The following is a 132,454-nucleotide window of genomic DNA, read 5'->3' as shown; positions in this document are numbered from 1 at the left end:
TTCTTGGTCCAAGAATCTAATTTCTTTCTGTTAACAATGGCTTAGCTGTCTAACCCACATATTTTGCTGGCTAAAGTGATATGGAAGTTTTCTTTATGTTTCTTATATAGGTGTTCAGCATAAGTAGCTTAGGACACAGTGCCATGTTACTTACAATCTAAGCTTTCCTTGTGAATATCTATTCAAAATTAATATAGCAAAGTAAATGTGCATTAAAATATTTCCCTTCACTTTTTTGTTATAAGGGGATTAAAAGCTAATACATTTCTCTTAATATGTTATATTCTGTATCTGAGAAGGAAAAATTCTTTCAGGGAAAGATGAGCCTTGATTGTGTTTGATTTTTAAGTATGCGGGCTTGCTGGGTTTCAACCACCAAGGCCTATACACAACTTTTGCTTTTTCACCGATTCATATGTTGGTGCTATTCTGATACTTCTTCAACTGACATATAGAACTGTCCAAAGAAATATTTGTCACTTAATCTTAGTGAAGCCAGAATTGGGAACAGGTAGTTGGTGTAGAAATAGGGGATCAGGTCAAATCGAGGAAGTGGAGGCCATAAAGTCATCTACCACTGGAAGTTGGAGACTGCCCCTGGAAGGATGGAATGTCAAGGATCTCCAGAGCCCATTGATTACCAAATTTACCTGCCTTTATCAAGGACTGCAAGCAAGGAGCTGCTAATTAATGCCTCCTGGGCCCTTGCCTGCCTGAATCACCTTGGCCCTCCCCCTGCCCATGGCTTCTCACTTAATGCAAAACCAGGCCTAGTCACGTAGGCAGGAAGGAGAGATAAGGGGGGAGAGAACTGGAGAACAAAAGAGAATTTAACCTATAAAAGATGTAGGGTGCACTCACTTCTTGGGACTTTAGAACATCAGCCATGGCCCCCTTCTCCCTGCCGGGAGAAATCTGTATTATTACCTTTAAATAAAACCTGCTTAATATGCTTGCCTTGGCGTGCTTCTCTAGTGTTCAATCTTCAACATTAGAAGGAGCAGAACTCGTCACCAGTAAACGGCGGTATCATTAGCAGACCAAATCTTTTCACTAGGACCATTGATTCTTCTGCTGATGAACGATCGGTATCCACCAATTACAAAAACTTGTTCTTCCCTCCTCCCAGTTTTACTTCTTGTTTGTAGGTAGTTAAAAAAAATTCTTTTGATATGTGTGATTGTGAAGCTTAATGCCTTTATACTTTGTCAGTGTTGCCAAAAAGAGCGAGCAAAATCACAAGTTTTCTTAAAGAAGGTTATTCTATAAAATAAAGATAAGTATTTTTTGAAAAAAAAAAAAAGAAACAAGCTCTAGAAAATTGTGATTAGTCATCTCTGAGGCTACTTTTTTTTTTTTTTTTTTCTATTTTCTGCTCTGTGGAAATCAGTTTTAATTGTTCATAGGTAGTCTATAGCATGAGTTACTGAATAAGTGAATCAAATTAACTTTAGTAGTTACTTGGATTTGTCAGAATTTTTGGCTCAAATGTGTGCTAAGTGATACCTCATACCCTCCACATCCGGCTCAGTCCAGGATGCCATGGGAAAAGACAAATACAGCAGATGCCAACTAGGAAGCTCCAGGGGAACATGTAACTGTTGGCTGAAATTCTGTTTATCTATGTACTCTGGTAAAGCAGTGAGAAGAGAAGAACAAAGGTCCTTGTTTAAGAAAATCCACTGTAGGTGGGAATGAGAGAAGATTCTTCTAAATTCTTTGCAAACGAGATTAGGATTCTCACTGTTCCTATCCATATCTTGCTGCTTTCTTCCTTGCCTAGTTCCTACCAAGTTCAACTCTGTACCAGTGTCATTGAGGTCATCCACCTAGAATGGCCTTTCTCTTCTTCTCTTCCTAGCAAAAGCTAGTTTTTCAAGTTTTAGTTCAAGTTCTTACTTCTCTTTGGAGCCTTCCCTGACTCTATCCAACATGGATCTCTGTTTGTCCTGTCTAACAGGATGGTGTGGGATGGGAAGAAGCTCACTCTGTAAGTTAAAATGGAGTGGGAGCTGGGAGACCTGAGTATCCAGGTTTTCTTGTAGACTAACATGCTACATTTTTTGTGGACAAGAGACTTATCGTCTGTGAGTCCAGTTCATTCTGAAAAGCCTGTGTCAGTGAGCATTTGTAAGGACTGAGTAGAATGTGCCAGCCAGGGGTGCTTGCTTTCTGAATGCCTTTTATGGCATCTATGCCATTTGATTACAGTATCAAACTTTAAGTTTTTGCCTATAAAATGTGTACTTTGCATTATATAAAATATTTGATGTTTCACTTGAAACATTATGTTAAATTAAATAATCCAGATACAAAAAGTCAGTCATTATATATGATTCCATTTACATATGAGACAGTAGTCAAATTTGTGGAGAGAGAAGGTAGAATGGTGGTTCCTGGGGTCAGGGGTGAGCAGTAGTAAAGGGAATGGGAGTTGTTGTTTAATGGATCTGGAGTTTGTGTTTGGGATGATGAAAATGTTCTGGATATGAATAGTGTTGATGGTTGTACAGCACTGTGAATGTATTTAATGTGCTGAACTTACATTTCACCATGGTTAAAATGGACAATAAAATAAGTTTTGAATAAATAATAAAAAAGGTTAAAAACAATGTTCATAGCACAATGGTCAAATATTGGAAATGACCCATATATCCATCAATGGATGAGTGGATTGTAGCGTGTACATAAAGTGGAGTATTATTCTAACATAAAATGGAATGAAGCACTGCTACATGCTGTAATATGGGCCTCAGAATACTATGTTCAGTGAAAGAAGTGAGACACAAAGTTCACATCTTTATATGTAATATCCACAATACATAAGTCCACAGAGACGGAAAATAGATTGATAGAAAACCAAAGGACTAAACTGCAGCCCTCCAGGGTGGAGTGGAGAGTTCCTAGAGGAAAACTTTAGAGGCATATACATGAAGCCTGAAGAAAGGCATCTGTGGGAAAACCTACAGTTTATATCATAATCAATGGTGAATGATGGAACACTTTCCCCATTAGCAAGTTCAAGACAAAAGTGTTTTTTTTAGTTTTGCATCAAAATTGTCTTGGAGGTGCTACTAATGGCAATTGAAAAAAGAAAATGAAAAGCATCCAGAATGGAAAGAAAGAAACAAAATTATCACTTTTCATACATAATTAATCTATATAGAAAAATCATAAAATATCCACTAAGCCACTACTAGAAGTAGTAAATCAGCTCAGCAGAGTTGCAGGATTAAAAAAAAAAAAGTCAATATGTAAAAGTCAACATTTCCATGTTCAACATCTCTAGCATTTAGAGGAATGCAAATCAAAAGTACTCTTAGATTTCATCTCACTAGTCAGAATTATCAAGAATACAAGCAAAAATAAATGTTGGCAAGGATGTAGGGAAAAAGGTACATTCATATACTGCTGGTGGGACTGCAAATTGGTGCAACCTCTCTAGAAAGCAATATGGAGATTCCTTAGAAAACTTTCAATGGAACCAACATTTGAACCCACTCCTTGGTTTACACCCAAAGGACTTAAAATCAGCATACTACAGTGATGCAGCCACATCAATGTTTATAGCATCTCAATTCACAATAACTAGATTGTGGAACCAACGTAGGTGCCCTTCACCAGATGAATGGATAAAGAAAATGTGGTATATATACACAATGGACTATTACTCAGCCTCAAAGAAGACTAAAATTATGGCATTTGCTAGTAAATGAATGGAGCTGGAGAATATCATGCTGAAAGAAATAAGCCAATCCCGAAAAATCAAAGGCTGAATGTTTTCTCTGACATGCAAATGATAATTGACAATAAGATGGGGAGGCTATGAAAGAATAGAGTTACTTTGGATTAGGCAGAGGGGATTGAAGGGAAGGGTTATGGGGTTAGAAAGGATAATAGAATGAATCAGACATTATTCCCATATGTGCGTGTATGACTACATGAATTCTATATCACATACCACCAGAAGAATGAGAAGTTATACTCCATTTATGTATGATGTGTCAAAATTCATGCCATTGTCATGTATAACTAATTAGAACAAATAAACACAAAAAGAAAAAATCAACATTTCTAAATCAAAAACAATCTGAAAGTGAAATTAGGAAAATAAAATTTTGTTCACAATATGAAACAAATTAAGTTTAACAAAAGAAGTGCAAGACTTATACACAGAAAACTACAAAATGTTATTGAAAGAAAGTAAAGAAGAGCTGATGAAATGGAAATAAATCTCACATTCAGGGATCAGAAGACATGTTGTTAGTATTGCCATACTTCCTGGCTGATCTACAGATTTAACACAACCACTATACAAGCCCAGCTGGCCGCCTTACAGAAATTGAAATGCTGACCCTGAATTTTCCACAGAAATATGAAGGACCCAGAATAGCCAGGACAAAATTAAAAGGGACATAGTTGAAGAATACACACTTCCCAGTGTGTCACAACCTATAAAGCAAGGCAGTGTGATAATTGGTAAAAGGATGAATATATTGATCCATTGAACAGAATTATGATTTCAGAAGTAAACCCTCACACTTAAAGTCAATATATTATTGACCAGATACCAAGGCAATTCAAAGGGGGAAAGAATGGTCTTTCCAAGAGTTGGTTCTTGGACACACAACTAATTAAAACTAGTTTTTTACAAAATTCTGATCATAGATCTTACATCGAAACACAAGACTGGGTTTTCCTGACTTTGTATTAAACATCAGTTTCTTAAAACAACAAAGGCCTAAAAAAAAAAAAAAAAAAAAAAAAAAAAACCCTGATATATTAGACTGTATCACAATTAATTTTTTTTGTTTGTTTGTTTCAAATGACACTATAAAGAATGTGAAGACAACCCAGGCTGGGAGAATATATTTGCAAATCATATAAGAGACTACTATTTGGAACATATAAGGAATTTTTACAACTTAGTGAGAAGTAGACCTATAATATAACTAAAAATGGGCAAATGGTTTGAATAAATTTGTCTCTATAAAGATTTACAAATGAGCAATGAACTCATGAAAAGATGCCAAACATTGCGAACATATTAGAGATATGCAAATTAAAACAGCAATGAGACACTACACCCACTGGAATGGCTATAATAATAATTTTTAAAAAGTGGGTAATAACAACTGCAGGCAAGGATGTGGAGAATTCGGAACCCTCATGAATTGCTGGTGTGAACTTAAAATGGTTGCCATCGTTTGGAAAACATTTTAGCAGTTTCTCAAAATGTTGAGCAGAGTTACTACGTGATGCAGCAATCTTATTCTTAGGTATGAATGCAACAGAATGAAAACGTGCACAAAAAAATGAGTGTAGGAATATACATAGCAGCATTATTCATAATAATGGAAAAATAGAAGGAACCAAATGTCTGTCCACTGATGAAAGTATAAACAAAATGTATATTCACCCACTGAAATACTCTGTCAGTTAAAAGGAATGAAGTACTGATAAATGCTGCAATCAGGGTGGATGAATCTTGAAAAATTTATGCTGAGAGAAGCCAGCCACAAAAGCTTGCACCGTATTGTAACTTCTCACTTCTGTAAGTACACAAAAGACTATTGAACTCTATGGTATGTATATTCAATAACAATTTTTTAAGAATTTAAGGAAAGAGTAGACATTTTTCTACAATCATATTTGGCAGATTTCAGTATTTTTCTCTTAACTGGAGAAACATCAACATAGATGTAGATATTTGATTAGCAGTATAGGCCACTCTGGCCTGTCATTTACATAATGACTACAGACTACACATTCTCTCCAAGTGCTCTGTGGGTTGTATTCACCAGATAGATCGTATGTCGTGCCCCTGAAGTCTTCATGTATTAAAAAGAGATAATCATAGAATGTGTTTTGTGATAACTAGTAATGAAAATCAATATACAGAAGATAACATTGGAATTGCTTAAATATTTAGAAATTAAATAATATATAACAGAAATTAGAAAATAGATTGAACTAAATTAAAATGGAAATAAAGCAGCAAAATGTGTGGCATGAAGTTAATGCCAAGTTTGGAGTTGTATTGTCAGACATATGTCATAAATTTAAGAATGAATTAAAAGTTCTCTTTCTCAGATTTGAGTACTCAATAGCCACATGTGAGTAATAGTTAGCACAAAAATTTTCCATTGTCACTAAAAAGTTCTCTTGACTATGCTTACATAGAAGGAAATGTAAAGCCCTGCAGGTGCGGTGGTGCACGCCTATAAGCTCAGCAACTCCGGAGGCTGGGTCAGGAGGATCATAAGTTCAAGTAGGTCCAAATCTTCAACATGTCGACTTAGGATCAGACTTCCTTAACAGGACTCCCATAGCACAAGAAATAAAAGCAAGGATCAATAACTGGGATAGATTCAAACTAAAAAGCTTTCCCTCAGCAAAGGAAACTATCAGCAATGTGAAGAGAGAGTCTACAGAGTGGGAGAAAATATTTGCCACTCATACTTCAGATAGAGCGCTAATTTCCAGAATCTATAAAGAACTCAAAAAACTCTACACCAAGAATACAAATAACCCAATCAACAAATGGGCTAAGGAAATGAACAGACACTTCACAGAAGATGTACAAGTAATCAACAAATATATGAAAAAATGTTCAACATCTCTAGTAATAAGAGAAATGCAAGTCAAAACCACCCTAAGATTTCATCTCACCCCAATTAGAATGGCAATTATCAAGAACACAAGCAACAATAAGTGTTGGTGAGGATGTGGGGAAAAGGTACACTCATACATTGCTGGTGGGGTTGCAAATTAGTGCAACCACTCTGGAAAGCAGTGTAGAGATTCCTCAGAAAACTTTCAATAGAACCACCATTTGACCCAGCTATCCCACTCCTTGGCCTATACCCAAAGGACTTAAAATCAGCATACTACAGAGATACAGCCACATCAATGTTCATAGCTGCTCAATTCACCATAGCCAGATTGTGGAACTAACCTAGATGCCCTTCAATTGATGAATGGCTAAAGAAACTGTGATTGATACACACACACACACACACACACACACACACACATACACACACACAATGGAATATTACTCAGCCATAAAGAATAATAAAAATTGTGGCATTTGCAGGCAAATGGATGAAATTGGAGAATATCATGCTAAGTGAGATAAGCCAATCCCAAAAAACCAAAGGACGAATGATCTTGCTGATAAGTGGATGATGACACATAATGGGGGGTGGGAAGGGGGCAAGAATGGAGGAAGGAGGGACTATATAGAGGGAAAAGAGTGGTGGGAGGGTGGGGGGAAGGAAAAATAACAGAATGACTCAAAAACTATTACCCTAGATAAATGTATGATTACACAAATGGTGTGCCTCTACTTCATGTACAAACAGAGAAACAAGATGTATCCCATTTGTTTACAATAAAGATAAATTAAAAAAAAAAAAAAAAGAAAGAAGTTTCCCAGGCAAGCATAACTGCAGGTAAAACTTACATATGCATATATGCTGGTGGGACTGCAAATTGGTGCAACCACTATGGAAAACAGTAGGGAGGTTCCTCAGAAAACTTGGAATTAAACTGCCATTTGACCCAGCTATCCCACTTCTCTGTTTATTCCCAAAGGTCTTAAAATTTTCATATTACAGTGATGCAGCCATATCAATGCTCATAGCAGCTCAATTCACAATAGCTAAACTGTGGAACCAATGTAGGTGCCCTTCAGCAGATGAATGGATAAAGACATTGTGGTATATATACACAGTGGAATATTAACTCATTTTTAAAGAAGAATGAGATTATGGTATTTGCCAGTAAATGGATGAAATTGCAGAATATCATGCTAAGTGAAATAAGCTAATCCCAAAGAACCAAAGGCTGAATGTTCTCTGATATGTGGATGCTAATTCATAATAAGGAGATGACATTAGGGAAGAATAGAGGTGCTTTGGAATAGGGGGAAGGGAGGAGAGGGGGCATAGAGGTAGGGATGATAGTAGAATGAATCAGAAATTATTACCCTATGTGTATATGATTGCACTAATGTCGTAACTCTACATCATGTACAACCAGAAGAATGAGAATTTATACTCCATTTATGTATGATACGTCAAAATACATTCTACTGTCATGTATAGCTAATTAGAACAAATAACCGATTTTTTTAGTTTTTTTAATTACAATAAGAGAACTATAAGTTTATAGACATATTCCTTGCAAATAATTTATTTAATTTAAATTTTGGTTATAAATACATTTGCTTGACTCAGTTACTATGATTTTTTTACCCATATTTACTGTAATTATTTTCATATGTACTAGTATCTAACAAATAAAATACTTTGAAAATGCTAAACAAGGAAAAAATTGTGTATGTATCCCAGGACGTCTAGTTTTTTCTTAGATAATGGGACTAACTTTGAAAAAAAAAGGATCAGCCTCAGCAATTTATCGAGGCCCTAAGCAGCTTAGAAAAACAAAGGGTGTGTGTGTGTGTGTGTGTGTGCTGAGGGATGGGGCTCAGTGTTAAATGCCCCTGGGTTTAATTCCTGGTCCAAAAAAAAAACCAGAAAGAAAAAAAAAAAAAAAAGGAAATGTAATGTCCTAAATGTTTACAGTATAGAAAAGAAAAAGGATCTATATAATCCATAATCTTAAGGATTTACCAGAGAGAGAGAGGAAATTAAACCCAAGGTAAGTAGAAAGAAGCTATAAAGATAAAAGCAGAAATCATCAAATATAAAATAGATAAGTAACAGAAAAATCACTGAAATAAAAGAGGATTTGTAATAGAAATCCACGGACTCAGTAAACTTTTGGCTAGATGATTGTAAAAAAAAGAAGATACAAATTTCAGGAATAAAGGGGGATAATGCATTATAGATCCTGTAAACATTAAGAAGATTATTAGAAATTACTATGAATGCTTTCATTAATAAATATGAAAAGCTAAGTAGAAATATTTTTTGAAAGAGCCAAATAACTAAAACAGATCTAAGAAAAAAATAAAATAGTCTTGTATCAATCAAAAATTATATCTGTAAAAACCCATGTGGAATCTTAAGGGACTACAAATAGCCAAAACAATATTAAAAAACAATAACATGGAGGGTTCACAGTTCCTGATGTTTGAATTACATACATAATGCAATGCTTTAGTAATCAAAATAGTGCAATACTGACGTAAAGACAGACACATAATGGACAGAGTAGGGAACCCTGAAATAAGCCCTGTTTATGGTCACAGGATCATTGACAAGGGTGCTGAAGCCACTTAATGAGGAAGGACAGTCCCTTTAACAAGTCGTCTTGAGAAAATGGATATCCACATAAAATGAAGGAAGCTTACCCCTCACTTATATCATCTACAAAATCTATAACTCCAAATGGATTAAAGACCTGGACTTAACACCTAAAATCATACTCCTAGAAGAAAATGTAGGGAAAAAACTTCATAGTATTGGGCAACAAACCAAAATGGACAAATGAGACTATGTCAAACTCAAAAACTCCTGTGCCTGCAGCCAGGTGTGGTGGTGTATGTCTGCAGTCCTGCTGAGAGAGGAGTTTGAGCCCATCCTGGTCAGCACAGTGAGACCTTGCCTCAACAAACAACCAAACAAAACACAATAAAAAAAACAAATAAATCCCATCCTCCCCCAAACCATAAAGCACTCTTGTAGTCAAAGGAAAATAGTAAAAAGCAGCATACAGAATGGTAGGAAATATTTGCAAATCATATATCGTGTTATTACCTAGAATATATAAAGAACTCCCACAATTCAACAACAACAAAATCAAATAGCCCAATTAAAAGTGTGCAGGGGTTGGGGATATATCAGGATTAACATGTGTGAGACCCTGGGTTCAAATCCCAGAACCAATGAGAACAAAAAAGGGCAAAAGACTCGATTGACCTTTTTCCAAAGAAGATATACATATGTCCAACAAGCATAGGGAAAGATAGCAAACATCAATGAAAATAAGGGATATGAAAATCAAAACAAGGTATCATCTCGCATTCATTAAGATAGCCACAATTTTTTGAAAAAGAAAAATTGCAAACGTTGATGAGGACATGGAGAGATTGGAACTCTTGTGTGTTGCTAGTGGGAATGTAAACTGGTGTAGCTATTAGGGAAACAGTATGGAGATTCCTCAAAAAACCTGAAACAGAATTACTGTATGATCTGGCAATGTCAACTCTGGGTATATATCTACAAAAATTGAAGGTAGGGTCTCTAATAGATATTTGAATGGCATACCAATTGCATCTTTATTTACAACATGCAATGGAGGGATGAATGGATAAAGAAAATGTGGTGTATTCTCCCCCATATGTAAATGGGGGAGAACAGACAAATTTGTGCAGAAGCTTTCTAAATAATTTGTAAATTCTCTGCCTTTAACGAGAGGGAGCCTAATTCTGTACTCCTGAAGGGTGGGCTGCACAATCTTCCAGAGAGTTCGGGACCCAAAAAACCATCCCTCAGCCAGGAGAGGGCTCTTTTATCAGTGTTGACAGTGGCAGACATGATGACAGTATGTGCCCCTGACATGAGGTGATGGAAATGGCGTTTCAACGGGGTGGTCTTCTTCCTCCAAATTCCTAACCCCCATCTAACCATGAGAGTAACAACGTATGTTACAGAGGGACGTCCTGCAAAATGCCTGACTAGTAACTTCAAAACTGTCAACGTCATCAAGAACAAGGAAAGCCCAAAAAGCTGTCACAGTCAAAATGAGCCTAAGAAGACATGATGACTAAAATAATGTGGCTTTCTAGTTAGGATCCTGGAACATAAAAAGGACATTAGGTAGAAACTACAGAAATCTGAACAAACTGAGGGACTTGGGTTACTAATGCTATGTTATAGCTGGTTCATCACTTGTAACAAATGTACTATGCCAGTGTAAGACGCTGATATAATTGGGGGTAGGCTATGTGGTCACTTGGTAATATCGTTTTGATTTTTCTATTAATTTAAAACTAGGTACAAAATATATTTTTTAAAAAACAAGATACAGTTTGATGATTTACTCTAATTTGATTCTCATACTTATAAAGCCCCAGCATTAACAACTATAGGTAAAATGTGGTATTGATATACAACATACAAAAGAATGAACCTGAATGAAAAATGATATGTAGGCCCACACTTACAGACAAACTGACTTTTAGTAAAGGTGCCAAGGCAGCTCAATAGTCTTTCAAGGACTAGGGCTGGAACGATTGAATAGCTCTGGAAAATTACCCTTCATTCTTATTTCACTTACTTTTCCTAAGCTTTTCCTTCACTCACTTCTCTTATTTCACTTACTTCAAAATGGATCATTGACCTAAACAGAAGCACTAGACACACAAACTTCAAGAGGTGAGTTGCTGAAGGGGGTAATGGTGTCAGCTTTAATATATGACATCTTAACAATTTGTTGATGGACAGGGCACCTGGTACCTTCCATTCACTGACAAGTAGAATCTTCAGACATCTCTTTGAGGCACATGGCATTTATCTCATTTTGCAGATAAGGAAATAGGCTCAGTTATGTTTTTGCCCAGGATTATATAGCTAGAGTGGCAGACCCTGTTGATGCCCATGTCCTAGCCCTTTGATCTGTTTCTGCAGTGCCATTGCTGCAGTGAACAGTTCTGAGTTAGGTCACAATTCTGCAGATATTATCCCTCCAGAAGCATTTTGTGTGCTTTTTTTTCTTCTTTTCACCTGGGCTGTCTCCAAGGTTATGGGAGTCTGTGTGATATCCATGTAAGTACAACCTAGAAGTGTGTGTGTGTGGTGGGGGGAGTTATGTCCACAGGGGCACCAGAGCTGGTGGATAAGTGCTCCAGTGTCCTCTCCTCTGACATACAATTTTAGATTCTTCCTGTATACTCTTCAGAGATCATGGTGGAAGGGAGTCCCTGTTGCCTTGAGCATTAACCTTGATTATGGACCATTGCATTGACCTTTCTTTCCTGTACCTTTCTTCCTGTCCCTTGGATCATTTCTCAAATAAACCACTTGTACCCAAGTTCTAATTTCAGGCTCTGCTCCCTGTTAAACCAGGAATGTCCCTAGAAGACAGAGACTTAGGCTGGGACTCTGGATCTAGACTGTCCATTCTTTGGTCAGATAGCAAGGAGGACCATATAAGTAGGTGGTGACAACTTTTGACAGGCTGTACTATTAGAATTTCTAAGACACACTTTTTTGAATTTGGATGATATACAGGCAAAAAGGAAAAGTTGGGTTTTATAGTAGCTTTGAACTTGACTGATATGAGGCAAAGGTATTCTTGTGCACTGACCTGTACCATGAAGTTGGTTGCTTTTTGATAATTGCAGTAGAAGCCTCGAAGAACAGGATTAGAATTTCATCAACCTACTATTAACTTAGGGCATGCCAGAAAGCCAGCCAATCTCCACAGCATGTTCAAAGAGAGCCATGTCTCCCAGAGACAGAGGATAGACTTCTCTTAAAATTAAACCCATGCTGCAGCTTTAAGGGCGCCAGGGCTACAGAGGAACTTGCAGGTTTGACAGTTCACTTATGCCAGTGCCAGAACTGTGAAAGGGAAGGAGTCCCTTGGACCTGGAATAGGGGTATTCTTTGAAAGTATCTCAGGAATTTAAACCTGCGGATTTCAGGTCAACAGAAGGAGCTCTCTTTGATTACAGAACAGCTTTCCTTTGCTAAACAACTCACCTGAGGCAGGTGTTCATAGGTTAATGCTTCTCCTTGGGATCTGTTTCTTTTACCTCTCATTGCCTCCAGGATTAAGAGGTCTTAGTAGACAGAGTTCCAGCAGGGAAATTCATTTTCTGACCTGGATGGAAACAGACTATTCGTGGGAAGATTTGGAGAACCTGGGAAGTACATACTGGTATGACACAGGGGAATTTGGGAATGGATCTTGAGGGTGTTTGATGAAGGACAGTATAATTAGGCAGGGTCAGAGAGAATTTATTGGGATGGGCATATTCTTCAAATCAGGATTTAACATACTGGCAAGAATATTTAGGAATAGCATGCTGTACATATTCATATTAGTTTTAATATCAAAATTCCAACTTGTTCACAAGAATTAGTCAAATTAAACCCAGATTTGTGTTCTTTGTGAGCATGGGAAGTTCTTTATCTAGCACCCTTAGGTCCTAATCAGTCATTGCACCAAGGGGCCCACATTGACCTGAGTGAAAAAAAGAATGATAATTTAAGAAGAATTAACGTGCCAGTTATCTGTAAATTCATGTGCATTGTCAAGCTAACCCAAACTTTCAAAATATGAGAATAATTCAAAAGACTAGGAATGGAACCAATATACGACCCAGCTAAAACACCCCTTGCCATTTATCCCAAAGTATTAAAGTCAGCATATTGTAGCAATACACAATACTTGTGTTTATAACAGTCAATTCTTAATAGCCAAATTTTGGAAGCAGCCTTGGTGTTTGTCAACAGATGAATAGATAAAGAAAATGTCATATAAATATGTAATTGAGTTTTATTCACCCATAAAGAAGAACAAAATTATGTAGGAAAATGGAAGAAACTTGAGAACATTATGTTAAGCTAAATAAGACAAATTCAGAAAGTCAGGGGTCATGTGTTTTCTCTCAAAAGTGGAAACCAGTGGTAAAAGTGGGGGAAAAGGTTGGGGGATGCCATGAAAATAGAAGGGAGACTAGTACAGCAGTGAAAGAGGACTAAGGGGAGGAAGAAGGGAAGGAGAAGGAATTGGGGAATGAGATTGACAAATTACACATACGCATGTATGAATATGTCACAGCAAATCCCACTATTAGGTACAATTTTCATACACCAATACAAAATTGATGATATTTCTTCTTTCCATGTTTGGAAGCATGAAAAAAAATATGAGGATAATTACTGCAGGCACCTTTTGAATATGTGCAAGTGTTTGAAATCTCTACCAAACAAGTTGAATTGGTCCTTAGCAGGATTATATATGTCTTATGACATTAATGACTTGGGATGACATGTTTACTTTTCAAAATTAAAGATGAATACTTCTGTGATGAGGTACAAAGGCATCCTATGATTTTTCAATAATTAGCAAAGTTAGAATACCAGGATATTTTAAATAACTTTATTCTTAAATTTAACAAGCTCTTATTAGAAATGCTTTGGTATCAATACAATAAAAATATGCTGGTTTTACACCCCCCCGCCCCCCACTGAATCATGTCAAATTACTGGAAAGGTTAAGCATTTGTTCTCCCCAGCTGTTTTGGAATTTTTCACAAATAATAACTACTACTTATTCACATAGTTTCATATGGATAGAATTATAATTTTTTTGGATTTCAGGAAAAAGAAACAAAAGTATCCTGAAGAGAAATTTGCAGACATTTCTTAGTTTCTTCTCCAAAGGATGCTCACATAGGTGATAGAGCTCTCAGATGACTTTTTTCCCCAGTTTTGCCATTCTGATCCTTAAAGCTGTAAATTAAAGAAAGAAAAAAAAAAGAATTCTAAAAAAAAAATCCTTAATTTTTATTCTAAATGACCATTTCATATAATGCAGGAAAGTTTAGAACATACCTCAGATGGTTTTATCCAACAATGTGAGCATTGTTTTAGTAACACAAAAAGATAGTAGAAATGATAAGCTATGGTTAACTTAGGGCAGAAGCAGGTTCAGAACTAGAAGGAACCTATTTCTATAAAGATTATAAAAATTTGTAGAGCAAACACAGTACAAATGGAATAAACATAGGATTAGTGCACATTTTCACAATTTACCATGATACATGTTCTTAGAGGTAAATATGTATATTTCTGAGCTATATACTAATAAAAAAATACTAATTAATACTTAAAATATATTTCATGTCTGGGTTACATTTTAGCTCATTAAACGTGGTTGTCCAAAGGAGCTCTGGCCTTAGGATATACAGTGACAAAACCAAATTTTTTAAAAAATATGTAACAATGTGAACTAGCAATTGAGTTGCATTGATTATTATTTATCTTTGTTAAGATATAAATATGCCTTCAAATACCAAATTTATCTTTTTTGTGTTCTACTCTTAATGATATGTGGATGTAGAAAGCATTTTTTAAAATGTAGGTTTAGAATTTAGAACAGTCTTTTGGTCTGGTATCATGCCTTAATGTTTAGGACTTCAGAGTATAGCTGCCTCAGTCATGTTTTTTAAGGTTGAAATATGCTTCTAAGGCACTGACCTACTGATCACATTAAGGAACAGTATTGCATTCATGTGTTATGTGAATCAAGGACCAGATATTAAGCTAATTGCATAATTTTGTTTAATGAAACAAAAAAAGGGGGAAGATATGCTGTCTCATTTCAGTGTTATATATGAGAAGGGATTGGATCCACTACTGTTAACTGGACCATAGTCATTTTTATTGTCAGTCTATCTACATGAAATTTTTCATTTCAGTAAAGTTAAAAATATTATTTCCTTTGAAACTTGAATGCTCATTTCTAGTTGCAGGAACGAGAACCTTCCTTTGAGTTTGGGGTAGCTGAGAGAATTTCCTCTGCCCTGTAGTAGGTAGGTGGTCTGGGGGGGGAGCATTGTTGGGTGGTAAGCCTTGAGGAGGGGTCTGTAGATCCACAGCATGAGGTAAGTACAGGCAGAAGGCAAGACTTTATGAAGCTTGTACCTTGGATTTTATGAACCTTCACCTTGCCACTGCTCAGAGAGTAGGGGTAAGTGGCTTTTTAATGTCTAAGGCAGGGTGAAGTCCTCTTCCCTACTCCTCATGTTGAGATTCTGTCAATCCAGCACGGTCTGTGGACCATGACTTCCACTGAAGTTGGTTAGGGTCTGCTTTCCTTCTTCTCCTTGCTTCAAGCCTATGGTGGGTATAGATGGTGTGAATTACAGGTAGGTGTGTGAGGACAGAGCATGCTGGCAATGGAAGTCCCCTAGGTGTAGTAGGTACAACACCTGGGTGTCAGTTCTCCTTTTCCCTCCTCTTCTCTGACTCCTGTTTCATCTCCTGGTAACAATTTAGACACACAGTTAAAGCTGCCTAAGCTTGGTGGAAGAGAGAGTCTCTCCTTCCTTTCAGTATCCCTTGGCCCCTATTGGCTGCCACAGGTTGGCTATTTCAGCACCAATAGCATGTGAATTCCCCAGCCTGAGGTTCCCCACCTTCTCAACCTGAAATACCACTGATATTCCTAACAGCAGAATCAAGCTCAACTACAAGAATAGGTGTGTGAGACTACCCAGGAAAACCAGCTATCTCTTGTGGGGTGTGGAAGTGGAATCCCAGGAAAAGCTAGCTGGTGTCACACATGAAAGGTACAGCACTGAGCTACACTTTAGAACATGACCATGTTACATTCACATTAGCAAATGGACATAATACTGCCTAAAATTTCCTATCTTGTTTGCCCTGTTCAAAATTTTGACAAAAATATTTTGTCTTTAGAATCTCTAGGCTCTGTCTTTCCCCCTCTTTCTTCTTCTTTCATGGTGTTTTCCAAATTAAAAGTTACTTTTTAGTTAAGACTTTGATAACCATATTTACACAAATAGAAGAGACTAACCATTCATAACTATTAAATCTACCAGGACTATTTGTATTTAAAAGGGGACCTATAGCACAAATAACGAAATTGATTTAAATGGTAGATTTGTAAATACAAGCCTTTTGGGGGAGCTGTGGTGAGAAGCTCAATCTACTTCATGCTTATAAAATTGAAGTAGGTAGGTGGTGGTTATGTGTTCTATACATATGGATGTTCCCTGAGAATATATAACAATATGATTTACTTATTTTAAAAACTCATTTAGACAAACATATCAGCTCTAAATCTATGTGCTGAATTGGAAAATGAGGCTATAAAATAATACATGCTGGAAGGCAAGGAATTTGGAGCATTCTGTTTATAAGATACCAGGATTGATAGTACAGAACTTTGTATTGTTACTTTGTCTAGAAGAGGTTTTCCTGTTTTCATTATTGTAGTTCAGTGGCAATGATTAGTGTTGTCTGGAAACATTAGTCACTTCCTGTCATTTTTCTTGGGGTAAATGTGTTGACATGGTTAGGGAGAGGGTGTTTGAAAGGAGCTGGCTAATATCCAGGTTCAGAAAAGGGAGGTCTTACAGTGGGTAATGTCACTACTGTTGATCATAAGCAGTGTATTCCTCTTTTCCTTTTTCTATGTTGTTTTACAAATGAATTTGAGATGTGAAGCTTGATCAGCAAAGTTCATTCTCAAAACAGAAAAGAATATAGTATCTGTGGGTTTTCATTGTGGGGGTACATCACTCATCTCCTTTTGAGTAAGATATGTAGGTGGACACTTCCTATGAGGTTAGAAATTCTTCAGATGATTAAATTTACAATTAGTAACCTAATTTAGTTACTAAAAGAATGAAAGAAGGTCCAGTTCATTGTATTATTAGCAGCCCAAGATTGGACTTAAGGTTTGCCAAGAAAGAAACGTCTGGAACTGGTTAGATACCACACTTCTCTAGAATAATTAGGTTCTATCTGCTGGATTGGCTGGTACTTGGTGTTTATTGTTTTTTAATGATGATTATTCATTTAGAGACATTTAAATTAGAATCCCTTTCAAACACCCAGAATGGGTATGTTTGTTTAATTTGACTTATATCTTTAGTCAAGGGATATCTTTAGCACAGCTATTCTAATTGATTCTGTGAGGCAATTTATTATTTCTTTTATAAATGGTAACTAGAATATGATATTTAAGTGATAACAAGGAATTGAAAATTGAGGAGCTATCACTTTGGTAGAAAAAAAGTGTTAAAGTTCTTTTTCATTCAATACTAAAATAATTAGGTGGCTGTAAGGCTATAAAAACTTCCTTGCAAATGAGAAATGCAAATATATACAACTAGAAAAATAAATATGCTAAGTTGGAGAAAACTATACAAAGTTAAATATCACAGATGATGTTAAGATAAACTGACATTCTAATTTTAAAAATGTAAAAATATTGAGGAAATAAAATTAATAAAACTATAAAAGTATAGAGAAATAAGATATAGCAAATTAACAAAAAATACCCTGAAAATAATATTTGTTTCTTGTATTTTCTTGCAAAATTAAGGCAATTTGTTAACTTATATAGAAAGTTTAAATCACAGCCAGGCACAAACTAGTGTTTGTTATCAGATTCTGGTGGGAAATTTGTTATCAATGATCCCACATATTAGTGACCCAAATACATTCGCACTATGACAGAAGACAAATTTTAAGTTACTAAAGTCAATCAATGCAATATCCAATTTATTTTCACTTCCTATATCTTTTAAAGTGACTTAATCACTTTACTCTGGTGATAATAACTGGATCAGCATTAATAAAAACTCTGTGTATTAGTTTCTGAGATGAGCATTAATAAAGACTCTTGAGTGTGTATTAGTTTCTCAGGTGTCAAAGAAGCCAAAAATAAGAGTTTGTTAACAAAGAGAGAAGGTTGTCACATGACTAAACAGCAGTGACATGCCTTGTCACTTTTATTACCTGTTAAGGATGGATCCTCAGTCCCATCTCCAGCTATTGGGACGTCAAGTGGAGAATGGTGGGCAGGGCTGCCTAAGCTTTCTTCTTGCTCTTTCAGAGATATAGAATTTTTGTGGGGAGATTTATGGTTTGCGTTTTCATGAGGACTAACTTCAGATCTCTTTCTCGGAAGCGGTGTTGGTTTGGCTGGCTGGTAAACCTGACTGCAGGGAGCGATAGGATGGTAGGATGGCTTGTCAACTTCTCCTTCCTCCTCCTCCCCCTCATCATCAATTACAACCAGCTCAGCATGGATGATCCCATCATACCCTGTTAGCAGCTTCCTTTCTTCTTCATTATCTTCTGCCTGTTGATACCCCATGAAAATCATTGTTACAGGTTCTCTATTATCCATGTCAGAAGGCAGTGAATGAACAATATTATATCTAACATCCTCTTCCTCCTCCTGAAGAGTGGGTGAAGAACCCTGGGGTTCTGACTTCCCAACTGTTGCTGTGCTGGGGCTAAGTCTGGTCTTTGGAGAGGGCACAAATTTGTCCTGCATGACATTCGATTCTTCCCAAGGAGGCATCAGCCTCTTTTGAGGGGTGTGGAACGTCTCTTCTGCTTGTTGAGTCATTGATCGGGGATGAGGTGTTGGCCGGATGGGACTGATATGATTGAAGTCATCACCCCTTTCTTCTGAAATTCCATTGTCCATATTGTGCATGGATTTGTTCACATCATTGTCTAGTCCATTAGATTTCATCTTTATCCTTTCTTGAATGTTTGGTCCGGAGGTGATCTTTTCTCTCTGTGGAGTCATTGGCCTGCAAAACGGATTGGCATATACAGGCTCATGATACTCTGTTGGCGATTGGGAGTTTCTCTCAGAGGCTTGTCTTAAAAGCTCCTCCACCTCTACTGGTGCCAGGCCATGGGTGCCATTGTGTGCTGCACTGGGATTAGAGCTTACCGCATAGACCGACTTCTGCCCATCCTCATAAACTTTTATCCCTGTACCTTTAAAGTCGTCTGATGGGAGAGGTATTGAGGACAGAACTATACTTTCTCCGGTCTTCAAGTCTTTTTCAACTTTAATTTCCATGGCATACAAAGCTGTTAAGAGACAAATTGGATCTTTGATTTAGTTAACTTTTTCTTTTATAAACTAGCCTGCTTTTAGTATTTATTTTTGTACACTTTGATGTTCTTTTATGTAAGATGTTGTTTATTTTTTAAGTTTCTAATTTTATTCATAAGTTATATAATGACCAACCTGGTAATAGCATGGTTTTTTAGGTAAGGGTGTGTGGAGTTTTGGAAAAAAACTGAAGGATTGAAAAAGTGAAGCTGATTGGAGAAGAGAAACTGATGGATCCAAATGGTAAGAATTTTCAGTGAGGAATCAAAGATGTCTCCTTTCCAGTTGAAAAACCAACAAGGCAGATTTGTGCTCTTTTGTATTACACAGTGGAAGGAGTTCATCTCCTCTTTAGTGAGGAAGAATATGTCATACTGTGCACTGCAGTGGGAGAAATGCCTAGCACAGCATATTTTACAAGTTACATCCTTGTGGCATAGGCCAGATGCCTTGAAATTATAGAGGAGTGTTGTAAAGTTTCCCTAGCATGGGGGTTGTTTGGGTATGGATGAGAGAAGTCTAGAATCATATGCTTTTTTTTTTTTTTGCCTTATTTTTCTTCTCAATTTTACACTTATTTTCAAGTAGAAGGGCTAAAAACAGAGGAATATCAGCTGTTGAAACAATTGAAATAGTTAACTAGTTAGGTTGGAGGAAGCTGAGATCTGTTTCATGACCCAGACAAGAACCCTATAGCTAGAATATTGGCAGGTTGGGTAAAGCTAATAAATTCTTTGAAATATTACAATGTGGCAGTCTTGGCTTTCGTCACATCCTCCCTCTTTCCCTTAACTCATGTTGCATTTCATGCCTCCTATATTGCTTCATGATTCTAGTTACTCAACCAAAATAGCAGCATCCTTTATCCACACTCTCCCTGTCTCAGATTTCTACCTTATTTTGCATTTCATCCCCTAATGTGATATGTTTAATAAATATCTATTATGTGCCTAGCTAAACTTGGTACACATTACGTGTTCGCTGAGTATTTGTGGAGTATTCTCTCTACCTGCAGAAAGACAGTAACTTCTCCTTCCATTCTAAAATTCAGAGGACTGTTGTCTTCCGTAACACAAATCTTCCTTTTTCCAGAGGCTCTGAAGTCTATTATTTTTAGGAAAATTATTCTCCTCTGAGGGTAAATAATGCTTATTTCCCAATGGACTGCTTTCCTTTTCAAAAGGATTTTAGTAACCCCAAAGAGTGTCTACTGGATGAAATATGCTGGGAGAGATATTTTTGACCAGGGAAGCTTAGCTTTTCAGTTTCTTATCTCTTTCAGGCCTTTATTTTACCTGTTTATAAATAGTTTTGTAGAGAATAAAATTGGAATAAATAAAATAAAAATGGAATAAATATTGCAACCTCATTATCACTATCTTCCTTGTGAAAGTTTATAAAGTAGGAGCATAAGCTGTCATAGCAAGTTGTAACTATATGATGTTGTAGATCTGAAATTGAGGACATGCCATAGAACACAAATTTCTCACATACCTTTTCTATTTTGTTCATCATCGTCTATTCCTTCATTTCTTTCTTTCCTTAATCTGGAAGGTATGTAGGATTTTGGAAGGTCAGGGATATTGGCATAGATATCCTCAACTGATTCTGTAAAATTGATATGAATTAAAATGCATTTAGGATATATTTATGATAATGTGAAAAAGAATCTTACTGGGCTTGTCAAAAAAATATCTTAGACATGAAATAGGGTGCTCAAAAACATACCTCTCAATGTTTCTTCCTTTTCTACCTTCACAGACTATAAGAAAAAAAAGAATTTTTCATGATTAATTCACTAAATAAATAAAATCTAAATGTGGAAACACTTTGAAAAATGACATAGTATTTGTTGATTTATTGGGGAGGGAATCATAGTTTTATAATTAGTTGATACTCACTTTTATTATATCTTCCGTTGTCCTCTCAATTGATTTCAGTTTCTTTAAAATTGCCTCTTCATTGGTTGAGATTTGCAGTTCAGCTTTTTCAAGATCTTGTATCTCTTTCTCAAGCCTGACAACATAAATGATATACTTTTATTGTTTAACACAGTACATATGTCAGGTTCTCAAGTATGTATTCTTCATGTATGAACTTTCCTGGGAGTACTGCAGATAAGTAGCCAGACACCTTCCACAAACAGTGTCAAACACAGCATCACGCCTAGTGTCTCACATGATACACCAGAAGACACCTAACACCTGATTTTGGATGATTTTCAATTCAAGATTTATGTATTCATTTTTGGACATAAGCACTTCTTAGGTAAAATATTAGACTTTTGCCATATTTTCTTCACTGCAATTACTAATGTTACTTCCAAATGAAGTAGACCAACTTCTTTTATTAAAGAGACTTAACTTTAGAGTTGAACTAAAAAGGAATGGTACATTTATAATTATGCAGTTCATTTTTTTCTTGTTCAAGACTCCTTATAAATTACTTGGAGGGATAATTATAATTATTAAAGTTTATTTAACAATCACAGCTATTTAAGACATAAAATCCCTGCATATCCTAACATTGAAAATGACACTGTTTTAAGTGATGTAAAAGTTGTGGTATGTTCTAGTGAGTAAGGTGAAGAGATGGAGAAATGGACACAATCTAGTACAATGGTCTCACTTGCTGCCATTTATAGAGACTACATTTTATGTGAAAAATGTGTACAATGGTCTGAGTATAGGAGAGCTATAGAGCAAAGAGACACATTTGAAGTTGAACTGTTGCAAACGTTCTGAGCTGGTATTTTGACTAGCATACAGCAGGCTGTCAGATTCAAATGAACTCCAGGGGGCATCGTCATGATCTCTATCTATAAAAACAGCTAGCAACAGTCACACAATTACTAAGCCTGGCCTTTGGCAGCCATGAAGCACACGTAGTGTTCTGGCCAAATACTCTAAGCCCCAAAGTCAGCTGCCCCAGAGGATGGCTGATTAGAGACAGCAGCTGTCCAGGAGATGACAGCTGTGCATGTTTGTGTTAGCTAACATAACTGTCAGTTTTCTTGGCTTCCTCTTGAAGATGGTCATGGGCCTTGGCAGCTCCAAAATCCTGTGCTATTGTCACACCAATAAAAGTTCAAGACACGATCTACTTGGCTGTCCTCCTAGTCATTGCTTCAGTTTCAAGGTTCTGACTTTGATGCTGCCTTTGCCATTAGTAGATGGACATTTAGAGCTGAGGAGCATTTCTTGCATATTACAGAAATTCAAGTGAAATGTAGTACCCCTGATTTCTTAGAAGTTACTAAGCTGTGACCATGATTTTATTAAAATTTCTCCATGTCCTCAGTAACATATTGGCCACCAGCAGAGTTGTGGGGATACCTGTTGGTCCATTTTGGTAGTGTAAAGCTCTGCATTGAAAGTAATAGATCCAAATTCTGTTGTTTCTGCCACTTACTACTTATGACAGCTAATTCCCTTAACATCCCTAAAATACAGCTTTATAATGTATACAGTAAGAAAACACTTGCCTTACTAATAAGGGTCGTTGTATATGAAAGCTCATTGAATATGGTTGATATCAGATGTAAGTTTATCATGGAATCGTTCTTCAAGGTTTCCTGCAACACACTGTCCCTGTTTCTGTCTCCTTTCATCTTGTCTCACAGGATCCTTTCCCTAATGTGCATGTTAGAGACAGTCTACACTAAGGAGCCTTTCAGTAGAAAACAAGGGGGTTCAAGTCATTGCTATAAACAGCTTTTAAACCTCAGGACTCAGATGTGGAATCGGGGGACCTGGGTTTGCATCCTGGTTCATCTGCCAACTTCCTGTGTGACCCTAAAAAAGTCATCAGACTTCTCCAAGACTTACTGTCTCATTCCTTCATTCATCCATTTAAAAAGGTTTATTTAGCATTACTTTGTACCAGAAACTATTTTATGTGCTAGGGGTGTGATAGTCCTTGCCCTCAAAGGGTTTATATTCTAGAGGAGAAAATATACTAATATATCATCTAGCAAACTTTTTCTGTAAAAGGTCAGATGCACAATATTTTAGGTTTTGTAGTCCAGTTCATGTATGGTTTCTATTGTATATTCATTCATTTTCCCCTTTCTTCCTTTTGTTTTATAACCCTTTAGTAATATAAAAACCATTTTTAGCTTGTATCTGTAAAAATACAGGCCAGGATTAGATTTGGTCTTAGGTCACAGTTTGATAACCCTTGCATCAATAAACAAATGTGTACATAGAAATGTATGTGTGTGTGTCTCTGTGTGTTAATGTACATACATATGTAATAATAAACAAATGTGTATATGTGGGCACACATAGTTCTTTGAAAAAGGCAGGATAAGACTATGAACACTAGGAGAAGGGGGTACATAACGTGGTCAGGGAAGGTCTCTCTAATGAAGTGTCACTTGAGGAAATGAATGAGGATGGGACACAAGAGGGTTTCAGCTGAAGTGTGCTCCAAAGTGAGGGAGAAACAACTATAAACCTTGAACTAAGAGCAGAGTAAGGAGGCAAGTGACGAGAAATGAGGAGGGTGGCAGGTAGCCAGATGGCACAGGGTCTTTGCATGGAAGGCCTTTGCGAAACCATTGGGAGAGTTGGGGTTTAAAGAGTTAGATGGGCTGCTGTCACCAGAACAGGCTGAGAGGCAGACAGGGAGGTTGGTTGTAATAGTTCAGATGAGGACAGCTTATTCCAGGATGGTTGCTGGTAGAAGGATGAGAAGTGGTTGGATTTTGGAAACATCTAGAAATGTTTACATGGGTGAGAGAGAGAGACAGATGAGAAAGGGTGACTCCAGTGTTGTGACCTGAATAACTGGGAAGATGTAAATTTAATTGGTTGAACTGACATCTGGGAGAGGAAGGCTGGAGACTGGGGCTGGCAGGGAGTTCAATTTAAGATAGTAAAGTTGATATGGAGGAGACAGTTGGATATAAACACCTGGAGCTCAGAGGAGTCTGGGTTTGAAGATACAAGTGGGTAAGATTTTCTAGAAAATAAGGGAGATAGGTAAAAATTCCAGGGACTGAACCTGGGGCAGTTCTACAGTTAAGAGGTCTGGTCAATGCTAACTACTTCTCAGGGTTTAAAAGGAATGAAAGAGAGACCCAGCAAATGCTATTTTCTTCCTGTATCTGCCCCTTATATTCCTGAGCTCTTGGTCTGCCTGGCCCACGACAACATCTCAGGAGATTCTGAAATGCACTATTTTTGTTTTGTTTTGTTTTTAATACCAGGGATTGAACTCAGGGGCACTCAACCACTGAGTCACATCCCCTGCCCTATTTTGTATTTTATTTAGAGACAGGGTCTCACTGAATTGCTTAGTGCCTCACTATTGCTAAGGCTGGCTTTGAACTCCCAATCCTCCTGTCTCAGCCTCCCAAGCTGCTGGGATTACAGGCATGCACCACAATGCCTGGCTGCACTGGTATTTATAGTTTTTTTTCCCTCTGAAGAAAGGGCCATGGGTAACACAATATGATTCTCATGAATATCTTTAGACTAAGATGGTAAGAATATGAGACTGGAAGCTTGTTAACCTCATTAAGGCATCTACTAATGAATACTTCTGAAGGTTTTCAGGTCTCCAGTAAAAGTTGCATTGATAGGAGGTTGTGGTCTCATTGGTCTCATAACACATCATGATATGTTTGTGAAAACTAAACAAAAACAAACAAACACTTTCTTCCCATTCTTGATCACAGTTTCAGCCAACTCTCAGTTAAAAAAGGATAACAAGGAAACATTTTGGTGCTAATTAGAATCACAAGCTTCTGACAGGAGATGGTTACTCATGTAGAACATTTCCTAAAATTTCCACTTAATGCAAAACTCAATTTATTTTTGTATCTCAGTTTGCCACTTTTGTGTATTTTTAATGGATAATATAAATATCAATAAGAGATAAACATTCGAGATTTGTTGCTCTAAAAAAAAACTTTCTAAAAAATCAGAGTGCAAGTGTTAGTGATGGGAACTTAGAGAATAGTAACTCAGAGTAAGGACCTGGATACTTCCAGACTCCACTGTCAGTTGGTCAGGATTCAGAGGGAGCCCCACCGCGGAAGAGTGGGTCTGACAACTCTCACAGTCGATAATGCACCAAGTTTTTGATAACTGAGGAGCATAAAACAAAAATCACAACCAGAAAGCAGGGACTACCTTTGTATATCTAGCTCAGTGGTTCTCAGCAGGGGTGATCGTGTTCCCTGGGAACATTGGGCAATGTCCGGAGACATTTTTGGTTGTCATGACTGGGCAGGGCTGCAGTGGCATCTGTGAGTAGTAGTCAAGGACTGCTGCCAAAGATCCTGCACTGCACAGAACAGTTCTCTCACAACAAAGAGTTATCTGGCCCCAAATGTCTTTAGTGTTGAGGTTGGAAAATTCTGTACACCTAAGATGATGCCTGGTATGGTATGGGTTCTTCATACCTCCTTTATAAGAGATTATTTATCCTCATCTCCTGAAATTTAAACATTTTCTTCATTGGTTCTTTCTCTTCCCGTTTCATTCATTTCTAATTTACATATGTGTGTTTCTCCTCTCCCCCTACCCTGTTTTAGTGGTTATTGATAAGAGAGTACTCAACTCCGATTTAAAGTCCAAACCATGAAAGACTTAAATTAGGGACTCATACCCAATCCTCTTCCAAAGGTAGTTTGCAGGAGAGAAAATATTTAACAAGTATAAGAAGTATTGGGAAATATGTATGTATGTGTATGTACTTACAAACACACGTATGCACAGAACCTACTTCCATATGCAAATATATACACCCATGTGTATGTGTGAATATGTGTATGTATAATTTAAAAAATTCTTTTATGTGGAAAGCTTTTGGGGAGGTTGCAGGGGGAGAACTCTTTAACCTTCACCTGCCTGTTTTCCAGCTGATGGCTTCAAATTTCCATAAGTGCTGCCATCCCCATCTTTAGAAGGTATTACCTTTCAGAATGGGAATTGAGCTCCTTGAAATGCTGATTCAGTTTGGCTGAGAAGCAGGCAGCAGAGAAAGAGAAATATCCTTCTTGGTGCATCCTGGGCTGTTAGGTGGGGATGATGGATGAGTTAGTACCTCTCACAATTTCTAAGAGATGGTGGGCAGGCATCATATGCCAATTTAGATAAGCGGAGTACATGAAAAAGAATTTGTAATGTGATCCATTATTGGAATCTTTCTTCTCCTTGCTATTTGCTGGAGAAAAAGAGGGTTATTTTCAAGAGCTCCCTAGGTGAGAGCAGGTAGTTTTCATTTCATGCTCTGTGGTAGTAATAACCTCCCTTAATCATCACAAGATCATATCCCCAATCCAATTCCAACATGCAATTTTTTTGTCTTAGAAAAAAAGGACAGCACATAAATGCTGGATGTGTCAAGAAGGAGTTATTTCACAAGGCAATTTTTCTGCAGCTAAGGATCCATTTATCTCTCTCAGTTTTTGGTGGAGTTAACAAGGACTAACAACCTGATGGAGTTTGCCATAGGGGCCAAACAGACCACAATTTGTGAAAAAAAAAAAAAAAAAAACAACCACAATCTCAGTCCAAAAGTTCATACCCTACTTTCCGTGCTTGACTTGTTAGCAATTATAACAACACTGAACATGTATTGAATATGGACACTGTACCAGGCACTGGCCTAATTGGTCCTCACAACAACCCCATGAGCTGTTATTAGTTCCACTTGAAAGATGAGCAAGCTGGGTGCCTAGTAAGGCCACTGGTCTGGAGGCTCATGGGTATCCCGAGGCAGGATGGAATTCTAAAGTAGATCTCTGCCTACAGAACTTGAGCTGTTAATTCCTCTCCAATTAGTCACTGTGGAAACAAGATTTAATTCTTAAAATTGATTCTTATGAACTTAGACACAGCATTCATTTTTCTCAGTAGTATAAAAAGATTTCTTACTTTCCATGATAATAAAGAAAGTAAAGATGTGGAAGCTGGGGCTCACCAACATGTAAAAGTTCTAATCCAGTACACAGAGAGGTAATAGGTAATATTTCTGTTCTAATCTTTGTTGGTATTATTTTGTTGCTATATATATATATATATATATATATATATATAGTTGTTGTTGTTGTTGTTGTTTGTTTGGTTTTTTTTTTTTTTTTTTGGTTGCTTGACTTTAATTCTTGGTGGTTCTTATGCTGTCTCCTTCAAAGAGTCTGGGGTTTTCTAATATAATGCCACTTATAGCAGAACTTTTTTTTAACTGAAGCTGTCTATCTTAAATCTATATACAGTTGTCTAATGCAATTTCATTATAACATTACAGTTTGAATATAAAAGCACCAGTGCGATGTTTGAAATTAAGTTTATGACTAGCTTTTAGCTATGTCATACTTTGAAAGGATTGATGAGTTACTTGCATCTCAGTAACCCAAGCGTTCTTATTAAAAGATAGGATTACACCCAAAGAGAGGTCTCAATCACTATTCTCTGACATAGCCTGAGTCAGCAGGTGTTAGACCCAGGCTGTCCTACTGTGGTACCTCTGAGGTCAGCTGATTGGAAGTTCTAGGACCACCCCCTTCTTTCTCCAATCTAAGCTAATCAAAAAGGATCCAGTTTCTTCTTCAGATTCACAGGCTCTCAGAATGTCTTGGCCTTCAGCCTTTGTTGAATTCTGCCTCAAGTGGTGAGCAATTCTAATTCCTAACTCCTCCCTGGACCTAGCAATTCTCTCACTGGGTCCTAAATATTGGGAGAACAGGAGGTAGCTGGTGGTTTAACCTTATTTTGTGAGTTTTTGTGTGAACCCGCTTTTTGAGGGGAAGAAAAGACTGCTTCCAGCTCTACCTAAGGAAACAGAAAATGAACCTATATGGTTAACATACTTGAATTAATCATTTACCCCTCCAAACTTCAGACTTCTCACTTGGGGAATAATAGTAATACTTCTCAAGGGTTGTTGTAAGGAGGTAATTGAGATAGTGTTTGTAGCACAGGACTTGACATAGAAGAGTTACTTAAACAAGTTTAGTTTTCCTTTTCCTCAGTCTGTTTGGGAGAGGAGGCCATCTTTGGGTACCTGTGGACAAGAAAATTTCCTGACTCAGATTGAGGATTTGATCTTTGATGTTAATGAAATGATTTTAGAGCAAGCATGGCCCTAATGTAGTTTCAGATATACAACCTGTTCATGAAAATATTTTTTGTATTCAGAAAACCTCAACACTGTTCCATCTTTAACAGAATTGTCATGTTTATAATAGTATTTATTTAATAAATATTGGCTGAAAGAATATTCTAGTCTATTTTGGTGACCTGCTATTTACCCCTGCATCCAAATCCATTCCTCTTTTCTTTTCAGTAATAGAACTCCCTCATTTGCATGTGTGTCTTTGAGTGTGGGTGTGTCTTCCTGGTTATCTTGGTATAGACGTATAAACTACATTTTCCACTTTGCTTTGCATTTAGATGGTGCACATGATTAAAATCTGGCTAATAATAGACTTATGCAAGTTTCAGGTCATAGCATTCAAACAGAGCTGCTACCCTGCATTTATCTTGTCCTTCCTAAACTGAAATACAGATGTGGTGATAAGCTGGCTTTGGCCACACTGCCAAGAGCATCCCTTAGAGAATAGCAGAGCATGAAGACAGGAAGGAACAGGATCTTTTTATAATCCTATATGTCATTGTTGCTCTCTTCCACTTCAGTGTTTACCAGTTAGGATTTTTATGTATGTGAGAGAAAAGAGCGCATCCCATTTAAACTGCTGCTCTTAACCACTCTTTTAAGCCAACAACACTAGTACATTAATGATTGCATAACTTTATATGGGGTGAAGCATATTTTGACAGATTTTATGAGATTTTTTGTTAATTTGCAGAATTACTCATTAGTATCTTTCATTTCAGATAGTTAACTAGTGAAAACAGAACACTGAATCCAGCTTTGCTCCTAGTAGTTCTAAGAATTTATGATCCTAAATGATATGTAAAATCTAATACAGTTTATGATGATAGATAATATTTTTGACACTTAAATTTTTTAAATTTTTTTAACAGATAATTAATATTAAATAGCTAAAATTTGCAAAGAAAAAAGAAAGGTCTATTTATTTTTGTTACATCATAGTTCATCTAAATGAATACTTCTGGAAACCCAATGGACATCATTGAGAACACCTGGTTGATAACTTAGGTAATTTTGAGTGTAGTATGGTAGTCATGTGTAACAGGCAGATAAATTACTACACTAATGAGTCAGAGTTTAAAGATACTGTAGTGCCAAATTATTTTCTCAATAAAAATGAGGATATGTAATCTAGTAGAAGGTAGAATTTTTAAATTTTACTTTAAAAGTTTGGGGTCCAGCAAATTTTGTTAAACATTTAACAAAACTTTATTAAGAACTGATTACATGTCAGATATATTTGCTTCACTTTACTGCAATGAAAGCATGTCAGAAAAGATGAAGAAAAGCTCTATGTACAGATAGGTAGAAAGAACAAGAGTTGCCTGCAAATCAGCCATTGTCAAAGGGCATGTGTATAATTAGGAAGATCTAACCTACCAGAGTAAACAGTCACATGCTAAAGGCAAGCATGCCAGAGAATTAAAGGGCATTTGGCATACAGCAAGCACAGTTTGCTGTGAGCCAGATCTGTTGCCTCTAATCCTGAGCCTTTAAGAACAGGATAGCCAATATGACGCCTCAGCTTTAAGATAAGTAGAAGCAGAGAGCCAACAAAACAGGGGCACTGAAATAAGACTGATTGGGAGCAGCAGATATTTAGAAAGTCGAACAATTTATAATTACACGTGAACTGCTTGTACTTAGGTAAATCTCATTTCTTAATATGTCTGTAAATATTAATATTTATGAACAGATGATGCTATCATGCTTTGAAACTGCTGTGTAGGATGATTACATTAGAAAAGAGTGACTTCGTAGAAAAGCTAGCCCTTCCAATCAGAACAACATTGTGTAAATGAATAGTTTCATTTGCCATAGAAAATAGGAAACCATCCCAACTATTCAGGAGGCTAAGGCAGAAGGATTACAAGTTCAAGGACATCCTGGGCAGTTAACAAGACCTGTCTCAAAATAAAATTTTGAGAGAGGTCTGGGCATGTAGCTCAGTGGGAGAGCACTTCCATAACGTGTGAGATCCTGGGTTTAATCTCAGCACCTCCATATGAAGCCAAGTATGAATCAGACACTGTCATGTGAAAGTTATAAATCTAACTTTTGTATGTGTGTGTGATAGTAGAGATGGAACCCAGGGGCACTCTTTGAGCTATTCCCCATCTCTTTTTATTTTTTTTATTTTGAGACAGGGTCTCACTATGTTGCCTAGGCTGGCCTTGAACTTGGAAACCTCCTGCCTCAGTCTCTGGAGTCACTGGAATTACAGGTGTGCACCATTGTACTTGACAAATGAATTTGAATAAACACATGCTTTGAATGTTGATGTGGCATAGGGATTTGGCTAGTTTTGAGCTTCTCAAATGCTCTGGAAGAACAGAAGCTGAATGTGTGGTTTTTAATTAGAGCACATGGAGAACTTTGTAGTACATGCCAAACATTTAATAAGAGCCAAGTAATTGTAATAATAATTTAATTTGACCTCTACTCGGGTGTCATAAGTTTCTCAAATGACCTTTAAGTACTGTTGTAGACATGACATGGTAAGTTAACTGATGTGCTTATGTGTGATTCTGATAAGCATTTTTTGTTTTTGGAAAAAATTGAGGAGAAAAATATTTCTAGTGAATAAACCACTTGTAACCATATAATAAGTAGCAAAACATATTCAGTGATGTAGACAGCCACTGACTTCCTCTGTTCATAAATAATCACTAGCTTTGAGCCTTGTAACCCTTAACATTTATCTCTAATCATATTATAGAGCAGTCACTGTATTTCCTATTTTCTATTCACTTCATTTTTGCTTTGCCTCATAGTGTTAATTGTTCACATTTGAAACTAAGAACAGAATTTTGTTATTTAAAGATTGACAAATATAAATTCCAATCCTAATATAACAGAACAACTAACAATGGCCAGTTAACTTTGGGTGGTCTAAATGCACTCAATGGCATTTGCCTTACTGCAGACAAAGAACGCATTGCGAAGTGTGTGTGTAGATGTTTTCTGAGCTGATGGAGTTAGTCACAGGGGAATGGAGAAGCCTAGGCCCTATGGCAGCATTTCTCTCTCTGATGCAATGTCTCTGATTTTGAACATTTTTTTCTTTGTCACCAAAAGTTGGAGAATGGATTACTCCAACTAATTCAGCCCCCACTTTCTGGATTGCTCAGTTGTGCCTGTTTTTTCTTTGCTCATGTCCACATGACCAAAGATCTGTGACATCTCAGCTAATGGTCTTAAATTTGAATTTTAGAGCACTGAGTATCATTTTGAATGAGAAAATTAATGTAAAAGCACTTTGGAAAGTTAAAGGATCTCAAAAGAGATAAACAAATGTAAATTTGCTTTGGGGAGCTTGCGATTCTAGAATTTCCTCTAGAAGATCAGAAGACTTACATATGGCAGATTTGCAATAATGCTCACTGAAATTAACCACTTGTAAGAGGATGAAGGGAAGGATTCGAAATCAGAAAGAACTACGTGTGACTCATGGTATGACTGTTACTGGATTTATAGCGTTATATGCTTTAGCATACTTATGCATGAAATTAGGGTAACTAAACTTCCCTTAGAGAATTGTCATTAGAATAATGCTTAGCACACGAAGATATGCTTCATAAAGGGTGACCGCTACTGGATTGAAGTGGGGTGCAGGGAGGACCCTCAGAGGTTATTATAATGTACTTTTCAGCCCACCAAGAGGGTGCTGGTGTGTTTATTCTGGCTCAGTTACCACTTAATTCTTATCTCTACTAACATAGGTTATGAGCAAGAGAGCATGCTGGGAGGTGGGGACAGAACATAAAAGGGCATTTGAAGGGGAGAGAAAGTGAACAAAGCGAAGATGGAATGTTAAGACATGCCATCAACAGTTGCCTCCAGCCCCAGGGAACCACTACACATAACTTTACCCTTGACCCAAAGAGAGTTAGATGTTTCTCCTCCCTCTCCCCCGCTTACTCCCCTCCCCCTCCTTTTGCGGTGCTGGGAATTGAACTCAGAGACTTGTGCATACTAGATTATTTTTTACTTTTTAAAGATATTCAGGGCTTTCTTTTTGTTTATTAGAGTTCGAGTCATTGTTCAGGCTTTTCCAGGTCCTCTTAAAGAAGTAGTATTTTTAAGTTCATCTGTTACCCATCCATTCGTTCTCAGTTTTCTCTTTCATTCATGTATCAAGCAATGTATTCAGAGGTATTCCAACCATGTGCTATGCTTGGTACTAGAGGCTGTATGCATTCTCTGTGTGCATGTATGTTCTGGTGGGGTGAGTAGTAGATTCCCTCCCCCCCCCCCTTTTTTTTTTTTTTTTTTTTTTGCTGGAAGTGTGGTTTACTTAGCTTCTTTTGTTAAATTAAAAATGAAGCTCCTGAATTAAAAATAACCAGACTATCTGGGAAATTAAAAACAACAACAGATGAACTATCACAAATCTGGTAAACCAATTAGTCAAATATGGAGAGTGAAAAACATGCTTGAAATGATTTTGACTCATATAATTGCCTCAGAATAATTTCTTAAGTGTTTCTAGGCAACGGCAAATTTAATAAGAAACAAATTGTCGATTTTTTTCCCCTTTTCCTTTTTTCCCTTTCTCTTCTCTTTCATGTTGTCATGGAGAGCAAGCAGCCTGTCTATCTTCCTGCTGTATGGTATTAGATATTGTTAGCTGGGTTGGATTGGGAAGGCAGAAATACCTGGATTGTGGTATTATTCATGCAGACATCTCACTTGTGTTTGATGAGACATTAGTTTCATTAAAATGCACTTGCCCTGCACACGTAGTTAAATAATTTGGTATGGGTTAAACTTGCATAGGAATCATAATGACTTAAACTTTGATAAGCCATAACCAGCAACAAAAATATCTGACCTATTTCTACATTGATATTTCGAATTCCCTTTTGAAATGGAGTCTTTAGAGTTAACTGAGTAGAGTATTTCTTTAGATGATGTTGAGCAAAATTCTTTTTCTTATATTACATCTACATTTGTGGAGGAATTTTCCTTGTTATGTGGGATGTGACTCCAGCTACCATGACAGCCCCATTTCTCAGTTTTTCTCATGACAGTCACTTAGAAATCTGAGGCTTCATGTGCAAACTTTGCTCTTTCGTACTACATGCATAAACCAGTTTCTATTTGGGAACAAATGAAAGTTTATTAAAAGAAGGCAGAAGGTCAGAAGGGTATTTTGGAATATGAAAAAAATATATCCTTACTGGAGAATATTTAATCATAAGTAGCTTATCCTGCTTAACGGGAATGCAGTGTATTTGCATCATTCTCCTTGACAGTTAACCTTTTACATTTTATGCTTATGACATTTCTGTCAGGTGCTCTTGTGTGACAATTAAAGTCAGAGGTCTTTGGAAACAGTACAAGAAGTAGAAAGTGTCTGGAGGGGAGCTTGATGCAGTTTGGCAGAGGTAGGTAGGTCATGAGAGCTGCAGGACAGCTGGAGGGAAGAACCCAGCCTGTGAATGCAAGGTCCTGGGAGCCCATTTCCCATGGTGACTTCTTGGGGATTCATGGGATGTCATTCTGAGTATGGGATGTGGGACAGAGGACAGTAATGAAGAGTCAGAACAGGATTTGTGCACATGGATTTTGGAGGGAGAAATCAGTGCACCTGTGCCAGGCAGTATGCAGTTTAGTGGTCCCAGGAAGAACAGGGTTCATTTGGGAGGCAAATTGAAATCTATTTAAGCAAAGTGATTCAGAAGGAGATGTTCAAACAGATTTCTTCTGGGAACATTGCCTTCTAAGGTTTTAGTTAAGGCACCAGGCAAACTACTCAATAATATTTTTCCATGGCTAAGAATGTGACTCAGGGATAGAAACCATGGAAATCCACTTATTTTGTGAAATGTTGCCTCTCTTCAGAAGAGAAGACAAGAGTATGAATAAGAAGATGTGCTTGAATTAAAGGTTACATGTGAGTCAGGGAACCTGTTGTGTGTTTTTCGCATGTTAAATATTCAGGTGAATGCCTTTATGATGTGATACATTTAAGTGGGAAATCATAGCATGGACTGAAAAAAATGCTGTAAAAAGATGGAGCGTACAGGATTTAACTTTTTGTTTGTGGTACTGGGAATTGAACCCAGGAATGTCCTACCAGTGAGCTATGTTGCCAGCCCTTTTTATTTATTTTGAGGCAGTATCTCATTAAGTTGCCAAGTTGGCCTGGAACTTGGGATCCTCCTGCCTCAGCACCCCTAAGTAGCTGGGATTAAAGGCATGCACTATCATGCCTGGCAGAATTTAACTTTTGTAAAAATTTTTTGCTGGATCAAAGGCACCATTTTACTTCACAATGAGGACTTTTAACTAGGATTAAAATCCTAGTTAAATCCTAGGCTCTTAACTTTTTAGCTGTATAAATGTCCTCTATAAATTTTCTTCATCTGTTAAATGTTACCTACCTTGAAAGATTATTGTAAGAATTCAATGAAATAATATAGTTGAGTAATGCCTGGTCCACAGCAAATGTTCTATAAAAATTAACTATTAGCATTTTATCTTTTGAACCATGAAGAAGAACTCATCAATTATTTCCTATTGGAAAGAATTCTTGTTGGGTGGTATTCTCAGTTTGCTTGAAGAAAATTATTCTTTGCACTCAAAAGAGAGATCTTAGCCAATAAATAAGAAATTTCTGGATAAAGTTCTGGGCAATATTCTAATTTTAATTATTTTTATTTTTAATAAGGAAAAGTATGGGATATATTTTGAATACCTACCATGGTGGTATTTGCTTTATGCCTTCTGTGAACTCGTTTAATTTGACACACTTTTACAGCAGAAAAAACTAAGGCTCACAGAGGTGAAAGAACAAGGCCAGGCTTTTGCACTGTGGTTAGCAGAACAGAGATTTGAATGCCAAAGGCTGGACTCTTTCTGTCCATCTCACATAACTATGGACATAGAAAGGAATGAAAACTTCATGTGCCATCTGACCCTGCTATGGACTCTGAGGCAATTATAGGGTTTCTATTTTGATTAAACTCTTACTCTGTAGCTGAGGGGCTTGGTGGAAAGGCCAGTATCACCTACAAGCAGGCACCTGTGATAAATCACATTCAGGTTTCCCTGCTCAGGGAATGAGATGGCTCTGCTTAGTTCAACTTCATCAGTTGGCTTGATTGTTATTCAGAACTAGCAGGAAATTGCCCTGGTTTAGCTGGTAATGAAAGCTTCTTAAGCACCATGAGTAGTTGTTTAGGCAAAGATTGAATTAAAAAAAAAATGCTCCTGATTATTTTGTACCTTTAGAAATATCTGAGAAGAAAACGTTCTGTTATCAGGTAAAACTGGTCTGGCAGTGTGATTTCTATAATGCTGGGTAGTTGCGGAGGTTGCTTAATGCAGACAAGGCACACATATTTTTTGTCTTTATATGTTGCTTTGGAACATTCTGTTCCTTTCACATTTTTTGCCAGATAAACATGCCTCTGTGAACCACAAGGAATGTAAATTCTTTACTAATTCTTAGCAAATACGTTTCTTTAGGACTGTTCCTTAACCAAAGCAGTTTGCTGATTATAAGAGGTAACACTTGTCCATGTCAGGTGTTTCCTGAACATTTATATCTACAGCTCTCTTTTCATCTTCTAGCTGGGGAGTCACTGCCCTTCCCTTGCTTTAGACTAAAGGCTACCCATTACTGGCCCTGTGATCTTAATTCAGTCCCTTACCTTCTTTAAGCCTATTTCCTCATCTATCAAATGAAGATATTGATGCTTTTTAAATTTTGTTTATTTTAGGATTGCCATGAGTAGTGACTTAATGTAAATTCAAGTGCTTTGTAAACTGTACAAAGCCCTTCAGAAATGAACCGTTATTGTTACTATTATTTATATTGGTGGACAAAAATAATTTGGTATTTATTAAGGACTAGTGACGAGTTAATAGGACCCTGCAGACCTGAAATGAAGTTGTAGTGAGATGCCAGAAATTGGGTAATGAACAGATCGTTATTTGATACTTTCACAAAGAGAGTAGAGGGACATGGAAGAAGATCCCCAATGTGATAGGAGGTTTTGGAGAAAGGGGAATAAAGAGACAGATCGTGCTTCCAAGACTTATTACAAGAGGTAATACCTTTTCCATTCCTGGAGGTTGCTGTGTGATTTTGTGTGATAGGCGGTGTGGGGTAGTCAAATGAAATAGTCCTCTGTTGCCTCTTTCTAGTTGTGTGATTTCCTTAATCTTTCTGCAAAAAAGCCAAGTTCGTACCTACTTCATAGGGCTATGAAGATTAAATGGGACAATATATGTAAAGTGCTGGGTGCATAATATACATCATTAAATACCTCTCCTCTTTCTCCTCTTCCAGTTTTGGTAAGACAGGAGCTCTAACTAGACAGGCCTCTATCAGTACTGCTAGAAGCTTATGTGCTTCTGAGAGCATTCAGGCAAGGTCTAAAAGCAATCAGTAGAGTCCTAGTAAATACTTGGGATTACTCAGAATGCTGCCCAAACCTGTTCATGGAGCTTGAGTATATGTAGCCAAATTTCAATTATCATCAGGTGTGGAGTAAGTTGTAGGTATTCAGTATGTGGAAAGACTTCAAAGAAGCTGAGAGGGGAAGCTAGGAGGTGTCTGTGCAGCAGTAAGGGCTTACAGGGATTATCTCGGGACTCCTTCAGAGATAAGGGTTCCATGTTGAGGAAGAAGGGAAGTAATCATCAGCTGAAGCCAGACTTGGTAAGAAGCTCTTGCTAAGGAATGTTTTAAGAGAATGGAGTTTTCCAAACCATAGAGCTGAGTTATTGGTTTTTTAAAAGAATTTATTATCTACTGTTTGGGAGCACTTGACATCTTTGAACAAACAACTGAGGAGTTTATAAATATAGATGTTTAAATTATATAACCTCTTAAGAATTGTTAATTTCAAAAAAAATCAAAATTAGGGATGAGCAATGACTTTAGCTATTAAAAATACAAGTCGGTAATTAAGCAAGTAAGATGGAAACCACTTTTTAAAAAGGAAGCTTTCTTCCATGTGGTCCATTTAAGTCCTAATGAGATCTATTGTGCGGTGATTCTGGACAAGGTGTGTCACAGCACAGCTGTGGGACAGAAGGTCTGGCAGGTCTTTCTTACAGTCCTCACTGAAGACAACGAATTCAAGCGCGTAAAGTTTTGCAAGTTGCCTACATTTCAAAGATAGGTAGACTTTAAATTAGTGTCATGAGTAAACCGCAAGAAATTTCATCTTCTTTCCCTGTGTAGGTTAGGAAATGATTCTGGACTTTCCCATATCTGTTTCTTCCATGCTTTTTCTTTTTTTGTGATAATACTAGTAATCTCACCTTATGTTAGAGCTTTCTGTTTTTGTTTTTTGTTGTTTTTTTTTTTGTTTTGTTTTTGTTTTTTCAAGCCCATCATCTCTTTTTTAAGGCAAGGTAATTTGATGTCTTGACTTGTTCCACCAGGAGTTGCCTGACTATGCATAATGGGAAGGGAAAGACATGAAGAAATGAGATGAACGCCTGCGCATGGTCACAGAAGTAGAAAAGGGTTCCTGTATCTGATATCTTCTCTTCAAAAATAGAGAGTGGGGATGGTGTGGGAGAGGTCTGATGGAGGGACAGTGCAAACACACCAGTAGACCTGTCACCTGTCTCCAGGTGAGAATGGGGACTGGAGCTGGGAAGAAGTATGGTTTCTGGTGCATCTGCCATGTGCCAAGTAGATGCATAAACATTTTGAAATCTTCTTAACAGCCCTGAAAGATAGGTAATTACAGGAAATAGACTCAGAGAGATATGAGTAACTCACCAATATATGTTTAAAAAGGTGGAATATTTTCTCTGATATGTAGATGCTAACTCACAATAAGGGGGAATAGAGTTACTTTAGGTAGAGGGGAGTAAGGGAGGGGCAGGAGTCTGGGGCTAGGAAGTATAGGAGAGTGAAACATTATTACCTCATGTACATATAAAACTGCATGATGATGTGATCCTACAACATGTTCAATCAGAAAAATAAGAAGTTATACCCCATTTATGTATGATTTATCAAAATGCATAAATGCATTCTACTGTCATATACAATTAATTAGAACAAATAAAAAATTAATAAAAAATAAATAAACAAATTTAGTGTTGCAATGTTCAGGAAACATTTAAAGTAATATTTCTATTTCTGCCTGCTGGTGTGTTTCCCTAGTCTTTTTTGGAAATAAAAATGGAAGATGTGATTCTGCCCCTGAAAATGAGAATAGTTTTCTACACACACGGAAGAAAGTCAAAGGTAAAGGTAGTCCAGGGGCATCTCCGTGAGATCCTACCTGAGGATACTTTGTTCTAGAACCTGGATCTGGTACTGGTCTTGCTGATTTTGCTTCTTCATCTCCTCCTGTTCTTTCCCACTGGTGATTCCATCGAGAAGCCATTTCTCCCTCAAGGTCTTTTTCTGATGCCGGGAAATACAAACACATGTTCTCATATCAGTCAATAATTCAAATAAAAATCTCTTCTTTCAAATCTTACAAATTTCAATAGTGAACATATTAAAGAAGAATCAATTTCTCCCACTGCCTTGCCGGAATAAATCTGTCATTTCCCTTTTCACAACCTTTGAATCCCCTTCCAAAGCCATGTTTTATGTATATAAATTCTATTTACCTTTCACAGCCTAGTTTCAGGCTCCTTCATCTCATGAAGACCCCTACCCTCTCCCTCCTGGCAGCTCCATCCTCACCTTCAGGAAACTCTCCAGAATCATGCTGTGCTGTGTATTTATCACAGTCACTTGGAGACCTCACAATGAGATGTCTTTACTGTTATCTCTTTGGTTGATGGCTGTATGCCTTGTATCCTTAATAAAACTCAAAGTTCTGTGAAGTCATTTTAATATTCACCCCAGTGACCTCACACAATGCCTGCTCCCCCAAAACCTTTTCTGGGAATAATTGAAATGTGGGCAAAACAGAAGGCAGCTATTTTATCCTGGGCTGTAAGAACAAGGTTAAATTAGTTTAAGATACAATAGCAACACCCAGTACCCCTCCTGTCTTCTGGGAATCTCCCTGGTTCTAGACAACCTTCAGTCCAATTTCCTACCTGACGCCATAATATAATGCACAAAATTCATGGCTGTACCTAAACATTGGTGAGTTTAATTTTTTGGTCAACTGTAACAGCACAAAAAGATATGTTTCATTATATGGAAAAAAATTCTTTTGAATTTACTTGAAACAATCAAACTGTTGGACTTGAACCTAAGAAAACTTAAAATGATGAAAGAGACCTAGAAACTTTGGAGGGGCTTTAGGTAGCATCCAGCCCAAGTCTCAAGTGGAAACTGTATGATATATGATTCTATTATTATCAAAAGATGGAGTTTCTTCCCTTCTTCCTGAAAAAAGGGCATCGTATGTATTCATATGTATCTAATCTACCTCTCTACATTGTTTGCTCAGTTATTCAATTATCTTTGGGGATTCATTATGCCTATAATGATGAGGAGATTATGGGAACTTTATTTTCTGGGACTTCTTTCTCTTATATTACAAGTAAAATGACAGCAAATAAGAAGAACTTTTTTTTCCTCTTTTTTCAAAGGATGATAGAATTAATACTATTGGAATGGAAATATATTTGAGTTTTAAAAATTTAACCTTGGTTATGCTCAATAATTACAAAGGTTCTTTTAAGAAAGACAGTGCTTCTCAAATGACTTTTAAAAATCCAAAAGTACACACTAATTACAAATAAATAGCATATGGAATGGTAGTTTGAAGAGCAAATAAAATCTAGATGGCCCTGGTTGAAGCAGTGAGGTATGTGAAAGTTTATGGGTGCACAGCATGTAGTTCGAAAGCCGCGGGATGAAGTGAGGAAGACCTCAGCCCAGATCATCTCATTTGTGTTGCCCTTTTCAGAATCTGCAGCAATTGCATATGGACAACACACACCAGAAGAGCAGTGTTATTGCATTTTTCCATAGGAAATTTTTTTCCCCAGTGTTAACTTTACCTTTTATAATAGCTGGATAGCTGTTTGCAAAAATGTTTCCCATAGACCTAGTAAATATTATCAATAGATGTCAGGAAAATCCAACTACATCAGCATTTTAAGAATTCACCCAGTTTTTAATTTATTTTTGTTGATGGAATTTGAAGACAGCGAATGTATAGTAAAGAAACAGGTGATGCCTATCAAAATTAAGTTATAATCCTTAAGAACCATCCATGAGAATAGTTCCTCATTTGTATGCTTAGATCTGTAACAAAACTAGGATGGCATGGTTTTAGGATGCTGAATTGCAGAGGGCAGTGAATGAACTGGTGACGTGATTAGCTTAACTTCAGGCTCCATTCTTGGTTCTTAGTCTGGTTAAGAACAAGAATAATTTTGATCTTAGACTTATAAAACTTTGTCCATGCTTCACAAATTGTCATTTACCCCTGCTGGTAATTTAAATATAAAATATACAATTTGGATGTGCAGTCAAAATGATCTGGCACAATCACATATTGGAGTACACAAAACCGTTATTTTGCTTTTGTGACACAGTATAGATTTGCACCTTTGTATGTGAGGCTAATGAATATAATAAAATCTAATTCACAATGATAAAATTCAGAATTAAAAACCATATTAACTAAATGAAAATATAAGTGACCTGCAGGTGATAGAATAATCTTTGGCAGTGTCTAAGGGAAAGGTTTTCCAGAAGCAATTTTAACCAGCAATTTCAGTAAGCTTTTGGAATAAATTGTTTTATTTTTTTCATACCATGAATGAATGGATTTGCAGGAAAGGAAAGTTTTCTAGACAAAGTATATTTTGTGTTTCTTGGTGGTGTGAGATTGTGATGTATTACTAGTAAGAAGATCCCTAGTGTGCATGTCCCAGAGTAGTTTGAATACTGAATGAGAATATCCATGGAAGTTCCTTGTGTGCAGGTCCTGGGTGTGATCATCAGGCTCAGAAGCTGAAGATCAGAGTGAGTTACTACAACTATTTTGAAATATGTGTGTGCTGATGCAGGAGGAACACTCTGAAAATGCTTATGCTTATGTTGTTTAATTGTGCCACCAAAGTGTAATAAAAAGTTTGCATCAGGAAAGTGATGAGGACCTCATGGGAACTATAACAAATGGAGAGAGAAGAACACAACCGGCGGTGGTGATAACTGGTGGTGATTAACTATAGAGACCACGAGAACTTTCTTGACTTGATGAACATATTGTAGGATTAATTTTTAAAATACTTTTGCACATTTTTGAATGCTGATTTGGATTGATGCCTGGTTGCTGTTTGGCATGACTATTTCTGCAAACTTGGAAAAATGTTCTCAATTCAAATAGCCACTCTTTCCTCCGTGTTCTCCTGTGGTTTATGACTCCTGCAGAGTGCTCATCACGGGATAAATGTCACTATGAGTTTATGTGTCAGTTATCTCTTTGAGGGCACAAATTCTATTTATTTTAAATTCTTAGTGTCCAACTTGGCACCTTGCACGTAGATCCCGAAATTCAACTTGTTGGTTAAGGCCCAGTTTAAAGTTCACATCTTTAACAGAACTTTCTTTGAACACCTCAGATTAAGAAATTTATGCTTATACTTCAATTTAAATTAAACATCATCATTTAACTTATTTTGCTTATTTAATCTTTAATTTCCCAAATTAGGAAAATGTATCATTTCCTCTTCCCCTTCACCTCCATCCCTTTGGGTCAAGCACAACTTGGGAAATTGGATAGAAAATGGAAACCTCTTGCTCCTGGCACAAGCAAACTTGGGCCAGAGTGCACAGTTGGCAAGGAAGTGTGGGCAGGATTTCAGCACCTCCATTTGTACTTGTGCAGTACACAGTCTGCACAACTGTGTATGGCAGTCCAAAGCATGAGAACTATTTTGATTGGAGTACATTAGGAGAGGTCTCCTTGTTCCAGAACTAAACTGATAAGGAAGATCATATATTACTTTCTGGTCTGTTCTTGACAAGTACTGAAATGAAGTTCCACCTCAAAAATGGACCTTTCAGTAAGTCAGGCTTTTCCTATGTGAAACTTACTTCCAAAATGAACTGCAGTGGTATTTAAACCTTTTATTTTACTGTGAACTCTGTTATTTGTTGCCCATTCTGCAAGAATCACAATTGTTATATGCTAGAGAGCTATAGGTTTACTTAGAAGCAGGAAGCTAGCTTATTCACTACCAGAACCAAAAAATGTTCTCTCAATTCAAATTCTAAAGAACCAAATTGTATGAAAATGTGTGTATGCATGTGTGTGTGTGTGTGTGTGTGTGTGTGAGAGAGAGAGAGAGAGAGAGAGAGAGAGCACACAGACAGAAGTTCTCTCAAATTTTGGTTTGGGGTTAGAAATGTCTATTTCAAATATTGTTTTAGATTTGACAGATTAAATTTGACTTATACTGAAATAACTTGGTAAAATCTGTTTTCATTTCATTAATTTTCTAGGAGTACATACTCCTTTTCTTGTGTGTCTATTACCCATGCATATTCTTTGTGACATAATAGAAGAACAGCAGCAGGTTAACTGTGATTTGCAACTATCCACCAAACAACAGCAATGTCAGCTGGTATAGGAGCAAAAAAAGCCAACTGAATCTGGAAAACTGAGACTAATGAGAGTTTTAGAGTTTTAATTTCTTTTCAGAGGTGGTTATTTGTTCCATTGAAAAAATGGATTTAGGCCAGACTTGGTGGCACATGCCTGTAATTTTAGCAACTCTGGAGGCTTAGGCAGGAGGACAGCAGGTTCAAGACCCACCCTCAGCAACTGAGAGACTCTGTCTCAAAATAAAAAAAAAAAAAATTAAAAGGATGGGGGTTTGTAGCTCAGTAGTAAAAATTTAGCTGAATTTGGCAATTTTAATATCATTTTGGAGACCCCATGCATGTATAGCATTGTTTCATTGAGGATATCCATTAAATCTATTGATAGCAGCCCTGCCAGATAAGTACAGTTTCCTGCTTGGGCCTGTTCACAAGGAGCTCCTGTTTGTCATTTGCTTACATCCTGTGACTAAGCTACGTAATAAGATGTTGAAACGCAGTGTGCTTTAATTACAAAATGACCACACCCAGTGAAAGATGTAAAGTCTGATTTTTAAAAATGGAGACCTATTTATGGTTATGATCTCATGTTTTGTCAAAAACAAAATAAAACAGAAACCCGAACCATTCTCAAATAACGTTGGATTCATCACATTGAGCTTTTAAACAGAAGCATCCTTGACCAGGCTGGACACCGTCTGTTCTGCATCCCTTGGGGAATGGCTGGCCTTTCACTGATTTCAAAGAGAACTTCCTAGCTGGATCCCCTCCCCAGGGATGTTAAACAAGACTGTGTGTCAGGGCCAAGTTCTCAAGGCTGAATTCTCAAGGCTACTGAGGAAAATTAGGAAATTCAGTGCTAAAGGACAGAAGTAATCAAACCATGTTTTCAGCTTCCCACGTGTTTGACAGAAGGTATTCATCTCATATGCAAATATCCATAGCTTTTTGGCCTCTTCTAGGGCTATTAGAATGTTGAGAGCTACATTGGGAATTTTCTGTCTCTTAATGCATCTTTGCTGTTGAAATTTGAATGCCATTAGATTATTTGAATACAAAATCATTGAAATACAATTAAAGTCATAAGTTACCTTCAAATGCTGGTGTTTTAGTTTTTCTTCCTCTATTTTCAGACGCTTCTGAGAGATTTCTTCCTGTATTTTTCTCTTGTCCTGAAATATAAAATGTTCCAGCATAATTAATTTTGAAAATTTGCTTATACATGTTTTCTTGGGGTTGTCATTATTTGAATAATGAATGACTGGTCAGCCAGATGGCCTTGGCATTGGTATAAAGCTGCTTTGGAAACCCATAGTCCAAAGCAAAGAGAGAAAGAGAGAGAGAGAGAGAGACTGATGTGCTGAATGATACAATGGAAAAAACGGGGTTTTAGAGGGAGACTTGAAACAGGCCTGAGGAGGCTTTATGGAAGGGAGGCTTCTGGCACAAGGGTAAAGAGGCTGCTGGGTGAAAGGCCAGCACCTGTGCAAGCCCAGGATCACCTCCGGGTAGTTAGGAAGCTGGAAAGTGGGACTGCTTCCTCCTTGGAGAGAGACAATAGAGAAACAGAGTTCAGACACCGCTTCTTAATAGTAGCTGGGGTGAAAAACAAACAAAAAAACCATGGAGAGAGACACTATCATTTATCAAGTTTAAATTATAGTATCTTGAAAGAACAAATAGCAAAAACACCACAGGAAGCAAGATCATTAATACATACTGGTTGTACTTTGTAGAAAATAAAGCATACATACTAAGTAGAGAGTCTGGGTTGGATATCTGGCTGCTCGACTTGTAGCTCTGTCTTAAGACAAAATCCTTAACTTCTCTGTGTTTCAATGACCTCATCTATTAAATTGTGAAACTCAGAGTACCTACCTCATAACATATGAACACTAGATGAGCAAATACATGTGAAGTTTCCTATAACAGTGCTTGTTACACAGTGCTCAAAAATATTTGTTTAGTTGTTATATTGTGTGCATGTATGAATATGTAACAAATTCCATCATGTACAACTATGATGCACCAATAAAAATGAAAAAGGGGAAATATTTGTTTAGTGAAATTTAGCAAATAAGCACATAACCTGTTATTCACTCAGAAAACAACACATTAATTCTGACAATGCCTTTACTGGCCTGAAATACTTGAGAGATTCCTGATTTGGAATAGAGTCATTTTTGACTAGCCATGTAAAAAAGTCCTTACTTCCTCTCATTTTTGATTAGAGGTGACATTGTCCTCCATCTTGTTCATAAGAGTTGGTTTTAAATCTGCTTTCAACATGGAAAACTCCCAAAGGATAAAATTTTGTTGCCAATGAAGACATCTAAAAGAATTTGAAGCAGATTCAGAAGGTAATTTAGAAGGAAGAGTTCCAAAAATATTTGGCAGCCTCATTGAAATAAGTGCATGGCTTCCTGATGTGATTCCTTTGAAGATTAAAACCCTTTTTTGATGTATAAGTGCAGGTACATTTGTTGAAGAAAAACAACACATTGTTCTCTAACTTCATGTCCTGTTTCTCTTTTGTATAGGAGCAACATCTGACTTCATCAGCACTACTTCTTAAATTTTATAAGCAGTTCTTTTGGGGAAAAATAGGCAAAAAGCATGGACCTTTATAATCCATTTCTTTTGGATGAAATTTAGTCATTAGTCACAAAAACTCTGAAAACCTCTGTGAGCCAATTCTCCATAAGAGACTTATTGAGCAAATATAAGTAGCATTTTGTAAGTGCTTCACAGGCACTATTTCATTTAATAGTTGTAATAACAAAGAGATACTGTAATGACTTTCATTTTATATGACATAAAATGGAAGTTTAGCGTAGACTAACTCATCCAAGTTTGCATAAACAAGGCATGGCAGAGCCAGGATTGGAACCCAGGCAATTTAGCCAAGTCCCTGCACCACTTCCTCAAGTGGGAAGTTGGTTAGGCTAGTCATACCCTCCCTCATTGTCCTCTCCATTACCAAGCCCCGAGGCCTGGAGGCAGCTTCAGGACAGGGAGCAACATTGGGACCTCTTATTAGAAGGGAGAGCATTTTCAGTTCTCTAGATGTGATGCTGTATCTATCCATGTTTACCAACAGCCCCTATAAAAGGGCACAGTGTGGTTGGGGAGAGTGACTGTGAAGCCCAGCAATACCTTCCGAACTTGTTGGTTGCCTGTTTGGACTGGTTTCATCTCAGGCCTAGTAATCAGGTAATGGAAACTGTGGGTAGAAGCAGGGCCTCTGGGGTATTTTGACAACACAAGGCTTATGCAAGGGTTGCTAAGGAATACCAGTGTTTTGTCACTTAGAGGTAACATGATGCCTCTTTCCTATTGGTCTAGGTAGGTGGGAAGATAATTTTATAATGTTATAGACATAATCCTATTTTAAGATAGGAATACTTTTCCCTCATAAGATATCCATCAACAGTAAGCTATTATCCTTTGCCAAATTTGATAGGAATCTATAAGTATTATTGAAAAATAATATCACAATAATTTAGTTTCCATATAGCAGAACAAACTAAGAATTATATCTAGCTCTATGGCTAGTGTACCATAAGTTATCAAAATTAACTAATTCCTTCTCAAATTATCATGAAACACATGTGAAATGCCATCTGTTTCCCCAAATTTCCCCAGAATGTGGAGCACCTCTGTAGATAGCTGTTGTGACTTGGCACATCAGATATATATTTCTGTAACTATTTTGAATAACATATTATTGTTTACTTCTTCAGTGCTCAGTTATCAGTGAATAATCAATTACTTAGATGTTTGCTTGTCTGACAGTCTACTTTAGCAGATAATACCCACAAATTCCAATTCTGTGAAAGGCTTCCTCTTATTTGGGAAATTAATTTATGCACCTTGCACAACTATAAAGTTATTATCACCATCTAGGATCCAAAGATATTACCTCAATTACAATATTTAGGAATGTATTTTGGAGGTATTATTGATTAACAATGAGTATTGAACATGCCTGATTCAGTCAAGAAGGCAGGATGTATTCTGAGTTACTTTGTTATTAATTTATTCAATATGTAGGTACAAGTCTACATTTATGGTGACATTAAGAGTTTTGCAGTGTTTAAAAATTATTCAGAAATAGGTGCTTCCCTCAAGAAGATTCTGTTCTCCTAAAGAAGGAAAATCATTTGTGCAAGTGACTGTGGTCAGAGAAATATATTGATACCTGTCACTAAGGCACCACAGAGGTGCTGAGGGTTGAGGGAAGACTGGGAAAGGTTTCTTCCAGCTGATGTGGTTAGGAGAAGCTTTGAAATGGCATCTAAGTAGGCATGTTGGGTAGTTGCTGGGGCTGGGAGTGGGGAGAAAGGACATTCAGGTCAAGGGCCTGGAACTAGAACATTGGGACATTATTTGGAACAGCAAGTCTGGAATCTAAATTGCCATACAGGGAATAGCAGGAAATAACTAAGAATAACAGGATGAGGATAGATTCTTAATAGAGAGTATTGAATGGCATAACAAGGGATTTGAAACTTATTTATGTATTGAGATAGGGAGGAGCCATGAACCATTTTCAGGGAGAGAAGAATGATAGGGTCATAACCATGTTTTAAGAAGTAAATATAGCCTCACTGCCTAGTAAGTGTTGAAGAGCAAGAAGCAGGTGACCAGTTAGGCTACTCAACAAAGCAGAGACATGAGTACTTGGAGAGAAGGTGCAGAGGGTAGGGATGTCCAAGAGTGCCAGGCATTAAAATTATCAGCACGTGGCCACTGAGGACGTGTGGATGAGGGAGAGAGAAAGGCCAAAGGGAAAGGCCCTGTCTATGTAACTGACAGGAAGACAGCATCCCTGATAGATTCAGGGAATTCAGGAGAAGGAAGAATAGATTGGGGATGAATTGATGATGGACCCAGAATACATTTGAGGTGTCCCTGGGTGGACTTGGTGGGGCTGTCTGGTTGGATGGAGATGTTGGATGGAGGGAGATGAGGAGTCAGAACTGGAGATAAAGGGGGTGGGGTATTGAAGGGAATAGAGGAGAGCATGATAAGAGACATGGTTATGAAAAGAAAAGGAGGTGCTAAAGATAGATTTCCCATGAAGCAGTCATGGTGAAGGAGTAGAAGAGGAAGGGGGCCCACGTGGAAGTTTATTTGGGGGTCAGTTAGATAGTATTTATAATAAAACCTGTTGAACTGAGCCACAAGACTGAAAGGAGCAATGAGAGAGTACATGCTTCCACACAGGGAGGAAGACATGGACACATCAGCACAGTTTCTGTGCCCTGATATAACGAATTATCAGAGATGCAGTTCTTACATGGCCCAAATACTTCATTTTATATCTTAGAGTTCAAGGTACTGAGAGGCAAAGTGACTTACTTAATAAGGTGTTTAGTAGCAGGGCCAAGACCAATCAGCAGATCGTAGTTTCCAGTCCTGGGCTCTTTTAGGTTCTCCTGTTTCCGTAAAGGAAAGGCAAAACCGATCGTGGGCATTTAGATAAAAGTAAAGAAAAACAGAAGTCTCCTGCTGTTACACTAGATACCACGTGCTCAGAAAGTGGGTACAGGCATGCTTTCATAAATGGATTAAAAAAATTTTAAGAGCAAGTTAGAGCAACCATGAAAGAATTCATAATTCTTGAAAAAAATGTTTGAAATATTTCTAGAGGGACGATAGATCATGAGGCATGGGCAATTTACAAATGAAATCACAGATACACAATTAAAAATGATCTCAGATAAGAAGAAAGGAAGGTACCATAAAAAAAAAAAAAAAAAAACCAGATAGTTTAAATTTAACTGGGACCTTCCCAATGAGCTCATGTAATCAGGAATAAAGAAACGAGGGCTGCACTATTTTTAATGCTGTACATAAAGTAAAAATCCAGGGCAATGTGAAGATCTGAAGCACATGAAAAGCATCAGTGTCATAAAAGTGTTCATGTTGTGTGTGTGTGTGTGTGTGTGTGTGTGTGTGAGATTCTTATAAAAATATGTTAAAAGCAGTAAGACTATTTCTGAGATAAATAGTGTAATGCATACTAAAATAACAGGGACAAAATAGAACTACTCCGTGTCTATTTTGTTCCCATAGTTTTGATTAAGGAGAGTAATCTTGATCCTGGGAAGGATGGAACAAACACACTTAAAGGAAAATTAACACCCAAGAGGAAGTAAACTCTCAAAGGCAGAGCTGCTCTCTGGTCTCCAGTGAGTGAGCTTTATTTCAGGGAGAAGAAAAATTTATAGACATGGCAGAAGAATATTGTTGTGTAATCTCCTTGGAATTTTGGATGAAATGAAAAGATGTAAGACTGAAAGTGACAAATGCCCCAATTTCTGGAAGAGGGTAAAAATGAATTACAAATATTGAAAGACTGGTGGGATTTATTGGTTAATCCCTGGCAAAGTTGCAGAATGAATTGCATTTAGACAAGGAAAGTTGTATTTAGAGAGGCATATCTAGGAGGTAGGGTTTGATTATTAAAAACAAAGATTTAGAACTGGGGGTGTAGTTCAGTGGTAAAGCATTTAACTTTCAGGCTTGAGAACCTGGGTTTAATCCCTAGCACCATCAAAACAAAACAAAAACAAAGTAAAAACAAAGATTTGAAATTTTGTCCTTGCATCTTAATTATATTAATTATTTCAAGATCAGCAGAAGATTTTGATGTTTGTAATAATGGCTAACATTTAGTGAGAACTTTTTTTTTTTTTTTTTGCAGAAGGGATTGAACCCAGGGCCACTTAACCACTGAGCCACATTTCCAACCTTTTTTGCTTTTTTTTGGACAGGATACCACTAAGTTTCCTAAGCCTCACTAAGTTTCTGAGGCTGGCCTTGAACTTGTGGTACTCCTGCCTCAGCCTTTCAAGCCACTGGGATTACAGGTGTATGCCACTATGCCAGCCTTAACTGAGAACTTTTAATGTTTTAGAAACCACTTCAAATTCATAAATACATCAATTTGTTTAATTGTCCCTAAATCTCCAAGAGGTAGATCTAGGTCACCAGGAAAGCAATGTGTCTTGGTTCTGCATGGCTCTTTTGGTACCGGGATTGAACTCAGGGGCACTCAACCACTTAGCCACATCCCCAGCCCTTTATTGTATTTTATTAGAGGCAGGGTCTCACTGAGTTGCTTAGTGCCACTGAGTTGCTGAGACTGGCTTTGAATTCCTGTCCTCCTGTTTCAGCCTCCCAAGCCTCTGGGATTACAGGTGTACAGCCACCACGCCCAGCTTCTGCATGGCTTTTGAAAAAAGGTTATTTGCCCTACAAGTTTGTGAAAATGTGAGTAGAAAAGAATATTTATTTGATGGTGACTGTTTTAATGCTTTTCACACCAGAGTCCTGTAGGAAGATGACGGAAAGCTAAAACTAAACTCAGCAAACACATAAAGATATTAAGCTAACTTTCTGAATCAGAATTTCAAGGATGAAGTGCAGGTGGACTGGAAGTTGTGCTGTTAAAAACTGCTGCAGGTGACTATTTGTCAGCCCAGTATGGAAGCCAATGTGATAAAAGATAACTAAGTGAAGATTTCAAAACTTCTTGACTGAGAGGGATGATGGACCCAAACTAGTGACTAAATTTATTATTAATAAGATTAATTAGGAAACCGTAGCAAATAATTTAATTGTAAAATATTTGGAAAACCTAGACAACTTGAAAGAAAAAAAATATAAAAATTGCTCAGACTTTGACTACTTTAGCAATAACTACTATCATAATTTGGAACATTTTATGCCAAATATACTCTAATATACACAGACCACAGATACACATCTTATGCATAAACCACACACAGGGGCCCCCCCACAAACAGGTTTGTTTTTACCATTTTCCCCTTGAGCATTTCCCATTAACTAAATTTTATTAAAAATCAAAAGTTTAAATTTTATTTAAAATATAATTTGCTTAACCATTCCTTTTTTCTGTCTTTTAGGTTGTTTTGAGTTTTTAGCTATTGCAAGTAACCATGTGATGAATTCCTTTCTATGTCAATTTTGGACCAAAATTACAGAATAAATTCTCTAATTTCATATCACAGGTTCCTACAAGTTACTGCCAAGTCAAGGGGTATGGATGTTTTAAAAATTCTTGGTGCTGATGGCTAAAACACTCTAATGAAAAGTTGTTTATTGCTCTTATCAAAAATGTCTTGATCACCACAAAACAGACTATTATCTCTTATTACTTAGGAATGTTATAAGTTAAAAAAGCTAGTTTTGATAAGACAAAATATAGTCTCACTGATGCTTTAGTGAGATTTCTGAGATTAGTGTGGTCAAATATTCATAATTTCCTTGGTTAATTACATTAGTGACTGTTATTTTTAAATTGCCTGTTTGTGACATGAATTAATTTTTCTGTGAGCCTGATTTATCAATTTTTAAAGCTCCTTAAATTAGGGATAGTAACCTCTTGTTTCCCACAATTGATGTAAATACTTTTTCTTATCTGCATTTAAATGTTATTTGTGATGTTTTCAGAAGTATGGAAAGTGTTTTTGTATTGCTCTGGTATTCTTAATATCTTTTATATCTGAGAGCTGATAATTATTCATCCATATTTTCTTCCAGTATTCTAAATACTAAAAAGATACACTTCTTTAGGTGAATTTTATGGTAGGTGCCAATTTCCCACCCAATTTTAACTAATTATCTGCACTTTTATTAAAAAAATATTATTGATTTAGGATACAACATCTATCATTTACAATTTTTAAAATATATACATCAGGATCTGGTTCTAAGTTATTTACATATTTTCTCAAATTATTGATTTTACCAGTACAATATAATTTAGCTTGTACATCAGTTAGGTAAATTAACAGTTTATTGGGCAAGTATTCTTTTATTGTTCTTATTAAAAAACTCTTGATTAACAGTAACTTATTTTTCCAAATGGACCTTGGATTAATTTTATTTAATTCTAACAGAAATGAAATTGAAAACCCAACTAATTCCTTATCTCTCCTCACTCCCTGACAAAAAAAAAAAAAAAAAAAAATCCAGCTAACCAACCAAATGAACAAAGAAAACTACATACCTTGATGGAATTTAAAAATTTACTGAATAGAAATTATCACTATCCAGAGATAATCAAATAATGATAATGTTATATGTGAAATATAGCTTCATGATATAATTTATGAAATTGGAATTATGTTTCATGTGTTTTGCAATATGAACTTTTTTTTCCACATTTTTATTGGTGCAATATTGTAACAATATTGAAGTGATTTGTTCTTACATATTTGTACATGCACACAATGTAACAATGTAATTTGGCCAGTATCACTCCCCAGTGCTTCCCTCCTCCCTACCCACTTCCCATGTCTTGGGCTTTTCCTCTACTGATCTCCCTTTGATTTTTAGGAAATTGAGCCTCACCTCTGTTTTTCCTTTTTCTCTCTAGCTTCCATATATGAGGGGAAACATTCAACCTTTAATCTTCTGAGTCAGACTTATTTTGCTTAACATGATGGTCTCTAGTTCCATCCATTTTCCTGCAAATGCCGCAATTTTGATTTTTCTTTATGACTAAATAAAATTCCATTTTGTATATATAGCACATTTTCTTTATTCATTCATCCGTTGATGGACACATAAGCTGGTTTAATAGTTTGGCTATCGTGAATTGTGCTGCTGTAAATATGGGTACGCATGTATCACTGTAGTGAGATAACTTTAATTCTTCAGGACAAATACTGAAAAGTACAACTGGGTCCTACAGTGGTTCCATGCGTAGTCTTTTAGGAGCCTCCATACTGATTTCCATTGTGGTTGAACTAATTTACAGTCCCATCAACAGTGTAAAGTGTTTCTTTTTCTCTACATCTTCTCCAGCATTTTTTATTATCATTTGTATTCTTGATGACTGCCCTTCTGACTAGGGTGTGAGAAATCTCAGTGTAATTTTAATTTGCATTTCCCTAATTGCTAATGTTGAACATTTTTTCATGTATTTGTTGGCCATTTGTATTTCTTCTTTTTAGAAGTGTCTGGTTAGTGCATTTGACCATTTATTAATTGGGTTAGTTGATTTTTGAGGGGTGTAAAGTATTTTGAGCTCTTTATTTATTTGTTTATTTATTTTTTAAAATAAAGTGTTTTATTTTTAAAACTAATGTTTAATCTCTTAAGTATTATTTTATAAAGTTTTTATGAATCATTATTTGAATCCATATAAATCAATTAACATAATTCAACAGTACATCTGAAATATGAATTAAACAAGTCAAGAGAGCTTTTAATCCTCTTGTGCAAAAATGGCAAAATGTCTTTATATCTCATATTGTCAAAATTTAAATAAGCCAGGCTCTCCTCACTGTCCATTAAAAATATATTTAAGTTTACTTCTCAGTGTGGAGAGTAACACAAAATTTTATAGTTTGACAGATTATTTTCATCTAATTACAAAATATTTAAATAACATAAATAAATTTTTAACTAAATCAACACACATAAATCTAAAGCATTTTTATACATAAGTGATGATACATCTGAAAGGGAAATGAGGAAAACAACTCCATTCACAATAACGTCAAAAAAAAAAAAAAAACTTGGGAATCAATCTAACGAAAGAAGTGAAAGATCTCTACAATGAAAACTACAAAACATTGAAGAGAGAAATTGAGGAAGAGCTTAGAAGATGGAAAGATCTCCCATGTTCTTGGATAGGCAGAATTAATATTATCAAAATGGCCATACTTCCAAAGGTGCTATACAGATTTAACACAATTCCAATTAAAATCCCTATGACATTTCTCATAGAAGCAGAAAAAGCAATCATGAAATTCATCTGGAAGAACAAAAGACCCAGAATAGCCAAAGCAATCCTGGGCAGGAAGAGTGATGCGGGAGGTATCACTATACCAGAACTTAAACTCTACTATAGTAACAAAAACGGCATGGTACTGGCACCAAAATAGACAGGTAGATCTATGGTACAGGATAGAAGACATGGAGACATACCCACATAAGTACAGTAACCTAATACTGGACAAAGGTACCAAACACTTACAATTGAGCTCTTTATATATTCTAGATAGTAATCCTCTACCAGCAAAGAAGATAGCAGATTTTCTCCCATTAAATAGGTTATTTCTTTACATTCCTAATTGTTTCCTTTACTATGCAGAAGCTTTTTAATTTGGTGCTGTCTTGTTTATTAACTCTTGGCAGTATTTCCTGAGCTTTAGGGGTCCTATTGAGAATGTTGTTGCCTGTGGTCTAAAAGTTGGAGTACTGACCCCATGTTTACTTCCAGAAGTTGTGCAGTTTCTGGTCTAATTTCAAGGTTTTGATCCATTGCAATATGACATTTCTTTTAACAGATCATGAATATAATGATATACCATGTTATTAAATAGTATTAAATAGTATTCTATATTACTTTTCATAGCTATATGTTATTCCCTCTCTCTCTCTCTCTCTCTCTCTCTCTCTCACATACACACACACACACACACACACACACACACACAACTTATTTAATTAATCTTTATGTTTGGACTTTGAGTTTGTTTTCATTTTTGCACTATAAGAAATGACTCTGTTATATTATGAGTATCTTAGGATGTCTATGTCTGTGTATATCTTTTATTTGTCTTGGTAAGTTCCTTGTAATGAAATTCTGCATCAAAGGATAAAAAGGTTTTTGAGATTTCCTAAACCATTTGCCAAATTGTCCTGTTTTTAGAGATTTCACGCTTTAACCAGAAGTGAATGCTTCCTTAGAAATTTTGATTGAAATTTCATTAAATTTAAAATAAATTTCGAAGTCTATGACAACTTTTCTGAATTCAAACTAACTATCCAGGAATTGTTGCCTTTCTGGTCACATATATTATGCTGCTTAGCAAAGTTTTATCATATAAATCCTGCATATTTCTTATAAAAATAGATATAATAGTATAAAAATATCTTCATATAAACCTGGCACATTTCCTTACTAGTATTATTTTTAACTTTTAACATTTAAAAATTTTTTATACCTACTGAAAATGGGATATTTTCACATTATATTTTCTGAATAATTATTGCTTTTCAGAAAACTATTGATTTTTATATATTAGTTATACATATGACTGCAGAACTTTCAAATTAATTATGATTCTTAACTTCAGACACTGAAGCTGAGAACAAGTCTGTTTAAGTCATATAGTTGACCTAGTGGTAGAACTTGAGTTAAGCTAATTTTCTGTAGCTTCGTCAGTTATGATTTTTATACACATCTTATTGCTTACCAAATATATCAGTAGAAATACAGTGTCCAAAATAAGGGGCTCTCTTCTGCTGAGGGCCCTGTTCAACTCTCAGCACCAACTTTTAACAGTGATGCTGACATTTTAGAGAGTATCTAGAAAGTGCCTATGATCAAATGATCAAAATCCAGAAAATGAAGTTATATAGCACCAGTGGTTGGAGTCATGATGGTTGAGAACAAGGTAAAGGAAACCAAACTCTGATGCATCATGTCAGAACTCTTCAACCTAGAGAGCTGTTCTCAAATGGAATAGGGTGTCCATCTACCTGGTATGGGAAACATTCCAGGAGAAGCTGGGTGCACAGCTCCTAAGCAGGGAGTAAAGAGGATGGGAATGTGAATAGAGAATCTCTATGTTTTCTTTTGGTGCTATGATAATTTTGAAATCTAACTTTGGAATACCCTCATTCTTAAATAGCCATGGGAATTGAGCATGGTGGTTATCACAATAACTTATGGAGCAAATCAAAAAGAAAAAACTTGCTAAATCTCATTTCATTCTGTAATTTTAGTCTTCTTTCCCAACCTTACAATGTATTCTAAGAGAGCTCCAAATGAAATCCAGTTTGTGTTCTACTCTTTTATTCCTTTGTCTATCTTTTCTCATTTATTCTAATGATTAGTGACAAAGTAGAACAAGGATAAGGAACAAACACAAAACAAACCCCTCAGCAATTGAGGGTGATGGTAAGCTTGACCTGGTTTTCAGTGTAAAAGCAAACTGTTAGCAGGTCAGTCATTAGCATTCCCCCTTCTCAGCTTGACTGTAATTGTTCAGTGCTTCACTGACTCATCCACATGATGGTATTGGTGCCCCAGCTAGTGCTGAGCTCATGGTTGGAGGAACTGTGAGAGATGCAGAGAGGTCTTGGTATTAAGAAGTCTGGCCGGAGGCTAGAGACTGTGCCATGGAGACAGATGGGGAGGATGTGACCAGGGCTTTCAATATTGGATGCTCTGAGAAATGACTTGGATTCCCTCTCAACCCTCTTTAAAACAGTAACAAGCACTTCAGAAATGCTACCACCTTCTCTTTTGCCCATTCTACTCCTGGCAGACTAAGGAAGGTATGGGGAGACTGCAGTGAGTAGAGGCCTGATTTGAGTTAGAAAATGTGATTAAGAGAGGCAGAACCTCTAAAGGTTCTTCTCCTTGCTCCACTTCACACTCTAAGAGTGAGCCACAGAAATTGAGGGAACTTCTAAGTAGAGGTGAGGGTTGCAGTTTGGATGTTTATAAGAGTTTGTTGTGATGTTGTGGTCAGAAAATCTGACAAACAGAAGAAATTTGGTTTCTACCATTTAACTAATCATCCTTGGCCTTAGGTTTATCACATGTGCAGTGGAGATGGCAACATCTGTTGTTGAAAATAGTCAGAATAATCATAGGACTCTTTGGACCAATTAGATAATGAATGAAAATTTTATTTTTTTTTTAAAGCCTAAGTGCTGTGTAAGAATAGGTGCTGCTTTGTTGTTAGTAATCTTAGAATCCTTCTGCTTAAGAGATGCACTTTATATTCTAGGTTTGTTAGCACAGGTCCATTAAGGAACAGCTATCACAGCTCCTCTTCCTGTGCTGCATCACCCTGTGTGGACGACTGATGCAATGATACACTGAAAACTCGCTGCTTAGGACAGATTTCCATTCAGAGCTTCAGAGGATAACCCAGTTCCTTGAAAATGGCTCACTGAATCCTCTCAGTCCCTAGGACTTTACGGAAAAGTTAAGTAAGTACAGCTCTCACTCTCCGACTTCTTGATGTTTTAGGAAAGTATCCATCCCACACTGTTCTGGGTGAGGGAAGTTCTTAATGCAGTCAATTTTTACGGAGTCTCTCTACAAATTGACATCACTGCAGTGTAAGTGAATTAAAATATTTTTATTTTAAGAAGGCTAGGTGGTTTGAGACTGAAAATTGGGAATGGGGAAGTCCTGATTCAAGGGCTCCATTTGCTTAGACTACAGTTAGACACTTAAACTGTAGTTTGTTTTAATCACAGTTTTCTTAAGAAGCAGATTATTCTTTTGACCATTCTGTAATGTTCAGAAAGTTCACGAGGATCCTTGTCAGTGGAGGATCCCGTGAAGTAAGCATTATCATTCTGTAGCACACTGGAAAAACCTTCCTCTGTTATCAAAAAGCCTTTCCTTAATGAGCTATCAAAATTATTATGCCTGGTCACATGGTCTCTTTTATGGGTGGGCTATTATGTTTGGCAAAGAAATGTGGCATAGCACATTTGTTTGAAGAAATCTTTCCCTCTCTGGAAGAAACATGTAATCTTGGTACAGCACTGTGGAAATTGTACACAGCATTATTGTTTGAATATTCTGGCTTAGGGCTTCTTTATTGAGGAGATTGCTACATCTTCATTTACCATCTTCCTGTGGATGTCTTTGAATGCTCACCACAAATTAGAAGTTGTTTTTGTAACTTTGCCTTAACTCTGAGACATGGTGGGTAACAAAGTTTCATTATGCATGCTCTTAACCACAACTACTTTCAGAAGTTCTTAGATAATGACCATAATACAATGGTCCAAAAAAAAAGTATAAGGCATATCTTTGGTAGTGGTCCAAGCTAGCTTGCTCTTGTTTCACTCTTTCATTTGTGCAGGTAGAATGAATAGGAAGAAATACATATGGCTGCTCAGAATATAAAAACAGGGTTGGCTTCTTAGGCAAGTGACCTGTGAAATGACATGGAGCATCATGTTCAGATGGGCCCAGATCTTAGTTTAAGGCTTTGATGTCACCATCTTGAAATTTTGTATATTAAAAAATATAACATTTTTAAACAAATGTTGCCACCTTTCCTTGTATACTAGGCCTTACAAACTCCATAGCATGTTCTGCCTTTGGGTCATAAGGTATTTTATTGACTTTAAGAAGATCCCAAATATTGAAAGAACTGAGGTGGAATGCCCAGGGACAGGGAACATGAACTAAAGGAATAGAGGGGCTGGGGTTGTGGCTCAGTGGTAGAGCCCTTGCCTTGCATGTGTGAGGCATTGGGTTCCATTCTCAGCACCACATATAAATAAATAAAAATAGAGGTCCATCAACAACTAAAAAACATAAAAAAATATATAATTAGAACCCATCTGCATTTATGTTATTGTTTTAATATGGGTCTCCGAACAAGAAGATTTCTGTTGAAATCTTTCTTTGAACAAGAAGATTTCTGTTTTACGTAAAGAACTTCCTGCCTCCTAAATTCCTGTATTTACAAGTAAAAAAAAAAATAAAAATAAAAAAAAATAACCTTTGGGGGTGGAAAGAAATAAGGAGTGGATCCAGGGAAATGTGAAGTATTTTTGTTGTTTTTTTTTTTTTTTTTTTTCATCTTGAGCAGCTTTGGCTGGCAAATCTGGCTCTGTTGCTCAAATTCCAGTGTCAGGACTTTCTGTGGCTCCTTTCCAAAGGGAGGCAGTTGTAGACAGGTGCTTCTACTTGTGATTCCTACTGTTGTCTAACTTTTGACAGAGTGCCCCCTCCCTTAGGGCTATGCTCATTTGTCACCCTAACTGTGAAACACACCCTGACCACCACCTTAAAATTACCACCCACTTCCACCTTCACTCGGGAGATTCCCAATGCTCCTTGTTTCTCTTCTTTCTTTTAAATGTATAAGGCTGGATACATAGTAAGTGCTTAACAACTATTAGTTGAGCAAAGGCCCCACAAATGTGCTATGTCACACTTCTTTGCCAAACATAATAACCCACCCATAAGAGGGACTGTCTGATGAGGTATAAAACATGAGTTGATACACACATCCCTAATGGTTAAAGTTAGGCCTTAATGAGACTATAAACGGCTGTCTTGTCTTCTCTGTTGATTCTGTTCTCTATAAATTGATTCTAGTTCTCAGAATTCATCTCAGCTCAACCCTGGAACAGAACTGTTTCTGCAAGTCTATGATTTCTAGGTAGTTTCAGATCCAGGAGTTTTCCAGTTTGAGCATTCCCGTATTAGGAATGGCCTTTTCCAAGGGCCCCGTAGGAAGGGAGATAAGACATGTTCCTTGTAGCGGAGGATGTCAAGAACGTGTGGAAAGTTACTCATCCTAAAGGGATCTTTCTGTTCCTCAGGGAAATCTACCCAGGCCTTTTTACTGTTCTTCCATGCTCACTTCTACAGAATTTCTTCTTTAGGGATAACTCTGTGGGGACACACTTGGGCCTTCATCCCACTTCTCTCAAAAGTGCTGGAGACATTGGTATCATCAGTTCTAGCAACCTTATAAGTGAATTTCAAATTACTACTTCAATAGCTCTCCCTTTGCATCAAAATTACATATTTGTTAAACTATGTACAACTCGAAAATAGGCTCAGGAGACATTTTAGGTATGAAAAATAATATTTAATCAGTTTGAAGCAGTATTTTAAAAAAATATTGTTGCAAACTGAACTCTTTGGCTAAGGGGTATTTTGACCACTGATTTACGAAGGGAAGAGTTGGTACATAGATGAAGCAATGAAGGAAGAAGATGAAAGAAGCAATTACATAGAGTGTGCGTTTGGTACTGTTACACTGAAGTGCCTCTTTTAAACAATTATTTCTGTGCACTTTCATAATTTTGACTTCACTCTCTTTAAATCTTTGAGAAGACTTCTGTCTAAAGTTCAATTTACAGATACAAGCAATGAATGGCATCACCACAGTAATTTAATTTTCAGTTAGAGAGCCCAAGTGCCACATTCCATCTACTTAATGTGTCTAATGTTTTTTAAGAGGAAGATTGTCACATGATTCTGTCAAATTATAGACATATACATTTATTTTTTCAATTCTTTGAAGTGGAAGTAATGACTTTTAAGGCACTTGAAACCAGGTGGAATAAATATAGGAGCAAAGATTATATTTCAAACAGATCTTAGAGTATTAAAGTTCTTTTTTTTTCCAAAGTGCAGTCTGTGAGTTGGTATGTCTTGGTTCATTAGTCAGTTGCCTTCTGATTTTTCTCTTGTGCCCCAATTCAAAAAGGAAAATTCAGATGTGTCTACTTGTATTTCATTGAGGACATGATTTCATTTCATTAAGAGACAGAAGCACTAGAAAAAGTAGAGCTTTTTATTTCAGTGTAGGAAAATGGTTAGGATGAGAAGATTGACTCTGAGTTTTAGTCTAGGTCAGAGATTGTGAAGATAATGAGTACTTCTAAAGAGAAATCGTCCTAGCAAGCTTCCTGGATACCATGTATTTTAATTTTCCCAGGAAGAAAGGGAATAGTGAGGTGGCTTCCTGGGTAAGGCCAGGGTGGAGAAAGCTGGCATTTCCAGGGCCCTAGAAGGGAGGAGGGTGATGTGTTGTTTCCATGGACACACTACTGCTCCATTTCCCCTCTAGGTGGTGACAAATATGACTGGATTTAGCCTGGTGAGGTGTAGGCTAATGGGAATTTGTTCCCATAAAGTTTTTCCATTTTCCCCCTACAACTTTTATGCAAGTATATGACTTCTAAGCTACAATTACTTTGTGACCTTACTTTGGAAATTTGCTTAATTCTTTCTAATGGGCTATATTTAGGCTAATGGAATAATCCAAAAATTGGTTTTTTTTTTTAAATTATCAAAAATGCATATGTCTGTATATTTAGGAACTTACTACCCCCTCCCCTGCTCTTAAATTATTAGGATCCTGTTTGCATTTGAACCTTCAGTGAAAATTCTTATTCTTCCTGGATAGTTCCATGCAGCCATGTCTTTGGAACATGTGCTACTTCAGTGTGAGTTTTAAGGTGCACTGGAGGTAGTACAGGCTTAAGCTAGGGTATGCCCCAATTCAAAAAGGAAAATTCAGATGTGTCTACTTGTATTTCATTGAGGACATGATTTCATTTCATTAAGAGACAGAAGCACTAGAAAAAGTAGAGCTTGTGACCACACAACTCACAGTCCAGTAAAGCAACCTTTAGACAACAGCTGTAATGTAAAAGGCCCATGCCAAAAACAACAGAGCAGAGAGGAGTTCCTGTCCTTTCAAGCAGCACAGCTGAAACAGTGGTCAGGTTTTAACAGCAAAACAAAACAAACAACAACCCAGGCCAAGGCTTTCTGAAGAAAGGAAAATATAGTAATTAGAAGTTAGACATTTAAAAAAAGGATTATGGAAAAGTGCCAGTCTTATCAATGGACCCCTGGTTCCTTACCAATGGCTAAGAAACCATTTCAACGTGTTGAATCCTTTCTAAGTAAAACTAAGACACTATATCCATTTAATAAAAATCTTAAATTAGTTATGCTGTGAGAATTTGAATTATTATTATGCTATGAGAATTTGAAGAGACAAGAAAAATATCCTCCTACCACACTGATTAAGTATCAGTTTGTAAAAAGTACTCATTTCTTCCTGATAGGTAATTTCAGTGGCAAAAAATATGAGAAATTAGGATGTTGATTTTCAAAGATTTTTCTCCTTAAAAAGTTGTATTAAAAGTTGAAGCTAATGATAAATGATTGTGTTACAAATTTCCAGGTTACTGCCAAGTGCAGTGTTTAAATAGCTGAATCATTTAAGAAAAGTAGTTCATTTGTTGCTTTGACTCTTTCCCAGAACAAACATAAAAACTGCACTATTTTTCTTCCCGGCATTAACGAAATATTTTCCAAATCCACTGCATGCACCACATTCCTCTATCAGGATCTTATTCAGTTTATGACTGTACTGGAAACTGATCTCTGAGAATTAATCTGATACATGCTTTTACCTACTTTTCTCTTGTTCAATTCTTAGCTTAAATATACCAACCTTCATTTTAATTGTTAGGTTTTCTGGAACATACGCTACAAATAAAAAGTTTCAGATCTTTTGTTTTATTTCTTTTTCTCTTTCCCTTTTAAACAAATCAAACTTCTTGCTGCATTCATCGCTTTAAAAAGTTTCCAAGTGGGGGATCTGCTTTTTGATCTAATGCCTGTCAAATACAAATTTAAGGAGAAACTGTATTTTTAAGGTGCACAGAAGATGAATGATAGTTAACCAGACTGCCTTAAAAGCTTTTGATTGTTGTTTAAAGCATAGGAATTGTTTGTGAAAATCAGGAACATTTGCCCTGCACTCAGGTTCTAAAGCCCAAGAGTTACAGAGGGTCACAAGGGTTAAGAGAAGCAGAGATAGATCCACGAAGGCTGACGGATCTGTTTTTCCACTGAGGGGGGCTCAGTGACAGGGACAGCTAGCAACCAGTGCTGTTCCTCTAAGCAACCACCTTAATGAGTTATAACCATATGCAGACTTACTGTGATGGCCTGGAGTCTTCCCTTCACTAGCTCAGCTTCTTCCATTCTAGAAGTCAAGGACAGTCAGACGCTGAAGGAAGTCCAAAGCTACCATAAATCAAAGAGGCTCCCTGGGGAGAGGCGCTGGGGTGATAGGGAGAGGCAGGGAGAAGTCGGTTCTTTGCACCAGGGAGAAATGGAGAAATTCCCCACTTGTCAGGAGCGTCTCCGAGCAGATGCACAGATCAGGCCAGACAGACACATGTAATGAGGGTGTGCTGGGGAGGCAGACGCTGAGGCTGCTGGCACGAGTTGACTGACAAGTTTGAACGGCAGCGGCACAAGCCCTTTTCCTTCAGGAGCTGCCAGCTCTTTGTTGTAATGTGCACAGTTAGCAAGGCACATTTTCTTATTAACTGTTCCTTAACCAATTCATCATTTTCCAGGATTGGCACAGAGAATCATCACACTGTTTAATCAGACTGTGCTCCAGCAACACACAGCTGTCCCCACATGCGTGGATCTGTGCGTGTTTGCAGGAAGTTGGTTCACCTGCACTCACTCCAGGATTACAAAGAGAGAGCTTTACCTCGGCTGGACAGAAGTGCCAAGTCACTTATTTGTCTTTCTCTCTGTTTGGCTTTAGGCAATAATAGTTACTTTAGAACTCCACATAGTGGTAAATTTACATGGGCTGTCCTCCTCCCCCTCCGTCCCATCTACAGCAGTTTGTTGCAAACTTTGGAATTTCAGATCGTGGAGGAATCAAAGGTGTTAAGGTGATGATATTAAAAAGCTGGCCCACCAGGAGTGCTCAGTGAGCTTTAAACAGCAAGTGCCATGCTCTGCTGGTGCCCAACTTGGATTTCTATGGAATGCAGTTCTTTCTTGGACCTCATTCAGAAATGGCACTCTCGGCTTCCATGAAGGTGCCCATTTTGACCTCACCAGTTACACAAGAGAAAGGAGTGAGCCTCTACAAGTGTGACGAGATGTTCTGTAATTGCTGGCAGCCCAGCACCGCGTGGATGTTCCCTTGCCCTTTAGAAAACAGGAGCGAAACCCAGTGAAGCTCTTAGGTCAAAGCAGAGACTAGGAAACTTTGCAATGGACTTTGTTTTCTTTTCCTTGGTGGTTCTTTAATTAAATTTTGATGTAGTAAACCCTAATTACCATCTACCTCATTATTACATGTTTGGATGCTATCAAGCACCTTCATATTAACACAGCTGAAGAGGTTTAAAAGACAAACCAAACATTGAATATAAGGTTTAATTTCCTTTGTGTTTCTGATATTAGTAATAGTAATGGCTAATATTTACTGAGCACTGTCTGTGGGGAAAAGAGTTATATCCTATTTATCAGACAAGGTGCTGAATGATAGGTGTGCTATCCCTATTTAAAAATGAGGTGACAGGTTCAGGGAGGTAATTTGCCAAATAGCTAATAAGCAGCAAAGTCAGGATTGGAACTTCAGCTGTCTGGTCTTACAACAGCCTGTCATCAACGTTTGCCAAAGGACACAGGCAAGGTAAGGTACAGGCTGATGCTTAAGTTGGTTTTTATGAAGAGTTGGATCTACCTTCCTCTTCCATCCAGCTCGCAGAAAACTTACAACTGGTTTCAGATCCTTCAACAGAATCCTATGGAATTCTCCTCTACAGAAATTTAGAGGCCCGAATGAAATAAGATTTCCATATACATTCATATATATATATATATTTTTTTAATTTATTTTGGAAGTTCCAAATCACAGAGCCCATATTACTAGTCAGTCATCCCAAGATGAAGCGCAGCAGATTCAAGCGTCTGAAATCATACTTGAGAGTAGTTTATCTTTGTTTTTACATCCTCAAAAGAGACACTTAGGGGGACTATGGAGTACAAGAATTGATTAGGCATGGGCCAAGTTCGCTACTACTGGATGGATATTTAAACTTAAAAGAAAAATCAAACCTTCAAAACTTTAAATTTTGTTTATCTGCAGATCTTGGCTGAAATTAAAGACAAGACGGTAGCAGTGGTAAAAATCTCAGAACTAACTGCATATTTGCTGCCCAGAACAGATTGGCAGTCCTCCAATTATTAATCTGGATCTTTTCCTAAAATTGACTATTCTCTCAAATCTCATTTTTGCTATAGGAAATACAAAGGTTTCTCTAGTGTAATGGAAGACTAGATCAAATAAGAGGATCGGAAAATTAAAGAAGCAAAGTTGGGGTGAGTGATTGGTATTATCTTGTGTTTATTCATTTGTGTAGTTGATACAAGCACTTGCTAATTTTAAAAGCATTTGTTGTTCATTCATCCTGCACATATTTATTAAGCACTTGTCCAACACCATGTTAAGTGTTTGGGATATATAAGTGAACAAAATTCCTGATTTCTTAGAATTTATCTTGTGGCAGGTAGTAAAGGATAAATGTAATAAACAAGTAGAACATAATAGGTGAGAAAGTGATTATGTTATTCTGAATCTTCTGAGAAACAAATGCCAAGGTGGGCTAAATGTGCAAAATTTTATTAGGAGAAATAAATATAGGAGAGAAAATGGGGAAGAGGGCAGAAAAGGCTGGAGTTGGGGAGGTGTGGGAGATCCAAGTGAGAGAGAGAGGGAGGGAAAGTTGCATGGAAACAGCTTAATCTGCAGGGCAGTCTAAGGAATATTATCAAGGTCTTCAGAGAGTCCTGGAGCCAAAGTCAGCTTACCAGAATGGTCCTGTGTGTCCCAGGAATGAGTCTACTTTAGCATTCCTATCAAGTTCAATAATTGCCTAGGAGAAGCCCCTGGAAAACACAGCCTGGACGCAAATGCACAGCTTGGATTTCAGAGTTCATCATCTGAGACCCTTGGTCGATTTTGGATGCCTGAGATGCACTTTCTCTTGACAACCACAGTGATAATGTTATGAAAAGAAAGAGTAGCTGAGTATAAAAACCTCAATTTAGAATAGGGTCATTAAGATAACTTCAGTGAGTAGGGAGCCTTTGAATAGGCCTTAAAGGAGAGGTAGGAGTTAGGATACCAGGAGAAGAGCCTATCAGGAAGACCCTGCAAGAAGGCTGCAGGGTGGGCCATCATTAGTACATTATTAACAACAGGAGCGAGGTGGTTAGACAAGAGGGAGGGCAGGAGGAGTAACAGGAGATGTAGCAGAAAATGTCACAGGTTCCAATTCCAGCATGATCTTCTAGACCTTTGAAAGGACTCTAGGTTTCACCATGTGGAGTGAGAAGTCACTGAGATGTTCTGAGTCGGAGAAAGTTTTGCAAGGTTGGAAAAAGAGAATAGGTAGGATATCGTTGCAATCCAGGTGAGAGATGATGGTCGATTTGGTCTAGAGGGGGAACAGTGAGGACAGTGGGCATTGATTGAATCCACAGTTTAATACTCTTGTTAGAACCAACAGGATCTCCTAAGATTGGTGATAGAGTTGGAGAGAAAGAGATTTGGGATAATTCTAAGATTCTTGATCTGAGCAAATGCAAATTGCCATCAGTTGAGATAGGAAACTCGGTGAGTTTTTTTGCTCTTTCTTTCTTTCTTTCTTTCTTTTTTTTTGGAATGAGGATGAATACCAAGAACTCAGTTTTCAACAAGTCACTTAGTTATCTACATGGAGATGTTGAATACACAATTGAATATGGAATTTGGAGTTTAGGAACAAAGTCTCAGATAGATTTATAAAATCTATTTTATCTTTAGAAGTAAACCAGATCACAAAATATCTAGAATCATTTTCCACAAAATATCATATTCTATTGAGCTAGAATCCATTAAATGTTAACTATGTATTCCTGGATAAATCCAGCCTTTGTGAAACAGATATTCAATAGAACTTTGCTACTTTCAATTATCTTACTAAAATGGCTTACTAAATTATTTATACTTTGCCAACCAGAGTAAATGAGGATGGCAAGAGTTAAAAGTTATAATTCATTAGCTGACATTCTTTCAGGAGTTAAAGGGTATGAGAGATTCTGAATTACTGTCTCTTCTTACAATGCATTTGCTGACTGATTGGAGAGGTAAGATGCATGTGTGAAGTAAATAAAGGTAAAAAATAGTGAACCAGATATCATTGTTCTCTGCTGAACCAAAGTGTGGGCAGTGGAACTAATTGAGGCCAGGATGGTGAGGCATAGTGCAGGGCAGTGGCATGTGGTACCAACCGTAAATCCAAGAAAAATTATGCAAGGTAGAGGTTAATGTGAGTTGCAGGACAGCTATCATAGGGAAAAACAGAATTAAAATGCAGAAAAAATATTTCTAACCACGAGAGGGATGGAAATACAATGTGGTAGATGTCCAGGAAGGAGACAATCCTGCCTGGAGTAGAGAGAAGAATTATACAGAAAGACTGACAGAAATACCTATCTGTACATAGAACTTGATGTGATGGAAGTGAATGAGGGGAGCGGGAGAGAAAAGATCAGATTCATATTTCAGGAGAAGAAAACTGTCAACTTTCCTCGGAGCACACGGGAAGAGGGAAATACTAGGTAGGAAGATCTATTTGAGAGGTAGGAAATATGAAGTGTGAGTACCTGTGGAAAAAATAATAAAAAAGTATCAAAATTCTATAAAAGGAAAGGTCATCAGAATTCTTCATAACCTTCGGAAGGTCTGAATCCAGAGGCCCAAAGTGCCTTATTATGGTTTGAATGTCACCTCCCAAACTTACACTGAAATGTAATCACCTGCTGGGCATGGTGATGCATGACTGTAATACCATTGACTTGGCAGGCTAAGGCAGGAGGATTGCAAGTTCAAGGCCAGCCTCAGCAACTTAGCAAGGCCCCAAGCAACTTAGTGAGACCTTGTCTTAATATTAAAAAGAAAAAGAAATCCAATCACCATTGTAACAATATTAAGAGGTAGGACCTTCAAGAGGTGTTTGGTTCCTGGGGCACCGTCCTCACCCATTGATTAAGTGGGTCAGACGGAGTTCTGTGAGTAGGGTGACCACACATTTTGCAAGAGAGGAGGCTGTTTTATTTTCATCTAGGGTACTCTATACAGTCAGGATTATGATATTACCCATTTCTTTGTTAGATAATTTGAGCTTCATGGTTTAGAGGGTAAATGGACTTCAAGATGTTCTACCATGCAGATGCTTATCTTGAATTATCCATGGCTTTGGGTAGAGGTGATCCCTTCTTCCATCTTTCCTCCCTCAGCCCCCAGGGTACTCACTTCCTTAACTCCTGCCTCACTGATCTCTGCCTCTTTCTTTCCTCGTTCCTTCTCTTTTTCTCAACTGTTTTAAAAAACTCTAGCAAAAATAGTAGAACAGCGTATGTGGTTAAGCAGGCTGCTTTCTCTTTGAACATCTATATTATTCTTTCAGGCTAAATCTCCCAGAGGTCAAACAACTGCTCCATTTAATGAAAAAGGATATTTAATTAAACCAATTGTTTGACTTTTAGAGATAAAAGATGCAGCTGTTTCTGAACACAGCCTCAGTTATCCAATATCATATTAAAATTTGGTACTGGGGATTAAACCCAGGGGTGCTTTACCACTGAGCCACATCTCTGGCCTTTAAAAAAAAACGTTTGTTTTTTTTTTTTTTTAATTTTGAGATAGGGCCTTGCTAAGTTGCTTAGGGCCTCACTAAGTTGCTGAGACTGGCCTTGAACCTGCAATCCTCCTTCATCAGCCCCCCGAGCCACTGGGATTATGGGCCACTTGAGCCCAGCATAAAATCAATATTTAATATATTTGTGACCTTGTATTTTAGTTCCTCTTCCTCGGCTTACAAATGAACACAAAAATAATAAGCATCTTAAAAATTATGGCTTTATCTTTCAGCTAGAGAAGGGGCTGGAAATGTAGCTCAGTGGTAGAGCACTTTTCTAGCAGGTGTGAGGCCCTGCACCACAACCCCACCAAAAAAGAAAAACAAAAGAAAACAACAGAAGAAGTGGAAGACCAAGCAGTCCATAATTCATTCCATGAAAATCAAGTACTATGGTGCTTCAGCACAATGCGTTTTCCTCTATAAATTTACGACACATACATGCATACCTTATGGTGTTCATACCCCTGTACAATGTACACCAAAGAGCAAGATGAAAGGGACCATCTAGGTTTAGCTCTAATGCATTTGTTTAGAGTGAGAGCATTGCTGAGGACGTTTGCCTTACTCGCTTTCCTTCCTTTGTTAGCAGGGTAAGGAAGCCGCCCTTCCCTCAGCATTGTTTTTGGGTTTGGGTGTTTTCAAAAATGCTTGTTCCATCTGATACCTTCACTGAACACTTTCCTTTTTAGTCAGTCAATTCAAAATGATATTTTAAATATTTGAACCAAAAATGTTCCTGAAACCAAAAGTATTTAGAACGGTGCCCATGATATGTGATAGCATACACTAAACTGTATGCTTAAAATTATCCAGATCCTTCTGTATGTACTCAGCTGCTTTCTGAACTTGAAAAATTTGATCTTCCTTTGCTTTTTGTTTTGAAAAGTTATTTCTACTTTTCCTCCATAAGTTTGTCATTTGAGTTTAAAGGGTAACTGATGATAAGTTCTAGCATTTGAGTAGTTAGTAATTTTTGTCCTGGATTTTCAAAAATAAATATTAAGTGGGGTTCCTTTCCTTTATTGAAATAGTTATATTCTTTTTTTTTTTTTCTTTCTTCTTAAAGCCTGAATCTCAGGTTTTATTGGCATAGCAAAAATAAATACACATACTTATGTTGGGATCATAAATACAAATAGAGAAATTGAAACTAGTCATGGAGGAGCTATCTTCCCCGTGAAGAAGTTGATGATTCCACAGCTCTACTAGGCTCCCAAGTTTGGGCATGAGGATTCCTGGTGCTAATATTTGGACCTCAAATACTGTATTCCTCAGGAGTTTTAAAGAATAGTTTGTTTATGCACAGGAATGAAATTTGGGCATTAGATATGGAATTGTAAAGGTGTGTCACCACTAAATAGAAGCCTGATGTTATGAGTCTTGATCATTGATCTTTCATCTACCTATGCATCACACACTAGTTAAACATCTGGCCGTGTAACCAGCATCATGCTGTGTGCTAGAGACAAAGAGAAATAAGATAATGAGCTCTTTTTATTGGAGAAGACAGGAGGTAAACAGAAGACAAGTAAACTCTTGGATAAAAGTGAAAGGTTTCCAAAGTTAGACTCAGGGCAGAGGGAAGGCCAATTTCAGCTCAGTCATCCTGGCTGAGAGGACCACTGAGCTGTGTTTGAGTGTTTTAACTGTGGACACTTAGGAGTTAACCTAATTCAGAGAATGAGTCAGTGGTGGAGGTGGGGAAGCAGAGGGGACATTATACAGTCATAGCCCCTCATTTTCTAGCTCATCATAGACAAGCTGAATTAACTTTATAGGTGTAGATTCCCTAGAAGATGACAGGATGACATACTACCAAATTGTCACATACAGGTTTACAAATTCCCAGTTTGTTATATAAGGTATGTGGTATTTAAAGATCACACACACACACACACACACACACACACACACACACACACACTCAATATATTTGTCTCTGTGTATTTATTAATGATCCTTAACTAGGTCATGGACATCAAACCTTTGTTCTGTTCCATGAGAAAATTAACAAATGTTGATGGTTCCAGAATCAGGGACATGGGCTTATTTTCCAATTTTTCTATTTATAAGCGGGGTATACTGGGGAAAATTGGTTGATATGTCAAAAGTAGTTCTTCAGGTGTAAACTGGTAGGAATAATGAACTTCTTATAAAATTTTTACAACAAGATTAAATGAGTACTTACGTTAACCTGGTCACAAAGCATAATAGCTACTTTCTTTGAAAGTATATTAAATCTTGCAGGCACATTATTATTTCTTTTCGTGCCTTCACATTTGCTACATGAATCTTTCTACACATATGACCTAATAACTGTAATTGACTTATTCAGGAGAAAGACCAGTCTCATCCTTCCCCATGACCAAGAAGCTATTGGATGTCTTTGTTTCCAACACAGGAAAATTGAGGCAAGATGGCCAGACTTGGGCAGGGTGCTGATTCATCAGATGGTAGCACTCCATGTCCAGCAAAATTTCCATTAGACTGACTGTGGAAGTCATGGAAAGCATGGTCTGATTTTTTGTCATTATGGAAATAGTCTATAAGCTTATCCAATTAGATCAGTCTCTAGGCTGAGCCATCAGTCTAAAAGCCCGGGTGTGAGCCAGTTATGTTAAAGTGGATTTACATGGCAGAGCGAGCAAGGAGCCAGCTGTCCGTGTGTCTGCCCTTCAGCCCATTTCACTATAAAGAGTGAGAGCTCCAAGGCTTTGCTGACTGACAGATTGGGTTCCAGACAATTGTAATTCTAACTTGAAGATTTTTGGAAATAAGTGTTTCAAAAGATGCCAACTGAAAGTTAACTTCCAAAATATTTAATGGGTCTCTCTTTGGGGAGATGAATGCTTTGCCAGTGTTTATTATATTCCTTAAGTGGGCTTTAAAAAGGAACATAAGAAATAAAATTTTTTTTAAAAGCCCAAACATCTTATGTTTAGAAGTTTTACTTTATTTTAACATTTTAAAAAAATTTTGTTACTTCATCTTTAGACCTGCCATACAAGTGAAAGTCTTTTGTGTGCATACCCTGTATTTTCCTTCCCATTCAGTCCCTTCTGTTCCTCTCCTGCCTCTCCTCTCTTTCCCTCTTCTTTTTGGTGAGATTCTAAGTGTAGGAGTTAGATTGCTTAATGTGTGCTCAGGGCAAAGACGGAAAGAATTGCATTATGCAGTCATGCAGTGGTGTGGGTGGGGTGAGACTTAAAAAACAAAACAAAACAAAACACTAAGTTATAAAAAACTATGATTGCCACAATGGATCTGTAGGAACCTCTTTAGAGCTGAAGGTTAACTAGAATTCTTATTTCCTGTGCAATTTGAAGGCTTAGAACATAGCCCAGATAGTGACAGAGATAGCTGTTCCTTTATACCCATATCAGTTGTCCATCAACACTTTAAAAAATCTCAGCAACACAAATAGTCCTTTGTATATGTTTAATTTTAATCTTAGAGCATAAAAATGTCTTCAGAAGAAAAACTTGAAAACAATTTAAATGTAAGTTTCCTTCCAAGTGAAATTCCAAAGAGCAGGCTGCTCTCTTCCTCATGGATCGTGGAATTCTTAAAAATGAAATCTGAAGCTATTATGGTACCCCCATAGTAACCAGCCCTGTAAAAGCAGTCCCTGAATAGAGTAAGAATAGTAATTCAGTTGGGAAACAAAGGTCAAGCTAGATGAATATCTCTGGCTAATTTTGTCCACAGCTTTATTAACTTACTATGCTTTGCCCATTTGACAATTTGATTTTATCAAGCTCTATTCTTACTGTCCTCCTTTATTTAAATGTGCCTTTTGGAAATGGATATGAATGAAATAAAAATCACACTTTTAGGGTGTGGGACAGGTCCATTTTCCTTTCTTTGAATTCACTAAATCTGTCTGTGTGGGGAAGCAAAAGAGAGCATTTTACTATGATCTAGTGGACGATTATATTTCTGGGAACTACTAAAGGTAGTAAGCTTCTTGGGCAATGCAAACACCTTCAGTTTTGTGTTAAGCTTTGTATAACTGCTGGGTCGTCTCTGCCTTCCCACAAATCTACCAAGTGCAAATGTACACGCCAACAATGGAATGCAAACAAATGGTATGCAGTGGGTACACAAGAGGGGGAAAGGTACAGAGACTCTCACAAGCCGTTACAAATGGTAGCCTCCAAATGCCAAGCTATTTATAAAGGGGAGAAGCTGTGACTTCCTAACATAGGGCCTGAAATAAAGACGGGTTTGTCCACAAAAAAGAATGTAACTATTCAGTTCTGTGAATTTGTTTATTGATGATCTCTTTTTCCCCTTACGTCTTGACATTCCACCAAAGCAGACTGCATGATCTCCCCTTGAGAAACAACTCTGAGTTTAGCTTTATTTATAAGCTGCATTATACTACAGAGCGAAATGTTCTAGCTGATAGAATAGATGTTACATGGCAGCCCACTGACCTCTCTATTTGGGAGAAATATTCCCTCCTACAGAGAAGTCCTAAATGTTAGCTGATTCACAGTCACTTTTTTTTTTTCTTTCTTTCTTTGCTGACTTTAGTTGATGTCTTTATTTTTTAATCAGTAGGTGTTTTCTCTACTTCGTTTAAGATTTGTCAATAAATGAGGAGCTTTGGGCTACTAATCTGAGCTTTTACATTCCTTACCTCCCTTTGCTTTAAAGGCACCAAGTTCATGTTAAAGTTTCACCTTTGCAAGAAAAGTGTGGTATAGGGTAGGAGGAAACCTAATCTGCACACTCCTAAGGGGGATGCTGTATTTTCAAGCCATTTGCCAGTGGAATTCTAGGAGAAATGAGGAGTTGACTGTCCTCCTTTAACCCTGGGACTCCAGGAACCTCTAGCAACATCCTGAATAGAGAACTCATCTTGATAAAGGAGATTGTTGAGAAGACACATACCTGAGCCCGAGAAACTACTTAGTTATTTGGGAGAAGTACTTTTATGTGTATAAGCTTAGTGTCTGATTTTAATGTGAAGGAAACTGACTTCACGTTCTGAGAAGGAAGAGCTGTAAAAATCAATAGAGGATGCTTCCCTTCTAAAACACTTTTAAAGACCAGAGGACACAACCTCACCCCACATTGGTGAGCATCTCTGAGCATGAGTAAGTGGAGAACAGAGAAAAGTCTAGCTGAAAAACAACATGATTGAATGAGCAGCTGTTATAGAAGAGGTCACCACTGAATGGACAGAGAATTCCAGCAAAGGGCTAGGAGAGTGGGAGAGTCCCCTGGAACTGAAAGGACTTGGACTTTAGGGAGTGGTGTGCTTTCACAGGCTGGGAGCTCAAGACTCAAAATTAATTGCAATTGCTGCTCTACCCTGGATGTCTACGCCTGGGTCTAGGGAAGAGTTTTCAGTGTGCAATGGCCATTGCAATATTAAGATGTAAAGTAAACACTACGGATAACAAAAATGATTTGAAGAAAAACTTGGGTTTTCTAAAGTCATTTGGATAAAGTGTTATAATAACAGTTGAGAGTCCTTGCTTCCCACAGCAATATTATTGTAGCTTTTATTCCTATTCCTGTCAATAACTCTTGGTTCTTTCCACCAAACCAAGAAGTGCTAATAGTTCCATTTGGAGCTTGTAGTCAACATTCGGACTCAAGCAGCATGCATAAGTAATCCCATATCATGGCCAGTTTCATTTTTTCCCTTTCATCCAAATGTGCATAAAATTCTTAGTGGCTGCCTGCATGGATCTTCACTGTTCAAATGAAGCCCTCTTGCCATCCCCCATGCCCACAATTCCCTTTAAACGCAGAATTGACGTTCTCAGGGAAAGCATAACTAAATGAGCCGAGGTATATTTAGTAGTCTATCACCTTTCCAGGTGTTTAGGTCAACTGAATGATATATTTAGTGGTGAAAACACTTCCCACAGTCTAAATGGAATGTGAGCTTAATACAAGCATTCATGATTACTGAGTGGCCAGTACTACTAAAAGAAGTGATCCTTTCCCTAAGGAAGTAGCTTGAAATCAGTAGGTCTGCTATGGATATTTCATTCTACATACCACCTGTATGCTAGCTGGTCATGTTTGCCTGTGTGGTTAGTTTGAAAGAACAGAATCTTTTGGAGTTGCTGGGAATCATATGTTAACTGCATGTTTCCTGAGATCTAAAATTCTGTTCACGGAGTAAAATCTTTCAGTGTCATTCACATTGAGATTAGTATTGCTGTGGCCTGGTTGATTTCATGCATTTAACAAATGTTGGTGCTAGATAAGAGGTTGGTGTAGAAAGCTGAGCAACATGGGCATGTACCTGGTCTCTTGGACCTTAGATTCTGTGGTGAAAGACAAGAGAAAAATAAACAAAGTTCTAGATTAAATGCTATAGAGAAAACAAAACGGGATTTTGAACACAGTTAATTATCAGGGGTGGGGTGGTGGTGGGATATACTGTTAGAGAGGTCAAGGAAACCTTTCTGAGGAGATAAGTATTTGAATTTTTCCAGGCTGAAAATTTGGGTTCTTTCTGAATCAGGGTCCTCTTTTTGTAGTTATGGACCTATCAAGATTAACTAAATACTTACTTGGTTTTGATTTGTTCCTTGTAAGTTATGCAAACTTTTTTTTTTTTTTTTTTTTTTTTCCCCATAAACACTTAATAAGCATGAAAATCAAGCATAGGGGAGAATTTCTTTCCCTTTAAAAATTAAACTAAATGTGTCACAACTAGGGAAGATCAACTCCAGGTAATTGGTGGTATTTTAAAAAAAGAAAAAAGGAAGACTTAAGATTTTTATAGCCAGGCTCCAGCTATGAGCTTAATTATTTCAGAGATAATAAATTCCTCCCCCCAATGAAAAGTGACTTTCCTTTTAATAATTCCATGGGCTTATGTCTTTTTGATGGCTTCCCACTCAAAGAAATTAGTAAAGAATTTATCTCAGTTCTGCAGAAGTGGGTTACATGAAAAGAGAATTAATTTAGGTATGCCTACCTATAGCAAAGTCACCAACCTGCACACCTGATGTTTTCAATGTCAAATCAAAGGACCTTTTTTCATCTTTATTCACTTTACCCAGTTACATGGGAACTGGATTCTAGGGTGAGCCTTTGGAGTTAGAGTTGTACTCTGGAATCTATTCCGTAGTTTCCAATGGACAGATATGGATGCAGCAGTCAATTGTCGACCTCATTCCCCCTTCCTAGCTTTATAATTTCTTTTTATCCTTCCAAGGCCTCTTGAAAGCATATCTCCTCTCTGAAACCTGACTTGGTTAATAGAACTAATCCTTCTCTCATATGTGTCTTCATAGCACATTTTGCTACTTTAATGATTAACAAATAGTCAGCAATTAATAACTAATAATAATTATGAATAATAAATGATTATAAGTGGTTATTTTATCACTTAATAAAATATATATGTTAATAAATAATAATAATTTATTAAGTAATGAAATAACTGTTAGAGCATAGATCTTCAACTTCAGGGAGCAAATGATTGTCTAACTGTTAATGTCAAACTAAGACGTATTTTTGGTGAATTTTTTTCCACAGATTTACAAGGGCCATTCGATGGCATCAGCCCTGATTCATTTCAACAAAGGTAACAACATAGCAATTGTTCTACATTTGGGTGGAAAAGTAGCTGCCTCTGTGACATTACCATTTCTTTTTGACCACAAGGATCAGTTTCACCCAGAAACAGGAGTATTTGTCACAGAGGAAGTACTGGATGGGAAGAGAAGGAAGAGGGAGAGATGCCTCACCTGAATGCACTACTTTTCTTTCCTTCTATGCCTGGGGGGCATAAATAGGGAGTGCCAGAGTATGTACCTTAAAATATATTGGCATCTCTAGCCACCTGGCCATACATTCTTAAAATTTTATTATTATTATGAGTAAGCAGTCATTATGTACCAGCTATTGCAATAAGTCCTTTTCCTTTCCTGTCTTATTTGATTCTTATCATGATACTATAAGATGGGTACTTTCCCACTTTTTCCATTGGACATGGAGACCAAGAGCAATAAGATTTACCCGAAGTCACACACATAGCCTGCAGCAGTGAGAATTTCAACCCATTTCTGCCTGAAACTAGAGAATGAGCTCTATACACTGAGCTCTGCAAGCTCTGCAAGCCCTGAAAACTCTGGGTTTGTTTGGTCAGGGTGTGTTTCTTCTGGGAAAGCATTAGCAACCTTGGGCAGCAGATGGGCCCAAGATGGTGGTGGAACTGATTCCAGAGAGATTCACAGAATATGAATTATCAGCTGGTCAAATTCCAAGAAAGATAGAGCTTCTTTCAGTGTTTCCCAAGTTCTTTTTTCATGTAGTCTGTTTTAATGCTGCCCTCCAGCTGTCCAAAGCCCACTTGAACTCACAGTTTTTCTCCTTCCTTGCTTTCCTTTCTTCTGTGGTGTTGGGGATTGAACTCAAGGTCTTGGGTATGCTAAGCATGTGTTACACCCCAGTCCAGAGCTTCATTTCATTCCATTCCATTTCTTTTCTCTTTCTTTCAAAAACAATTTAATTGAGGTGTAATTCGGATATTATAAAATCCACCTAAATAATTATAAATTCCATTTTCTTAGTATCTGTACAGAGTTGTGCATTATCATCACAATCAATTTTAGAAATTTTTTTTAGCACCAAAAGAAACCCCCTGACCCATAGTTATCATTCCTAGTCTCCTTTCCTATAACCCTAGGCAGCCTTAATCTACTTTCTATTTCTATTGACCTGCCCTTTCTGGACATTTCATTTGTATGGAATTGAACAATATATGGCTTTTTTTTTCTTTCCGGTACCAAGGATTGAATCCAGGCACATTCTACCACTGAGCTACATCCCCATCCCTTATTTTGTTTTTTAAATTTTATTTCGAGACAGGATTTCACTAGGTTATGTTTGACTTACTTAGCATAATGAAAGTTTCATCCAAGTTGGGGCATATATTAGAACTTCACTTATTTTTTATTGTCAAATACTATTCCATTGTTTGAATAAACAACATTTTATTTATCTGTTCATCAGATGACAAACATTTGGATTGTTTCTACTTTTTGGCTATTATGCATAAAGCTGCTGTGAACATCAGTCAATATTTTCAATTTTCTGTTGAGAACTTTCCACTTTCTCATTGGGCAGATCTGAATTAGGGATTAGAAAGCATTGGACTATTCTAATCTCTATAATTTATACTAAGGTGTAGATGACTGATATAATAAATGCATTTCAAAAGAAGAGTGTTATAGCCCCTGTAAATCTGTAATGGATGAAGTCATTGTAGACAGTTTCTTTTGAGAAATGAAGTCTTCACAGTGTCATTTTCTTACACTGGCTGCCACATGTCATTCTTTTCTCTATACTGATGAAAATCCCAAAGAAGCAATTTAGCAGCTCATCTTAAAAACCTGCTGTTCCTTTCAACAGAACTGTGTCTAATCATTCCTCATTTTCTTCTGCTCATGTTATATTTTTCTTTTCTACAGTACCCTTTCCTGGGTTAAAAAAAATTATTATTATCCTGAATTTTGGCATTACCTGTAATTGCAACATCTCCATAATCTCTTCCCAATCTATGACCACCATTTCCTATCTTCTAGTCCATTCCTAGAACAATGATCCAAAACACTTCCCAGATCCCATTTAATTCTCCAGCCCATTAATCCTTCTACTTTTCACTCTGTCACCCTCCTGATGGCCTCTCTTCTATCCTAACCAAGCTTAAACTCCTTTTCAACCATTCTAGTCACCTCCTTGCATATATCTTCCATTCCCTGTCTGCTTCGGCATCCATCACTGTTCTTCTGTAAGTGAAGTCCACTTCTGTAAGTGAAGTCTTCTGTGTACCTATACCAATGAATGTCAACATGACCAGAGAAAAAACGGATCTTGCCCCAATATAAACTTTGAATTGAGTCCAAATGTAAATTAATTACTACCTACTTCTTCTCTGATGCTTATGCTTCATTCTTAATGCTGTCTGGAGTTTGCTTCCCTAGTCCATTTACTTTCCCACTTCTCTATTTTTTTTTAATCTCTTTTTCAAACCTTATACACCTTCTCCATCATCCTCAATCACAACTGGAAGAAAATTCTCCAGACTCCAACCATCATATTTACCCACCTACCAGCATCTGCATCCATAAGCTTGACCATCTGTGCTTGTCTCTCTTGCTTCTTCTTACAGAGAAAGCTGACCGTTCCACTTATGTGCAGGATCCCATCCTTTCTTACCTACTCAGGATAACTGTTCCAGCAATTTCCTCTTTCTCCTGCTTCGTCAGTTTTTTACTTTCTTGGAACATTATCAGCCCTAATGTTGATATATGCTATTATAAATATATACATATACTTTGTCTTATATAAAGCAAAGTAAACCAAAGCTTTCTGCTGAACTCTACCATCCTTGCCAGTTATCGCACCGTTTTGGGTCTTTGCAGCAATATATAGAAAGAGTTGCCTCTATCCCCTGCCTTGTTGAAATTTCACCTATAAGAACAAATAATATCTTAAATATAATATCCCCAAAATGGAACATCTGATCTTTAACATTCCCAGCCACCCCCTTCTCAGTTGACAGTAATACCACCTTTTTAATTGCTCAGGGTCAAATTCTTAGCTAACCTGGAATTTTCTCTTTCTCTCATGCCCTACATCCAGTCAGAAAATTCCTTTTTCTCTACCTTTAAATTACTATTTATTTTATCTGATTGATTCTTATAATCTCCACTATTAACACACTATTATGAGCCATTTTTTGGTCTCTCACCAGTTAATTGGTTTCCCTGCTTCCATTCTTTCTCCATACCATTTGTTTCAACAAAACAGTTGATCATTCTAGAGCATATCCATGTCATTTGTTTGTTCAGAATCTTTAGTATAAAAGCCATAGTACTAACAGTGGTCTGTAGAGTCCTGCACAAACTCAGTTCCATCAGTCTCCTACTTCTCTTCCTCTGCCACTTGCACAAGCTGATGTGCTGCACCTCAGGGTCTTTCACAGGACTCTGCCTGCAATGCTGTTAAATACCCGCATGGCCAGTCCTTCTCTTGCTGTAAGCCTTCAGGGGCATTCCCTTCTTAATGAGCTACATGCAGGCCACCACCCCATTTCTTATAGTTTGACATCTCCCCCTTGACCTTCCCACCTCATTCTGGTTTTACACAGTGCTTATCACCTAATGCACTATATGATCTCTGTTTTAAAAATGTTTATTTTTGTTTTATATGCACCCTACAATGTAAGCTTCATGAAGTCTGGCATTTAAAATTTTTTTTTAATTTTTTAGTTGTAGATGAACACAAAACCCGTATTCTATTTATTTATTTTTATGTGGTGCTGAAGATCAAACCCAGTGCCTCACACATGCTAGGCAAGTGCTCCACTACTGAGCCATAATCTCAGCCCTGAAGTCTAGCATTTTTGACAATTTTGTTCAGTAGGTGTTCAACAAATATTTGATGAAGAATTAATCTGAAACAGATATGTATTCAGCATGGTCTAGCAAATACATTGATCAAATTGCTCTACCAAATAATATCAATTGTCTTTGAAATTTTGGTACTGGAATCATTTATTTATTTTGATATTATTTAAAGTATATATTCTTGTTCATCAACACCATTACTGTACTTGGTGTAAGCTTTCATTGAATAGTTGTTATTTTAAGAGTTTGCTATAGAAAAATCTTTGTCAAAGCCTGCATTACAGTTAATAGTATCATTCTTTTGACAACTAAAACCTTCTCGATCATGCATTTATTTTAACAAGAGAATTTTGAAACAGTGGCATTAGCTACGTGTCCTGGAATTTGGCGATGAGGACTCCCCGGAATTCTCCAACTGCTGTAGTTCTAGCCGACAGCTAAGAATAGTGCAGAATGTAAACTTCTATAGAGCCAACTGTGAAAGGAATTTTTAGAAGCAGAGTGATACTCTATGGTATTGTCAGAAAGCTTGGGGAATGGCACTCTTAATTGCGAAGTAGTACATATTTTAATTATGTATTTACCATTCTGAGACTCCCTGCCTCCCCCCAGGAGTGGTCTCCTTCATTTTCTATTCCTTTGTGTATTAATGTTTTTATGAGATGACACAGGGCAAGGCAATGTCTGACAAAGCACTTGTATCACCGCATTTCATGGGAGTACTTTGAAGGCTCCACAGAAGCTTTTGGCAATTTTATTCAGCTTTGGTTTATAAAATTTCTGACTTCATTTTGGATCTAGAATCTTTTTGTTTTATTTTATTTTATTTTTTGCCATCATCCGGGGCAGATGGAATTTAGTCTAGTGAAATTTAGGAATGAAGTAACATTGCTTCTGCTTTTCTTCTATCTGATCTTCTAGCATTCTTATTTCTCTTTTCAGCATCTTGACTCTGGTCTCTTTGTTAGAGGGTCCCTGAGACCTCTGCCCTCTTGTATCTACCCTCTTATTCTACTCCAGTGGAAACCTGTTTTTAAATGGTTGATTATTAGGGGGAAAATTCTATATTTTTTTTCTTATAAAATAAGGAAATTAGTCTAGATGATATGTTTATCCTGCTCTAAAATGTTGTCATTTTTATGATTATATCTCTTTTCTGGGCAAAATGAAAGCTGTTGATTATAAACTTTCAGGGGGAAACTATGCCACTTCCACCCTGATTGTAGAATTACTCCTTTTGCTAATCTCTCTGTCTTTTTGTTTTGTCTGTCTGTCTCTCTCCACAAGACTTAAGATTTGAACATAAAATACTGTTGGTTTATAGCACATTTCATTTAAGACAGTTCTGTCTCAGACTGAGTTTCTGGGTGTGGTTTTCAAGTCCCTAACGGGCTGGTGAACAGTTTGGTGGTAAGATGCCCAGGCATTACTCAGGCTCAGTAAAGGCTTTGCTTTACAACCGACTCTGCTGTGTATCTGTATTTAGACTCAGTATGGGACATCAGATCCTTAATAGGATCACTTATTAAAAGGCGTAATATTATTGCAAATTGGTTTCATTAACTCACTTCTCGCAGACAGCCTCATATGAGACTATGCTCTGGACTAGAATGAAAATAAATGAATGTCCATCCTGAAACCTGCAGACCTCTACTAAGATTAATTGTTGGCAAATTCTCCCTATGATCCTTGACTATACAGCCCTCCAGGGAGTGCAAAACATTCTAGTCATCACTCTGATGGAAAGCTGAGGTCTGAGGTAATTTTGCCTGGATCTGGCCCTCTGGTTCCAGGGAGTCTAGCTATTCCAATTCTGTCACATAAATGACACACCATAATGTCCATGTCAATTGTCAAGAGTGTGATCAGCTGCTCATCAGGTGCTGGTCCCCTAGCATTTTCTTTGTAGCTCACAGATACGTCTTGAAATTTAAAACGCCTTCTGAAACATGGGGACTTTCATTCTTTGTCAGTCACCCTGGCTTCTAGCTGGTCAGTTGCTGTGTGTGGGAAGACAGACAGTTTCAGACATGTGAATCCTGCCTGAGTCCTATGGAGCCACAGAAGGAGATGAGCTAGTGACAGGTGCCTGGCCATAATGCACAGGCAGGACAACCACTCACAGCTAGGGTGAGGGGAAAGAAGGCAGACCACCTGCGGAGGGAGCTCATTCAGTTTCATGTTATTTTCCAGAGCAGTGTTCTTTGTTTCTGTTACTGACAGACACCCACAGGCAACTTGATTTTAGCATAGCTTTCTCGGTTACCAAGGCAGTTTTATTCCCCAAACCTGATGAAAAATCATAAAAAATAGTCATGATACATCCCTAAAGAGCCTCAATAAAGGAAAATAAATTCTCAAAAGAGAAGTGATGGTTTGCTTCAAGGTTTCTCAGCACTAAATATTGTTGTCTTTGTTATGCAGAATGGATTTGGGAGATGGGGGAAAGTTTTGAAATGCTATTTTCCAGTTTAATCCTGGTTTCAGTACATGTATAAAAGTGGAGAGTTAAAGTTAATTAGATAGGAAGTGACTTTGACTGTATCTAGTTAAGTATAACTATTAAGGGCTTGACATTTCCTCAGGAGGAGGAGCCAATAGCATTAAGAGCCCCCCCACCTAACCTCCATAGTTACTCCTCAGGAATCGGCCTGTGTGGAGGTCATTACTGGTACTGTGATGGTAATGGAAGGGAAGGAAGGGAAGCAAAGTAAAGCAGTCTCATTCCAAAGCCAGCCTGTGCAGTGCAGAACACTGGCCAGCAGCTCACCCATCAAGATTTCTCTGAAGAAACTTATCCCATCCTAGTCTCCTTTGTGATTCTTGATTGCCAAAGTTCTGGGGAGGAAATAAATATTCTCATTTAGGGTTTCACTGATGATACTCACAGGTACAACTTGTGTAAAGTCTGGAAGACAACATAAGAAAAGGGCTTTGCATCTTACATTATTAGCCAAGAAAACATGCATAATATTTTAACATTACATTTTATTTTATCATTTATAAAGGAAACCCATCCCTTATTCTACATCACTAAAAATTAAAAAATAAAATAAAATAAAAACCACCATTTCTCCTTTTCTTTCTCTTCACTGGAATTGTCTTGCTCTGACTTGCTCACTCTTATAAAAGTCCTATTTATAACATATATAGCTCAGTTGTGGATTGGAAACCCTGACTCATCCAGTCTCACTTTTAATAACTACTTAGCATGAATATTTGCCTTTTTGACAGTGCTCAGTCTGCAAGAGAGAGAAGATGATCAGATTTTAGTTCCAAGGCACTACATAAAGAGCTCGAAATAATTTTGTAATAATAATATGCTTAGCCTGTACCTCTGAGAAATTTTCTGTCACTTAGCAGGCATTCTCAAGCATAAAATAATACTAATAATTACATCTAGTGAGAACTTGCTAGGCACCAGACCATGTGAATGCTTTACCTATATCAACACACTCAATTCCCAGAACCACTGGGTAGGATAAGTTCTGTTCCTCAAGGAAAGATCTGAATGGACAGTGATTTGGGTTCAAAAGCTCAAGAGGTGAGAGAACTGATTCTGAACAGTCTGGTGGATGATCTTTTGGATCTAATTGCCCTGGCATGAGGTTTATTCTGGGACCAGTGGCTAAGCATGTAGAAATGAGAGCAAAATAAATTTGAAATGCAAGTGTAGGGAAAGTCTATGACCATGACAGTGATCTGTCTAGTAAGGGCGTCACCTTAGCAGCAGACAGGGCTCTCCTGATGGTATGGGAACTCTGTTACGGTGAACCAAACCATGATGCCAGTGGACTGAGAGGCCCTTCCAGTCTCTGTCTTCTGACACTTGTAAGAACAACTGAGCCCTGAATTGAATTGGAAAGCCCCTGAAATTCTTGGGTAACTCAGGGTTAGGGTGGGCTGCCATTTTTAACAGAAAAAAAACCAAAAACCAAAAAACAAAAAAACAAAAACTAGTCTTCCTGCTAAACCAGGTGTAGTTTCCAGCAACTAATTGGACAGAAAAATAGAGATGACTATATTTATGCTAGAAGCTGGAAGAGAATCTTACCTCTGCAAACATACATTTCTGTGGGTCACTGCCTTGTTCATAAATCTCCAGTGGCATTCCATTGTATTCAGCACCAAATTCCTCACATCAGCCTCTAAGGTACCTCACTTACCTCTGTTGTTTTGAGGCCCCATATGGATCTTTTGTTGAATCTGAGCAATCCCACTTCTTTTTCTTTTTTTTAATTGGCAATGGACCTCTATTTTATTTATTCACATGTGGTGCTGAGAATCAAACCCAGTGCCTCACACATGCTAGGCAAGCCCTCTGCCACTGAGCCACAACCCCAGCATGCAAACGCATTTCTATTTCCTAAATATATTATGCTTCCCAATTTGAGGTGTTGCTAATGATTTATTCTATGGTTCTTGAGAGCACCAAGTTCTTACCTTCCACTGTCCAAATTATATCCTTCCTTCACTAAAACTTCCTTCCCTCCATGAAGGATTTCTTTAGCCTATCTAAATATCCTTCTTCTCTGAATTCCTATAGCATTTACTATCTGTATTGTTCCTTTGTTTCTATAAGACTACAGTGCTAGTTATCATTAAGTGTCTATTCTGTATATATATATATTTTTTTTTTTTCTCAACCAAACTTTAAATTCTGAAAAAGTAAGACTATAAGACTTAGCATTTCTTTTGAATCTATCACAAGACAAAGGAAAGAAAAGCCGAGCATTGAATTGACTCTGAATTTCAATTCTGGCTCTGCTATTTTTTCATTGTGACATTAGGTAAAATCTTTAAGCTTCAACTTCTTAAGCTATGGTGTGGTATTAATAATAACTGCCTCAGAGAGTAAACATGACAAAGTATGTAGAGTAAATGTGTAAACACCAGACACATATAAATTATTTGTTCATAAACTCTTTTTTGAATGAGTGATTCCCTCTACAACCATTCTTTTTTAACCATGGGAATTTATACCATTTCAGATCCCTTATTAGGCCATACCAGAATATCCCAGAATAGTTATACTTCACTTTTAATTTCTCTATTAAACCTATAACTGTCTTTCTACATGTCATGTGCTTTCCTATGCAGACTGGGTTCTCTCACACAAACCAGAGATGTACGTATCATGTTAGAGTCCCTTCCCTCACTGACTTCCTAACTTTTCTACCTCATTGTGTTTTTTTTATCTGTTGTTGTATAACAAATAACCCCAAAACTTTGTAGCTTACTATGGTAATAATTATTTATTATCTCCCACGGTTTTGTGAGTGAAGAATTTAGGAGCATCTCATGATACTGCAGTCACATGTTGCTAGGCTGACTTCGCTTGAAGTCTTGGTAGGCAGGAAGAGTTACTCCCATTCACACAGCTGTTGACTAGGGCCTCAGCAACTATCAAGATGGGACTCTCCCTGGTTTTGAATCTCTCCACCATGCCATAGCTGAATTCCCCCAGAGCAAATGAACTGAGATCAAGACAAAAGCTGAAGTGTTTTCTATGCCCTACTCTCAGAAGTCTGGTGCTGTCTCTTTGGCCACATTATTCTAGTCACACAGAGGTAGCCCCTCATAAAAGGGGACTGTACAAAGCAGGGAAATGAAGAAGTGAGAATCATTGGAGGTTATTTTGGAGACTGATTAACAAAGTCTACCCTCTGGTCTCCAGTGATTCAGGTCCCATTCACTTAAAAAAAAAAAAAAAAAATGACCTCCTTCCTTAAGACCTCCAAGTCTTGTGTCATTGCAGTATCAGCTCAAAGTCCAAGGTCGCATTATGTAAGTGAGATTTGGGCATAGCACCTTGAATATTTTTCCTCTAGATCTCAAGTCCTGTGAGCTAAACTCTACTCTCCCACACAAGAATTATGAGAAAAGCTGATAACGATCCATAATCTTCAAAAAGGAAGAAAATGGGTCACTGGTCACGACAATTCGGTTCTGAAGTCCAGCTAGGCACTTATTGCTAGTTCCTTGATTTGGGCTCAATACTATTGCTAGGAAATGATCCTTTAAGGGTCTTACCTCTTCCTCTGGGCTTTTGGATCTACCTTCTTAGTTTTTCCTCCTTTCTCATTAAAAATGACCAGATTTGCAGCCACTGAGTAGTTTTCTAGGCTTGCTTCTTGTCCATAGTTGGTTCAGGGATCAAAAGGTTTCTCATTTTTACTCTTAGTCCCTTTGAATTCAAGGTCTCATTGAATCCGAGAAGATCTAATTTTTTTTTTGTGGGTTTTAAATGAACTGTTTTATAGCCCACTCTGTCAGGCAAAAGCCACACAAACGTTTCTTCTGAAGATAGGCCCCCCTCAACATGATCTTCTTGCAAGGCTCCTGAGAAATAAGCATCTCTAAGAGTCTTGGAAGGCTTTTGTTTAAAGGAGTGAATTTGTGAGATCTTTTTGAGACCATGGATTCCTTTAGTCGGACTGAATGGTTTCCTCATATATTGCCTTAGATCTTTCTAAAGTTTGAACCAAAGATCTTATAGTTCTTTACTAGATTTGGTCTTGTCTTTAATTTGAGATTCTTGGAAGAGTTGGCATTGGAAAGTTTCATTTTTGAACTAAATTCTGAATTCTTTTGTTTTGTCTTCACTCATCTCTCTTCACACATTTTGCTATAAGAAATAAAATGAAACTGGGTGGCACTTTTAGCACCCTACCTGAAAGTTTCCTTTGCTCAATCATCTACTTTATTAGACACCATTACTACAAGCAACGAACTGCTAAATTTTGTGCCACTGTGTAACAAGTATACCCTTTCCTCCAGCTTTTAATAACATCTTCTTCACTTTATTTTCTTTCTTTTTTTTTTTTTTAAATAGCCACTTTAGGTTCACACACACACAAAAAAAGATGAATGGAAAGTAGAGTTCCCATATACCACCATTCCCCACAGAACTTCCCCCATTATCTACTTCCAGCACCATAGATCAGTGGTTTCCTAGATGAATCATCATCAACAAAAGTCCACAGTTTATATTAGGGCTCACTCTTGGTGGATTTGAATAAATATATAATGATATGTACCCATCTTTATTGTATCATGCAGTGTATTTTCATTACTTTTAAACATTCACTTGACATCTGCCTATTCATCTCTCTCTCTCTCTCTCTCTCTCTCTCTCTCTCTCTCTCTCTCTCTCTGTCTTTTAAATGTCTCCATAGTTTTGTTTTTTTCCAGACTGTCATAGAGTTGAATTCATACAGTATATAGGCTTTTTAGATCACTTCTTCTACTTCGTAATATGCATATAAGATTCTTTCATGGCTTTTCATGGCTTGAGAAATCATTTCCTTTTAGCCCTTTGTCGGTATTAGGCCACAGTTTTAGTTATCCATTCTCTTTCTTTTAAATGCTTGTTGAAAACCTCCTTAAGTACATCAGGACTTCCTTAGCACTTTCTTCAAAGTCCTTCAGGTGCTCACTGACATGCTTTTCGAAGTACTTCCAGTTCTTCCCGTCACCCCAATCCCTAATTACTCCTTTATTTCTTGATTTTTTGTTATAATTTCATCTTATTTCCAGCTACCCAAATACCTGTGCTAGTCAGGTTTGGCTCAGAGAACTATACACACATAAACACACATATATTCCTTTGCATATAAAAATCAACATGCAACAACACACACACACCATAAATATAACTTGTTTTAGGATTTTGACCATGCTGTTGTAGAGTTGATTGAATAATTTATATGAGGCTGTTTTCTGTATCTGCTAATGAATGGAGTTGTAAGTTTGCAGGACAGGCAGCTGGGTAGGGAAGAAAGCACAAACTGGTCCTGAAGACAAATTGGCACTGAGTCAGTCTCTCCTTGACTCTAAGCCAGTAACTTGATTGATAGGCATGTTCTGCAGAAGCTGGAAGCCTCTCCATGGAGCTAAACATGCACTTGGCCCAGGAGTTGGAGAAGCTGAAGCAGGTGGTCCAGCGGGAGGTGAAGATGTGTGCTTGGCTGCTGCCCAGGCTAACCAGGTGAGCAGCACCAGCAACACTCAGGAGCTGCAAGAGCCCATTGCACTTTGCACTAACCTTGGAACACAAAGACAACTGTTCTCTTTCTGTCACCCAAATGACTCTTGTGCTCCAAATTCTGGTCCTAGGCAGGGAAGGGAATCTGGGCAATTTTACTAAGTTGACACAATAAAAATCTACTACACTTGTCTCTATTTTGTCTTTTCCCCAATACATAAGTTCTTTATTTCTTCTTAACTGCAAGGATTGTTAGGTGAGACTTAAAACTTTTGCAGATTGGATAAACTATCAAAATTCAAGTGAATTTTTGTTATTCCAGGACTTTCCCCTTGCATGTCCAACTTTTTGCTTTCATTAAATTTCTTATCATAGTGATTTTAAACTCTGCTAGTGTTGCGAATCCTTATTATTGTCTTATGCCACTCTTTTCTATTACCAATGACAATTGCAGTGAAGAGATATAGGCTGGACCAGGGGTTCTCAAACCTTACTGTGATTGAGACTCACTTGGAGACCTTATTAAGATTGATTGCTGGGTTCACCCCAGGAATTTCTGGCTCAGTAGGTCTAGGCAGAGCATGAGAAGGTATCTTTCAGGCCCAGAATAGCCAAAGCAATCCTTAGCGAGAAAAGTAAAGCAGAAAGCATCACAATATCAGACCGTAAATTATACTACAAATAAACTATATAGTTTAATATACTATATACTATCGTTAACAAAAATGGCATAGTATTGGCACAAAGACAGATGTGAAGACCAATGGGACAGAATAGAAGATACAGAGACAAACACACAGTTATCTCATACTAGACAAAGGCACCATAAACATACATTGGAGAACAGGTAGCCTCTTCAACAAATGGTACTGGAAAAACTGGAAATTCATACATAGTAGAATGAAATTGAGCCCCTATCTCTCACTCTGTGCAAAACTCAAATCAAAGTAGATAAAGAACCTATGAATTAGACCAGAGATGCTGGGCCTATTAGAAGAAAAAAATAGGCTCAACTCTCTATCATGTTGGCTTAGGAATTGAATTCCTCAACAAGATTCTTAAAGTGCAGGAAGTAAAATCACGAATCGAAAAATGGAATGGTATCAAACTAAAAAACTTCCTCACAGCAAAGGAAAGACTCAAGAAACTGAACAGAGAACCTACAGCAATTAGAGAAATACAAATTAAAACTACACCAAGATTTCATCTCACTCCAATCAGAATGGCAATTATCAAGAATACAAGTAATAAAAAATATTGGGAGGCTCTGGGGAAAAGGTACACTCATACATTGTTGGTGGGACTTCAAATTGGTGCAACCATTATGGAAAGCAGTATGGAGATTCCTCAGTAAACTTGGAATAGAACCACTGTTTGATCCAGTTATCCCACTCCTTAGTCTAAACCCAAAGGACTTAAAATCAGCATACTACAGTGATGAAGCCACATCAATGTTTCTAGCAGCTCAATTCACATGAGCTAAGTTATGCAACCAACCTAGGTGCTCTTCAGCAGTTGAATAGATAAAGAAAATGTGATAAATATATACAAAGTAATATTACTCAGTCATAAAGAAGAGTGAAATTATGGCATTTGGGGTAAATGGATGGAACTGGAGATTATCATGCCAAGTGAAATAAACCAATCCCCAAAAACCCACCATGACAAATGTTTTCCCTGATATGCAGATGCTAACTCACAATAAACAGTGGGAGGGAAGAATTGAAGTTCATTGGATTAGACAAAGGGAAATGAAGGGAAGGGAGGGAAGATAGGAATAAGAAGGGCAGTAGAATGAACTGGACATAACTTTCCTATATTCATATGTGAACACATGACCAGTAAAACTGATACCACACATGATATCAGTGTGTGGCAGCTGATATCAGCCCCCTGGCTTTGTAATCTGTTATGTTGATTTTTCTAGAGTTTGTAGACATATGATATCCCATAAGTGCTGCACATTTGTAGAGAACTTTTCATACCTAAGAACATTTTCCTCATCTTTGCCCATGAGTTAGCAAGAGTGTATAGATACAATAAACATAAATATTCTTATTATATCCGATATTCTCATCCACATTTGAATCTCTTGCTTTGCTGACATTTTGAGAGGATTTTGATTGACGTTAGTTTTTTGTGAATAAATTTTTATTTTTAATTGATCTATGGTAATTTTACATAGTTTTGGGGCATACTGTGACATTTCAATACATGTATATAATGTATTATGATCAGATCAGGATAATTGGCATACCTATCACTTCATAAATATCATTTCTTGGGGTCAGAAATGTTTAAGATGTCTCTACTAATTATATTGAAATATCCAATTAATTATGGTTGTTGTCAACCATAGTTTCTTATGGTGCTATAGAACTTGAGAAGGTATTCCTCCTATCCAACTGCACCCTTGAATTTGTTAACCATACTCTGTCCATCTCTCTCTCTCCTGCAGCCTTCCCAGGCTCTGGTAACCATTGTTCTGATCCATAGTTCTTTGATCAACTCTTTAGCTTCACATATAAGTGAGAACATGTGGTATTTGTCTTTTTGTGAAGAGGCAATTTTTAGAAAGAACCAAGACAAATGTAATAAGTGTCTGAGGTGGCTTCACTTCCTAATGAAAAAACTCCAGCCAGGAGTCAGGAGACAGGTTCTCACCTCAAGTTACCATTAACATGCTGCCAGATTTGAGCAAATCACTTAAATTATCTGGTCTCACTTGTCTGGACTATAAAATTAAGGGAAAAGATGAGATAATTCCTAAAGTACTAAGTCTACAGCATAATGACAATTTTAATGGGAATATAGCATCACTAAATAACAGGATTGATATCATTATTCTGGGAAGTAATACAGAGCTATATTAAGATGGAAAAAAATTCAAAAAGATATTTAAATAACCTTCTGTAGCTTTAGAACCTTCATTGGAGTCTTAAAGGATTTGCTATGGTTTGAGTGAATTGAACTTTTTGAGGAAGGTTTGAGGGTGGCTCCAAGAACTGTGTACCTTGGCATACCAGTCTCTTGCTTAATGTAATTTCCTCTCAAAGGCCAATGTCAACAATCAGTCTACACAAATAAAGCCATTGAGTCAAAGTTTCAATGCACAAATGACCTTGGCAGGGTAAGTTTTGATGGGAAATTTTGATAAAACATCTAGATTACTTATTATCTTCAGCAATCAAGAAGGAATTATAAATAGCTCTTAACATATGATATGTGACATGGAATGCCCTCTATGAAGGCATCCCTTTGGAATTTGGGTGCATCATTTGCTAGTGATAAGTACATGGAACAATTTTTAATGTGATTTTTCACTGTAAAGACATAGAAGATTTTGGTTGATTTTTCTGGAGTAAACCATATTATTTAGTGTCTCGGGGAATGAAGGTGAATTGAAAGCATACATAACTCTTTTTCTTAAGGAGAAGTAAAGATTCATAAGCAACACTTAGACTAAAAGTCTTCTTTCGGAGCTCAAAGCCTCCAATCACAAAGCAATGATAAGGAGATAAAAACATCAATTACCCTAATTTTATCAGTACATATTATATATACATATTGCAATTTCACACTGTATCTTGTTAATAAGTGCAATTATTACATGTTAATAAAATTTTTAAAAAATATTTAAGATGAAAATATTTAGCTACTCTGATGTGATCATTACACACATATATTGAATTATCACACTGTGCCTCATAAATTTATATAATAAAATATTAATTAATAAAAAAGTAAAAAAAAAATCCCTTCTTTCATCTTACTTCTAATATCTTAAATAAAAGGTAGGAAGAGAAGTCCAGAACCATCAGATCAAGAGAAAGAGATGTAGGTTAAAAGCCCTTGAAAAATTGTGAATAAAGGATATTTTTTATGTCCTCCTCCATTTTCGATTTATTTCTTTTCCAACAATTTAATAAGGGTTGTTAAATATAAAAAACAGTGAAGTGTACTGGAATTTATTCTCTATCTCTTTGTCTTTTCCAGCCAGGACACAAATATATATAAGGGACTTTTCATGGCAACATGACCAAGTAAAACGGAGCCCTGAACTGGGAATGGTCTAAGGGGAGGAGACCTCAGGAGTCTTTAAGACTCACTAAGGGTGTACATTTTAAAACAGGGAATAGTTCCTTAATAATATTTATTGAATATATATCACTTTCTAGTTTAACAATATGACAGATTTCATTCTCTTTATTCTGTAGATATCATTATCTTTATTATTAAAATGAAAAATAGCTGGCCATCAATGCATAAATGGATAAAGAAAATGTGGTGGTATCTCACACACACACACACACACACACACACACACACACACACAATGCAATACTATGCAAACTTATACAAGAGGTTAGTCTGTCTTTTGTAACCATGGGAATGAATATGGAGGGCATTTTGCTAAATGACATAAGCCAGGCACAGAAGAACAAATACCACGTGCTATCTCACTTATATATAAAATCTAAAGAAGTGTAATTCAGACACAGAGAGTAGAATGGTGGCTGCCAGGGCATGGGAGATGGGGAAATGAGCAAATGTGGGTCACAGAGTGCAGATTTTCAGCTAGACAGAAGAAATATGTTCTTCGAGATCTGTTGCTCAGCAAGGTAATAATAATAATACATTATGTATTAAAAATTGCTAAAGGTAAATTTTAAATGCTCTTACCACAAAATGTGATGTTTCAGGTGATCCTTTTATCAGATTGATTTAATCCACATTGTATACACATATCATAGCATCACTTTGTACCCCATAATTATATACAATTAAAAAATGAGCCTCAGTGTTTAAATACTTTATTCAGCATGAATAACCTAATAAATGGCGAAGGTAGAATCTACACACCTATCTATCTAATCCCAAGTCTCATCCATCATGCCTTCTGCCCTCTGATCCCAGTCCTGGAACAGAAAGTAAGCAATTATTTGAGAAACTGGGGTGGGATTACTTACTAGATGTAGCCTTTTCAATTACAAGCCTCTTCATTAATCTCAGTCATTGGAGAGGGTCTGCTGAGTACAAAATCCAACAAGAAAATTCTTGACTATCTCTCCCCTCCCCATTTTCCTATACCTCCACCTTAACCCTGACAAATAAGGAGAGAGGATTTATAGAACTATAGTCTTTGCAGAACCAAGTTGCCTAATTCAGGAGGCTAGAACCCTAAAAATAGATTCTGTTAGAGGGGAAAAGTATGTAGTTTCTACGGTGCCCTTCAGTGCCTTAGTTAGTGACTGAAATATGGTCCTGGAATGACTGGTGACATAATTTGTGGGGCCCAGCGCAAAATGAAATTAGGAGTCCTTTGTTCAAAAATTATGGATTTCAAGGGAGAGACAATAGAGTATTGAACCAAGAATGAGCCTGGTGTGAATGTATACAGGATGAACAACTTGAAATTGGTCCTGTGTCCTGATGCAGAGGAGTTACTTCTGTCAATTTAAAAACTTAATGGGCATTGAAAATATTGAGCTAATCTGTTGAGGATTGACAGTATGTATGCATTAATAGGATTGTAGCGTAAAGGGTAAAGTTTATGTTAGATGTTTTGAGATTGTAGTTTGCATGATATTTGCAGGTACAAACAAGCTCTAGAATGATGTCTACAATTTTTTTTTTTTTCTTTTGGGAGGGCAAAAACAAGAAAGGAAGATACTTATTTTGAATGCTATGTGAAAATACATTTTTATGATATTGATAATTTACTCCCCTCACCACTTTCTCTTTCTGATTTTTTAGAACTGCAGGAAAAAGTAAAGAAATAAAATTAACAGTCTTCTTTTTGAAGATCGGACAATTTGGCTACCATTTCAGCCAACATATTTAGAAATATTCTTAAGAAAGTGTAATGGTTGAGCTTCAGAAAGAAGGATGAAGCTGATTAAAGGATATCTTTAAAATATTTTTGGAAAATAATTCTGAGTCAAGACATCCATAGAAAAGACCACTGTAAGATATATGAAAGAGGAATTTCACCAGTGACTCTGAGAGGCCATCATATAATATTTATTAAAATTAATAGTTTGGTGCTTTTATTTTTGAGAGGTGTGATACTTTAAAGTAGGACAAACATATTGCTCATTTAGGCACATAGAATTTTTAATGTAGAGATCCATCATATACTCTGTCTGAAATTAGTGTGTTTTTATGAACTGGCTACCTTGGCTACAAATATCCCCCAATCTGCTTTACCCCTGGTAACTTTGCACGTAAATAACACAGCACTATTCAAAGATGATGATAGCTGCAGGTACTTGGCCTGGGTTCCTCCAATCACCAGTAGTAATTTTAGAGAAAAATTTTAACTAAAATAATTTTAAAATATACTACTATAATATACTAATGATACTGGTGGGGCATTTAGTTAGGGTCCAGGTTTTGGTAACCTGAGCAAAAAATTGAACAAGACACACAGGATAGGCAGAGCATAGATTTATTGCAAGTGAATGAAGCACTCTGTAAAATACAGCAGAGTGGGTTGAGCAAGAGGGTGGCTCAAGGTCCCGGTGTCTGGGAGAGTCTTACCTTATATGCTAAGCTGTGCCTTGGTTCCCTCTCCACAGGGACTTGATTGAAAACCTTGCCCCATTTATTCCCACTGGTTACTTTATTTTCATCTAATTAGAGTATAATTAGAATATAGAACCTATGGTTGCCTTGGATGATAAGTCCTCAGTGATGGGAGTTGTCATGTTGATGGGATTTGTTGTAAACAGTGACATGATGACTAATAGATCTTGTACTCCAGCAGGTATTTTTCTTATGCCTTGCCTCTGCCATTTTGATCCTGAAACTTCTATCTCACTAATATAAATATAAACTGTTCTAATAAACCATTAATGCTACAATCTAATGTTGTAGTTGACATGGTTAAAAATGATGGCAATCTGTGGTCTGTATTATATTTTTTAAAAACCTCGAAAGGCAGTTTGACAGTTTCTCATAAAGCTAAACACACACTTAACCTGTATGGCCCAGCAATCATACTCCGAGATATCTCCAAAATGAATTGAGACTGTTCATAGGAAAACCTGAAGGCAGATGTTTACAGCAGCTTTATTGAGAATCACTAAAAACTGGAAACAACAAAGTTGTCTTTCAACAGGGTAATAGATGAATAAACTGTGATGTATTCATCCATGCTTCACTCTTCATCAATAAAAAAGGGATAAGCAATCAATTCACATAACACAATGAATCTTAAATGCATTTTGCTAATTGAAAGGAGCCAGATCCTGAAAGCTACATATATCATTTCATTCATGTGACATTCTGGAAGAGACAAAACTACCAAGACAGAAAACAAGCCAGTGATAGGCCAGTGATTTGCCAGGGATTGATGGAGCAAGAAGGTGGTTGACTCAAAAAGGACACATGAAAATTTTAGGGCAACTGAATGAGTCTGCATGGTACTAGGGGTGTCTTTTGCATAACTGTGTTTTTCAAAATCCATAGAACTGCACACCATATATTTGGCGAACTTTAATGTATAGAAACTGTAAAAAAAAAAATCAAGCAGGTTTCCAGAGGTCTGAGGATGGACTGTAGACTGCAGCAAATGAATATAACTATAGTATAAATAAACTATGCAATTCACTAAAGAATATGAGGGAAAAAGAACTGACCAAAGAACATTAGGAAATTAGTGTTTGAACTAGAAACTGTAAGGATAAAGATGGAAAGAACTATTTATAAACAGTTTATTTTAGTTGGTAAATTTGTTTCTCATGGGGTCATTTTTGAGTTAACAATTCTCAAACAGATTTGCATTCACACTGGAATTGAACAAATAAGTGAGTGGATTAGGAAGCTGTGTTTATTAATTTTGGAGTGGGAAGTTTCAGGTGAGCAAAGGGAAGTTTTAGGTAAGCAAGAGGCCAAGGCTAGAAGGAACCCTGTGGTACCAGAGTTGAGTACCTCAATATGAATGCAAGTATGCATGAATGATAAATACACAAATGTATTAATACAGAAAAGAATTTTAAATATCTATGCACATAAGATTAATATACATACATTACCTAACTCTGGCCACTGAGAAAAATCTAGAAGCAATAACATGATAGGACAGCTAAGAATTACAGTGCACAGCTCTTGTTTTCTAAATGTAATTTTCCAATAAAAGGAACCAGAGGGTTCCTTGGGGAAAACGCTGGTTCTAGGACTGAGGAAGGAAAATAACATGATGAACTTGGTGTGTCTTTTAGTACTGTAAAGTAAGGATGTGCTTAAAAAATAAAAGGGTGGTGACATTATAAGGAGACACAGGAGTGAAATTAAAGGAAGGCCCACTGTCCAAAGCTGGAATAATTTGGGCAACAAAATAATATAATATAAGATTATAATATGAAGTATTTTATACACACACACATACATATTGATACTGGTATACATAAACAATTCAGTAAAAAATGAAGAAGAGACCAATTTTCCTAATAGAAGAATTGCAAATAATTTTTATAGATACTTCCTTCTCCCCTTTGTGTATTGGTTGGATTTACTGATCCACTTTCAATCGGGAATGAGAAAAACAGTAACTTTACAGAAGAACAAATCTGGCAAACATTAATGATGTAACCAGGTTAAGGTCACCAGTGATATCACATGTGTATTATGTTTCTGTGTGCGATGAGAAGGATGTTTCACCTCTGTGACATTCTTTCCCCAAATCTGTTGCCTCAGCCTAATCATGAGAAAAACATCAGATAAAACCAACAAAATAGGTAATCATTATTCCTTTAAAACTCTCAAGGTCATGAAAAACAAGGGAAGAGTGAGAAACTGTCACAGACCAGAGACACAAATGTGACATAACGAAACACAATGCGGTACCGAAACTGAATTTTCAGCCTGTACTGTTGTTGTAGACTTGCAGCAGACCCCAGCCTCCTGCCAGTGACTTCTTTCGGGGTTCTTGTCCCACAAATTCAAAGAATGAAATACACAGATGAGGAGGAGTAAGTTTAACAAGAGTAGGATTTATTCAAGTGAGAAGGAGACAGAGTTCCTGCAGGGTGAGAAGGAATCCCATTGGAGTTGCCCGTTAAGTGGACTAGTCTAGGGTCTTATGCAACTATTGGGTAGGGGCATTGATCAATATGTATGCTGATCTGGTATTGGGAAAGTGCCAAGGCTATTGTCAAAATCTATGCTAAACAGGTAATGGAAAAGTGTTAAGGCTGTTGGTTAGCCTTTGAGTCTGTAGCCTTCACTAAAGTCTCTTCCACCTCCTTTTTCCAGATGCCAGGGACAAAGGAATTGGCTGGAATGTTTGGAATGCTTAATTTCATGGAGTAGCCTATACCTTTAGAGAAGCCTCTTTTTTAGGGCAGGGAGAGGTATTTCTTTAACCATGTTTTACTATCTATCCTATCTTATTCAGTATGCTTGATCAGGTATAGGAATAGAAATTAAACACTAATGGAAAAGTAAATTAAAATTCAAGAAAAAGTCATGAGCTTATTTCATAACAATGTACATTGCAATGTTGGCTTCTTGCGGTTGACAAATGTACCATTGAAGATGGAGTTAGAAGAAACTAAAACTGGATAAGAGATATATGAGAACTCTGTATTATCTTCACAACTCTGTAAGCCTAAAATTATTAAAAGGTTAACAAGTTTATTTGAAACTCAACTCTGACATTAAAATCTTAATCAGTTAGTTAATTCATTCAGCAATTAGCTTCTAAAAAGTCACTCCCTAGTCACTGTTTAGTAATGATAAACAAGTCCTCCAGAGCTTACAGGTTCGTGGTGGGTATAGACATAGGGAGGGCTCAGTGGTAGAGCACTTACAGTTCAACAAAATTTGATAAATACTTTGATAAGTGCCAGAGGGTTAAAATATATTTTCCCCACCTGTACTGATGTTAGTAAATATGGCGTTTTAACTAGATCCTGAAGAACAGTAAGCACATTAGTATACAAAAAAATACTTCTATTGAGAATTTTTCAAAAGATAAGCCCTAAATGCTAAACTATTTGCTGGGTTTTTTTTTTTTTTTTTTTTTTTTTAGACTTTTATTAAAGAAATCTGGGGGGAACTCTTGTTTTGGTTAGCTGATTATCCTTGTTCACTAAGGACTTATTCCCTTAAGAAATGGTTTTTCTTTTCTTTTTGTATGTAAAAAGTGAAGTTCAAATATAAAATCCTTAAAATATCTTTAAATTAGAAATGTTAATGAGCTCTATCAAATATGTGGTGTTTTCTTGGCCTGTTTACTAGACCAGTAAAGAAGGTTTACTTACTGACCACATAAAAGTAACCATAATATTTTCCCTTTATCACCAAAGTTCCTGTTTGTTCAGCTTATTCAAGTAGAAAAGTATATCCCAAAGAAGAAGGACATTCCCATGGTGAATGTAAGCTCGGACAGGCTCGGCAGGCTCAACGGTGGGACCAAATGTAAACTCGGCAGGCTTGGCGGGCACAGTTAGCAGCCAAATAAAATGGGACAGAAAGTGGCCGAAGCAAGCTTTATTGGAATTTGGCTCTTGGGCAAAATTCCCAGACCCCCAGGGGTATAGGGACCCGGAGAAAATCGCACTTGGCCCTGGCTGCCCAGGATTTTTATAGACTGGGATGGGAGGGGGATCCTGTTGAGTGACAGGTGGGTGTGAAGGGTCAGTGGAACTTTCCATCCACCTTGCTGCAAACTTTCTGGTCACCTTTGGCCTGCTGGTCTTTGTTCCAGCCGCTCAGCTTCTTTGTTAGGGCTGCTCAGTTTTGCCCACTATAGTCGCTTAATTTCTCACCTAACAGTGAAAAAGGAAAGAAAACATATATTCCCTAAGGTAAACAGTGCTTTTTCAAAGAATGCCTTCAAAAGAAGGCTAAGGCCTGAAATGCAGCCCCCTAAATCACAAACTGTATTTCCCAGGACTAGTCAGTTTATCTTAGTTCTCAAAAAAACTTAGGAATGGGTCTCTTAAAAGGAAATATGTTTTGTGGACCTGTGATTTCTCACTGCAAAGAAATTCATCTCTGTTTGAAAGAACTTGTGGGGTTAAAAGTCAGGATTCATTTGGGAATGCTGGATGGCAGACAGTCTCTGTCTCTTGTTGAGAAGTAATGTCACAAGGGATTTATTTCTAAGGCTGCATATGAAGGTGGCTTCTTTGAAAGGTAATAAATTATATGTGCTTCAAGTGGAGAGGTAGCCGGTGGGGTGAATATGGGACACCATGATTACAGAGAAAGTACAAAACCACAATTTGGAGTCTAAAGCAGAATGAAATGTCAAGAGGAAGAAATTTCTGAGACTGCTTTGGGGAAGGAGTGAAGCGAGAAAGCCCCCCTATTTCCTCTGAAATAGTAGAAAAGTTATTACTAATGGGTAGATGGAACACAAAACCAAAATGAGATGAAAACAGAAACCAAACCAAACCAAGCCAATTACTTTTAGTGGCAGCAAGCCTGACTAATACCACACTTTAAAAATTACCTCTTTATTAGGATTCTTTCAATAGCCTCCTATTTTACCTCTCTGCCACTAATTTCTCTGTCCTTTATTTTGCAAACTACTTTCTGAGTGATCTTCCTAAAATATTTTAGTGACAATATAACCTTCATGATCAGAAACTTTTGGTGACTCCTCATTATCTTGAGAAGAGAATTCCAGCATTCCAATTTTGTTTTCATGTCTGTAGATGTAGATGTCATCTGTAAAATGACATCAATATATAAAATTTATAGATTATCTCAGCAGCCTAGGGAAGACATATCTAAATAATTTTTAAATGATTCAAAAATACCATTTTAATATATCAGTCAATCATCTATTATTTTCTATTATCTATCCTATGATCATCCATTTCCCATTGGTAATAATCCTTAGAGTGGATATGAATAAGGGATGTGAATTATTTCAGGTTCCAATGTTGTACTGATTTATCTACACATGCAGTTTTGGTTTTAGTTACCTTGTTGAAATATGCTTAAAAAGTAAATAAAATCTGCAAAAGAAAAAAAAAATCACACTTTTATTGCTTATTAGGCCTTAGATTAATCCTAGCAATATTATGATAAAAGAAAGTTTTTTGGGGGGCTTTCTCTATATTTTCAAGAGACTCAGTAAATAACTGGTGTAATTTAATCTCAGTCTTCAAAAGTTTCTTGAGAAAATTGGTGATAACATCTGCTTCCAGTGTGGTTAATTATAAATCATTTAATTTCTAATGAGGTTTTTGCTTCCTTATTCTGTTTACCAGTACAGTTTCAACATCCTTCTATTGATATGAAATGTGTGGAAACATCATTTTTTTTCCTTTTCTTTTAATCTGGATTCTGGAAGCTCTGGTAGAATAGTTAAGGAGATTCTTAACAGTGGCGAGGGGAAGTCTTTTATTCTCTTTTAGTTCTGATGGCACACAAATTAACTTGTTTCCTCTACTGAGCTGGGAATTCAGAAAAAGGAACCTGTTGGAAATATGAACATTCCTGTCCTTCCGGGCTCTAAAATTTCATTAGAAAATGTTATACCTCATGTAACTTTTATTAATAGGGGACTGCAAGTAATGTTTACTGAGATGTTTGTTAATGCATAACTGAAAAACAATGTAGGATCACTAACAACTTACATAATGAACAATGTAACCGTCATTGCCTGCAGAAAGAGTATAATTTGTGGGGAGAGTTTTAAGCTCTATCTCAGGTTGCCATCAAAAAAAGAATGTCAATATTTGTTGATCATCTACTAAGTGTCAGACATTATCTAATGCTTTTTTTTTTTTTTGCATTTCATTTTATTTAATTTTCAGTGCAATTTTGTGGCTGTGCTTTTTTATTTTTTAAATCCAAATTATTAGAGATAAGGAAGTTGAGACTTAAATTTCAGTACCATATGTAAGGTCACACATCTAGTAATTGTAGGCCTTAGTTTTGAAACTCTTGTTTGATGTGAGAATCTATACGATTTCCCCTAAAACACACTGTCTTCATATTTTTATATCCTTTAGTGTCTGTTTTCCTGGTTTATGGGACTAGTTAGTAACAGTGATCTGTTTTGCAGGGATGAATAGGCAAATAGATTACTAATTGAAAAGTTTGCTTGTACTTGCAGAGAACATGTAATTACTGAAAGAAAAATCATGAAACTTATAGTTACATTCTCAGACTTTTTTCTTTAAACAAACCCAGGATAATATATGAAGCTATCTGTGCTAAGGGCATCAATCAGTAGAGAGCGAATGGTCTTTGCAAATATTACTTTGCAATTTAACCTGTCCTTCTCTGCCTCTAACTTCTCTCAGACTTTTAGATCATGAGGGCATAAAGGTCAGACTGCTATCTTATTAAATTCTTCTTTTAATGAGGATATGTTACATGCAAATGAGCAAAATTCTAAAGCTCTATACAGAGTATCTCTGGGTTTTATAGTCCTGCTTCAGAAGGGTGGGTCTGTAAGATACTAAGTGAAGGAAAAAGAGCATGCATAATTATAACTACGTAATAGGGTTGTAATTTTGCATGCATAATACAAAATGTACATGCATCTATATATGAAAGACCTGAAATAAATATGCTGAAATGCCACTCACATGGTCATCTTTAGGTGAAGGGCTCTTAAATCAATTTCTTCCATTTAAAAAAATTTCCCCTGCATTTTCTAGTATTTTAAAAATAAAAATATGTTCCTTTTATAATCAGAAGGCAATGCATTTCATCCATATTTTGAAAAGACACATTCTTTTGAAAGCAGTTCTGATGGGTGTGAGGGTGAGAATATTCTCAAATGGAAACAATTTTGTTTGTAAGGGAATTCAGTTTTAAAGTGGAAGAAGGCATTTGTGTCTCTGATACCATGGCAACCAGAGGAAAAATGCAAAGTCCAACAATAGCATGAAAATGTGCCTCAAGAGTGGGTAAGAAGGAGGCAACCTTGGACTTCTTTTTTTCCCACTTCCCCTAGAACAGAAGGTTGCATTGTGTTTTTCTTGCTGACTCCCTTGCTTCCCAGCCAGGCTGCTGAGATAGGAAAGAGAAAGCAGTAATAACAACAACCTTTTCCTTAGAAGGTTTGGAGAGAAACAGCTTGGTTTCTTTGATTGAGTTTCTCTGATTTCCCTTCCCTTTGACATGTTCATATTTGGTCATTTTTATTAGAAAACTCTTAATCTCCTGTGCATTTTATTCCCAGGATCCCCTGCAGTTGTTCATCATACTTGAAGCTGTGAGGCTGCACTTATTTTATTTCTGTGGTCATTGTTCCCTTCATACCTAAAGGACTCATCCTTTTTCTTTTGGTCTTTGAGAGCTCTTTACATTAGAGTATTTTTTCAAACCTAATTTTATTCTTCAGGTAAATTAAATTCCCTCAACCCACTGAAGATTGCTAAGGTTCCTCACTTTGGCGATAGAAATTCAAATATTGTGATGATAGAGGTTGCCAAGGGCCTTCTCAGATAAGTAGTGATGATGTGAAACTTTCTCCTGCCTTCTAGCTTGACAGCAGTGTCAAGGCAGCAAGGATTGTTAACCTTGGTACTGGTTTTATTTTAAGATTTTGTATGTTTAGACTTAAAAACTTTAGTCAACTTATAAGCCACCAACAATCTGAGCAAATGGCCTCTAGCTCTGTACTTCGATGCAAGTCCTGCTTTTCAACTAACATGAAGAAAAGAGGTTGGGGCAGAGGCCTTTCAAGGTAATGAGAAAAAAAATTTTAAAGAATTGCTTGTCCTCCATTTGGAAGCTAGAGGTATCGTCTTCAGAATGGAAGGCCCTGTGTGTGATGCCAGGTCATGGCCCTATATGACCCTCTGGCACTGGAACCCAGGAGAGTTGTGCAGCTGCCTAGCCTGTATCTGGCCTACGAGGCTGATTATTTCAGGAAACTGGCAGTGATGGTGTCACTCCTAGGAGTGTGATTGGGCCAGAAAGAAGGCAGACTTAGCAGCCATGAGAAAGCTAGGTGTGGAGGATGTAGGGCTCATCCCATTTATCTTTCTTTCCTGAGACCCTATCCATAAATGTTACCTCAAAACAAAAAGTATTAATTCTCACTGCAGCTCAGAACTATTGGTTGTATAACTGGTAAAAAATTACTTCATTTCTTTAACAATTTTTTTGCAGTCTACTTAGTTTCATTAGTCTTAAATTGGCCCTTGTCAAAAATTTACTTCCCACAGATGTAGGATATAATAATGAACTATACCAGTTTCTTAACATACTACCACGTAGGGTCTAGTAAGAAAACAAAATAGTAAATGAGTCAAATTCAACTCAAAAATGTTGGAGGCCACTTCAGTCCTGAGCCAGTTACCATTCTGGCCCAGAAGAGTGTGATGTGGAAGTATCTTACAAGAGTGACCACTTATATGGTATTTTATAGGTTGTATGAAAAGCTTGCTCACATAAACTATCTTATTTGACTCTCAGTGGAAGTAAAAACCAAAGTAACCAGATTGGTGTCAGGAATGAACAGCTTCAGGAGGGTTCAGGAATTTTCTTACTATATCCCTTTAGCAGCCTGAGAGGGTACTGAGGCCTTGGTGAAAGCACATTCTGAAGTTTAAGTGCAACATTGCACATCTCTGGGACTGAGAGGGCTGATAGTGGGTGCCTGGGTGGGAAATACACCATTTGGGTGTGTCTGAACAAATTATGATCCAGATATTCTAATCCTTTCATGTCAGATGACAATGTTTGTGGACATCCTCAATTTAAATGAATTTGGATTAGCTCATGATTTAATCATAATGGTGCCAGATTTGATATGGAGTAAAGAGAGTCATTTAACATTCTATGTTCTTCTTGTTAATAAGGAACAGAAAATAGGAAGATGCTATGCAAGAGACTATAAGTGAGTGGTCTGAACCAAATAATTTCATTCGCTAAAGTGATCTGGGCATGGACATTTTTCTGTAATACATGTATGCACTTAGGTCCTCAGTGAATGTTAAAAGATAAAATATCAAAAATAATAGATTATTATTTTTCTTTCATAAGTATTGAGTACTGATTCCTATATTGCTTTTGGCTGCCATGCTATTCTATGTACTTGGTTCTTGACATACTAGGTATGCATTAATATCTGTTGAATGGATTAATGAAGGAAAGAAGGCTAACAGTGCTGCTCTGTACTTACTTCAGAGGCAATGTTAATATTCTTTATGCCAGAGCAATTAAAAAAGATTCACATTTGTTAGCATCAAAGTTTCCATTATAATAAAAATAGTGGTGTTGGTCAATTTTATATTAAAATAACCCATATGAATTTAATTTTTTTCTGTCCTCTTTTTTTCTTGATAGATTTTATTACATAGTCCTTAAAAAGTGGAGTGATTATACCTTTCAAGTCGGAAGCTTAAAAAGTTATTTTATTTGAATATTTAAGTATTGGTAGACCTCTTTGATCAACTTTTTGTTGTGGACTTGAATTTTGATCCAAAATGCACGTATTAAAAAAAAGTCACTTAATTTTTCTGAGAATGGTGGCCAGGAGTTTAGGTGTCACCAGGAGTTGAAAACATAATCATCATTTAGTATCTCTCTCCTCCTAATTTCTAAGTTCAAGTTTAACTGAATATCACTGTGGATGATATTTTGGAAGCAAGAGATCATGTGAGTTGGAGTTAATTCTTGTCTGGACATGTGGGCATCTTCTGGGCAACTTCATGTCCATCTGATCCCTGGTCATGGATTTACACACATGGTGCCATCTTGCCATCCAGACTCTCATGCCCCTTATGTCTCTAGCTTTCTCCATTACTTGGATGTTCTTTTTGAATATAAAAGAAAAACTTCACTCTTTATACACCTCATTAGGATCCAAAAAACTCTGCCAGTCCCTTTTGCACACTTATACAAATATCACTTTTCCACAGTAACATTACTAGGTTGGTAACAGACACTCTTCATATCTTGCTGCTTCTGCAGGATATTCTCTGTCCACAAAAAATGAACATACTCTACTTTTCAATTTCCCAAACCAATCTGAGTTTTTGTGAATTCCTTTATCAATGCAAAACACTCAACTAAGAGAGGACAGAGAATAGTTTTCTTCTAAGCCACAGTATGTTGTCTCTGCTTTCCCTTCAAATTTTCCTTCCTAATCAACTCTGGATATAAAAATGTATCCAGTTCATGGTTTGAGATAGAGGAAGAGAACAGATTTCTGACAAAGAAAGTCTTTTAATTATGTTGAGTTTTCCAAAAATTTCTATGATGTTCTGAGTTCCCAAGAGTCTTAGGGTGTAATATCAAGGACAAGATTCTGATTCTCAAGACCTTTATGTATTAATGCTGACAACTCTTCAGATTTTTATTAGCTTTGACTGGGTTAGTGAACACTATTTGTTAACAAATACAGATTGTGGGCCATGTGCCCATGTTAGGTTACTACTAGTGAAAGAATGAACATTTTTTTAAGCTGTTTTAAAGAGTGAACATTTCTAAGCTGTAAGCTGTTCTAAAGAATGAACATTTTTTATCTTAACTCCCTAAGGTCTCCTGCCCATTGTCTTAACTCTCTGATGTCACCCTCCTGGTTATCTTAACTCCCTGAGGTCACTCTCCCAGTTATCTTAACTCCCTGAGGTCACCCTCCCAGTGATGGGAGCAAAAGCCCCTAAAAGCTGTTCCAGGAAATAGCCCCAAACAGAGGGTAAAAGAGTAAATTGGGCTAGATGACTAAATAGTGCTCAAACAGTAGGATTACCAGAAACTATTGACCAGAATCTTACGCCCTGTTGTAAAACATTGTAAAACATGTTGTATGTTATCAGACAACTTAGACCCCCTTTGGAATTTCCCGGCAGCTTTGTTCCCCCATTTTTTCTTTTCTTTTCCCTTTTCTCCCTTTCATGTGCGACCCCTCCCGATGTGTGGTTTTCTGCCTTTATAAGCTTGTAAGATTTTCTGCTAGGGACTCGACCCTTGCACTCCTGCGTGAGTCACGAGTCGGGTCCCAGCGCGCTGGAATAAACACCTCTTGCGGTTTGCATCAAGTGACGCCTCCTGTGGTTGATTGGGGTTGCCGTCGGTCCGAGGGATAGAGTCGGGGTCTCCTTTTTGGAGGTCCTTCACTAGGAAATAAAAAGAGAAATAGGACAGAGCTAAACTAAAGAAGTAAAGCATTTTGTGATTGTGTGGAGATGAGTTCAATAATTATAATATTGAGCATGGTCTATGTATCAAGAACTGTATTACTTCTTGGTAGTGTGGCAATGACCACAATAAGTACTTAAAGACAATAGATTGAGATTAAGAGTGTGAGCTCTGAGTTTGAGTTCTGGAGGCAGTTGTCTAGAATAAAGAGTGCATTTTTGATTTTATCTTCTCTGAGCCTTGGTTGGTACACAGCACAGGGAAAATATAATAAAATAAAATAATAATAATGCTTCTCATTTCATGAGATTATTGAGGATTAATTGAGAAAATACTTGTAAAATACTAAGCACAGCATATTGTGCATTGTAAGCATTCAATAAATCTTGGTTATAGTAAAAGGTCATCTTTTCCAATCTCCTATGTACCTCTTTGTAAAGCTTAAAGAATCAGGTTGCCCAGACTCCCTTGCATCTTGTGGTCCATGTATAATTTAGAGCCCACTTACCAAATGGATTTGTTTGAGGTTTGACTTTGAGTGACTGCACAAGCCATCCGTTTCATGTCGGAGTGTGGTGAATTTGTCCTCTGTTATTTCAGCTAAACTTGAACTGTGTTTCAGAGTCCCCTTCATTATATGATTCTGGGTTTGACTGTGGGATCTTGCAAGAGATTCAGAGGGTAGAAGCAATGGTCTTATTCTTTTTATCCTTTGAAGGTCTATGTAGATCACCAAGCATTGTTGTAGCTCCTGTATGTCATCTGTGTCTTCTGGTTCACCCTGTTGGTGTTGGGTAGCAGCCAAGCCCATAGAGCTTCCAGCCTCCACTAGATCCTTCTTTCCATCTCTCCGATTGTTAGGCCAGGTTTTCACATAAGTGCATGACAATCAGTGTCAGTTTCTGCTGTAGGAACCCCATCATTGAAGTTGAAGGCTCAGAAGCAGTAAGAGAGACCAACGCGGCTTCTGGTTTTCTTGTGGGCTCTTGCTCATCCTGGCAGGCCCCAGTTTGTCCTTCCTGTCTCCTGCTTGACTTCTATCTTTCCTTCCCAGTGGTGTCTCCTGCTGGCCTCAGAAGCTAATGCCAGGCACAGAAGTAATACTTACATATAAATCATTTAACCACTCACATAATTATGTAAGGTCAAAGCCCCACAATATATTCCATAATTTTTTAATCCTTTCTAGTGACTGTTTCTCTGACTTAACTTGGAATGAGACACAGAGAAGTGTGGTCAGTGGTCAGCCACTTCCTTCATTGGCAGCTTCCTCCAATGGTGGAGGTAGAGTGATCTTGAGGGTCAGTGTGTTCCCCAAAACCTAGAACCTGCTGGCTTTTGGTCATTTGATGAGCTCCTGCTATCTGCTGATAAATCCTTTTATTCTTTTCCTAGTCAAGTTATTTTTATTGTCTGAACCTTCCTCACACCAAGTCATTATAGCCCATGCTAATCCAGAGTTCTTCAGGAATGGGAATTCCAAGAGATGTAGTTCAAGTTTAGCCAAGTTAAAAGACTACAACTTTAACTGGGTTTGAATGAAGAAATCATTATTGCTAACTTAGTCATGGCTTCTGACCCCATGAAGTCTATGGCCTAGCCAGAGGGAAGAATATCCAAGGATGTTTTCTTTTCCTTCCATTGAAAAGATTTCTTTTGATACTTTTCTCAATTTCTAGGAGAGAAATAGTAGTGTTTTCCTCTTATTAAGTCAAAAAGGAGCTGGAGTTGAGAGCATCTTTCTAAAATTTACACGTAAGGTTGGTGTGAGAGCTGTCCTTCTTTAAGATAGCTCCAGGATTTGAGGAACCACTAAGAAGATGCTGGGAAGGATTTTCTTGCTAAACATGATGGGGAAATAAAATATCCAGTTTGGAATCATTCAAAAGATAAGAAAGAAAAGATTAACCAAAAAATAGAAAAAAAATTTATCCTATATAAAAAGGCGCAGCACCCCATATATCTAAATAGATATAGTTTTCGTATCATAAGAAGTCACAATCATGGTGTGTCTCTTATTCGTGGTCTATTTTTGCTTTCCCAAATGTAGCTGAATGTTATTAATACAGGAGTATTATGCTGAGACTTGCAAATTGAAGTACTTAGACTAAGTCATAAACCACTGTATTGAATTTAAGTTGTCATTTAAAAATTCTAAAAGTTGAATTAAAATTTTACATTTAATATTTTTAATCTAGCAGTATTTCAGGATTTAAGTTCATTCTGTAAATAACACTATAATCAGGCTTCCCTTAAATCTCTGTTCAGTGATACAAGTTGTTCCTTCCACTGTTTTACATTACCCAGTAATATTAAAACACTGATGATTATGGAACCTAAAGAAAGCATATGTATCTTGTTCTCCTGAGTCCTAGGGCTGTGGGACCCTGGGTTTAGTCCTTACAGTTTCCTAATGCACCTATGAAATTCCCCAAATAGGTAAGCCCAGTAGGCATTGATGCCTAATACATACTCTTTATTTCAGAATCTAAGCTGCGATTTGCCAGCATAGAAATAGTGAAGCGGTTAGGAAGTTGACATCATCAAGAACTGGTAGGGCTGCCTTGCAGGATGAGATGCTCCTCTGAGAAGAAATAGTCCTCCAGTGCTTTGAAGTCTCTTAGTATACTATGTCAGTATGAGATATTCAAATCCAACAGAAATCGAGTACTTATTACATATTCATCCTGTGCTACATATTTGAATGCTATGTCATTTAATCTTTACCACAATCTTGGGAGATTAGGGTTATGATGCATTATCATCTCTGCTTTATAGAAGGGGAAATTCATGCTCAGAGATGTTAAGAACTTGCTAGAGGTTGCATGTTGAAAAATAATGGAAACTGGATGTACATTCGATCCTTTACATGCTGATGCCTTTGAGAGGAAATGGAAACATCTTTAGTCCTCTTTTCTACCCTTCAGCCACATAAGATATTTTTTGACCAGATGCATGGTTCTGTGGATTTTCAGGTAGGAAAAAGTATTTTTAAAAATGCAGTTGCACCCAAGTCTGAGTTCCTGAAACTGAATAAGATCTAGAACCATTAATACTGATTAGTGGGATAGACTTAACAAATGAATTTACCTTTTAATTGAGGACCTTTTGAAGACTTCTCTGATTTAAAATAATAATAACCACAATACACAATAAAGAATTACACTCCTATTATCAGGATCAAATACTTCAAGTCTGATTTCTGCTTCTTGTTTAGGGAAGTCATGAACGCATCTGGGAGAATACATAGCAAATGAAGGGGGCCACTTTTTTGTTAAAGAAAACCAGTCTGGAGTAAGGAACATATTAGATGTCCCATAGATATCTGTTGACTGAATGAACTAGAACTAGAATACTGTATTTCTTTTGCTGCTGTCTTCTCTCTAACTACTTCATCTCAAGAACTCTCTAGATAATGGCTAGGCATATAAAAGTTTTAGTATGTACTTTAGATTTATAAAATGTTCTGTAGAATTTGTTCTGCAAATGCTTCACTTCATATATGCACAAAAATGCTCTTTATTTGTGAGATGAGGGGCAGGATTCTCTTTGTATATTTTAGATTAGCTTGTCAAGCTATGTTTTTTGAATTTTTTGTGATGATTAATTTTAGGTGTCAACTTAACTGGATTAGGGAGTATTTAGAGAGTTGGTAAAGCATGGCATTTGGGTGTGACCATGAGAATACTTCTGGAAAAGATTGAAGTGAGTCAGTGGACCAAGTGAGGAAGATCTACCTTCAATGTGGGTGAGTCCTATCTGCTGAAACCCAGAGAGAATGAAAATACAGAAGAAGAAGGAATTCTCTTTTTCTTTCTCCTGCAGCTGGGACACCCTTCTCCTGCCATTGGAGATCAGAAGACCCTGTTCTTAGCCTTTGGCCTACAGGACTTACACACTTTGCCCAAGAGTCTAAGGCCTTTGGCTTTGGACTGAGGGTTGCACAAATTGGCTTCCCTTGTTCTAAGTTTTCTGGGCTTGAACTGAGCCATTCTATGGACATCCAGGGTCTCCACCTTGCGAATGGCCTTTTGCAGGACTTGCCTGCTTCAATAATCATGTGAGACAATTCCCCTAACAAATCTCCACTCATATATTTATCTATGTATCTCTATGTATCTTATTGTCTTTCTGGAGAACCATCACTAACACATTTTCTAAATTTTTCCTCTGCTTGTCATATTTCTAATAGACACATTTTAAAATTTCCCTCTATCATTGCTTTGTCTAGTTATTATTCTGTTAGTTTAAGTTTTATAGATTTGAGACCAGATTATTAGGTGTATACATGTTTATTATTATAACGTTTTAGGGGATGTTCCTGCTTATTATTTAGTTCCCACAATTTCATTATAAATTATTTTCTTCTAAAACATTTTCTTGTTTGAAACATGAGCTTTCTTTTGATCAATATTACTTTGAATATCTTTTCTAGCTCTTTTCCCCAACTTTCTGTATACTTTAATTTTAAACTGTTTTATATTTTTTCTTGATAATATCTGTTATTTAATGTGTAATTTAATCCACTTATATTTATTATGCTTATTGATACATTTGGACTTGTTTCTACTATCTTGTTTATGTTTTGTGGTTATTATATTTTTCTTTGCTTCTTTTTTCCTACTTTTTAAACTTCTTATTCTCTCCCCCCTCTCCTTCCTTTCCTCCTTATTTTCTCTTTCTTTCAGTTAAAGTGATAGTTTTTTACTTCCTTCCTCTTTTTTGTTCCTCTTGACTTAGGAGCTACAATATCACACACAGTGTATACATACATTTATACACAGTTATACATGTACAGATATGTATTTGTATATGTAAGGAAGGGTATACATCTACACAGACCTTTGTCTCTCTGTGTGTACATATCTCCTTGTCTACATGAAGTCTATGGATATTCTTTTTGCCTAAACATTCTTTAAAAATTTTGTTCATGATTTAAAAACTAGTTTTGAGTGTAGAATTTTACATTGAGCATTATTATCCCTACCTAACATTTTAGAAGATGTTATTTCATTTTTTTCTGGCATCTATTTGCACAATGAGAACTCTACTGGCAATGAAAATGTTAAGAAAAATGTTGGTAGTTTTTACTTTTTAGGTGCCATCTCTTTTCTCTGGTACTTTCTGAATGCTGCTTTTTTCATTGTGATATATGTTTTTTAATTATTTAAAAAAATTTTTTTACAGACTGCATTTTGATTCATTGTATACAAATGGGGTACATCATTTCGTTTCTATGGTTGGACACCATGTAGATTCACACCATTCATGTCATTGTGATACTTTTGTGATTCACTTTGATATGTCTAGATGCAGATTCATTTGAGTTAATTCTTCTTGTGTTTAGTGTTCTTTTAGCGAGTACTCACAACCTTCTTCCTATTCTAAACATATGTAGCCATTACCATCTGTTTGAATACTGCATTAACACCATTCCCTCCAGACCCTTCCATTGGAAGTACTCTGTCATTTACTCTTCTATATTTGTTTTGAATCATTTCATCATTCATTAAAATGAATTTTAATGCATTAATTTTATATTCCCTTGTTTTATTTCTCTGACCTTGTTCACATTTTCTCATTTAAAAAACATGAATATGAGCTCTTTAAAGACAGCTTTGTGGATTTTAGATATTTGTATTATGTTTGCTTCTGTGACAGCAGAGCTGCTTAACTCCTGCTCTGTGGGCATTTTGGGTCATATCCTTCCTGTTGTGGCAGGCTGTCCTGCGCACTGTAAGATGTTTAGCAACACCCCTGGCTACTAGATAAAAGCAGTTCACCAGTTGAGACAACCAAAAATGTCTCCAGCCCTTGCAAATTGTCCCCAGCTGACAAAACCACCCACACTTGAGGACTACTGATCTAGAGTGAACTTATGCTCTGTTGAGTTTTTTTTTTTTTTTAATTAACTTCCTTAGTGTTACTCTTTTTCCTGAGTTTTAGAATTTGATATGCAGATTTATTCTCTCATATGTTCTGCTGTCTGTTACTGTCACTGGCTTCTTGGCTCAGAGCCCAGAACCACATCTTATGCTGGTGACTGAGGTTCCCATCCCATAGATATCACAGAACATGGTTCCTAGTGGCTGGGCTCAGGTCCTGGTCAAGGGTCTCTGTGTGTTTCTTTTACCTTCTGGGATCCCAGCTTCCACAAACTGTTGCCCCAGAGAACTGTATGTGTGAGCTTTTCTTAACTTACTTTTACAACTTTCTATCACATAATGAAAATTATTCTAATTCATATCCTCTCCATTGTACAGGACCAAACTGCACAACAATCAAGACTGCCACTGCCTATATCTGTTCCAGATTCAGGAGGGCTCTGCATTTCACGCTGTTCTCTGATTCTGTTTCACAGAGATGCTTATTTTGTTTGTAAGCATAGCTTTGGGGTTTTTGGTGCTTTCTTTCCAAATTTTATCTATCAATACCATAATAGGAAAAGGGCTTAGAGGATGAGAGGGGCTCAAAGTGTGAATTTAGAGTTATTAAATTTTATTTTAAAACACATTATTGGTGAAAAGACATGAGTTAAGACATGGGAGTTCTAATTCTGGTCTTCTAAACCTCAGGATTATCAACATTTTGATAATCATTGGTTGGGGGAAGGGGGTTATCGTATACATTTCTGGCCTCTCTGCACTAAATGCCAGTAACACCACCCCATCCTCCAAGTTGTGACGAGCAAAACTGTCTGCAGTTACTGGAAAATATACCTCAGAGGACAGGTCACTCCCAGCTGAGAACTATTGCTCTAGTCTGTGGATGTCTCTTCCTCTTCTATTTATATCTCATCCATGGTCATGTAAAATCAGTACTTGATTCTGAAATTACATGAGAAAAATTTAAACTAATTTTTCATCTAATATCTACCACTGAATCTTCAATGTGTTCAATTAGTAAGAGTGTCAAGATGATATTGTCTGACTTTGATGTTAATAGTTTTAAAGCATGTTGAAGAATGTTCTGGAGAGCATCAGAAGCACATATATAGTAGCAGAATTGAGCACCTGTGATTTGTCCTTGACCTTTCCTTGTTCTAATTCCTCTGATAGGACTATGTCTAAGATACTATATCTCTTTAAGAGTAATAAATGCCACTGAACCTTCCCTACATGCACATAAATAGGTAATTGGTAGTCATTGTTGATAAGATGGTTCTATCAAGTATTGGGAGAAGACTGAAGATCAGTGTTGTGAGAAGGGCTATTCGATTCTCCTGAAGGCTCTGGTTGGGCCAGGGAAAAGGTAATCTGCTTTGGAGTCCTCTACTCTAAACTCTTCTTGAGTGTTGTACACATTTTTTCAGGAAATCTAAGATTGAAGCTTGGTTTGGACTTGTGAAGTTTTGTTTTGTAATGAAAAATTGCAGTTCTACACCTGTAAAAGTTCTCAGACATACTCCTCTGGTCTTGGCTGAGGTCTGAGAGCAGACACTTGCTACCTTACTATATGGAAGAGGCAGTGACAAGGAGCATTGAGAGGGCTGTCTGGGAAATGGAAACCCTCACTGGTGTCTGCTGGCATGGCTTGCAGAGGTTCAATATGATGAAAGGTACAAGAACAAAAGAAAGCATGTCTTCTCATGAGCAGACTTGGCCTGAGGACAGAAGCTGCTTTGTTCCTGTTTTTTTGGTGTTCAGAGGAAGCTCATTCTCACAGGCACTCACTGTTGCATTTGTTTTGTTAGGTAGGTTGGCTCTCAAGGTCTAGGAGTGTCAGTTCACTTGGGTATTAGATGGACTTTGTGAACTAAGGTGTGGTTTTTGACCTTCAGAACCCACCGATGATGAACAGCATTTTATTGCAGACCAGTCTGTTGCCAAGACAAACTTCCTCTTCTCATGAGTCTATATTTTCCTATCTTTACAAGACTTTGAATCCCAGAAAGAAGGCATTTTTAACAGAACAGGGAGAATTACATCTCTCTGCCAAAGGCTATCATGGAGCTAGAGGTGTGACATCTGAAGGCCTTCCCTGGAAGGCTGCTTGCCAGGTGGAATATCACCCTGTCTGTGACTTATTTTCTTTCCTCACACTCTTCCTTAAAATAAAGGTTCTGATTTTCAACTTGCAGCTTCAAGTGTAGTTATATGATAGTATTTATGCCTCTGTATAAAATATGATTATCTGTTTATATCAAAAGACCTTAAATAAAACATTTAAATACATAAAATATTTGGTGAATGAATAAAATATTACTAAATTCTCATGGCTCTGCTCAAAGATTAGTAACAAACCATATGCAATCTACTTTGTTCTAAATTCTTATTTACCCCATTTGAACATCTCACATCACAAGTTTTAAAAATCTCTAATCTTTCATTAGAGTTATCTATATTTTAGACATCTTGTTTACTAGATTGTACATTCTTAGTAGGATTCTTGATTCTTATCTTGTACCCTTCCCCAGCTTTGACAGGGTTTAGCTATAGGTGAGCTGAAGAAATTCCTAAAAAACATCTGTGGGATTGAGTCATCACTAAAAAAAAAAAAAAAAAAAAAAAAGATAGAGGAATCATGCATGAAAATTTCCCTGGCCTCTCCATCATAGTCCAATTTCATGATGTTAATGTAAGTACTTGAGGATAAGAATATATGAGAAAGAGTTTTAATGCCTCCTTCTGTGAAAGATATGTGTTTGAATATTTTTCCTTCTGTGACTCTTCTGCAAGGCTGAAATGAACATCTGGTAACCTAATACTTTGGCCCTTTTCTTCCCTTTTATAATACAGATGCACACAAATGAGTGGAAAGCCCTTTTTGTGCCCCAATGTTCACATTATCTTAAATGTCTTAAGGTAGAAAATAGATTTAGTGATATTGATCCAGATGTTCCCATGAATTTACCATATGGAACTCAATTAGTCTGGGTCCAGCCAGAGAAGTAGCACTATTACAGAATCAGGAATTTGTTATAAGGATCAGAACTTAAAAACTTGTGGATAAGTGCCCATCAAAAGGGAAGTTGGGGAAAAAAATGGAAATTGGAGAATGGGAAAAGAGTTATTAACTTTTCCTCTTAAAATACTTTCATAGATGAGTTTGCTAGTAAAATCTGAGCAGCTAAGCATGGGCAGCTATTGAGGTGGGAACCACAAGGATTCATGCAAATGTGGGTCTACAGCCAAGTGTCCAAAAATGGGCATTGGGTTACCACTGGTTATCAGCATTGGCAGTCAGGAAAATAAGTTAGATTCATAGTGGAAAGAGACTAAAGAGACTGGAACTTGCTGGTCAACTATGCATCTAACTTTTACTGTATCTCACTCCCATGACTTCCAGAGAGCAATGCTTATTGCTTTACTCCCACCTTCCAAATCTGCAAGTATTTCTTTCAGCAAATTCTAACCTAGGAACATATAGAGAAGAGAATCTGGAAACCCTGGCTTCCAGCTTAATGATATTGATAATGTAATGATCCAGCACAATAACACTGATAGTATGTAGTATGTCCAACGTGGTTGGCATTTGGGAGAAGAAACAAAAGCATGCAGTTACTATGTACACTGTACCATCTGATAATCCATTTGGATTCAGCTATAGGTAGTATGGTAGACTATCTCTAAAGGAAGCAATACAATTGTTTACCTAATTTCAATCATGTGACTTTTGCTGTCCCTACTAACAAGGGGGTCCTGTGTCTTCATCCTGTGAATTTGGGTTCTGATCAATTATGGTAGAGGTGGTGTTTTGTGACTTCTGAGGTTGGGTCTAACAGAGATGCAGCTCTGCCCCTTTCTCTCTGTCAGGATGTTTGCTTATGGAGCCCAGCTACCTTGTTGTGAGGAGGCTCAGACCAAATGGAGAAGCAGTGTGTAGATGCTGACCTTTGAGTCTCCAACAAAGGCCCAGACACCTTGATAGAAACAAACCTTTCCACTATACCCTGTAAATTCCTTGTCCACAGAAACCCTGAGAGGTAATGCATAATTTTCGTATTAAGACACAAAATTTTGGAGTTAACTTTTAAATGTGTCTGTAGGGAACTAATATAGATAGAACCTGGAAGGCTCCTCCTCCACCTGTCTCCCCAACTCTCCACCTTCATTGTATACCCCTTTTTCATCCTTGTTGGTTACATTCTGCTTCCACCAAGCTATATCCAAAGCTATTGGATCCATTTTTGGTTCTTTCCTAATAAAACTTAAGAAATACCCTTATAGTCACTAGATTATAACTCCTTCAAGCCAATGATCCTCTTTTAGTAGTAATGATCACCTCTCACAGCATAACTTGAATATGTTGTCAGGTCAGGTAACATTCCTCTCCCAACTAGAGATGAGAATGCAGAAGGACAAAAGGGGAAAAAGGAGAAAGAAGGCTTTTCTGATACCACTTTTATGTCAAGGCAGGAACTGGCACAAAATTTTTTGAATAAATGAATAGTTACTATGACTTGGCATTAAGACTCACGTGGCTTCATGATGCACTTTGTTGAGCTTTATATTAGAACTGGTTTAGGTGTGGGTGGTCCAGAGACTGCCCCATTGGAGAGCAGTTTGAGAGATCTAGATTGGGCATAGTCACAAGTAGGGAGGTTTACTGAGGCAATCCAGGGAATCTGTGAGGTCTCAGTGGAAATTTAAGTAAGTACTTTCCTTATAAAACCCATGGGATTTTCCTGATTGCTAATCACCAAAGTTTTAAATCATGTCCACTATGATGAGCATAACTGTAGCCCTACATGCCCCAACTTTCACATGCTTCACCAACAGGCACTACCATCTGTTTACAAGGAAAATCACATGTACAAGTGAGACCAGAGCCTTCCTCAGGTAGACTTTATTAACAGTTCTCTAAACAACTTAAGCACCTTGGGCTCTGACTGAGAATTTTTGAACAACTAGCATTCAAGTGTTATTCTTTCTGTGGGTAACATTAACACTGCAAAAGGTTGTGCTGAAGCTGGTTGAAGTCTTTATCCTGGAGTCCAAGGACCTATGTTTGAATCTTAGAACTACTGATTTCTGTGACCATGGGAAACTTTTTGCCACTGCAGACTTTTGTTTGGTTATCTTTTGAGTGAGCCTAATAATAGTATCTGGGTTTACTGCATAGATGAAATGCCATTAGATGTTAAGTCATATATGGCATTATTCTTTTAACCTGGCACACAGTAAGCCCTCAGTAAGTGATAACTTACTAATATCATTATAAATATATTTCTTGGCAAAAGATACTTTTGATTCAATTGTCACTTGAAAACATCAAAGTCTTTCATTATTATGCATTTAATTTTCATACTTTATGATTTTTCTCAAAGCAAAACACTATAAATTAATCCTTTAAGTTTAATCTCCTTCATGAAGATTTCTCTGACACTTCCATTTCTTTTCTTTCTTGGAATTTCTGTTACTCTTATAACTAAGACATATGCCATCATATTTAATTTAAAATCCCTTATTTTTCTCACATGGTCCGGGGTGTGGTCTTGGATCCTTAATAGAATTTTAAGTACCTTGAGGAGAGATATCTTATACCACATCTGTACCATCTTAAATATTCTAGATAGTTCTAGGTAAAGAGTTAGACTCAAAAAATTTTGCTGACAACTTTTTATTTGGATATTATTAAAATAATATCCCTCCATTGAAATGGATCAAAAGGATAGCTCATGAGATGTCACTGATAGCTCTAGGATAGGTCCAGAGAGAGATGATCCCTGGACTTCATGAAGACCTAAAGGGATTCTGGCTATATATCACAGGTGCACAGGATATATGAGGTCCCCAGCACACATTCAGTAAAAGAATCTTGTGTAAGTTAACCAAATGATCACATGCCTTCTGCTCTTTCCCTGCCTATTGCTAGTCCAAAGTCAGTGGGATGTATCTGGAAAAATAGGGATGGGTCATATGCCTGGCTGTATGATCCACACCATTAACAGGGTTATCTCCTTTCCAGTAACTTCCAGATTTCTCAGCAGGCCAAGGGCTAGGGTCTGGACTAGAATAGAAAGTTGACAGACAACAGAATGCCATGCTTAAGCAGGACTGAGAGAATGGAAAAACTGATCCACAGGAGGTCCACCCTGCCAATTCAGCTGCAGTTGGAGGAAGTGCTTTCAAAACATAATGTGTGGAGGCTGGCAGATCAGCACAGGGAGACATGCCAAAGCTTGCAAGTTCTCTGAGACAGGGTGGATTCCACCTGGCTAAATCATAGCTCTCAAAAGCTTTGGTACCTCCCAACCACATGTATCACTGCCAATCTTTCAGAATGATCTAGATGGACCCTGTTAAAGGAGAGACCAAAGACAAAACAGTGCAGGTGCACAGAGAGTTAGTAGCCTGGTTTGTAGTGCCTTTCAAAAATATGTCATAAAATATACTAATTTATAATATAATTTTTAGACCTTAATGGGACCTAGGCCAAATGATAAACTCCATGAATGCCACTAGCATACAGACATTAAGCAACTAGGTTTCATAGCCCTTCTACTTGCTTATATCATCTAACATGTGAGAAGAATATGGCCATATTTCTACTGCATCCTGGATCAGTTTCATAAGTGACACACTCTGCAACAGAACCTTAAACAACCACAGTGCACAGTGACTATCCTATGGAAGGAGCTGGCCTGGTTTTTCTTGATTGAGAAGAAATAAACTTGTTCAGACAGATGACTTCATTCTGGTGACTGGGAGAAAATACAACAAAATGCTAACAAACATAAGAACGATGCCTGTTTCTTGGGGGAGACCTGTGTTGGAGGGCATGAAATAAAATTTTGATTAACACTCACAGAAGGATTTTTAACTTTATGCCTAAGGTAGCTAGCTGGTTGAAAAGCAAACTAATTCATTGGTTTGAAAACACTGAAATTATTGGCTTTCAGGTGAAAGAGAAAATGGAGTCTCTGGTTTGGAAAGAACAAACACATTAAGTTTATTCTGTCTCATTCATGGAAATCTATTTTTCATAGTATTTCATTAAAGTGCTTCATTTTCATAATATTCCATGAAAAAAAAAAAATGGAAAAGGGCCTAAACCTTGTTTCAGAGGAATTGGATCATGCTACCTCTTACTTTAGTCCTGCCAAACACACAGAGTCTCCAGACTCACAGTTAGTTATCACAGAGTGACAGTGAATCCTTAGAAACCCACCTGAGTGAAAAAGAGAGACCAATTTTTGATAATACAGTGAGACAATTTCCTTTTCTTTACCATCAGCTTCAAGTTTCCCTGTCTTTCTAATGTCAGGTCTGTGATCAGAGGATCCCTGAAAAGTCTTGTAAAGAAAACCCCACACTTTGACTTGTCATACATGTAGGACAATGAAGAGGCAGCAGCATGGAACAAAATCTCATCTTTTTCTGTGAGCAAGGGACCTTGATAGACTCTCAGACTGCGGGAAATATTACTTTTGACTTGGACTCACTTCTTAAAGGAATAAAGACAGCCCATTTCCTACCAGTGGGGTGGCAGAAAAGTTCATACTTCATGATACTTGGATAGTTTTGAAATTAAATTTTAGAACTTCAGAAGCTTGTATGAATGTTCTGAAATATCACTGCCCGAATATTTGTGTCAGCAATTCTTTTTTAATTCAAAATTCCATATTGGCAAGAAATTTTAGCACTAGAGTTTTATGTAAACTCAATTAAAATGCTGAATTAATAATCCTAACAGTCTTGACAGATGACATTTTGGAGAAACATGGAGCCATGAAGCCATGAAGGAAAGATACTTATTTTACTGGTTCTAGGGAAAGCCAGAACAAAGCAAAAGGTCAGTTATTTATGTCAAGTGAAATTCCAAATAGATTATAATTTAAATGAAAAAAAGTAGTAGAAAAAATTATAAGCAAGTTTTTTGTAATCTAAAGATAGGGAAGGACTTGCTGGGACATGACAACTAAAGCTGAAATCCCAAGGAAAACAGATTTACATAAAAATGAAAAATATATTCCACATTAGAAAAAACCATAGGCAGAGGTGAAAGACAAAAAGTACATAGCTCTATAATAAGAGAAATTATAAAAGGGGTATGTAAAATCAACAAGGAAATAGCAAATCAGGGGTGAAAAGAAGAAAAAATACAAATGGACAAAAAACAAATGAAACAAAGTCAAACTCACCATTGATGAAATAAATATAAATTAAAGGAATGCTTACTAACATCAATGGAAAATATTTTTTAAAATTTGGCAATAACCAAACACTTAGGGAATGAACCTTCTTGTATACCATAGAAGGGAATATGAATTGGTACCCATCATAGGAAGGAAAATATTACAATTTGAATCTGAAATCTCTCCTAAAGTCTCAAGTGTTGAAGGCTTAGTCCCCAGTTCAGAGATGGGTAGTAATTGGATCATAAGTGCTCTGATATCATCTGTAGATTAATCTATTAATGGGTTAATAGCTGAGTGGATTATTGGGAGGTGGTGGAATAGGTAGGAGGTGGGACCTACTTGGAGGGAATGGGTGCTGGTGATGGGGTGCCTTTGGGGATAATATCTTGTCCCCTATCCCTCTCTCTCTGCCTCTCAGCTGCCATAAGGTGAGCAGCTTTACTCTACCATGTGCTCACTACTATGGTTCTGCCTCACCACAAGCCCGCAGGGATAGGGGTCAAGTGACCACCAATTGAAACTTCTGTAATCATGAGTCAAAATAAATCTTTCCTTCCTCAAATAATTTTTTTTCACATATTTTATCACAGTAAGGGAAAGCTAACAGAAAATCTTGCAACTATTTTCTCAAAGTGCAAAATATGTCCACTCTTTTCCCTTGTCTTCCTAGTTTTGGGGATTATCTAAAGAAATATCTACACTTAAGCCAAGATATACATGTGAGATCCTCATTGCTAGTTTATTTAACATAAAAAGTGGAAACAATTCAAATACCTATATTTGAGGATGCTCAGGTTATGCACATAAGAAGTTTGCATAAGTTTTTTCCTCAGTATAGTCACACATCATTTGATGATGGCGATGTGTTCTGTGAAACACTTCCTTGTGTGAACATAATGTGCACTTACGTAAACCTAGATGATGGGTCAATCACTGGACATGACCTCTTGATGCAGTTAAGAGGTGCAATAGACACAGGATGTCTGAGGCTGCTGCTGGCACAACATGGCACAGTGCTTTGGAGTAAACTTTTTTATTTTTTTGTAAGTAGGAGTACAGTCTAAACTAATGATAAAAACGTAGTATAGTAAATACATAACCCAGTAACACCGCTGTTCATTCTCACTATCAAGAATTATGTACTGGCCATGATTGCATGTATTATATTTTTATATGACTGGCAGCACAGTGGGTTTGTTCACACCAACACCACCACACACATGAGTAATATGTTGTGCTATTACATTAAGACAGCTATGATGTCACTAGACCACAGGAGTTTTTCACCTCCATCATAATTCTATGGGAACACCATTGTATATGTAGTCTGTTCTTGGCAGTAATGTTATGGGCCACATGTCTGTATTTTGTTATAAAAATGAAAATACATGTATTTTCCATATGGATTCAATCATTGTTAACATTCTGCTATATATATTTATTTTTCTGCACAAACACACATACACACAAACACACACACACCCACACACACACACACACACACACACACACACACACGGTTCCATAGAACCGCCTGATTTATGAACCTCTCAAATCATTTATTATGGATCAGATTCTGTTTAAACATATGAGTGGAGAAGACCTCAGTCTCCCTACATGCAGTTTATTCTAGTTTTGGTCAACCGTCTAACAAAGTTTTCCCCTTAAATACATTCAAACCTGCATTTTTTGTGTGAGCTCTGAACCATATTTTAATATGTATTTTCTTCAGATTGAAGGATGCTGAAACATAAAATCTACTTATTTATTAAATCGGGGATATTTCAGTTCTAAATTTTATGTTATAAAAAGTCGTAATAATAACAACAAATCTTTGGCAGGTTTGTCAAAAACTAGATGGTTTGTGCCTGAGACTTTAGAAATGGAACTCTCTGAGGGAGCAGGCCCAGCACCCCATCACCTGTGGAACAGCTTTCCCTCTTTCAGTCATGAGGAAGAGCTAAGAAAAACACTGTGGTCTGGGAAAATTCCAATCTGCCAGGGAGGCAGATGCTAGGTAAGATGCTGTCAGGCATTCTGGTGCCGGTCCAGCTCCTTCAGAGCTCAGTTTCTTTATCCTCCTCTGTGTATCTCCGCCAACCCTGCTCCCTTACTGGGAAGGGTGAGGATTGTTCTCTTGCTACTTGGTGCAGATCATTGTAATCAACCCTCTTTTGTAATCTAACCCATTTTAGGGTTTGTGGGGTACGTGGGAGAGAGAAGGAGCTGGAGTGAGAGGTGGCTTTCAGCAAGGCTTCCCTATGAGATTCTTAGATTGGGCTTCAACATCTTCCCTTTCTCCTCCCCCTTCCTCCTTACTCCCATTTCTGCTGCTTCTCTTCTAGCGCTACTCTCCTTTCCTCACTGGGACTTTCTTCTGAGATTTCTTCTCTGTTAAAGCTGTCACTTATCTTAATTCCCCTATGGTTGAATAATTCAATTGTGAAATTGGACTTCCTTCTTCAGAGTTGTCCACTAGGTTCTATTACAAATAATAAAGTTCTTCCCAATTCTACCTTACCTCAAAATATTTCTGAGGAATTGAAGTTTCATAGACTTCTCTCAGCAGTGGTCGGGGGACAGAAGGTTTGTGAGTATTAGACTTGAACATGGATTTGGGCATCAGATTGAATGCTGGATTTCCTGCTTTCCATCTTGAGCATACTATGCTAGTTTTAATATTGGCCTCCTGAGTTAGGATTTGAGTGACCATGGGGTCAAGTTCCACAAGCTGGAGATGGTCTGAGTTTATAATGGACATGAGTAGGGGAAAGTTTTCAGCTTTCATTCAAAATTTATCTAAGGTTGTTAAAGGTTAATACATTTAAAAAGATTGAAGAATTATAATTTTTTCATAGTTAATTTGTCATGGGTGTTTTTGTATTGCTCTAATATACATACCTCTTCTCATTCTAAGAAAGTCAGAATTCAAGGCAAAGTCCAGGGATTCCTGTCAATTTTATTATGTATTTACTTTATAAATTATTCGTGGTTAGAATTCAGTACAAGTTCAATGTCAGATGAATTTCTATTTCAACATATCAAGATGAAAGAGTCCAAAAGGCACTGGATCATTGGAAAGGAAGTGGAAATGGAAAAAAATTAGGGATTTTTTTTTTTTTTAAGTCTGCTAAAGCAACAGTAGAACTGATGTTTGGAAGAGTCAACGCTTTAAAAACATATAGACTGCAGCTTATCTGACAACTATAGAGTAGTAAATATGTGCCAAAGCATTTCAACTGAAACAATATCCCAGAGTTATTAATGAAGAACACATATAATATACAAAAGGTATGATGAAAATAACTTCAGATATTAAAGCATTTATACTATGTTTTGAAACAAACAAAAGAGAAGTTATAGGTGAGGCAGAATGATGATTTAATAATGTCTCAAAGTCTAGTCTGGAATTTCAATTATAAAATTCTTGCATATTATGCTTAGGTTTCATATAATTTTTATTTAGTACCAGATCATTCCAGCACTACAAAGATATATATATATATATATATATCCATATCAGTTGCAATAATATGCTGCATGGACTAAAATAATTTGATCTGATTCCACTTTCCACATTAATAGACTATTTTAATTTAAGTATTTCATGTTTTTCAAAAAAGTATACCCTGGTCAAATTTTTGAAAACCAGTGTGCTGGGTAAGTCAATAGCTCTGTACTGAGCATCTGCACCATGAAGGGCAGCACATCTGACACTTAGGGGACTATAAAGAAGAAGAGCCTGCCTCTGTTTCTGGGGCCGTACAGTCTAACATTGATGTGTAAACTGCATATGTGTAGGATATGAGTAACCAGTTGTGAAAGATAAATAACATAAGGTAATGCATGAAGAGTGACAAGTGAAGGATGCTGCTAACGAGTCCAGTACTAGGAGCAGGGGATGGAGTTTTGTGTTGTGAAGATGGTAGTGCACTTCCCAGAGGAGGGGAGCTTTGAAAAAATTGAGGAATTCTTTTGCTTAGAGTGGCTGGGCTGATGTACTACAGATCTGTTCCCAACTTAAAGAAAAGAGAGAGAAAAACAAACAAACAAACAAACAAACAACAACAACAAAAAAACCTATTTGCTTACAGAATTCAGTTGTTTAAATGAGTTTCAATCCAAAGCAGGTGACATGAATTTTGCACAAATCATGACCATGACCACTTTGCCGTTTAGAAATAAGATGCTGTTGTAGGTTATTGTAACCAGATGGTATGTTGTAAATTACTTTAGAATTTTGAAATTGTCCAGTTGCATTTGTACACAGCTACTGTGTTTTCTCTAGGCAGAGTCAATCCAATGATTTTTATTCTTGTATACATGTTACCTTTTTTTACCCCCCACGGATACTTAGCAAAGCTGACCTCACTGGTTGAATATTTCTTTGTAGAATTCTTTAACAAAGCTGTTCACACAAATTAAAATTCAGGAGAGTTACAGAGGAAAGTTAAGTACCCAGAATTCCAGGCATGTTCTATACAAATATTTGTATGTAACTCTATGTAATCTTCACCTAATATGTCTGAGAGCCTTTACCAATTTATATTAATGTTAATTTTTCCACTTCATTGCAGCGCATCAAACTTTTATACAATTTAGGGCTCACTGATTTCCCAGTTTGTGCAAAACTGTCTTATGTCAAGAAATTTTCCAACTAATTGAAGGAGGTAACAAACTCTACCTTCCCAAAGCACAATCTTTTGAGATTGTCAATTTAAATCTTTCAACCTAATTCCATGTATCAATAATGGCTGTTACTTGGCAGAATATTCACAATTAATTTCATCCAAATGAGTAGTCTCTAGGAGAAAGAGGCTATGTTTGCAGGCTAGGACTTTGTAATAAAATGTCAATTAATTCTAGAACTATACACCTCTGAGATATTAAAAAAAAAATACAATCAAAATAAATTAATGGAGACATCAATACAGAGACAGACCCAGGCAGAAATATTCTTTTAACATGGTGCAAGAACATCCATTAAGAGGAATGTTGGAAATAGATGACTACATGTCGGTAAGAGTTGGTCCTGCCTGGTATGGAAAGAACTGTCTGTGGAACTCTCTGACTCACAGAAGGCTTTGGTATATGGAGAAGGGATGAAATCTACAGTTTGATAGATCTGTGTTCAAACTCACTCTTCTCTGCTTTAAGAGCTGTTTGAACTTGAGCATATTAAAAATTTTGGTGCTGTTCCCATCTGTAAAATGAAAGCCATACTGCTCACCCTAAGAACCGGTATAATGCTCTGCAAATGTCAGTGTCCCCACTTTCCCCTTCCTGTGTTGAACGAATGCTCAATCGAACAACTACATGATCAAACATCATCCATACGCTTTGGGAAAAAAGCCTTCTAAAAATGGAATAAAGAACTGTCTTAGATGGCTTTAAACATAAACCCAGAAGAAAGATTCTCACACATCTCTGCAGTTAGAAAGTAAATTCAGCCAGGTGGAAAATGATCTTTTTTTCCAAAAGAAACTTTGGATGGAAAGAAAGAAACTAGAGGTGGTACTAGAAAACAATGAGTTGATTGTTAAGAGTAATTAGTGGTAAAACTTAAATGTCAGGTTGTTTTTGGATCCTAAATCAACTGCAGTAACCCTATGTGAAGGTTTTTCTCAGTGGGTGGCAGCTGGCAAGCTTCTGAGATGTCTGGGTGTCCTGGGACAGGAAACAATACCATCCAGGCTACTCTGGACCTGGTGGGGACTGATAGCCCTGCATGCTTATTGAGAGTGTTCCTCTCAGGGAGTTAGGAAGGTCTGGATTTTGAGGAGACTGCTGCTGTGGCCCTGATAGAGTGGTCTGATAGTAAATTTCTAAAATTATTTCCTCTCCTGTTGCCAGAAGTTTTGCTCTTAGGCATTTCTTTCTTTGAATTAAAGTATTATTTTCAGATGTGCTCTTTTGAAGTGAAAAATCCCAATCAACAACAAAAAACAAAACAAAAAATGAATCCCACAAGAGAGCTTATTACAACCAATTTCTGTATCTTTCCTGAATTTAGTCTTTGAATGTAGTGGGGCTTCCCCTTGAACCCAGGCTTGACGTCCTCACAGGGTTTGGGCATGCTGGATGGGTCTGGGGAGATGGTGGGGCAGCTGACAGGACTGTGTGTATAGGCCAAGCACTTCACGGTGGAAAATTCATCCTGATGCACGGGAGCCAGACCTCATGCTTGGCTGCACCAGGAGGCCTTATAAGATGTTGAAGAGCAAAAATGATTCTGACCATGATGAAACTGTGGCACTTGTACTTCAACAGGGAACAGAAATAAGTAAAATTAGAAAAATGTATTTCACTAAAATCATAAACAGTGAAGTTTGAAAAACTCCTCTGAGGATTCCCAGCCTTAGGGATGAACTCATATCAGTGAGAGGCACTATGCTCCTTGGTCCACAGATTGCCTCAGAGGCACTGTGACCTGTGGATCAGGAGGCCTTGGGTGGAGCTTGGGAGCATGTGGTTTGCTTGTCTCTGGAAGTTCTGTGTTTCTTAAGCTGGGGAGCTTAAAAAATTCACACAGATTGTAGATGAAAAATGTATTTGTATGATCAGATTTGGTATCATATATGTAAAAAGAAAAAACACTCAAAGGCACAGATTTAAAAATTAGACCATATATCTGTTCCCTAAATGGTAAAATATAAGGATTCAGTAAAAGAGGAGGTCAGTGTAAAACAATGATTATGTTAAAACCAGCCACAGAAAGAACACTGTATAAATCCATTTTGACCAAAGACAGAATTACTAATGAAAAAGGAACTAGATAATGAAAGATGTGGGGAAAATTTTGGTAGAAAGATCTGTTTGAAAAGTCTGTCAAAATCTTGTCAGAAAATTTTACCACACAGAAAAATCAACTAAATGAAAGCATTTAGTAGATCCCTATATTCTCATAGTGGTATTCTTGCTTTCAGAATTATTTGATTCAATTCTATGACAAGTATACATTTTTCCTTTTAAAATTGAAGTTTTAATTTTTTTTTTTTGCCTAGATTTATAAAAAGTTGGTTTCAGTGTTCTGAAAAGCCTCTATTCTCATCATTGGCACTGTATTTGGTGGCAGTAATTTGAAGGGTGAGGTAAAATTCCTGGCTGGGATTTATGAAGTTAATGCAGGAATTAACTCAAAATACTCAAGGACTCAAATAATGTGACATTAGAAAAACAGCAAGTTGTTTTAGTCATCAAGCTATTAATATCATTAAAATAGCTGAGAATAAGACCACAGGAATTGGAATCTTTGATGGGAAGGAGAGTGACAGTTGCTGAAAGGGATGGAAAGGACACAGGAGAGATTTGGACAGCCCAAAGCTGTGGTGGCAGGGAGGAGTAATGGCGTGGGCAGGGAGCAAGGGAGAGGAGGGATCCTGTAATCCCCAGCTCAGACCTACCCCTTAGAGACACACACTCAGGGTTTCCTAGGAGATTCATGTGGCAATTTAAAAAAAAAAAAATATTTTGAAAGTAAGTGGTAGGCTTAGAAATTCAAGCACATTACCAAACATTGCACATGGTACTCAGTTACAGTGATTACATTCTGAAGAAACTGGGGTAGGTTTTGGGAATTATGAAAACTGGTGACTTTAGCACTTTTCCTCTCCTCTTCAATCCAATTCAGCAGATCCTAGCAAGCATTATTATGTGCTAGGCACCATGCTGGCCCTAGGAATAAAAAGGCAAACAATGAATGAATGCTTGAAGAATGATTTTGATGGATAAATAGATTGGCCAGTTTTGGGTAGAACTACATGAAAGCATGAAAGATTTATTAAAAAGAACATTTGTCAGATAAGGAAGAGAGGAACAGCGTTTCAGGAAGTGCCATGACTTCTTCAGGAAATGGCAATTTGGAGTTGGAATACAGGTTGTGAAAAAGAATCTAGTGAGAAAGATTGTAAATATGATTATAGTTATTATTTATTGAGCACTTTCTTAGCACATGAAACTAAGCACTTTAAAGTCTTAGTACATAAAGCTAAGGTTATAGTTAGATTATGAGGCCTTAAATGTTATGCTCAGACATTTATGTACTTTTAAATAAATATGTTGTACTTTGTTATGGGAACAAGTAGAGAATGATTCCCTGTGATTGAATTTTGAAGGAGTTCAAAAGATTTAATAATCCAATCATGACATTAATTATTGAGTATTTATATTGTGTCAGTCATTGAGCTAAGTGTGTTAAGCATTATCTCATTTATTAGGTCAGTGTTTATTACACTAGGATATCAAGATACAATGAAGGGTTTGATTAGATTTATAGTGATAGGGATAGAAAAGAATCAACAATTTAAACAGCCTTCTGGAAAATATTTCAGAACTTTGATTATTTATTCATTCACTCATTCAACAAACTTTTATTGAACCACTCTTTCCCAGGTGGAGTTAGGTGCTAGAAACCAGTTGTTGGTGGCAAGCTTACTATGTATCAAGAACTGTTCCAAGTGTTTTGCCAATAGGTGCACCTTATTTTTGTCATTATTTTGGATAAAGAATAGAGAGAAATTAGATGATCTCTCCAAGGCCAGATAGTACATAGGATTTAAATCACACAGCATGGCTCCAGAATTGGCATCCTGGAACAATCTATACTACATCTCACAGTGATAAGGCTGGAATAAGTGTCCCCGAATGCCCATGTCACCAGCCTGTGGCACTATTGAAAGGTGGTAGAATCTTTAAGAGGTGGGGCCTCCTGGGAGGAGTTAGTTAATTGGGTGCATGCTCTTCAAGGGCATATTGGGATCTTGCCTTTTCTTTTGTTTCCTAGCCTCCATGAGGTGAATGGGCCTCTTCCACCATGCATTTTCACCAGGATGTACTATGCTGCCACAGGTCCAAAGCAACAGGACCAAGTGGCCACAGACTGAAACCACTGAAGTCACAAGCTCAAATAAATCTTTCCCTTTATTAAGTTGGCTATTATAGGTATTTTGTCTGGGACAGCTAACACCAAAAATTGGTACCAAGAAGTGGGGCTGTTGCTGTGCCTACTTCAGATAATGTGGGAGATTCTTTGGAATTGGTTTGTGGGAAGAGTTTGGTTAAGCTTGGCAAAGTAGACTAGAGAAAGCCTAGAATACTATAAGCAGAGCTTATTAGAAGATTCTGGTGAGGACTCAAAAGACCAGAATTCTGGTAGAAATGTAGACAGTAAAGATCGAGTTCGTGAGGTTTCAGGTTGGAACGAGGACTGTTTTGGAAACTGGACTAGAGTCCATCCTTGTTATACATTACATTGGTAAAGAATTTGAATGCTTTTTTTCATGTTCTCAGATTTTGTGGAAAGCTGAGTTCACAGGTGATGGGCTAATTTATCTGGTGGAGGAAATGTCAAGGACAGAATGGTGTTCATGCAGTGACATGAATATTACTGACTCCTTTTAGCCAAATTTACTGCATGAGTCAGGAACAAAGAGAAGCAAAGAAGAAAATTTGGAAAACGTTCCGATTGGCCAGAAAAGGAGAGCACCTAAAAGGACTTTCAAGGTGGGTACCATTGCTAAGAAGATTAGCATACTGTGCACTGGGAAAATTAGAAAAATGTGTTGAAGGCAGCTCAGAAATTGGTGAGACCCTGCCCAAAGCAGGCTCAAAGGTATAATCAGGTGTGGTGGTGCATGCCTGTAATGCCAGAAACATGGGAGGCTGAGGTAGGAGGATCCTAAATCTGAGACAATCTTAGCAACTTAGTGCATTCAGGGTTGGAGTGGTGAGCAGGGAATGCTGCTCAGAGATAGGGTGAGTAACCCTGGGTACAATCTCCAGGACAAAAAAAGAGGAAACCCTTTTATTTTAAACATTTCAAACACTCGCCTTTGTGAAGAGAGACCCTGGTCATGATGCTTCAGGGACACCTAAAAAGTGGTTTACCTGTGATTGATTTCCAATATTTGGCAGTCAAGACAAGAGAGGACGCTGTGGATGTGGTTCATAAAGGCCAGGTACAATCTGCACTGATGGAACACCTGTCATCACCCACATGGTGCTAGTTTTACAAGCATGCAGAATGCTTTCATTACGGAGTCATGGAGGCTTCCACCAAGACTTCAAAGGAAAGCCTGAGCGACACGTGGCAGGTTCAGAGTCCCTGTAGGCAGCCCCTGTTAGGACAATGTCTTGTGAATCTGTGAGAGTAAAGCTAAATCTGCAATGGTGACCCAAGGAAGTTAAAGATGCCAGGAACATGGAACACCTGTCAAGAAAAGCCAATAGGCAGTGAGCAGAGCCAGCCCAGGAGAGTGGCCATGTTGGCTTCAGCCAGCAAAGCCACAGGGGCAGGGCTGCCAAAACCTTTTGGAATTCTCATCATATCACTGTGTGCCCAGATGCTAGACATGGAATAATATTACTTAACTTTTGCCCTGAGAGTTTCAGCTTTGCTTTGATTTAATCCTTGCTTTCTTCTCTTTTGAAATAGGAATGTTTACCTTGTGTTGTATCTTTGAAGTATGTAACTTTCTTTTTTGTCTTTATAGCTGAGTTTGCCTTGATTCTCAGAAGAGATTTGGACTTGGAATTTTGAGCAATGCTGGAACTGTTAAGACTGGAAATTTTTGGAAATGGAATGAATGTATTTAGCATAATGAGATAGACATGAGCCTTTCGGGGCAAGAGGTGGAATGTTGCAGTTTGGATAAGTATTCCACAAAGGCTAAAATGTTACATGCTTGGCTCCCAACCTGTGGTGCTTTTGGGAGATGGTGGAAACTTTAGGAGGTGGGATTCATAGGAGTAAGTTAGGTCTTTGGGGGAAATGTTCTCAAAGGAGATGTGGGAAGTTGGTCTCTTCAATTCCTCTCTTTCATTCTCAGCTACATGCTTCTGCCTTGGCACAGGCCCAAAGACAATGGACCAACTGATCATGGACTGAGACTTTCAAAACTGTGAACCAAAACAAACATTTCCTATTTTTAATGTAATTATCTCAGGTGTTTTGTTACAGTGATGGAAATCTGACTAACACACATAGGTAAATAAAATCTCTGACTTCAAATATATAATTTTTTAGTTAGGGGAAGGATATGGAAGCAAATAACTAAAATACTCCTTGAATATAATTCTAGTATATGATATGATACTTCTAGGTTTTTACTATTATGAATAAAACTGCTATAAACATGTATGCACAGGTTTTTGTGTGAATATAGTCTTTGTTTCTATGAGATAAATACCTTTGAGTTCAAATGGTGTCTGATCATACAGTAACTACATGTGTGAACATACTTGTAAAGCGTTTTCTAGAGTGGTTTTCCCCTTTTGTGTCTCTGGTATCAAACTCTTATCGTGAAGTTCTCTATACTCTTATCAGCATTTAGTTTTGTCATTATTTTTATTTTAGTCATTCTGATAGATGTTTAGAGATATGTCATTGTGATTTTAATTTTCATTGTCCTAGTGGCTAATATGTCAAACATCTTTTTCCTGTGCCTATTTCCCATCTGCATATCCTTTTTAGTAAGGTATATTCTCATATCTTTGACAATTTATTAATTGGATTTTTTCCTACAGGGTTTTGAGAATTCTTTATATATTGCAGTTACTAAATACTAGTCCTTCATTGGATATTTGGTTTAAAAATATTTTCTTCATTCTGTGACTTGTCTTTAATAGTATATTTACATAGCAACATTTAATTTTATGAAGTCCAATTTCTAAATTGTTTGTTTGGAATCAAATCTAAGATTTTGCCTTGCTAGATTCTGAAGGTTTTCTTCTATGAGCTCTTCTAAAAATTGTATAGTTTTACATATTCTAATTAAGTCTATAACCCTTTCTGAGTTATCTTTCTCTTAGTGATTTTAATTTTATTTGCTGTTAGAGAGCACATTCTGCATGACTTCAATACTTTTAAGTTAATTGAGGTTTCTCTTATGGTCCAGGATGTGGTCTATCATGGTGTATGCATGGTCTATTTTGGTATATATACTGTGGTCCCTTGAATAGAATGTGCATTCTGCTGTCACTGATGGATTGTTTTATAAAAAATAATGAGATTCTGGTAGTTTTATATCCTTGCTGATTATATATGTAGTTGTTCTATCAATTGTTTGGAGGTAGGTGTTGAAGACAACAACTAAAATTGTGGATTTGTTCTTTAACCTGCCTGATATTTTACAGATCTGTTGTTTAACACCCATATTTTAGTATGGCAATGTCTTTTTGGTGGATCGATCCTCTTATCATTATATGATGGTCTTCTTTGACTTTGGTAATTTAATTTTTTCTGAGATCTATTGCCACGATTTGGATGGATTTTACAAAATTCCTGTGGTGCTATTGGGAGGTGGTAAAACTTTCAAGAGGTGGTGACTAGAGGGAGGTTCTTTGGTTGTTGGGGGAATTCTTTTAAAGGAGATTTGGGAACCTAGATCTAAACTGCCTGTCTCTGCTTCCTGGCTCATGATAGAAGAACTTTTGTTCTGCCATGGTTGCCCTGTATAATGTACTGCTCTTGTTAGAGACCCAAAGCAATGGAGCTGCTAAATCTTGAACTGAAACGTACAGAACCATGAGACAAGATAAATTTTTTCTCTTTATGAATTAATTAACTCAGGTATTTTGTTATAGTCCTGAAATTCAGATATATCCACTTTCCCTGA

General features: G+C 37.1%; 1 protein-coding gene and 1 long non-coding RNA gene across 2 annotated transcripts; one reads left to right on the top strand and one right to left on the bottom strand.

Moving 5' to 3' along the window:
* Positions 1-13,012: 13,012 nt before the first annotated feature.
* On the bottom strand, positions 13,013-63,545 carry PALMD (palmdelphin). Its single transcript, XM_079153088.1, has 8 exons — positions 62,745-63,545; positions 44,323-44,403; positions 38,988-39,112; positions 21,501-21,615; positions 21,328-21,361; positions 21,094-21,207; positions 18,477-19,574; positions 13,013-14,435 (listed from the first exon to the last, which is right to left on the bottom strand). The coding sequence occupies exons 1-8, from the start codon at positions 62,787-62,789 to the stop codon at positions 14,392-14,394; spliced, it is 1,656 nt and encodes a 551-aa protein (XP_079009214.1). The 5' UTR covers positions 62,790-63,545; the 3' UTR covers positions 13,013-14,391.
* LOC306669210 lies at positions 41,063-131,531 on the top strand. Its single transcript, XR_013766059.1, has 3 exons — positions 41,063-42,693; positions 75,824-75,872; positions 130,331-131,531. It is a non-coding gene; the product is annotated as an uncharacterized lncRNA (long non-coding RNA).
* The last annotated feature ends 923 nt before the right edge of the window (positions 131,532-132,454 follow it).

The sequence above is a fragment of the Sciurus vulgaris genome (genome assembly GCF_902686455.1).
Source record: "Sciurus vulgaris genome assembly, chromosome: 1".
Lineage (NCBI taxonomy): Eukaryota > Metazoa > Chordata > Mammalia > Rodentia > Sciuridae > Sciurus > Sciurus vulgaris.
Note: the sequence above shows the minus strand (reverse complement) of the source record. Positions and strands in the feature narration are given on the sequence as shown.

Bases quoted from the DNA above. Each gene is read 5' to 3' on its own strand.
- PALMD (XM_079153088.1), bottom strand. From the start codon at position 62,789: ATGGAAGAAGCTGAGCTAGTGAAGGGAAGACTCCAGGCCATCACA. The intron at 21,362-21,500 runs GTGAGTATCAAC...TTTTTCTTATAG, and splicing joins CAACGGAAGATATAATAAAA to TCTGTGAAGGTAGAAAAGGA. The intron at 19,575-21,093 runs GTATGTGAGAAA...GTCTCTTAACAG, and splicing joins TGATGAACAAAATAGAAAAG to CTTTGTATGCCATGGAAATT.